At 39.7% G+C, this 144,179-nt stretch overlaps 4 protein-coding genes, 7 non-coding genes and 1 gene segment (V, D, J or C); 5 read left to right on the forward strand and 7 right to left on the reverse strand.

Annotated features, from left to right (window-relative positions):
- The first annotated feature begins 29,176 nt into the window (after positions 1 to 29,176).
- LOC146361566 (immunoglobulin lambda constant 6-like) lies at positions 29,177 to 30,011 on the forward strand. The segment is given in 2 exon segments: positions 29,177 to 29,648; positions 29,722 to 30,011. Coding segments are annotated over 2 exon segments (525 nt in total).
- Positions 30,012 to 34,223: 4,212 nt separating this feature from the next.
- On the reverse strand, positions 34,224 to 40,047 carry LOC146361567 (neoverrucotoxin subunit beta-like). The gene is made up of 4 exons (XM_084922364.1): positions 40,042 to 40,047; positions 39,577 to 39,963; positions 36,701 to 36,735; positions 34,224 to 36,615 (listed from the first exon to the last, which is right to left on the reverse strand). The coding sequence occupies exons 1-4, from the start codon at positions 40,045 to 40,047 to the stop codon at positions 36,045 to 36,047; spliced, it is 999 nt and encodes a 332-aa protein (XP_084778490.1). The 3' UTR covers positions 34,224 to 36,044.
- LOC146361568 (T-cell surface glycoprotein CD4-like) lies at positions 36,599 to 81,119 on the reverse strand. 4 transcript variants are annotated; one of them, XR_014799390.1, is made up of 9 exons: positions 80,944 to 81,119; positions 59,596 to 59,755; positions 58,417 to 58,451; positions 52,050 to 52,364; positions 42,830 to 42,967; positions 40,683 to 40,770; positions 39,711 to 39,963; positions 38,871 to 39,627; positions 36,599 to 38,730 (listed from the first exon to the last, which is right to left on the reverse strand). XR_014799390.1 is itself a non-coding variant. In XM_084920769.1 (5 exons), exons 2-5 carry the CDS (start codon positions 59,637 to 59,639, stop codon positions 45,569 to 45,571), a joined length of 438 nt encoding a protein of 145 aa, XP_084776895.1. In that variant the 5' UTR covers positions 59,640 to 59,755; positions 80,944 to 81,116; the 3' UTR covers positions 45,459 to 45,568. The 4 variants fall into 4 exon arrangements, 2 of the variants coding, with proteins under 2 accessions (XP_084776895.1, XP_084776894.1); XR_014799391.1 differs by lacking the exons at positions 59,596 to 59,755; positions 80,944 to 81,119 and adding an exon at positions 59,235 to 59,531; XM_084920769.1 differs by lacking the exons at positions 36,599 to 38,730; positions 38,871 to 39,627; positions 39,711 to 39,963; positions 40,683 to 40,770; positions 42,830 to 42,967 and adding an exon at positions 45,459 to 45,612 and having other exon boundaries at positions 80,944 to 81,116.
- Positions 81,120 to 84,606: 3,487 nt separating this feature from the next.
- Positions 84,607 to 104,741, reverse strand: LOC146361569 (polyunsaturated fatty acid lipoxygenase ALOX15B-like). The gene is made up of 14 exons (XM_084922222.1): positions 104,595 to 104,741; positions 103,742 to 103,946; positions 100,658 to 100,742; positions 100,265 to 100,378; positions 99,996 to 100,096; positions 99,609 to 99,775; positions 99,298 to 99,441; positions 96,103 to 96,306; positions 95,823 to 95,909; positions 95,570 to 95,739; positions 89,976 to 90,097; positions 89,794 to 89,894; positions 84,938 to 85,108; positions 84,607 to 84,786 (listed from the first exon to the last, which is right to left on the reverse strand). The coding sequence occupies exons 1-14, from the start codon at positions 104,739 to 104,741 to the stop codon at positions 84,607 to 84,609; spliced, it is 1,998 nt and encodes a 665-aa protein (XP_084778348.1).
- Positions 104,742 to 112,075: 7,334 nt separating this feature from the next.
- Positions 112,076 to 144,179, reverse strand: part of LOC146361570 (arachidonate 12-lipoxygenase, 12R-type-like) — a 72,313-nt gene continuing 40,209 nt past the window's right edge. Inside the window, exons 4-14 of the mRNA XM_084922223.1 lie at positions 117,767 to 117,883; positions 117,579 to 117,682; positions 117,116 to 117,282; positions 116,716 to 116,859; positions 115,019 to 115,222; positions 114,766 to 114,852; positions 114,522 to 114,691; positions 113,603 to 113,724; positions 113,416 to 113,516; positions 112,399 to 112,554; positions 112,076 to 112,255 (exon numbers count right to left, since the gene is read on the reverse strand). Of these exons, the coding sequence (XP_084778349.1) occupies positions 112,076 to 112,255; positions 112,399 to 112,554; positions 113,416 to 113,516; positions 113,603 to 113,724; positions 114,522 to 114,691; positions 114,766 to 114,852; positions 115,019 to 115,222; positions 116,716 to 116,859; positions 117,116 to 117,282; positions 117,579 to 117,682; positions 117,767 to 117,883 (1,552 nt within the window). The remainder of the gene's footprint in view (positions 112,256 to 112,398; positions 112,555 to 113,415; positions 113,517 to 113,602; positions 113,725 to 114,521; positions 114,692 to 114,765; positions 114,853 to 115,018; positions 115,223 to 116,715; positions 116,860 to 117,115; positions 117,283 to 117,578; positions 117,683 to 117,766; positions 117,884 to 144,179) is intronic.
- On the forward strand, positions 133,716 to 133,787 carry trnaw-cca (transfer RNA tryptophan (anticodon CCA)). Its single transcript has one exon. It is a non-coding gene; the product is annotated as a tRNA-Trp (tRNA).
- Positions 136,089 to 136,171, reverse strand: trnas-uga (transfer RNA serine (anticodon UGA)). The gene has a single exon. It is a non-coding gene; the product is annotated as a tRNA-Ser (tRNA).
- trnal-caa (transfer RNA leucine (anticodon CAA)) lies at positions 136,933 to 137,004 on the forward strand. The gene has a single exon. It is a non-coding gene; the product is annotated as a tRNA-Leu (tRNA).
- Positions 139,306 to 139,388, reverse strand: trnas-uga (transfer RNA serine (anticodon UGA)). Its single transcript has one exon. It is a non-coding gene; the product is annotated as a tRNA-Ser (tRNA).
- On the forward strand, positions 140,150 to 140,221 carry trnaw-cca (transfer RNA tryptophan (anticodon CCA)). The gene has a single exon. It is a non-coding gene; the product is annotated as a tRNA-Trp (tRNA).
- Positions 142,523 to 142,605, reverse strand: trnas-uga (transfer RNA serine (anticodon UGA)). The gene has a single exon. It is a non-coding gene; the product is annotated as a tRNA-Ser (tRNA).
- trnaw-cca (transfer RNA tryptophan (anticodon CCA)) lies at positions 143,367 to 143,438 on the forward strand. The gene has a single exon. It is a non-coding gene; the product is annotated as a tRNA-Trp (tRNA).

Genomic DNA, 144,179 nt, shown 5'->3' on the forward strand with positions numbered 1-144,179 from the left:
CAGAACACAATGAACATGGGAAATGTCATGGGTGATACACATACAAACCAGAAAACAGACAGAGGAAGACACAGGGCTTAAATACACTGAGGGATAACGAGGGAATGAGACACAGGAGAAGAGCACAGCTGGGAGTAATCAAACATGAGACCAAGGGGAAGTAAACTGAAAACATTAACAAAGACAACAAACACATGACTGACAGAGGGAACATGGATCAATGGAAGAACACAGAAACCAAGAGACTGTAAATTCTAAATAATAATGAAAGCAAAGACTATTAATAATTCAAAACACAAAACACTGGGTCACCAACCCAGGACTGTGACATTAGGATTGTTTTGAGGCCTCAACACGATTCCAGCACAAATGTTTCAGTGTTTTACGAAACCTCACTTTCCCCATCACTATTGTTTACTACCAAGTAGTGATGGGATTTCCGGTTCTTTTTACAGAACCAGCTCTTTCGGCTCGGCTCACTAAAAAGAACCGTTTCTTTCAGCTCCAAACCGGCTCTTCAGGTTGTTTTGTTGCTTTAATTAATTTATTATTAACAATAATATAAAATTATGCACAAAAGGAATTACTAATGTAAAAACAAGTGGTTTTATTTATATATGTTTATATATAAATATTTACGGTGGCCCCTAGAGACAAAGCACATACAAACTCCAAAACACATTTCTAGCGTTAACTGAACTTCCAAAACAGAGCTACCTAGATCACTTAAATTACACAATTGAAAGCATATGTGTATTGTTTGTGTATTTATACTAGAGATGGCACGATACCACTTTTTTATGTGCGATACCGATATCATAAATTTGGATATCTGCCGATACCGATATGAATCCGATATAGTGTGTTTTTTAATCAATAAAACTGTTTTTTTAATATCTTGCTGCATTTTGTATAGGTTCATACTCAAGTTTAAATAAACAACAACTATAAAGCTATTCTGTTATACCTGTATGTAAAAAATACACTGCACCAAAAATATTTCATAGTTCAGCAATACTGATCAATCTAATAAACTTAAACCTGCACCATCCTTCCTATTCTGGTATTTTAAAGAGTACTTAGCAGAAATATTAAGCAACCTAACTAATAGGGTTGCAAACTAACAGCAAAAAAAAAAAAAAAAAACGGAACCACCCTCCACCTCATGATGCTTAATTGACGTAATCAACTTAAATTTGATGCAGGTTGGAAAAAAAATGCACAGAAATAAATTATTTTTCAAGAATAATTAAATAGATTCAACATCTTTCTTCTACAGAATTGCAGACTGCACAAATGGTATCTTCCCAAAGGAAAAAGTACTATAGCTTACTAGGGTATATTAGACTTAACAGTTACTATATGCAGTAATGGACTTCTATACATGTTACATCAGATTAAAACTTTGGGTGTATGATTCAGATAATTATTTATTAAAAGCTAGACATTTTAAATGAGAATAAGAAAGAAAAGTATGTCTTTGTGCCCCCTTTTCCCTGTTCATGCCCTATCGGCCCCCCTGGCTAAACTTTGCTAGATCCGCCCCTGCACAGTTACCAGCCGTCATCTACGTAGAAAAGGATCCTGGTCTAGAAAGTAATATTAAATAAAAATTCTAACAGCAGCTTATCAAGCTTAAATGTGCTGCTGTTGTTCAGCCGCTGGTTTCCTCTTTCTGGTGCAAAGTGGGCCAAAAACAAAGAAGAGAGACGGACTTGTGACAGAAAAGCTGATCATTAATCAGTTTCATGATTGAAGTAGCAGCAGGAGAGGGAGGGAGAGAGAAGAGGCACTTGCTCCATATATCGGTTGTTAAGCTTAACGTGGGAATGCTTTACAAAAGTTCAGAGATGAACTTACACACTTGCTTTACTTCTCTCTGGGAAAACTTCCTCAGAGTTGAAATGTCGGTTTGGTAGCGAGGCTACAAATACACACAGCCGCTCTATCACGTGATGCATACTGCTCCGACGTGCTACGGTTATGAGCCCAGTTACACCGTGTTGCAAGTTTTGTGAGGTGCTTTTTTGATATTTAATGGATCGGATTACATTTCTTATTTCTCTCCGATATCCGATCCAGTGATTTACATCATTATCAGACCGATAGGTAATATCGGATGGGTCCATCTCTAATTTATACACAAGCACTCATATATATTTAAATAATTTAAAAAAATGTTAATTTACCTGTTACTACCACACACCAAATCTGGTCATTGGTACTTGCTGGCTTGTGTAGCCACTAGGTAACAAAAGCTCAACACTGTGCCTAGCATTCTGGAGCACTTCTGTTGTGTTTTGTGCGTGTTTTGGAGTTTTTACGTGTTTTGAAGTTTGTACATGCTTTGTCTCTGGGGGCCACCGTAAATATACTTTTATTTATTAACTCCACATAAAATGTAATAAATAAATCATATAATACAAAATCCAACTATTTACATTTCAACTTTTAACTATTTAAATTTTCAGCTTTTTCCTTTAAACAAATTTAAAGTGAAACAACACAAAACACTGCAAACCACAACACAATTAAATATAAATTAAAATATGAAAACAAAAAGAACATGCACATTCTCTGTCATATGGACCTGCATGAATAAACTTTCTGAATCCTTTATCATCCGCAACTGAAAATAGTTGTGGATGATTACCAGAGATGGGCAGTAATGCGTTAATCCGATTACTTTTTTCAAGTAACGAGTAAAGGGATTACTATTGCAAAAACGGTAATTAGATTATCGTTACTTTCCCGTAGGAACGCTGCGTTACTGCGTTACTAAAACCGTGAGTTTTTGCGATAATGTCTCATGACAGTGACGTTAGCAAGTGCAATGTTTGTGACAACAGCTGTGTGCAGATATACAATGGATCAGTGCAGGAGAGAGTATGAGCGTGCAGCGTTTAAAGCGTGGAAGTACTGACCTTACTTTGAGTTTGATTCCATAAAAAGTGACAAAAACATTAGTGTCCGTTGTGCGTGGGAAGAAAACTTCTTTGTACAGCGAAAAAAAACCCTAAACTTCCGCGCAAGCTCCGAGTGCGCTATGACGTAATGGGAAATTCACAGAGAAACTCACGGATTCTTCCACTGACCGCTGCGGCACACCTGCACCAGGGTAAACCTCCGCCCACTCTACTCCTGCTTTACAGGTGAAAATAGAGCAAAAGGACTGCTAGTCTTTGACTTTATTTATTTTCTGCTGTGTTTTACTTGCATCTATTTGAAAAACTGAGTGTAAATACACAAAAAAAATTATTTTATGTGCTGGAATGTGCAGAAAATAGGTTTAAATATTAAACAAATTTCTTCCAGTCAGAGAATGTTGCATATAATTAAATTTTTGCTTGATGCATAAAGTTAAAAGATTAAAACTAATAAAACAAGTTTTAAAAAGAGACTTTTCCATTTGATTACATTTTGTATGATGGATTATGTAGAAAAAGTAGAATTGGGCTGAAAGATTTATCGCTTTATCACCTATTCAGGTTGTAAATCGTGTTTTTAAAAAGTAAGTAACTAAGTAATTAATTACTTTTGAAAATAAGTAATCAGTAAAGTAACGGGATTACTTTTTTGGGGAAGTAATCAGTAATTAGTTACTGATTACTTTTTTCAAGTAACTTGACCAACACTGATGATTACTATACCTTTCTAATGTGACGTTGTTCTCCCTTGCTCTCTTTCTCTCTCTCTCCCTCCTGCTCTGTTCCTGTGCTACTGCGTGTGTAACTACCGCCCCTCCCCCCACTGCCCAGCGTAAAGCACAAGGCTCGTGTGCGGAGTGAAGCGGAAAAAAAGTGCTAGAGACAGAGAGAGGGTGAGAGAAGGAAAAAAAACCCGCCACAGCTGCGATAAGGAGCCGACTCGCGTCATTCACGTCAAACATCCGGCTCTAAGAGCCATTTCGTTCGCAACCGACACATCACTAGTATCGCACTAGTAAAGCACAAGGCTCACGTGCGGAGTGACGCGGAAAAAAGTGCGAGAGAGGGTGAGAGAAAGAAAAAAAAAAAAACACCCACGGCTCGCGTTGTTCACATCAAACACCCGGCTCTAAGAGCCATTTCGTTCAGACTGACACATCATTAGTGTGGAGTGCCATATTGCGACCTCCACACTAACCGGAAACACGTGACTTCCAGAGTAACCGGAAACACGTGACTTCAGTTAAATCGACTTTGACAGCGAAAACGAAATTGTGTTTTTGTTACTATTGATGCTGCTGATAAATAAATTTGGTTCTAACACTCTGGGTTTGTTAAAAAAAAAAATCACCATCCCTTCAGCCAGACCCTTCTCATAATTAGTAACACCCGCAGCTAGCGGTTGTGTTTTTACATAGAGTTTTCAAGGGATTTACAGGTTTACTGCTTTCTCAAGAACATCGGAAGATGTAAGTATTAAGTAGTTTTTTTTTTGTGCTCCTTAGTATTTTTGGAAGTATAGGGCTAACCGTTTTACTAAATATAGAGAGTAAAACGGTTTGAAGGTGCATTTTTCTCGTGAAAAATCAAATTTCAAAAATTTGAAATCAGAAAAAAGGGATTAGGTTATAGAAGATGAAGTTATAGAATGTGAAAAGTATAAAAGCAGAGACAGTATTTTGGTCATTTCCATGGTTTATTATGTGTGTATTTGTATGTTGCATTGTGTGATATTTGAAAAAAATGTTGAAGTAGCAAACATTTAGAGGTACAGTGGGATGCAAAAGTTTGGGCAACCTTGTTAATAGTCATTATTTTCCTGTATAAATAGTTGGTTGTTACACTAAAAAATGTCAGTAAAAGATATCATATAGGAGACACACACAATGATATTTGAGAAGTGAAATGAAGTTTATTGGATTTACAGAAAGTGTGCAATAATTGTTTAAACAAAATCAGTCAGGTGCATAAATTTGAGCACTGTTGTCATTTTATTGATTCCAAAACCTTTAGAACTAATTATTGGAACTCAAATTGGCTTGGTAAGCTCAGTGACCCCTGACCTACATACACAGGTGAATCCAATAATGAGAAAGAGTATTTAAGGGGGTCAATTTTAAGTTTCCCTTCTCTTTTAATTTTCTCTGAAGAGTAGCAACATAGGGTCTCAAAACAACTCTCAAATGACCTGAAGACAAAGATTGTTCACCATCATGGTTTAGGGGAAGGATACAGAAAGCTGTCTCAGAGATGTAAGCTGTTTCCACAGTTAGGAACATATTGAGAAAATGGAAGACCACAGGCTCAGTTCAAGTTAAGGCTTGAAGTGGCAGACCAAGAAAAATCTCGGATAGACAGAAGCGACGAATGGTGAGAACAGTCAGAGTCAACCCACAGACCAGCACCAAAGACCTACAACATCATCTTGCAGCAAATGGAGTCACTGTGCATCGTTCAACCATTCGGCGCACTTTACACAAGGAGATGCTGTATGTGAGAGTGATGCAGAGGAAGCCTTTTCTCCGCCCACAGCACAAACAGAGCCGCTTGAGGTTTGCTAAAGCACATTTGGACAAGCCAGCTTCATTCTGGAATAAGGTGCTGTGGACTGATGAAACTAAAATTGAGTTATGTGGGCATAACAAGGGGCGTTATGCATGGAAGAAAAAGAACACAGCATTCCAAGAAAAACACCTGCTACTTACAGTAAAATATGGTGGTGGTGGTTCCATCATGCTGTGGGGCTGTGTGGCCAGTGCAGGGACTGGGAATCTTGTCAAAGTTGAGGGACACATGGATTCCACTCAGTATCAGTAGATTCTGGAGACCAATGTCCAGGAATCAGTGACAAAGCTGAAGCTGCGCCGGGGCTGAATCTTTCAACAAGACAACGACCCGAGACACTGCTCAAAATCCACTAAGGCTTTCATGCAGAGGAACAAGTACAACGTTCTGGAATGGCCATCTCAGTCCCAGACCTGAATATTACTGAAGATCTGTGGTGTGAGTTAAAGAGAGCTGTCCATGCTCAGAAGCCATCAAACCTGAATGAACTAGAGATGGTTGGAACCTACAGGAAGCGTTTAGAGGCTGCAATTTCTGCAAAAGGCGGATCTACTAAATATTAATTTCATTTCTTTTTTTGTGGTGCCCAAATTTATGCACCTGCCTGTTTTTGTTTAAACAATTATTGCACACTTTCTGTAAATCCAATAAACTTCATTTCCCTTCTCAAATATCACTGTGTGTGTCTCTTATATGATATATTTAACTGACGGGGTTTTTTTTTTTTTTATTGTAACAACCAACGATTTATACAGGAAAATGACTATTAACAAGGTTGCCCAAACTTTTGCATCCCACTGTATGTAAGAACTGAAAGAAGCATTTGTGTTGTTCAGAAGAAAAACTGAGAGAGTGGTAAATGCATTATCCCTGGCTTACTGTTTATTAATGTATCTGTAATGTTGCTGTGTTTCACTTTGTGATCATAAATTTTGGTGACAGAGTCTTTGTAGAATGATTTGTTCTTTTGTATTGTGTATTGTAACATACTTCAAAGCCAGCCAGCTGTCCCCCAAAAAATGAAGTTAAGGAAAAGACAAAAGTCAGGTTTTGTTCTGTGATGAGGGAGTTGGACATACTTACACGTGTTGCCATTTTTGTATGTTTTTTCTGAAGGCTGATAAGTGTGAAGTTTATTTTGAGATCAACATTTTGTAAAGATCGTTTGTATTTTGGGAGAAATACTGTTGTGATTTGTGGGATGTAGTTTTTGAGCAGGATCTTTAGAAACACACTTAGGGTTTTCGAGGTTAATAATTTGTTTGTTGATATCAAAATGCAAAGAGATGACATGAAAGTAACAGGTGTCACTGTGTTATATCAGAACTGGATCCAGCAGAAATGTATTAACCTGTTAATGTTTTGTTTTTTTTTTCAGAATGGCTTTGAAGAAATTAATTGGGAACCGGCCTGAGATGCCTTACTTCCAGCCCCCACCATTACATATTCGGGTTTTGAAAATGTGTGATCAGCTCAGGGTGATCACCTGGGATGTGAAAGAGGGAGTGGCTAAACCACTCATTGCAAAGCTTAAAAAGCTGGCAGCCGTCACTGATGGGGAGATGGTACTAAAAATAACAAAGTTTAATGAGTTCTCAAAAGTCCAAGAGGGGGTCTCGTATATGATTGTGGGTATGAACTGAGAGGCCCAGCTACTCCTTATGTGATAAATATCACTGCGGACCCAGATTTTCAGGGCACCTGCCCTTCCAGTTGCAGAAAATCTTTTTGCAAAAGCGGGGGATCTTCTGCATCTTCCTGCCCCTGTAATGAGTCTGAAGATGAGCTCAACCACAGGGGGGTTATGACAGTACAAGGGGAGGTCGTGGAGGTAAGTATTTGTCGTTCTATCAGAATTGATATTGGTTTAGGTTTTCAAAGAAATCATTTTTGTTGTTATGTATTTACAAGTAAAAATAATTTTTTTTGGTGTCCAACAAACACTAAGTTGTGAGAATATGATCATCACTATTATTTTGTCATTTGCATTTCAAGTGTTGCAAGTGTTTTAGAAAATTATTAAATGTATTATGTATCCAAGGATTTTGTACATGGTGTTTGTAGAATTTTCATGAAAAAAAACAATAACAGAATATAAACAGAGTATTGAAGAAAGAGCTGTCACAGATGTATACATTCACTGTAAGTGATATTATATGTAGATAGATAGATAGATAAGTATTTATTGTCATTGTCAGAGAACAATGAAATTGCGTTTGGAGCTTCCGTACAACCCATAAATACAATAATAAAGAAAATAATAAATACCCCTTAAAACCCAAGTGTAAATATTTAACCCAGTGTGACTCCAGTGCAATAAGACAATCCTTAGCAACAACATGAGAACATGACAAGTAATGTTCATAAGAAATTCAGACAAAGACCTGAGAAACATGACAAAGTACAACAATGCAACCCATACAATATTATTATTGTACTGTGAGATATGATGTCAGATATGATAGTTATCTATTTAAGAAAGAGGGGGGGGGGGGCAGGAGGGGGAAAGAGAATAAAGATATGATGCACCAATGCAGACCAGTTCAGTGCTATTAAAGAGTTGGATATGGTTATTGTCCGTGAGAGGGGGGCAGAGAGTTCAGAAGCCTCACAGCCTGTGGATACAGGCTGTTGGCCAATCTGGATGTTCTGGCCTGTATAGACCTGTACCTTCTCCCTGAGGGCAGCAGGTGGAAAAGGTGGCGCGCAGGGTGATGTTGGTCCCGCAGGATACTATGCACCCTCCTCAGACAGCGTGTGGGGAAGATATTACTAATCTCTGGCAGACTTGTTCCAATAATTCTGCCAGCTTCTTTCACCACCCGCTGGAGTGCTTGCTGATCGGCCTTGGTGCAGCTGGGGAACCACACTAGAAATCCATACGTCAGAACACTGCTGATGGCACAGTTGTAGAAGTTCAACATCAGAGATCTGGGAATGTGTGCGCTCCGCAGTCTCCTCATGTAATGCACTTTACTATGTTCTGCAGTGAGGAAGATGCTCTCAGGGAAACAAGAAGTTCCCATAAGAAATCTGCAGCTAAAGCGGGTAATGGTGCAACTGAAGTGTGATACCAAAAGCAGTGAAAGTAATGTGTCATGTTTGAGATTGGTGGTCGAGCAGCAGATTGTATTAGGTCATGGCTTTGATTTTGGTACTAAGTGACCTTTTTGTATTACTAATGAGCAAATGTTGTGTTGTGTAATTTGTGTGGTTTCAGGATGGTTACACCATGGGAGTCTGAATGTGGAGCGTGGCAGCTATTGAGCAGTGTCATGTGGGAGACCAAATAAAGGTTTCTCATGTAAAGGTGAAACAGTCTACCAATGGACTAGAGCTGCACACAACGTCTTTTACAAAGATTGGGGTATGAAGAAGTTTGTATCAACATGTAATAGCAATGTGATGTGAACACAATGTTTACAATTATGGTTTTGAAATGTTGATACATACCAGGTTACTGTAGGTGAAAATATGACATAATAGTCTATATGTTGTATAATGTTGCACACACTCACGTGTGTGTGTGTGTGTGTGTGTGTGTGTGTGTGTGTGTGTGTGTGTGTGTGTGTGTGTGTAAGATAACATAATGTGTTATGTGTAAGTGGTGGAGATTTAGGGAGAATGTGTGATTACCATATTGTAGTTGTTTTTGGATGAAAAAAGGTAAAGGTTACAATGCTAAGTAGTTTCTTGTGTTCTGACGGACAAAAGAAGACAGACTGAGGTGCCTGTATTGGCGTTACTGACATGTCCAGTCAGATGGAGCTACTGTTAGAAAGTGGAGAAACCCTGCATATTGAAACAGATGTGGAGGTCATTTGATAAAGATCTGGAAAAGGCCATGGTTAGTGTTTAGATAAAAGTCAAAGGCAAGCATATTACTGAATTAGAAAAAACAGATTGTCAGTAGTGAAAGAAAAACATTTGTGATTTGTGTGTGTTGTTAAAAGTGTTCTGTAAAATACGGTAATGATAGATCACAAATTACAAAAAGTTTACAACGGTTTGAAAAAGTTATAGTTTAAAGAGGTTTTAAAAGTATATTGTTTATATGAACAAAATATTAATAAAGAGTTGTAAATACATGAACAGTGTTGTGTTTATGAAATGAAACTGAAAAGCATGGTTAATACAACATGTTTTAAGGAACATTTCTACTCCAGGTTGTGTACATATATATAGATGTCATCTTTAAGGACTGTTAGCACAGAAAATTAGGTAAAGTATAGAAAACATTTGTTTACAAGGGCAACAGTTTCCCATCTGTATGGGGAACATGAGATATTTGTTAGTGTGGGATTGTGTTTTTGACATCATGAGAAAGTCAGAAATGTTTGTGAAAAAATGGAAAAAAGAAAAATATCATAAGTCAAAATTATGGTCAAAGGTTAGTGTTTTATTTTGTAAATAATAAATAGGCAGTTGCATCCAAAATATGTTATTCTGTATATTTAAAGAAGGTAAAAAAAATGTCTTGTATTATTTGTTGTTGCATGCCTGGTGTTGTAATGCTTGGTTCAAAAAATTATGTAAGGGCAAAATGATGAAGGCACAATTTTCTGGAAAATATGATATGAAGAAACCCACATGCATATTTGATGAGAATGCCAGGGTTCATGTAACAACAGTGAATGTGTGGCTGAATGTAAGCAAAGATTCAGGGGTAAAAATTAAGAAATAAATCCCATAAATCCCAGGATATCAGTTTGTATACAATAATAAATTTTATGTCATATTTTCATAGAAGCTTACTTTGTTCAAAGAACATACACAACCAAGAAAACTTTTAACACGCAAGTGTTTGAATCAATTTAACATCAATTTAGTGATGATTAAAAGAAGCAACAAAACATTGACAGTAAATGTTTATTGTACAAATATTGAAGAAATCATATTAAAGTGATACATTTAATGAAGTTCTACATTATGTAGTAATGATGAGTTGGTTATAATCATGTTTTTGCTCTTAAAAGCTTTGTATCATCTGACACAGTATTAGAAAAGTATAAGTGAAAAATATGTTTGGGAAAATATGCAATGAGTTTTTTCCAATTAATACAATGTTGGTCTAAAAAAAACCTAAAATTGACATTCTCCCAGTCCTCTTCTGGATCATCTAAATGCTCTCTATCACAAACTTCAGACAGGCCTGAACATGTACTGACTTAAGCAGGGGGACACGTCTGGCACTGCAGAATTTGAGTCCCTGGCGGCGTGGTGTGTTACTGGTGGTAGTCTTTGTTACTTTGGTCCCAGCTCTCTGCAGGTCATTCACTAGGTCCCTCTGTGTGGTTCCAGGATTTTTGTGCACTGTTCTTGTGATCATTTTGACCCCATGGGGTGAGATATGCGTGGAGTCCCAGATCAAGGGAGATTATCAGTGGTCTTGTATGTCTTCCATTTTCTAATAATTGCTTCCACAGTTGATTTCGTCACACCAGACTGCTCACCTATTGCAGATTCGGTCTTCTCAGCCTGGTGCAGGTCACACATTTGTTTCTGTTGTCCTTTGACAGCTCTTTGGTCTTGGCCATAATGGAGTTTGGAGTGTGACTGTTTGAGTTTATGGACGGGTGTCTTTTATATTGATAACGAGTTCAAACAGGTGCCATTAATACAGGTAGCAGGTGGAGGACAGAGGAGTCTCTTACAGAAGAAGTTACAGGCCTGTGAGATCCAGAAATCTTCTTTGTTTGTAGGTGACCAAATACTTATTTTGAACCATAATTTGCAAATAAGTTCCTTAAAAATCAGACAATGTGATTTTCTGGATTTTTTCCCCCTCGTTTTGTCTCTCATAGCTGAGGTATACCCATGATGAAAATTAAAGGCCTCTCTCATCTTTTTAAGTGGAAGAACTTGCACAATTGGTGGCTGACTAAATATGTTTTTGCCCCACTCTGTATTCCACATAGGGCTCAAAGGCTTTTCTAAAAATCTGAACAAGAGTGTTGCAGACAGATCTAGTGAGAAGGCAAAACAAGGTAAAAATGCAAAGCAGCAGCACAGTGAAGCAGTAGCAGTTCTGCTGCAAAAGCTTTCAAACCATCCACTCAGGCCCAGACTTCCTGTAATGCGTCATAGAATTAGTATTTACAGTAAAAAGATGACTGTGAAAGAAGTAATGCTAAGATAGCGGCAAATCAAAGTTACATACCGATCAAAGTGAGTCGCCCAATTTGCAAGCAAACTGGCCAATAGGAGGCTTCTTCTGCAGCTACAACCTGTAAACACACCTGTTTACTGGGGATGGGAAGCTCGAAATCAATATTCCGGCACTGAGTCGAGCTTGTGAAGCTCAGATGTTTAAAAACACTGCTTCGAAGCTTGGTTCAAAATACCAGGTCACATGACCACGACTGAACGAGGTTTTCGTGCCCCAGTTTAAACAGGTGGTGTACCTGCTGCTTCCAGACACTGCACCACAGTCATTTGCAATTACTGAACCAGTGTTTTTGATATTACCGCTTCTAATTATTACAAATGTGGATTTAAAAAACAGTTTTCAGCTCTGACTCCATTTGCTCTGTAGTTTTTTTTTTCCCTTTTAAATGTTAAAAGTGAGGTCATCCTCACTACAACCTGTTACTTGCATAGTGCGCAGTCATAAAGAATATTTATACTGTTAAAAGAAATGTTAGACACATCCATTAAATACAGCTAATCTACTTCTGAACAGTTTCCATTGCAAACAAGTTAAGTTCTTTTTGTTTTTTTTATTCCCACTGATGCTTCAGCTGAGAATATCTCATAGACAAGCAGCTTCGCTATGACACAAACTCCAGACTCACAGTAAACAAACATCACACAGTGTTACAGGACACACAGCATCCACAGCAGTGGGAAGTGAAGTTTCTTCATGGTTCAGAGGTCGTTCACCAGAGGAAGATTTTAAACTGTTCTGATCAAATTTACTGTTACAACTGGTCAGAATGGAATAAACGTTACCTTTTTATAAAGAAGTATTTAAGTCTTTTTTCATTTATTTATATATATATATATTCTAGCTTTTCTTGCCAGTGTGTAGAACAGACCTTATGATACGGACATCTAGAAAACTTAAAAATCAACCAAACACAAAGTTTGAGGGCTGTGAGGAAGAAACAAACCGACTGAGCTTAAAAAACATCTGTAAACCTGTGTGGTTATTACAGTGAACACAGCAGTCTGTTCTCTGCTTATTTGACTTTTTTCTTGCAATGTTTTAGGATTTCTCTAAAAACATGTGTTAATCATAATTACTGATAGTCTGATGTAATAATAATAGCATAGTTTGGAGTTTTGTCTGTGTCATTGTTTCACAGAACAGCGTCTTCAAGTTGTACTGATGGCCAAATTGGCCAGCATGTATCACTGTGGAGATGGTTTCAGTGTTACCGCTGCCTTGGCAGACGTATGGAGTGGAGAGACATAGGATCCAAATGCAGATATTGACAACGAATATAACTGTGAACAAGCGTTTATTTGTTTAGACAAAAAAAAAGCAGAACGTGCCAAAACTAAACTAAAAACTAGTGATGGCCCGCTTGAAGCTGACGCTCCGGTGCGTGTGTCAAAAAAATCAACACACTGCTTCAGAAGCACTGTGTCGAAGCTTGATTCGTTTGGCCAGAGTCACGTGATCAGTGACGTCCGAAGCTTCATTTAGAGCCTAACTGCTTCGGTGTCTGAATCCCTGGTTTATAAGGAAGTGAATCATTCGCGGGATTTGTGGTGTTTTGATGGTGACAGATAGCGAACCACTGATATTTCTACTGAGAGATTTGGAGCCAGCGAGGAATAGAGGAGGTTCTGTTGTGTGGGAGAATTTTGAATTGATTTTGGTCAATCGGGTGAGTTTTCCAGCTTTGTGTTCTGGCTGTTTGCTTTTGTTTTGTGCGTGTTTATTTTATCTGAAAACGGGAAAAACTTAAAATGTCAAAAATCTGATTTTCATAATATAAATATCATTAAATAACTTTAGAAAAACTTCCATTTAACTCTTTACATTTAATGTTATAAAAACATATATCTTATTTTTTTAATTAATCTTAAAATGTTAGTCTGCAAAATGTGCAGCAATTTAATTTATTTATTCTCTTTAGCTGATAGTTGGTGGGGCCCAGGTAAAATGTATAACTGCATCTCTACCAGTTTCTCTGCACTCCAGCCTCCTCTGTGCCATGTGAAGGGATTTTCCTTAATGCAGGAGAAATTATCTCAACGAAAAGGAACAGGTTCGGTCACCGCACAGTGGAACAAATTCTCTTCTTAAATAAAAATGAAAAAGGGTTACCTTAAATGCATCATGTTTTTAATTTACAAGTTCATAAGCATTTTCCTTTTCCAGTTCACAATCAATTCTACCCCCAGGTCAAAAAAATATGTATAGGAAAATGTCCCTAATATAATATTATTTATAAATATACCCGTCCGGCGATTAATTGCATAAGTACAAGGAGGGGGGACCTCACAGCAGAAGCATACTCCACAATGTGTTGTACAGTATTATATGTATATTATATGTAACGTGGTATTTTTCAATTATTGTATTTACCAACATCAAGAAGTCACAAGCAAAGAAAGACCAAACCATGGTGCATGTTTAAACAAGGAGAGTTTACTGGTCAAAATTATGTATTAAAGAAATAAACAACATTTTTTTCACCCCCAAAAATACATGTTTAAAGCAACACAGCGGTGGCCCAATATCAGACAGATTTCCACTCTGTCGAGTGGGCAGTCATAATGAAGCAGTTGGTTTTATTTTGTGGATTCAAGCTGCTCTTCATATTTTTGGCCACCAGATGTCACCAGAGAGGACTGTGTTGAAAAGCTTCGAGTAATGAACCGTTTTTCAATACAAGCTTCAGAAAGCTTCATTTGGTCATCACTACTAAAAACCTAAGCTGGGAGAACCTACAAAAATAATACAAAGGAACAGAAAACCACGGAACACAATGAACATGGGAAATGTCATGGGTGATACACATACAAACCAGTAAACAAACAGAGGAAGACACAGGGCTTAAATACACTGAGGGATAACGAGGGAATGAGACACAGGAGGAGAGCACAGCTGGGAGTAATCAAACATGAGACCAAGGGGAAATAAACTGAAAACATTAACAAATACAACAGACACATGACTGACAGAGGAAACACAGAAACCAAGAGACTATAAATTCTAAATAATAATGAAAGCAAAGACTATTAATAATTCAAAACACAAAACACTGGGTCACCAACCCAGGACCGTGACATTAGGATTGTTTTGAGGCCTCAACACGATTCCAGCACAAATGTTTAAATTGTTTCAGTATCTCACGAAACCTTACTTTGCCCATCACTATTGTTTACTACCAAGTAAAATAATTAAACATATGCCACACAAACATACTAGCAATCAACGAGAGGTTTCAGAGGACACAATCCACAGGTGATCTGATCCGCAGTGACATGTGCATGACTCCTACCTGTAACAGCTAGTAAAGTCAGGTGTTGCACAAATCACGCTTGTGCCAAGTGTAAAGTTTGCTGGAGGGATGATTATGGCGTGGGGTTGCTTTTCAGCCATTTGTTCCCCTTAGCTCCAGTGAAAGGAACTCTTAATGCTGCAGGATACCAAAACATTTTGGTTCTCCCAGTGTTTGCGCGTGTTCCCTCCGGGTACTCCGGCTTCCTCCCACAGTCCAAAGACATGCAGTTTGTGGGGATAGGTTAATTGATCAATGCAAATTTCCCATAGATGTGAATGCGGGAGTGAATGTGAGCGCGAATGGTTGTCTGTCTCTGTGTGTTATCCCTGCGACAGACTGGCGACCTGTCCAGGGTGTACCCCGCATCTAGCCCTATGACAGCTGGGATAGGCTCCAGCGCCCCCGCGACCCTGAAACGGATAAGCAAATGGATGGCTGTTCTTTTGTGCGGACAATGTTGGGATGCCTTTTTTTGGAAAGTCTTCCATTAAGAGTTGAACCTGTTATAGCCACAAAGGGTGGGCAGACAATATATTAAACCCTATGGATTAAGAATGGAGTGTTACTCAAGTTCATATGTGTATGAAGCAAACTGGGTAAATAATTTTAGTAATATAATGAAGTTTCTCTGTGATTATTGAAGTATTAAGATGATACTTAATGCAACCTTTTCACCAGCAGATGGGGATAAACCACCATCAATCAATCCTCAAACTCCTAAAAGGAGACTATTCTTATTTTTCTTATAATGTAAATAGTGTCCTTATCTGCAGGATAACAACACAAGGTTTACCTGTGCCTTATTTACCAGTTTAAAACCACACAGAAGCTTCAGTGTTGATCAGTAGCAGTCTTATCTGTTATCTGTCACCTGCAGGGGCTGACGGGAGGTTTGAGGATCTGTTAGAAAACACGTGGTACTTGTGTGATTTTATAAGTCATCCTTGTTTGGCCTCAGCTGCATTGGAGCTCTACTTATCTCCAGGTTCACCAGAGAAACCATCACTGCACACGATGCTTTTCCTCCCAGCTGCTGCTCTGTGCTGTCTGTGTTCAGGTGAGTGATTTTATTCAAACAAGAGCACAACATCTGTACCAAACTGCAAGACTAACCTGTCTGTGTCTCCACAGCGATGGTTACTATGGCTGAAGAGCTGATACAGAATGATTTAACTCTGACCAGGAGACCTGGTGAAAGCTGTGGTGGAACTGACCAGTGCAGCACTGCAGTTGTAGACTGGTACCAGAAGAAAGACACAAGAGATTCATTCAGAATGCTTCTTTCTATCAGCACGACAAATGGTGCAGTTACTAAAGGCTACAACCACCCCGAGGAAGAAGATTTCTCAGCTGTAAATAAACAGGACGGCTGGGAGTTGGAGATAAAGAAAGTTAAAGACATTCATTCAGCCACCTACTACTGCTGTTGCTCTAAAAGTTCTCACAGTGACAAATGATCCCTGCAGGCTGAACAAAAACCATCAGAGCAAAAGCAAGAAACCACAACCCACATTCACATATTTCACCTCCATCTCAGTCTGAGACACAAGAACAGAGTTACAGAAATTTCAGCATTTAAATCACACAAATCGAAGTCTTTATATCAGCAAAGAGTGAAATGACTATTTGTAATGAAGGCTGAGAGCTCAGTGGGAAGTTTTCTACTCTAGTATGTTTCCACTAAATAAAGTGGTTTTCACTCAAATTGCTTATTATCTTAACAGAAAGGAAGAAAAAGAAACAAAGTGTTGATGGTTTTAATGATAATATTTCAAAGTTACACTTTTCAGAACTCCTGAAATCACCTCAAATTAAATCAATCACCTCTAATAATCCACAGAGATCGGCAGAAAAGTGATCACTCATGCAGGAACGATTATCCATGTGTAAAGAAAATAAAAAGCGGAGCTGAAACATCTTTTACAAACATGTTATTGTGTTGTTTTATTGTGAAGAAATGTTTTCTATGACACTGTAGTTTACACGCATGGCTAAACAAGCAGTTTTCAGACTTTCACACTGATGATTATTCTTCTTCACGCCTCAGATTCAGTGGAAAAACTACAAGACAGCATCACTTGTTAATCAGCAGCTGTATGATCTTCAGCTGCAGGGTGGTTTGAGGACCCGTTTGAAATCACGTGAGCCTCGTCACATGATTTCAAACAGTATCTTATTAATATGTGTTTGGCCTCTGCTCTGTCACAGTGCCACTTCTCTTCAGATTCAGCTGAAGAAACATCACTGCACAAAATGTTTTTCCTCCAAGCTGCTGCTCTGTGCTGCCTGAGCTCAGGTGAGTGATTTTATTCAAACAAGAACACACCATCTGTAACAAACATTGACATACTAACTTATCTATGTCTCTGCAGCGCTGTTTACCATGGCCACAGAACTGATTCAAAATGATTTGACTCTGACCAGGAGAGCTGGAGAAAGTGTCTCTTTCAGCTGTGGGGGAACTGACCAGTGCAGCACTGCAGCTGTGTACTGGTACCAGAAGAAAGACAGTGACAAATTCAGAGTGATTATTGGTATTAACAGACGCACTGGTGCGATCACTTCAGACTACAACCACCCTCAGCAGAATGATTTCTCTGCTGTGGTAAAACAGAACAGCTGGGCGTTGGAGCTCAAAACAGTTAAAGTCATTCATTCAGCCATCTACTACTGCTCCTGTTCTCAGAGTTCCCACAGTGTGAAATCATCCCTGCAGGCTGAACAAAAACCATCAGAGGAACAGCAAGAAACCACAGCTCCGTCTCAGTCTGAGAGAGAAGAGTTAGAGAAATTTTCAGTATTTAAATCAGACAAATGAAAATGTTCATACCATCAAAGGGTAAAATAAGTACTTGTAATCAAGGTTGAGAGCTACCTGGGAGTACAATACAATATAATTTTATTTATATAGCACATTTAAAAACAAGGTGTATGCCAAAGTGCTTCACAGAAACCAAATAAGAGCAGTAATAAATACAAGTAAATAAAATAATAAAATAAGTACAATGGAATATACTAATAGGTGGGAGACATAACTAACCAATGATACCAGGCATAGTAGACACGAGCCGAGAGGCTGAAGGTTAAAACATAAAAACATTAATAAAAGCAAAAAAGATAAGTCACAGTACAGTTAAAAATGCAGGGCCTAGGAGGCAGGAAAGGCAAGGCTAAATAAAAACGTTTTTAATCGAGATTTAAAAGATTTAATTGAATCAGACGTGCGGATAGCTTGAGGAAGATTATTCCAGAGGTAGGGTGCAACAGAGGCGAATGTGCGGTCACCTCTGGTCTTAAGGCGGGATCTAGTTCGCACCAGGAGCATTTGACCTGCTGATCTAAGCGCTCTCCTAGGGGTATAAAAGCTGAGGAGATCCTTAAGATAGCTGGACGCGGTGTTATGTATGATTTTAAAAGTGAGCAATAAGATTTTAAAATCAATGCGATATTTAATGGGGAGCCAGTGCAGGTCGGAGAGAACTGGAGTAATAGACTCAAACCTACCAGTTCCGGTTAAGAGACGCGCAGCAGCGTTTTGAACGAGCTGCAGTTTGTGAATAAGGGCAGAATGGAGACCAGTATAAAGGGAATTACAGTAACCTAATCTTGATGTAACAAAGGCATGGATAAGTTTTTCCAGGTCCTTACGTGGTAAGTAGGGCTTGGCCTTAGAGATTAGACGTAATTGATATAAACCAGATTTAACTACAGAGGACACGTGTTTGTCCAGCTTGAAGGAACTGTCCAAGACAAAACCCAAGTTCCTCGCAGTATCAGAAAGGGAGTTAGCAAAGGGCCCAAATATACCAGTTAGTTCAGCCCGAGGGATGGAAGTATCAAAGATTACAATTTCTGTCTTCTTATCATTTAAAATAAGGAAATTGCTCAGTAGCCAGTTTTAACTTCACTTTTACAATCAAAGAAGTGTTGCAACGATGTGACATCCTCAGCCAGTTCAAAATAGATTTGAATGTCATCCGCGTAAAAATGAAAGGAAATATTGTGTTTATCAAAGATTCGGCCCAAGGGTAACAAGTATAAAGAGAACAGCAAAGGACCCAGCACAGACCCCTGGGGGACACTGGAGGTGACAGGGGCAATGGAGGAGGAGTAGGTGTAACCGGTCTCTGCGTCACCCCCGCTGCAACAGTTCGGCCCAAACAGACTCCTCGACTGCGTTGTGTTTTTAAGAAGACAAGGAGTCTCTGATCGATTGTTGCCACTTTATTTCCTGAATGGAAACAACGGTGTTTTATCAGTGCAAAGGCTCACCACACACCACTCCGCAAAGCACACTACGGCAGAACATCCCATTAGCATTCCGCTTTAGCATACAGTTTTACACAATAATAAACAAATGAAAAGTACATAAAACTGGTGTTGGACATGTGTCCACTATGCCCTTATTACACTCGGTGCCCATCAGTTAATCAAACATCTTTTATGTGTCTGTACTACTTAGCTACATTGTGTGTGGAACAATACAACTCACCTCTCGTATGGCTACGTCAGACTGGCAGCGATTACTGCAGCCAGCCTCGCCTAACCAGCCAAACCGAGAGGGGGCGCTGTTTCCCCATTACACTGACATTTGTGGCAAGTGGAATGCCACATAAACACTGTTACATAGGTAGCCATCGCGACAGAAAAGAACCTTTCTGATAGATAAGATTTAAACCAGCTAAGGGCACTGCCCGTGATGCCCACCAGATGCTCAAGCCTCATTAGAAGGACATTATGGTCCACCAAATCAAAAGCAGAGGACAAATCAAGCAAAACTAAGACCACACGGCGCCCTGAGTCAGCAATTGAGAGAAGGTCATGAAAGACTCTCAGTAATGCTGTTTCCGTGCTGTGGCGTGGCTTAAACCCCGACTGAAAATTTTCCCCGATATTATTTGCATCCAAATAAGTTTGGAGTTGGGAGTGAACAATCTTCTCTAGGACTTAAGACAGAAATTGGAGTTTGGAAATAGGTCTAAAGTTAGCGAGATCATTCTGATCGAGGCAGCTCTTTTTGAGTATAGGTTGCACTACAGCGTGTTTAAAGGCAGCCGGAACATAGCCCGGTAACAATGACAGGTTCATTAGAGATAAAATACAGGGAACGATAATGTTAAACCCATCTTTAATAATGCGAGATGGAAGGATGTCATGAACAGCGTTTGTGTTTTTCAGGTGATCAATTATACCCCTGAGAGTGGGGAGTGAAACTGGATAAAACTGATTGAGGTTAGTGGAGCATCGTAAAGCTGGCGCCTGACTCATCACAGCGGGGTGCGAGACTCTTAGAGATAAGATTCTGCCTGTAAAATGATTTAAAAATTCTTCACAAAGTGCTAAGGAAGCCAGTCTAGGCGTTACAGGACAGGGATTAATCAATGAGTTAAAGGTTTTAAATAAAAAATGTGGATTGTGACTGTTATCCGTAATGACAGCCAACAGGAAACCTGCCTAACCGATTTCTATAATTCCAGGCGGGTCCTGCGAAGGATGTCAAAAGACACCTGGAGCTTATCTTTTTTCTACCGTCTTTCAGCTTGGCAGCAAATGCGTCGTAAAGCATGTAAAGAGTCATTTAACCATGAGGGCAGCTTCTAAGCTGTTTTACCTTTATAGGGGCCACAACGTCCAGTAAAGAAGAGCATGTAGAGAGGAAGGAGTTAGCAAAATCATCAACTGGAGGGGGTGTAGAACGATCAATGTCAGGAAAAACAGATTTGGAGAAAGCAGCCAAAAATTCAGCCACAGTCACAGGATTGATTATGCGCACAAGACGTCGAGGACCCTCAAAGTCCTGGACCATTTTGCATAACAGCATCAAAGATGACTGGGAAGTGGTCAGAGATTCCGATGTTGCTGATGTCCCTGATACAGATGTCCAGTCCATAAGAAAAAATCAAGGGTATGTCCTTTGAAGTGGGTAGGTGCATTAACCCACTGGATGAGATTAAAAGAGTCAGCTAAGGCTAAAAAATCCTTGGCAAACACATCATCTTTACAACAAATGTGAATGTTAAAATCGCCAGTGATAATTTAAATAAAGAGATGCTAAAAGGTCAGCAAAATCGTTAATGAAAGTCTTATTATATTTCGAGGGACTGTAAATCACAACACAGAGTCAGGGGGGGACCAGCAAGTTCCAGCAGTTGAGCTTCGAAGCTAGGGAACATAGCGGAGGGCAGGTGTCGTACTCAGAATTTATTCCTAAAGACCACTGCCAGTCCTGCCCCCCTGCAGGAAGGTCTCGGTGAGCTAAAAAAAGGCACAATTCGGAGGAAGAATCTCTGAAAAAGGAAAAGACTCAGGACAAATCCATGTTTCCGTCATGAATAATAAATCCAAACCTGTAGCAGTAAAAAGATCGCTCACAATATATGTCTTATTCGACAGCGACCTAACATTTAATAGCGCCATCTGAGCCAAAGACGCCGAGTGACAGTTGGAAGGAGCCCGTTAGGAGCCCTAATCCAACACCGGGCCGGCGAATAAACCACTGGGTTGGCAGGGCAGGCCTGTGACTCAACATGGCGAATCCATCGATGCCTGAACAACCTAAGGGTAAACTGCTCCCAGAAGGTCGAGGGAAGGCAGAAAGCATCCACATCGATGTCGAAGCCAGCCACAAAATGTGCCTTTAGGTAAGCCTTAATGGGGACACGGACACCGCTCTGCTTGCCCCGTTTCCTGTAGCGTCTCCTGCGCGAAGGAGGCAGGGGTCGGCAGTATGTTCCTGAGAGGTGATCCGTCCACGGCAGAGTGGTATCTCCTATATTGCCCCACAGGTCCGATCCATGAAAGTGCGACCCGTAAGTATAGGGTGGCCGCAGACTTAGGAGAGTATGCCGGTCATAGGTAATCAATGCAGAGCCACCTGAATAGTATGTAAGCAGAAGGGTAAGAAGCAGCAGAGAGCAGCGGAGAAGGCCTGCAGGACACACTGGCGCCATCATCGCAAAAGATGTGAGAGAGGACTACAAAGTACTGGGAGTACAGGGGTAAGGTTCACATTTATTGCTTCCATGTTAGTCTGAGAGACAAACACCAGGCTAAAGAAATTTTCAGGATTTAGATCTCCACAAATCAAAGTCAACACCTTATTATCTTAAAAAAATGGAAAAAAGAAAAAATGGAACAATTTTTTTGGTGGCTTTAGTTCTAAATTTTCAGTGTGTTATATATCCAAACTCCAAATGTTTCTTTATTACCACTAAAATTTTAAAGGTAGACCAACAGAGGGGAGATCACTCGTCCAGGAAAGCTGTCTATATATCTATGAGCAATATGGAAGTGGAGTGCACTCATCTTCTACAACAGTGTTATTGTACTATGATGGTGTGAAAATACATGTGAACGCTGATAAGATTCAGATGGTGGTTGGGTTGTAATTTCTAGAGCCTCACTGATATACTGGTTGATTTGACAATATATCAGTATCAGCATTTAGAGTGATCAATAAATGAACAATTAAAAAAAAAATTAGACAAGAGAAGCACCTTTCAATATGTCACAGTGCCACTGTGACAATGTCATGAATATTGATGTTTCACAGTTTGTGCACCAGGGGGCACTCTGCAACCGCCCTGTTTTCTATAAGTTCGATGGAACAGCCAGAACAAACGGTTTATGCAAGTAAAGTTGGACAGAGCATAAACGTGTAATCCACAATCTGTTGTGACAATTAAAAAGGATTAAGGATAGATAAATATCTAAATATGAAAAAAGATAGAGGAAATATCTTTTTTTGTTTTATGCATCTGAAAGAAAAACATAACTGGTTTTCAAATACTGGCGTCAGTTAGATACTTGAGTGTAAATGTTAAAACCTTTTATCAGCGTCTTAAAAAGTAATTATGAAGAATATTGATCTCCAAACACTGAAATCTGCAGTTTTGTTATTCCACCAGCTGAATCATCAAACACAAGAATCAGAAGAATGAGCAATGGAAACTGAACCAATGAATTGAAAGGGAAAATCCATCCATCTTCCACTTATGTGATTTAGGTTGACGGGGGAAAATGAAATATTTCAAAGTTAAAATCAGAGATCAGGATCTTTGTGGAATTCAAGTTCATTGCATCTATAAAATAGCAGAATAAGTCACACGGTTGTATGTCCTGTCAGAAACTATGAATTAAAGATGATAGCTTAGAACAGCAAATAAATCCCTCTACAGGAAAATATTTAAATGTTCTTTTAAACGACAAGATGGTTGCAGCTGTCAGTCAGTACCACCCTTACAAGAGGAGGTTGGAGGACCTGTTAGAAGCCACGTGGTACTTGTAAGATCTTATAACTTGCCATTGTTCTGCATCAGCCTAACAGAGCTCTACTTCTTTCCTGGTTCACCAGAGAAACCATCACTGCACACGATGCTTTTCCTCCCAGCTGCTGCTCTGTGCTGTCTGTGTTCAGGTGAGTGATTTTATTCAAACACGAGTCCACCATCTGTAACAAACACTGCCATACTAACCTGTCTGCGTCTCTACCCCAGTGATTACTGTGGCCGAAGAGCTGATACAGAATGATTTAACTCTGACCAGGAGAGCTGGAGAAAGTGTCTCCTTCAGCTGTGGGGGAACTGACCAGTGCAGCACTGCAGTTGTATACTGGTACCAGAAGAAAGACACAAGAGATTCATTCAGAATGCTTCTTTCTATTAGTATAAGCAACGGTGCAATAAATCGAGGTTATAACCACCCTCAGCAAAACGATTTCTCAGCAGTGAAAAATCAGGGCAGCTGGGCTTTGGAGCTAAAAACAGTTAAAGACGTTCATTCAGCCATCTACTACTGCTCTTGTTACAAAAGTACTCAGTGTGAAATCATCCCTGCAGGCTGAACAAAAACCTTCAGAGGAAAAGCAAGAAACCACAGCTCCATCTCAGCCTGAGAGACAACAGTTAGACAAAATTTCAGTACTTTAAATCATAAATCAAAATGTTCATACCGTCAAAGGGTAAAATTAATACTTGTAATTAAGGTTGACAGCTAACTGGGAGTACGGGAAGTACACAATAAAGGTGGATAAGAAAGAAAAAAATGTCTCAGACCGGTTCTATGGGAGGTTTTTCCTTCTGAATGTTAAAAGTTGATATGTATCATATCATTGAGTTGTATGTTGATGATACTAGTGTTTCCACGCATGGTCAAAAATATTTCAGACTACATCAAGTCCCTTTATGTTCCTCAGTTTGTGTTTGAGGGAACAAATATTTTTAGTTTTGAAGTCATCAGAGTTTTAAGACATTTTGTTGACTGACTTCATAGAAAGTGAAGAAAAGATACGACTGAAATAATAAATAAATTCCCCTCTATATTTGAAGGCTAGTGTTTTGCAAACCTGAGTCTCAGTGGAAAACTGCAACACACGCCTCAGCTGTCAGTCAGCAGCAGCACTGACAGCTGCAGCAGTTAATGGGAGGTTGTAGGAGTTGTTAGAAACACGTGGTCCTCGTCTGATCATATAAACTGTCCTTGTTTGGCCTCGTTTCTATCAAAGCATCACTTCTCCTCAGATTCACCAGAGGAAATGTCACCGAACACAACGGTTCACACAATGCTTTTCCTCCCAGCTGCTGCTCTGTGTTGTCTGTGTTTAGGTGAGTTTCAACCCAACAAAAACTACATGTCAGAAACACCATCAAACTGACATTTTTCTCTCTGTGTCTTTGCAGCGCTGGTTACCATGGCTGCAGAGCTGATCCAGAAAGATTTAACTTTGACTGCGACACCTGGCAAAAAAGTCTCCTTCAGCTGTGGAACTGCCCAGTGCAGTGGCAGTTATGTGCACTGGTACCAGAAGAAAGACGGTGATAAGTTCAGAGTGATTCTTCATATTAACATACGCACTGGTGAAGTCAACAGTGACTACAACCATGCTCAGAAAAAAGATTTCTCAGCTGTGAAAAACGAGAACAGCTGTGAGTTGGAGATAAATGCAGTTAGCCTCGTTCATTCAGCCATCTACTACTGCTCCTGTGCTCAAAGCTCTCACAGTGACAAAACATCCCTGCAGGCTGAACAAAAACCATCAAAGGAACAGCAGCAGACCACAGCTCAGGTTCACACACACACTGACGCAGGCATCACCTTTGAAACCATAACAACTAGTTTGTATTCTATTTATATAAGAAGTAAAAATAATCAAGACCAAAATAAATTCAAGTAGATTCAAAAGATGATAGAACTGGGAGTATCAGATAAACTTGTCATGTGTGTTCACATTAAGGTCAAAAACAGCAGACTGTAAAAATCCACAGAGATTATCTTCTTCTGACAAAAATCAAACAGAAGTGTCTATATTTTTTGGAGAAGCAATATTCCTCTACGAGAACAGCTGGTGATCAGCAACTGAGGGAAAACCAAACACCACAACACAGTGATCACAGCTCCAGAAACCAGAAAGCATATGGCTTTGAAAAAAAAAAAGAAATGAATGAAAAACAACAGTTTGAATCCAGGATTCTCAAAGTATAGCCAAATGGCCAATCACACCCTTTAGTAACATTATAGTTATGACTGTCATCCTCACGAATGTCAGCCAACGCTAAAAGTTACATCACATCCGCGAGTGCAAGCTGTGCTTTGGTGTCTTTTTGGTCGCTTTGATTGTCCAACTCTTATTTCTGTAACCTTGCACATCTGCACAGAGCATACAGGTTGGTTTCTTTTCCTTTACAGTCATTGCTGTCATGTGCTGGTTCTCTACATTTCCATGAGGACTCCTCATAATAATCATGCTGAGATTTGAAGACAGTTTGTGACGGAGTTACACCGTCCCGGGCCGCAGACAGCTGATCTGGGCGCATACACGCACCACCACCATTAGTTTCTACAATTACCGTGGCTGCGCGTCTTTTCGTCGACCGGGCAGATAAACATAAAGGGGTGAGAGGTATATTTTGAGCGGCGCAGAGGGTGGCCAACATATTTTTCCCACTTACCTTTAATAAAGCCGGTCGCGTAAACTCGCTGTGATCGCCGATTATACGAGTGGTTATGCAAGCTGATGGTATGGTGTTCCGGGGTTTAAATAGTGGGTTCGCGCGCGCTTGAAAGGTCACGTGAACTGCATTATTTTTGTTTGGGGTTTTTTTGTTATTGTGAAACACTGTAGGCTGCCTGGAATTGGCCATAAATGTCTGTATATACATATATATGTATTGTAGGAATACAGCTGGAAATAAGCTGAGGGGAAAAGAGTGTTTGGTAAAAGAAATAATAAAGAGATGACTATTATGCCTAGTGGGAGGGGCCATGGGGTATAAAAGAAGGCTGTCAGGGCCTACTTGGGCTTTTTTTTCGGTGAGATGTTACAGAGAGGGTAACATGCAGACTGTGTTTTGTATATAGATGTTTGTTTTGTGTTGACTTAAGTTAGTTTTCTATTTTCTTTGTAAATAATCTTTTGTGCACCTATCCACACTGAATGCTTCCTGACTACGCCTGCATTTGTTCGGGAGAAGTTTAGGAGAGGACCCCGCGACACAGTTAAACTACAAAACATGGACCAAGTTTGTATTTTGTCTGAGGAGATTTTTTTTTTTTTGTCTCTGCCGATGCTTATAATTTTGAACAAACAGAGAAAACCATTTAGCTGGACAGATATTTGTTCTTAGAAACCAGAGGACGACCAAAGTGCATACTGATATTGTAACAACTGATTCCAGACAATCGATGTCAGCTGTGTCCACCAGGCTCTCCTGACACTGTCCCTGAACCCACTGCAACACCCCTACTGTGCAGCTGAGCCACAGACTACACGCCCACCACAGCAAATGAATCCTGTTACAGTGCTACTCCATCAAAACATTGTTGAGAAGGTTAATTCTGGAGGAAAACTGTCGACCTGCTGTTTGGACAAGAAGAAACTTGTGAAACAAAGGTCAGCTCAGGTAGCTCATCATCTGGAGGCAGAAGTTATGCAGAATATTCAGATTCATGCAGTTTTTACAACATTAATTCATCTCGACTGAACCAAATCATGGAGCTGAATTACACTAAACAGAAATAACAACATGACCGCCGACAGGTGACAAGATTATCTCTTCATCACGGCACCTGTTATTCGGTTGGGTATATTAAGGAGCAAGTAATCATTTTGTCCTCAAAGTTAATGCTTTAGAAACAGAAAAAATGGGCGAGTTTAAGGATTTGAGCAAGTTTGACAAAGTAGTGATGGCTAAGTGACTCTAAGACTCTAGACCAGCGGTCCCCAACCCCGGGGCCTCGGACCAGTACCGGTCCGTGAGTCGTTTGGTACCGGGCCGCGAGAGTTGAGGCTCAGGTATGAAATGTATGGTTTTCAGGGTTTTTATCGGTTTTCAGCGTTATTTTGTTATCGTTTTTATCGTTAACTCGGTTTTCCTGGGTCTATTCACGTGTGTTATGAATAAATCTTCTTTTTTTTCGGTACCGGTACTGGTTTTATTTTGTGGTATTTATCCGCGACACCTTAAAGGCCGGTCCGTGAAAATATTGTCGGGCATAAACCGGTCCGTGGCGCAAAAAAGGTTGGGGACCGCTGCTCTAGACAACCAGGCTTTTGCAAAAATGCAGGGTTTGTGGGGTGTTCCTGCAGTGGTCACTATGCATTAAAAGTGGTCCAAAGAAGAAACAGTGGTGAACCAGTAACTGAGCATCTGTGGGATCTACGGAACAAACAAGTGTGATCCATGGAGGTCCTTCCTCACAACTTACAGGACTTCAAGGAGCTGTTGCTAACATCTCAGTGCCAGATATCACAGCACATCTTCAGGGGTCGAGTGGAATCCATGCCTCAGGAGTGTTTTGGTAGCAAAAGAGGGACCAACACAAAATCAGGCAGTCATAATGTTACGTCTGATCGGTGAATGACACTGCTTTACCTCAGCTGCCACATTCAACATCAGACAGGTTTTTTATACTGGTCTGTGTCACTGTGTGAGGAGACAGGATCTTTGGCTCTGGAGCTAAACTGTACGTAACAGGTAACAACAAATGAATTCATTTTCCTTACAACGTTCAAAATGACAATTTGTTCAAAGCCAGTTTCCGTTAAGTCCGACTTAAAATGTGTTTTTATTAAGTAGGAAAAAAACTGTGAATCTCACTGTATATGTGAGGTATTCATTGTTTTTGTTTTTTTTCTTCAGTGTGAAAAGTCCTAAAAGTCTGATGTGAGCAGGGTTACAACTAATCCTTATCTAACAAATTTCAACACCTTTTTATTTATTTTTATATTTGTTTGTAAGCTCAAAAAGATAACGGATTCACTGGGATTTGTGAAAGAAAATCATTAAAATTAAACATTGTGGACATATTTACAGTAAGTCATAAGCTTATAAATAAAATGTTATTCATATTTGAATCTTAAGACACATTTAAGGAAAGTTTAAAAACTACTGACTTAACATAATCTAGAATAGTGGATGTCATTTGGAAATTTAGGACTTCATACTTAAAATAAGATGATATGTGAAATTATATAATAAGCTATGTAATTCAGTATTTCATTACGTGTAGTGCATTATATTGAATTGATTGTGTATCCTTTGAGGGCTTTAAGCTATGTTTCACATATTCAAATAATTGCTATTGTTTAACTACATGAAAAAATTACATGTCTCATGGGAACAAATGTGAACACAATGAAAAAAGTTCTGAAGTTACTGATCTAATGATGTGTTGGTCTCTCTCTCTGTGCATACTGGAAATTTCTTAAATGTCATTAAATGTCATAAAAATATTTAGTTACATTAATTGCAATATAGATTAAAAAAATCCCATGTACAAATATTTCTTCATAAATGTTTTCAGATGAAATTACTGTAATATGTATATACTAACCTTATATATTTTAAGAGATTATAGATGCCAAATATAAAATCATTATGAAAAAAATAATACAATTAAATTCTGACATATTATAAAAACCGATATACAAATATTCACATCGTATATATGAAATCTTATTTGCAACAGTTTTAGAATAATTACAAACTATATGCTTCAAATATATACAGAAACCATAATGTACAAAGTACGCGTGCTTTCATTATCAATACTGCTGCCATGATATGTGAAGGATGTGATTTATTTTTACATCTATAGATGTGTTACATTGTATTGTTATAATTTAAAATTGTGATAAAAGAGACGTAAAGGACAAAGGAGTTAATTGTATTAAATATTGTGTGTTAATGAAATCAGTTTAACTTTGATAAATATAATTCTGCCTTTAATATTTAATATTACATTGTACATTATAACAATAAATCATCTGAATATTGTTAAGTGTTTAAAATGAGCCATTACACGGCCGATAGGCACTGATTGGTAGTTTGGTGATTATGAAGCCTGTCAGGTCACACTGAGTGAAATTCTGTGTCTGCTGTCAAACTTCAGATATGCTGGTAGCAAAGCCCTCGGTGACAGTGTACCAAGCAGCATCCAGTGATCATCTGGAGGAGAAGAGATCCCTGCTGTGTGTGGCCTCACAAATGGTTCCTCCTGTGGTCAAGATCACCTGGAAAAGCCAGAAGCAGGACGGATCTCTGCTGGCGGCGCCCCCTGGTGACACAGAACAGCTGGACGTCATAGAGTCCGATTACACTGCCAGCATCTTGTTGATCCATCAGCAGGACGAGAACTCACATACATATGGCTGTTCTGTCACACACGAGGGGGGGACGGTGGAAGGCCAAATAGAGGAAGATAATGAAAGTTTGTTGCCTTTTCAACATGAAATTAGCTACGCAGCTACTCAAATGTGACTTTTCTGTTTCAGGAGTTTCTCAAAGTCCACCAAAAGAACTTCCACCAGATACACTTTCCACCAATCAAACTTTAACAGAAGGTCCATCATCAGAACATCCCGTGTCTCAAAAACAAGTAAAACTGCTCTGCCTGGTGTACACGGTGCTGATCACGAAGAGTCTGGTGTACTGCTGTGGAGTCTCTCTGCTCAGGCTCATCAGACGCAGCCGCAAACACGCAACTGACTGACTGTTTCCTTCTTCTTGGCTTATCGCTTTTTATATCGTTTATCACTCAGGATTTAGAAAAATCTGTAACAGTGCAGCATTTTGGTTGTTTTTTTACTTTCTTTTTTATTTCAATATTAAAAAAGAGCTGAAACTGAAAAGGCTGAATTATTAGCTCCCTAGTAGATGACTCATCATTTATAGCATTTGTTTAATTAAAACAAAGTGTTGCCTGCTCTTCAAAGTATTTCTCTGCAATATTCCGAATAAAGCAAACAAAAAATCTTGCTTGTTTGAGTTTAATTTTGTAGAAAACTGCGAGAAACAGCAGCACTCCCAATATATGCTGATAGGCAACCACCAGTGGTAAAAGAAGAACAAATGTTTAATGAGATACAAACAGGATTTTAAAGAAGATGACAACACGAAACCATAAATCTGTTAGATAAAAAACATGCAGGTGTGTCTGAGCCTTATTTTTAGTTCACTATCATTGGGATTGCGTAGTCATCACACGATGTGATATCATAGTGTGGAATATTCAAAATCATAATGTTCACTCACAAAATCACGAATTCCTTCCAGATGCAATAAAAATGTTAAACACAATGGCCCAATATTTATTTGAATATGAAATTATAAATGTTAAAATAAATTAAAATTAGAGTTCACCTTGATTGGTTTTCATTGTGCAAAGGATATATTTAGCAGATGCATTTGTGGATCTCACCAACGTGTTTATGTCATTCAACAACAATTAGTTCTATGACCTAAAATATTATTTAACATGTTCTCCATGATTCGAAGCAGATATAACATATGAAAGCAAACTCCAGTTTTAAGCTCTGTCCTCTTTCAGACATTGCAAATCAAATGTTTCTTTATACAGATAGTGTGGTTTTCTTATTAAAGGAAACAGAATAAAAACTGTCTAACTAAAGGAACCAAACTATCAGGAACCCGTGGATGTTGTTTTCTGGACTCAGTCTTAAAAAAGATATCATCTTTACACAAACTTAGGTTGAAGATGTAACAGAATTCATCTTTATAGAGACTTGAAACCCTGTTTACCCACTGATATATTTTTGAGATGTCCAAATGGGTCACAGGGAAAAAAAAGCTGAATTGGGGCTGTTCTAAAGAAAAGCACATTTTTGCAAATCAATTTGATTGATATTTTTTTCTGTTGTGAGATGGTTGTGATCAGACATCCAGTTAATAGCCACTTTTGCTACACGGGCTTATCTAACTAGACAGCTTTATTCGGACTGTGTGGGGTTTTTTTTTACACATGCACATATATATCCTGCAGTTTCTGCATATCTATATATCAGTTATATAAATTATGTGTCATTGTGTGTTCCATGTGAGATTGTTTAAAGCCTCTGAACAATGTCATGATATCAGTGCAGCTGTTAGCGCTGCTACCCCACAGCAGCGTCCTTTAGCTTTTCAAACAAACATGGATCGCTTTTGAACTTTTTAACTGAATCTCATTCAAACAGCTTAAAATCTGTCAAATTGTTCTAGTTTTTAAACATTTTCCTTTTATTTGAATTACCCTGAATACTGTATTTACTTTTTCTACTAAACATTCTGTATTAATTTCATCAATCGTACTTCTATTTTTTTGCTAACTTTTGAAAATGACTAAAACTGAAGTATTCTGGTAGTTAAGGGGACAGATGGTCCTGACTAAGAGTCAAGACTACACTACAATGAATTCAAACATTTGACTTTGTTAAAGCTGCGCAGTAAAAATAAATATACTTTAAACAAGCGGCAGAAAACACCAAATGTTGATGAAACATTTCTTGACGCTGACATCTAATTTTCCACCAGCATACATGAGCTAAATACTGAAAGCCCTGATTCCAAACTTATCATTGATTCACTTCATGTGTTTAGGTGGAGCAAGTAAAAACATGATCAAGTGGAAGTGAAATAAAAACATGTGAGGTGAACCGCTCGTGTTTGTTTCGAGAAGAACAATAAGTTGTTTGTTTCAGCGGTTTCTAAGTCTGTCTCTGTGTGGTTTGTCTTCTCATACGAGCAGGATGTCCGAGACTCAGCGCTGAACTGTTCTCATGCGATCACTTCATAAACTTTAAATTCCTATAATACTGTTTAACTGTGATTTCTTCCATATTCTTTGCATGAATGGTGCTATTTGCACCAAAAATCTCTCACATATACTTTTAAGTTGTGTTGGTCATTACTGACCACTAAAGTCGAACCTGCATTCATGTGAATAAACACGTGACCTCATCTTGAATGTAACACTAGTGTAGCTCAGATTTACCTTAAAGTTGGTTTGTGCAGCCAACCTAAAATTCATCCTAATGACTGATTTTAGTAAACGCCAGCTTAGATGTTGTAGGACCAACATTATTAAAAACCAGTTTGTGTTCCCTGTATTGGTTTTGTAGGATGCAGCTGACCTCACTTGTAATTTTTGGTAAAAAAAACAAAAAAAACAAAAAAACCTAAACAAACAAAACTTTATTCGATTTCATCATTATGGCACACGGAGTCACTGCAGTGAAGGGGTCTGAATACTTCCTGGAATTATTGTGCAACTGTGGCTGTTGCTGTAACTGTCACTGTGACATTAAAGTGAAAACCCCCAACTCGCACAGAAACCCACACAGCCCAGCTGCTGCACAAAGGGAAGCTCTGATTGGCTGTTGACTTTCTTTTCTGTCCTAATAACCACTGAGAACAGATCCATATCTGCTGCTGCTGCACCCCTCTATCTCATTCTTTTCCACTGAGCGCTCCACCCACTCAGAGCTGAACTGATCCCATCTGACCCACCTGCTACATCACTTACTTTTTATTATTCATTTGCTCTGTGTTAATGACTGACAAGGTTTTGCTACATTAAATAAATCGATGGCACAAAGCTTGTATTGATCAGCTGTTTTGGACGATTTCAAGCTTGATTTAAAAACCTTTAGAACTTTTAATCCAACCACCAGAGCAACATGTTAGCAGCTTCAAATTAAGAAGCAACACTGATCATTACAGTTACTTTTTCTGGATGAAATTACACAACAAAAAATATTCAATTACAATTAATTTTTTGCGTGTGTGTATGTGTGTGTCTGTGCATGGTAGTGAACCTAAAATATGTAATCAAAAAACCCTGAATTATACACATGAGACGTTATCTATCCAAATAACTGGGCTTTAAAACTTCTAACTCTATATCTTTGTACTTTATATTTTTGAACATGGAAACTAATCAAAAATATTGTAGTCCAGACAGCAGGTGCTGCTTCTGGGCCAAGTTTAAATTTATTTCTGGATGACTTATAAGCATGAGTAAACCTCTCCCACTGTCCTGTGCACTGTCTGCAGTCTGCAGCGTGAATATATGTTGCAAAAGAGTCTTTACTTCCCTCCAGTGGTCACACTGAGTCACAACGAAGCTTATGTGTCTCACAAGATTATTGATTATTAAACGGGTCATTCATCTCAAATCAACACCGGTCTTCTACTCAACCATCTGAAATTTACATCAAAATGTTGTGACACAAAGTTTGAACATGTATAATGGTTGCTGACAAATTTTAGATTCATAAATCCAATTAGTTTCAGGATATAGGACTTGGCGGAGGACTTTTTAAAGAAAGGTTCTTTTCAGGTCTTTTTTTTTTTTTTTTGCACACTGAAATCTGAGGCAATGTTTAAACATCGATATCTCAAAGGCTGTTTAAAATAAAAAGTTCTATACTTATCAGACTCTTCTAGGACAAAAGGGCTCAAAATGGTAGGAGTAGGTCTTGAAAACATTAAGTACGCACAAATATGGGATTTTAAAGGACTACTTGATACGCTAATAGAGAGACATATGATGCATTTGTCTGAAATACACAATTACAGATCCTGATGGTTGATGGTAAAAATGACTAGTGAAAATTTCAAGCTTATCATTTAAACCATTTTTTTTAGATATTCATGTGAAAAAAAAATGGTTTGAAAGTGAGTTGGAACATTTTTTTTAAGTATTTGTTATATGAAGCTAAAAATTCACAACACTTAGTATATGTGTTGAAACTTTGTAACATAAAATATTTATGCTAATTAGAGCTGGCTGAGCAGAACATTTTCTAGAAAATGGCTGATTTGAGATGGAATGACCCAAATTTATTAGTGTGACTAAACTAGACTATTTTATTGCATAAACCAGTGCAAATTGCATCTTGTGGACATCGGCTCTGCCAGCTGATTGAGTAGGGCTATGATGTGACTAAGCCTCTTGTTACAAGCGATGGCGGGGACTCAAGTGCAGAGCAGAGTTCAGTTCCAAAAACAGAGTTTTATTTACGCAATCACCAGGTGCAGAATATATACATTGGGGGAAATTCAGGGTTCCTAGGGTCCAGGGGGAAAATCAGGGAAGGGGTAGCTCTCTCGCACACGCTCTCTTCGTCACACACGTCCACACAGCGGGTAGGTTATGGTCTGGGAAAACTATTTACATGTCATGAGTTACACACGAAAATTTCACTGATACTAGAGGCTCACTAACGTGTCTCGCACAATCATCCAGCGATGAGGCTGTCTGCGTCCCGGCCTTAAATGGCAAACACATAATGGCGGACTGATGGACAACAGGTATGGTCCAAGGGCGGGGGCCCGCAGTGAGCTCCGCCAAGGTGGAGAGGCGAGAGAAAGAGAGAGTAAACAAAAGCACATGTAGCCTTGCGGGGCTGGGCGGGCAGACACCGGGACCATGACACCTCTAAGACTTTAAGTTACAAGTACTACAGATCATTAATTGTTTATTTATAGATTTAGAAGCAATGCCACTACAGCTATCCTCCCGTGATTAAACTGATTTCAAAGTTTATTTTTGATTATTTACTTTACAATCAGCACAGTGGCACGATGGCTAGCACTGTTGCCGTACAGCAAGAAGGTCCTCAGTTTAATTCCACCATCAGGCCGGGGTCTTTCTGTGTGGAGTTTGCATGTTCTCCCCGGGTACTCCGGCTTCCTCCCACCATCCAAAGACATGCAGTTTGTGGGGATAGGTTAATTGGTAAATGGCCTGTATTGTAGTCCCTAAGGACCCCAAAGTGCTTTACACTACATTCAGTCATCCACCCATTCACACACATTCACACACTGGTGATGGCAAGCTACTGCGACAGACTGGCGACCTGTCCACCGAGTACCCTGCCTCTTTGCCCTATGACAGCGAGGATAGGCTCCACTGCCCCCGCCCCGCCCCCGCGACCCTGAAAAGGAGAAGCGGAAGCGAATGAATGGATGATTACTCTACAAGCCTAAGACCCTGCATAATCATATTACATTTTTCTATACCTTATACACCATGGGAAGCACAGCGGTGTGTATCTGTGTGGTTTCTCTCTGGGTACTGCAGCCTTCTTCCACAGTCCAAAGTTAGTCAGCAGTTAGTGGGGTTAGGTTAATTGATGATTCTAAACTGCTCTTATGTGTGATTGTGAGTGCGAATGATTGTCAGCCTCTCTGTGTTGGCCCTGCAACAGATTGCCAAGGCATTCAGGGTAAATGGCCTTTATTGGTATAGCGCTTTACTTGGTCCCTAAGGACCCCAAAGCGCTTTACACTACATTCAGTCATCCACGCATTCACACACACATTCACACACTGGTGATGGCAAGCTACATTGTAGCCACACCTGCCCTGGGGCGCACTGACAGAGGCGTGGCTGCCGGACACTGGTGCCACCGGGCCCTCTGACCACGACCAGTAGGCAACGGCTGAAGTGTCATGCCCAAGGACACAACGACCGAGACTGTCCGGGTGTATCATCAGAGGATTTCTGTTGGTGACCTGGTGTTGTTTGGAAAGTCTGTGGTGCACAAGGTGAACAACAGTATTACAGATCCCTGCGGAGCTCCTGTACTGGGCATCACCAGGTTAGACACAGTACTACCAAATCTCACATACTGTGTCAGGCAGTCCTTAACCCATGAGAGGTTATTAATATTATGGTTATTGAGTTAATTAAATCATTGACCTGCAGATCACTTGACTGGATTTTACTCAACTTTAAGAGTTGTACAAGATCATCTAAGAAAAAAAATCCCACTTTCAACTTGCATATTTTGTTACCAGATAAGATTCTTCTAAAGATCGCACAGAGTCACAGAGGAATGAATAAAACACCCTATTCCAGGATAAAGAGGTTCAGTGAATGTGGTGTTGAAGGTGTGGAGGTGGATCAGAGTGTCAGAGAAGACTCTGTAGAAGGACAGAGTGCCAGCAGGACAGTCCACAAACACTCCTACTCTGTTAGAGACAGAGGAGGACACAGTGGGAGACAAAAATGGGAGGAGAGCATGTCTGTTGTTGTGCCAGACAGAGAAACAATTATCAAAGCAGAAGAGACTCCAGGACTGATCATTCTCCCCAAACCTGCAATCAAGCCCATCTCCTTTTCTTCTGATTCCTCTGTAACTCACAGCTAACTGAACATCTCCTTTCCATTCAAACTCCCAGTAACAGCGACCTGTCAGGCTATTTCTACACAGCATTTGAGGACACCTGTCAAACCTCTCCGGATGGTCAGGATATAACTGATAGCCCTCATATACCACCTTCCTGCTGTTGTCAGTGAGCTTGAGTTTTCTGTTTGCCGTGTTTGAGTCCAGCGTGAGTTCACATGCATCTAATGGAGATATCAAAAACGCATCTGTACTTATTCATCCGTTATCTATTCATTGATTGTGTGCTGCTTTGCTTTTATAAATCACATTGGAAACAGGCTTACACTTCCTCAGACCTGGTCTCAACCATTGAACTCCAGTAGGCTCCAACCTAAAAGAAGAAGGGGGTTAGATCAAGCAGTTATAAAAAAAATAAAAAATCCCCTCTCGCCCCTGCGGGCGGTCTCTCTCTCTCTCTCTATATATATATATATATATATATCGATCACTATGGCCGTCTTCTCATGTTTGTCTACCACCACTATGTCCGGTTGGTTAGCCACCACCATTTTGTCCGTCTGTATCTGGAAGTCCCACAGGATCTTAGCTCGGTCATTCTCCATCACCCTTGGGGGCATCTCCCATTTTGACCTCGGGACTTCCAGGTTATACTCGGCACAGATGTTCCTGTACACTATGCCGGCCACTTGGTTATGGCGTTCCATGTATGCCCTGCCTGCTAGCATCTTACACCCTGCTGTTATGTGCTGGATTGTCTCTGGAGCATCTTTACACAGCCTGCACCTGGGGTCTTGCCTGGTGTGATAGACCCCAGCCTCAATGGATCTTGTGCTCAGTGCTTGTTCCTGTGCTGCCATGATTAGTGCCTCTGTGCTGTCTTTCAGTCCAGCTTTGTCCAGCCACTGGTAGGATTTCTGGATATCAGCCACCTTCTCTATCTGCCGGTGGTACATATCGTGCAGGGGCCTGTCCTTCCATGATGGTTCCTCACCTTCCTCCACTTTCTTGGGTTTCTGCTGCCTGAGGTATTCACTGAGCACGCTGTCAGTTGGGGCAAGCTTCGTGATGTATTCGTGGATATATATATAAATATATATATATATATATAGAGAGAGAGAGAGAGTGAAAAGAAGTGAGTTAAGAGGAAATTCTCAGTGTATCAAAGAGGGGCCCCAGAATCATAGACATATTGCAGTGTAACTAAGGGAGAGTTCAGGGTGACCTTATCCAACCCTGACTTTAAACCCAGTTGTGAAAGCAGAGAGAGAGTCCTCACAAATCCAAACTGGGAACTGGTTCCACAAAAGACAAGCCTACATATACATTTTCCAGCATTCTGGATCAATTGAAGGTGTTTCACTGAGCTTTTATAGTAATAAATGACAACAGTCCACTCCAGAAGTATTAAATGCATGAACTACTTTTTCAGCATCACTGTGAGCCAGGATGTTTTTAATTTAAGAAAGACTGTACAAATGTATGAAAGCAGTCCTACATTTTTCTAGCATTTCTTCAATCAGTGAAGACTAAGATGTCCTAGCTTTACAGAGGAGTTTTTTAATAACATGTATATAGAGCAGCAAGATCTTATTCCAGGCTAAATGAAGATCTTTCTGGTTTCTTACAAGCACCAGAGTGCTACAAATTGAGGATATAACATTATTAACAACTCCTCTGTCGAAGTTTAGGCCCTGGTGCTACATTTAATCTGTCTATCTAAAATTGAGCTCCCTCATGTAATGTGCTGGAATGTGCAAAAACATCATACTCAAAAATCAATAAGAAATCAGCTATTTTGATTTTAAGGTGCAAGTCTGGCTGCATCTTTTGTGAGTTCAATCCAAAGATATTGGTGATGTAAAGTTGTCTTTTTGTGAAACAGCATTTTTGGGGCAAATAAAATATAAGTATAGTTCGATCTGCCCTAAACATCACATGCTTCATGAGAATCCAAGCCTTGAGATATCTATGTCACGATATTAGATCACACATAGTGTCATCTCATGTAGATCGAATTTACATTAAAGGTTCCAACCATGATGTACAAAAGTAACTACAGCTTGTCTGGACATACACAAGGGCCCTATCATCTGTGCTTGCAACCTTATTATTATTATTATTATTATTATTATTATTATTATTTAGTTTATCAAGTATTTAGAGTTCTCATGCCTTTTAACTCTGTTCTGACCTGAGTGAATCCAGTCTGCAGTATGAACTCTTCAATCCAGCAGACAGTATCTTCACACCAGAATCTTGCACATTGTTGTTACTCAGATCCAGCTTCCTCAGATGAGATGAGTCACAGTTTAAAACTGAGGACAGAGCTTCACAGCTTCTCTGTGAAAGGTTACAGCCACTTAGTCTAAAGGGAAAATAATCAATCAATCAATCAATCAATCAATCAATCAATCAATCAATCAAATCAATCAATCATTCAAATAACAAAGCAATGATTAGCTCTTCTAGTAAGCTGAGTATCTCAATAAATATCTGTGTACTTACACAGCTTTCTTGGAGTCTTTGATGACTGGTAGCAGCCTCAGAAGAGCCCTTTCTGAAACATCATAACCTGCTCTTGCTCTTGACGAAGGCGGTCGCACTTTTCTCCTCTCCTCCTCCTCCTCTCCCTTAGCCTCTTATGTCCTTGTCTAGTCTCGTGTTTTTTGTATTACTTTTCCCTGGAACATTCTCTCACAGTCTGTTCTCTAAAACCTAAAAGAGGAATTATGGATTGGATCAACTGGTCCCTAGATGCAATTGACACCCCTTTCTCAACGAGAAGTTTGGGCTTGGGTGAGCCTGAGCGCTGAAGATATCTACCTATTCGGAACCATGGTAACAGGGTAAATAAGTTTGGTTCTCCCTAATTTATGTTGGGTTTCCATCATTAAACTCTAGTGGACAAAATCTGCTAGCATTGTTGCTAGTCAGTCACAGATCTTCTACTTTGGAAGTCTGGGAAACTGAGAAATTGTTCAACTCATATAGCAGATTAGCTAAAGATTTGTTTGACTGGAGTTGAAAACTGTTTGCGGTTAGATACGGACAGACTCACCTTTTCACACAGAAGCAAGTTAGTGAATTGTGGAAACGTGAGAAAGGTTTAGATTAAATCAGCTATTACGTCTCCCCCCTTTTTTATTACATATATTACAGTAATATTATCAGTCTTAGTGTAGTATGATTTAGTACCATAATGAACACATACCTGTGGCATTAGCTGGTTGATCCTGCAGCAGAATTTGGGGAAATGGTTGTCCTGTTGAAAACCAATAATGGATTCATTTTCACTATTGTTTAAAACAACAGGTACAGCCTTTATATTTCCTCTAAATAGCAGACCTTCATTCCTTTTGATCTTCTTTAAAATCTTCTTTGTCACCGCTGCAGTCTTTGTATCGTACATCTGCACCATCAGGTCCACTGTGTCCAGTCTGTCTGCGTTCTCCAGTCGACTCTTTTTGATTGGCTTGAAGCCATCCCTTGACTCAGTAACATTTTGCAGACACCACTTGAAGTGTTTCAGCTCTTCAGTTCCCAAAGTCTCCAGAGTTTCCCACAGCCATTCCTTTAAAAGCCCGTCTGTCTTTTTTATCTGATAAAGTAAGAGAACGTTTTTGATAATTCGTATACTAAACAATGAACAAGAAAGACTCGTTTTATAAAATCTCACCAACATCTGAGTTGTTAACAGAAAAAAACCCAAATAGACTGGTCAAACACAACAGATAATATAGGCTTTAAGACCATAAACTTCAACATTTTTGTGCGACTAACATCAAATTTAATCAAATTTTAATTTTTGTAATTTTGCAGTAACCTTGAATCTTGTCATTTTAGACAGTCTTTCTTAAAAAAGGACAGTCTAATTGTTAGGTCAGTGTTCTGCTTAGAGGTCCAAGTGACCCGAGTTTAGTCTTTGCTGTTTGGTCTTTGTCATCCTGCCTGTGACTTTGTTATCAGAGTGCAGTCTGTTGATCCCTGAGGCTGACAAAGCTACCCAATTTTTTTTTCTCAAGGTGTCTCTACATTAGAGGTAAAAAATTTACTGTGCATTTATCTTCTGTGTTAAATTATATGCCAAACACGAATGTGGTGTCAAACATGATGTTGTACGCTGAGGTGGATAGGTGTTTTCTAAAATGAAGAAGAGACAGAACAATGACTTGTTCAGGTTCAAATCAGGACGCTTCCCTTTGCTGTGGCTGTAATGTGATGTTTACCTCAGAGTCTGCTTATCAGGAACAAAAGAGGAAATAACTTTTTTTTTTAATATAAAGAAAAGGAACTGAAACAGGATGAAGCATGACTTACAGCACTGCTGTTCAACACTGGACAGATCATCTGCCGGGGCCCAGCCTGATCCTGATCCATGACATGTTTACAACCGATGATCTGAAGACTGAAGAGAGATCATCCAATTTTAATGAATTATTTAACTGTGCATGGTTAATATCTCTATAAAGAAGTGTTTCATGTAAAGTGAGAAAGGAGATTTATGAGTCACAACTTTACTTCAGGCTTTTAATCACAGACGCTCTGTTGATTTACAGTTCTGTGGTTTTACTGTTACTAGTACAGGGAGTGCAGAATTATTAGGCAAGTTGTATTTTTGAGGAATAATTTTATTATTGAACAACAACCATGTTCTCAATGAACCCAAAAAACTCATTAATATCAAAGCTGAATGTTTTTGGAAGTAGTTTTTAGTTTGTTTTTAGTTTTAGCTATTTTAGGGGGATATCTGTGTGTGCAGGTGACTATTACTGTGCATAATTATTAGGCAACTTAACAAAAAACAAATATATACCCATTTCAATTATTTATTTTTACCAGTGAAACCAATATAACATCTCCACATTCACAAATATACATTTCTGACATTCAAAAACAAAACAAAAACAAATCAGCGACCAATATAGCCACCTTTCTTTGCAAGGACACTCAAAAGCCTGCCATCCATGGATTCTGTCAGTGTTTTGATCTGTTCACCATCAACATTGCGTGCAGCAGCAACCACAGCCTCCCAGACACTGTTCAGAGAGGTGTACTGTTTTCCCTCCTTGTAAATCTCACATTTGATGATGGACCACAGGTTCTCAATGGGGTTCAGATCAGGTGAACAAGGAGGCCATGTCATTAGTTTTTCTTCTTTTATACCCTTTCTTGCCAGCCACGCTGTGGAGTACTTGGACGCGTGTGATGGAGCATTGTCCTGCATGAAAATCATGTTTTTCTTGAAGGATGCAGACTTCTTCCTGTACCACTGCTTGAAGAAGGTGTCCTCCAGAAACTGGCAGTAGGACTGGGAGTTGAGCTTGACTCCATCCTCAACCCGAAAAGGCCCCACAAGCTCATCTTTGATGATACCAGCCCAAACCAGTACTCCACCTCCACCTTGCTGGCGTCTGAGTTGGACTGGAGCTCTCTGCCCTTTACCAATCCAGCCACGGGCCCATCCATCTGGCCCATCAAGACTCACTCTCATTTCATCAGTCCATAAAACCTTAGAAAAACCAGTCTTGAGATATTTCTTGGCCCAGTCTTGACGTTTCAGCTTGTGTGTCTTGTTCAGTGGTGGTCGTCTTTCAGCCTTTCTTACCTTGGCCATGTCTCTGAGTATTGCACACCTTGTGCTCTTGGGCACTCCAGTGATGTTGCAGCTCTGAAATATGGCCAAACTGGTGGCAAGTGGCATCTTGGCAGCTGCACGCTTGACTTTTCTCAGTTCATGGGCAGTTATTTTGCGCCTTGGTTTTTCCACACACTTCTTGCGACCCTGTTGACTATTTTGAATGAAACGCTTGATTGTTCGATGATCACGCTTCAGAAGCTTTGCAATTTTGAGACTGCTGCATCCCTCTGCAAGATATCTCACTATTTTTGACTTTTCTGTGCCTGTCAAGTCCTTCTTTTGACCCGTTTTGCCAAAGGAAAGGACGTTGCCTAATAATTATGCACACCTGATATAGGGTGTTGATGTCATTAGACCACACCCCTTCTCATTACAGAGATGCACATCACCTAATATGCTTAATTGGTAGTAGGCTTTCGAGCCTATACAGCTTGGAGTAAGACAACATGCATGAAGAGGATGATGTGGACAAAATACTCATTTGCCTAATAATTCTGCACTCCCTGTATTTCAGTGACTTACTTTGAAGTCGCAGAGGCTTCTTTTTCAGGTATGCTTGTTGTTTCAGGCATCGGTTCATGTTTAGATTCAGGTTCAAGTTTAGTACAGTCTTGTGTTTGATTCACTCCACAAAACAGTGAGGAGGACAAACTGGAAGGGAGGCGCTTTTGAGTAAAAAACACAGGTAACTCCAAGTACAAGTCAGTCATTAGGGATCTGCAGCTGGGCCCAGGTCTGGCAGAATACAGTGTGTACCGCTGCTCTGAACTATAACGTGACACACACACACACAGTTTTGAGTGTGAATAGTACCTCTGTACCTCACCTCTGAGCTTCGGTCTGGCTCTCATGTTCCCCACACAGAGTGGTTTTAGAGGGAGGGACTCCCTCCTCTCTGTCCTCACACTGATCCATGCTGCTGAATTCACATCCACATCAGCGCACACACACTTTCTACCTTCACCTGCAGAGGAAACAAAGTAAGCAGAGCAAGCGCTTAATTCATCATTTATACATATTACACCTCAATATGTCATTTATAAACATACAATTTACAGCTATCACTGCATGTGATAATCATAACCATATTCAGAATAACATCATTTTGAAGTTCGCGGACGACACTGCAGTGATCGGTTGCATCACTGGAGGAGACAAGGCGGCTTACAGGAGAGAGGTGGCCGGTCTGGTGTCATGGTGTGAGGACAACCTCACCCTCAACACTGACGAGGCAAAAGAGATTATAGTGGACATGAGGAAGAAGAGGAGACCTCACCAACCGCTGTCTATCCGGGGCCTTGAAGTGGAGAGGGTGAGCAGCTTCAGGTGCCTGGGCGTCTACATCACCGAGGACCTCACCTGGTCACTGAACACCACACAGCTGGTCAAGAAGGCTCAGCAGCGGCTGTATTTCCTGAGGAGGCTGAGGAAATTTGGTATGTCGGCCAAGATCCTCAGCAGCTTCTACAGCTGCACTGTGGAGAGCACACTGACCAGCTGCATCACTGCATGGTACGGCAGCACTACTGCTATGGACCGCAAACGCCTGCAGACAGTGATAACAACCGCGGAGAAGATCACCAGGACACCGCTGCCCTCTTTGCAGAGCATCTACCATCATCGAGTCCAGAGGAGAGCTGCCTCCATCCTCAAAGACCCCACACACCCCCAACACGGACTGTTCACACTTCTGCCCTCAGGGCGGAGGTTCAGAAGTGTGAAATCCAGAATATCGAGACTCAACAACTCCTTCTTCCCCACTGCCATCAGACTCTTGAACAGCTGACCCATTTTTGAACAGTAATAATACATTTATTTTGCACATCAGGTCATCTTACACATTAAGCTATAGCTCTTTTACACACATTTCTGTTTCAGATCTCCATATTTTGTCTCCTTTACTGTCTACATTTATTTATTTGTACTATTTGTATTTACATGTTCTGTTTCTATTGTATATATTAATTGGCATCTGTGGGTGGACAGCAAAGAAAGAATTTCATTGCACAGAGAAATGCCTTTTCTCTTGTGACACATGACAATAAACACTTTGAATTTCTTGAATAATATATCTGTTTTAAATTATTACTATTATTATATGACATCACTATAAAGTGCTACTGAAGATGTGAATGTGAGCTCTCAGATGAGCAGTGAGGCCCACACACTGACACAGCAGAAAACTGTAGTAAACGCAATGAAATGAAATGACTCTGTGTTGCTGTGAAAAACAGAAGCGACATTTACAGTAAAAACCGAGAAGAAAAGCTTTAATGATGAGGATGTGAAATCCTTTAAAAAGTGATGCTTCCTGTTTGCATTTACTCTCACTAAAAGGGAAGTCCACCAGCGTACAACTGATATCTGTACTGAATACAGCTGCGGGATTCAGGACAGATGCACAGATTATGATCATTATATTAATTAATATATTAATATGGAATATTAATATATTAATTAATATATTAATTAATTAATAATTAGTAGTATTATAAGTACAGATTACAGATGCTCAAGGGTCCTGTGACCAAAAGAGGTTCTCCAAATTTACTGACAATAATGTAGCTTTGTAAGATTGTGAATATGTGCGTCCAGGTCCTTTTTTTATTTTAGCTGAGTACCACAGGAGGGTGGGGCAGAGTAGAAATGAATGCTGTGTTTGATTTACAACCTGTGTCCTCATAAATGAAAAAGTCCCCTCATGGTTTGTGTTGAAGGAGTGTGTTACAATACGCCTAAAGGAATATTTAGACTCTTTGCTGAAGTTACCAAAAAGGAAGGAATAAAATGAGATATTTGTCCTGAATCACCATGTATGAACCATGTAAGAATGTTTTGCTTCATGTCATTTATTTTTAAACCAAGATGTTGCTGGCTGATGTTGATTGAGTCGATCAGAAACACAACCTTTCCTGACTCCAGGAGTTCATCCATCGATCCAGAGGGACGCTAAAGGATCTTCACTAATAGAGAGGTCACAGATTCATGGAGTTTTGGCTCTGCTCTCCTCATCCCATCTCTAAGACGGAGGTCAGCCACCCTTCAGATGAAGCTCGTTCTGACACACTGTGCTCACCTTCATCAGAATAGAGCACTACAGCAGCTTCATCACTGCAGGCGCTGATTACGTTTATTTAAAGCCTTTTGTTGTCCACATTTTTCCTCTGCCACTTATCTATATCACCATGTTACACCCCGACATGATGCAGATAGTTTCAGAGAAACAAAAAAAAAAAGACAAAAGAGTAAAAAAAAGTTTGTTTTTAATTATTGTAGAACAATTTGTGTTTAAACGGGACTTTATTATTCAATCATTCCATTAACTGAATGAATCAGTTAATGAATCAGCTGTTTCACAAACCAATCATAAACAATAACAGGGAATACCTCAAAGACACATTTTTAAATCTTTTTCAATTTAATTATCTGAACTTGGCTTCAGTGGGACTGACATCTGATTGTTAACTCTTTATTTAATAAAACACACAAAACAAATTCACATGGTAAGTGTAAAATATAAATTACTGCATAAACATTTCTCATTGATAATTAAACATTTCCATCGTCACAGTGGATTCAGTGGCTCCTCCTTGTCGCAGGAAACTGTTACTGCAGAACAAAAACACCGAGAAACGTTTCGTTTTATTGTTGGGTTTTTATTGAGCTTCAGCAATGAACCTGCAAACGTCAGATGTAACAAACACACCAGAACTGCTGATAACGTCTGAAGTCATCAACACCTTCCTTAACATCACACTCAGAGTCAAAACAAAGGTTTGAATCCAGTTTTCAGAACAAAAAACAAGCAATTAACCCTTTAAGACCTACCATAGAACCAAGTCCGCCAGAGCTTACTTTATATTTTTACATGCTGTAGTGCCATTTTTGGGAGCATTTCAAGTTGCTTTACATCAATACAACTGTTATAGCCCATATTTTAATAATATGTATGCATTAAGTCCATAGTAACTACATTAATTGCAAAAAAGTGCAATAAACTACAAAAAAAAATTGAAAATTGTTTTTGGTTTTTTTACATATATTTCTACTTGGACAAATTTAAGAGGTTTATCCTTCAAAACTTTAAATACAAAAAAGTTGCAAAAAATAGTTTACAACAACAGGAAATTTATTTTGAGTGTCTTCATAGTTTTATTTTTGAGATGCACCAATTTTTATATACTGCAGGAAAAACGAAAAACAATCCTATGATGCAAATTTGCAAAGAAAACAGCATATGCATCAAAATAAACTATTTCCAGCAGTGCAATTTGAGTTCTAAGCATCCCAGAAACTATTCAGAAAAGCATGAAGTCAAACATGACTTATAAAAACACCAGTATAGGCTTTTAAGGCCTACAAATAAAAAACTACATTTTCTGCGAAAATGACGTCACTTTCGGTTTCGGGCAGGAAATGGCGGACATGCGATCGTTTGCACTGACGTCTGTTTCAATGTGAGAAGTGTTACGAACAGCTGATCGGATCGGCAAAGCGTGTTTCTGGAATATTATGTTTTTGTTGCTGCAAGTGCTTTTTATGCAGTTTTTGCAAAGCTATATGTGGAAGGAAACCGTGACCTAGGACAAGCTGATGGCATAAGAAGTACAATTCGTCCGGTTTCATATGCAAAAAAAATTATTGCAGTAGCTTATGAGGTTCGGGTTCTACAGGGATTTAAATATAGTTATGCAAAACAGAGCGTGCCGCTCCAACTGGCTTTAAAGGGTTAAATAAACTGCATTAAAAACAACCAGAAACAGGGAAGAAAAGAAGAAAAAAAAAAGCTACCAGTTTTTCCTAAATTTCCCACAATGCCTCTGGGTTGCTTTCCACACTTCACACCATGGTCTGCTACAATGAAAAAGACCAGGGTCACATGACTGCTGTGATTACCTTCAGACATCATTGGTACCCCGAGCAGAGACCCTCACCATTCAGACTGTAACAGCGCAGCGATACACAAACACACGGCACATCAGAGCTGATTGATTAACTGATTGGGTGACTGACAGACAGTTTATGTGCGGTCGCAGCTTCTTTGATGGTTTCTACAAGAGAAACACTGTAGCGCCACCTGTGGTCACACCAGAGCAAGCAGTAGTTACACTTAAATGATCCTGGTCACATGACCACGATGTTTTTGGTTGATTAAGTTGGTATAAGGGAAAAGATCCTGGAGTTTGGTTCAGTCTGTCCTGACTTAAAACTGTATGATAAACAGGCTTAAACTTGAGCTGAAGCAAAGAAACTAAAAACACTGGATGTTTCCAAGGCTGTGAAACCCTGACAAATACCTCCATGACACAACAACTAAGCCAAGGAACAAAACAAATTATGAAAACAAAACACTGAACACAACTGATTGGTCTTCATCGGATGACTGACAGGCAGAATTATTCATATTAAAACTTAACACAAACTAATCTGAAAATGACTTAAAGCCAACAAGTTGGCTGAACGTTGTAGTGCCTAGAGTCTTTGTGTAATTAAACAGACAGTTAACTCCACATGTTGATGAAGAAGACTCTAAACCACTGATCTGTTATCATCTGTTATCACTGAAAAGAGAAAAAAAATGAAACAAAAAACTGATACAAACAAAAGAGGATCCTCGTTCGTTCCCTGACCCTAACATTTTGTTAAGATCTCTACTATGACACTGCAACAATTAAACCAGATAATAAATAAACCTGAAATGTTGACAGATAAAATCTGAGGTATGAAAGTTGGGAGTAAATCTTTGACTATGGAAGCAAAACAACTTTGATGCACTGGCTTGTGCAAGAAAACTCAAACTATGGTTTGAGGACTGAACCCTGAAAATCAAGCGAGTAGCATCGTTTGCAGAGCTGAACTGCTGCTCAGTCAACTAATCGGTTAATCAGCTCTTTGTGCGACCTGGGAAGACTCACACACATCTGCGTTGCAGCTTTTTTGATCTCTCGTCACTTCATAAACATAAAATATGCCGGTAAACAAGATGAAGCTTAAAGGGAGCTTCGGGATGTTTTGACCCATCTGCATCCGAAACAATATATATAAATATATAAAACACAGCAGATCTTTAATAACAGTATTGTATAGTAAATGATAGAAGACGCAGACAATAAATCTGACATTTTACTGACTATTCTCAGCACTGATTGTAATAAAGTCATGCTTTTGTTGGATTGTAAATGGTAAATGGCCTGTATTTGTATAGCGCTTTACTAGTCCCTAAGGGCCCCAAAGCGCTTTACACATCCAGTCATCCACCCATTCACACACACATTCACACACTTGTGTGGATTGTGTTGGATGTTTTGCTGTTTTTAGTAAACAGATTATTTTTGACAGTTTTGGGGGGTTGGGGGGGGGCAACTGGAACATTTCTTTTGAATATTTTGTTGTCAAAAACATAAATAAACTTCACTTTTACATTTTTGTTTTTTTTAATCAATAATAAATAACAGCCTAGTTGTAAGTGCTTATTTTCCTTCAACAGTAATTTCTTCAAATAAATACAGAGAAAAACAAACTGCATAATGTACAATGACCTCCTTTAGCTGCTAATCTTCTGCAGAGATCCATGACATCAGATTTAGTAAGTCTTAAATTTGCTGGAGCTCCTCCATTGTTAATAAATAATAATAACAATAATAACGATTATTAATAATACTACTAACAATAATAATAATCATAACTGTGACAGCTCCATGTGGTGGCCGATTGTTCTCACATGTTTCACATATCTGATACTTTAAAGATTAATTTGATGTTGAATGTCTTTGGATCAAACTAATGCTTTTTACGTCAGTGATACAAAGACACACATGCAAGGAGAATCACTGAAATGAGCACAACCTAAAAAAAAAAAAAAAAAAACCTTCACAATCCCGGTCTGTGGCAAACATCAGTCTCTATATGGCGTCACTGTGAAACATCCAGGTAGATTAAAGCCTGTTAAATCTGCCTGACAGTGTGACTTCCTGTTTTATTCATAGATGATAGGGAGCACTTCCCTCCTGGCGATTGACAAAGAACGTAAACAATGTAAATCAGCTTTATAAAGGTATTTTCTGTGGAAGAATTCCAATTTGATCAATATGACTAATATTGGCCCATCACAGAAGTATCTGAGTACAATTATAACGAAACACACACTGAAACTTTAGACGTTAAAGGTCCGGCAGCAATCTCGGAAAGTCGAACAACTTTATTTTTCTGTTTATGACAGTAATCTGGGTCGTATCGATGTTGTTCGGATACTTTTCTTCTTCTTCTGCTGTAATGTCCTTTTTTGGTCTCAGGCATCAAAAGAGCTTCAAAAGGGGTAAATAATGACTGGTTTTAAAACCTCGTCAGCTCTCCATAGAACTTATTTTTTATTTATTTAAATGGTGGCGCTCAAAGGTCAAATGCACTGCAACATAAGAAAACATTAACAAATGGAACAAGTACACAAAACAGAAAGGAAATTGAAGAAAACACTACTAAAAAATAACTTTTTGTGAGGTTTTGTTTTTTTTTTCTTTTATTGTACTTTGTGTGTTTTTGGAGTACTTTTCTACTTGCAGCTGTTTGACCTTTCAGGGCCACACTCAGTTTTGAAATCATTGAATTTGGAGGCTGACTCAGCGGATGGATATCAGCCAGGAGACTATTTCATCAGTTTTTCAGGCATTAACCAATATTGGCCAATATGGATACTTACAGATTTTGGAGGTTATTTCTTTGTTTTCCAGTAACACAGCATGAAGTTAGCACTGAAAAGCAATGAAAACACCATCTGACTCCAATCAGATCTAAACAGGACTACACCGATATCTCTGGTGTCATGACACAGCGTGCCCAGCAGGGCAGATGACTTGATTAGCAAGACTAAGCTAAACGACTATCTTTATGACTGTCAACATACATGGAATAACATGACAGCCTGTCTTTAGGAGACTGTTTATAAATGGATCAATTTAACGTTGATGTCATGAACATTAGTGCAGCGAGTTCATTCATGTTTGTTTTGGAGGGCTGAAAACAGGTGGAGGTGGATGCAGCAGGTGAGTCGGAGTGTAACAGTTGCAGGTGGTTTCGAGCTGAGGTTTAGTTTTTACATTTTTCTGTCACCTGATTGGAGGATGAGTTACATCAGCACACTGAACAGACTAATAAGAAATGCCTCAGGGCAGAAGAGGAGTTTTTCAGTCGTCTGAGCTGAAGGATGAAACGTTAAGACGATAGCTGTATATAATGACGATAGATGTATGGATGTCAATAATTCAAAGCAGCTCCATCATACATTTACCAGGTTTAGAGCAAATATGGAAAAGAAGGGTTTTACTTTATACGACAGTGTGAAATGTTATTTTTAAGGTATAATCTAGTTTTTGATTAAAGCTAAACCCAACTTTAACTCAAGTCTGTGCCTACTTTCAAGAGAAGAAAAGCACAAACAGAGCAGGACAGAGGAGAGTCAGGTGCTGCAGGGAGGAGGTTACCGCTGCACCCCGAGGCAAAACAGTCACAGGAGGCAAAGGACGTGGAGTCGTTATTTTAACGGCGGGCTTCTCTGCAACACAAAACAGATAAACATCAGTTTAATCAGAGCTGAACGTGTAAAAAACACTTTTTTCTTTTTAAGGGAGGAAGCCGCTGTTGGCCTAAAAATAAAGATGCTTTCTGTTACGTTTTTACATTTTAAAGTGCAACTTCTTAAGTGTAGCATTTGTAAGTTTGCTGGGAAGCAGCGCAATCTTTGCTTTATGCTGTCAAATCAGCCCAAAGTCAAATCCGCACGAGGCACACCTTAGTGGTTCAGTAAATTAGCTGTTCATTTTAGTCAGTGTTTGAGCTCTAGAAGGTCTGTTTCCTCTTTTATCCTCTCTGTTTTAACACTACTGCAGCTTGGTAGGTGATGTAATGGTAAATGGCCTGTATTTGTATATCGCTTTACTTTGTCCCTATGGACCCCAAAGCACTTTACACTACATTCAGTCATCCACCCATTCACACACACACATTCACACACTGGTGATGGCAAGCTACATGTATGCTGTATGCTGCTTCTAAAAACACGCCTGACAGTGGAATACTAAAATATTGTGGGCAGATCTGAAACAAACAAAAAAAGGGGAAAAAAAAGCTAATAAAATTGTTTTCTTCCTCTTGTAGTGCTGCTTCTGATTTTAGATTCAGATTTAAGTTCTTGTTTTCACTTTTTTTAATATGAAAAGTGAACAATATTTAAAAGGCAAACACGACACTGGAACTCTTTAAAGATTCAAATGTGTTCACAGGTGTTGGTGCAGTCCAGCAGGTGGCAGTGTTGCAGCACAGAGCCACTGATGGAGCTGCTTAATAGTCTGATAACCACACTCATGTTCACCTGCAGGAGACGGAGGATATTTTTAAAAAGCCTCTTAAATTGGGAAAAATCTGAATGGAGTCTGGTGCTGTCTGAGCTCAAGTTTCACCTGATATTGACCTGCTGCACGAACCACAAGCAGTTGAAAAAGTTTTTATCCCCATACCTGAGCTCACACTCACTGATCAGGGTTCATGCTGTTTATCTGTGACACATGTAGGGCCACATGGACGCAGCGGATACATAACAAGCCACCAACTCCAGCTTTGACTCGATTTGATATTGTTGCGTTGTTGTTGTTTCTGCATCAATAAAACTAATGGTGTCCAGCTTCAACACTGCAAGACACCAATCACATTGTAGTGATGTCATAGTTTTATAATGTGGAAAGAGTCAGGCACCACAACAACAGGATAATAAGAGTTGCACGCTAGATTTGCAGCACGTGTATTTGTTCAGAGAGAGAATGGATTAGTAAAGAGGATTTTTGTGCAGCAGTCAGCTCTTTGTGAGCTCGAGGCTTCGTCGACACTTACTGTGAACAGTTTCTGCACTGAATTAGATCTAAAGAGGAAACGTGTCCTGATTTCTATTCACTAATCACAGCAGGATGATAATTTTCTGCACTTTTCAAAGACCCCTGAGCTGCTGCTGCACAAACACTGAGGTGTTCCTAATAAAGTGCTCGTGCTGCTGAACTGACCTGTGACTTTCAGAGTCATCTTGGTCTGATACTCCACTTTGGGGATGTCGCAGTCATACGGGCCGGCGTCGTCTGCCCTCAGGCCCTTTATGAGGATGGAGAAGTTTCCAGTCTCGTATTGGTTTGGAAAGCTGAACACGCGACTTTTGAACTTTGGATCGATTTTATCCTCTCTGCCGTTGAAGATGTCCAACACAACTTTGTCATCCTTGTCCCTCCAGAAGGCGTTGACCTCCTTGGGCAGCTTTTCAGAGTAGACGCAGGGCAGGAGGACCTCACCCCCGATGAAGCCGGTCCTCACAGACTGGCTGCTGGCTGCAGGACGACAGGACAGGTGAGTTACAGACTACCTGTGCACAGCTTCACCACAGCTCTGTGCTTTAGCTCACTGTTTAAGCAACAGACTAGAAAACTTAATGTTCCACTTTTTCTCTGGATAAACCAAATCATCACAAGCCAATTTATGGAATCAGTCTGTTGTTTGGAAAAACCTTAAACACATAAAACACTCACTGGATGTTCTCCTGCTTAATAAACCCTCATGAATGTCTTTAAATATGCAGAGGACTGTAAATTTTTACTGTGATTAAAATCTGCCACACGATGATGGGAATACTCGGTAATTGCTGCTGCACTGTGTAATTCATGCTCAGTGCTGTGAGTGAGTGACCTGCAAACATCATGTGACTTTGAGCACAGGGAAAATCTCACAGCAGAGGAAGAACGTGAGCAGTATTTTAGCATTAATTAATCTGATTCAGCTGTAAATGTCTGTCCTGAGACTCCGAGGGGCCGTAAACTAAAGCCAAGAACAGCTTCCCTCTTTTCCTAACTGTAATCCAAGTCCTTCATCAGCTAAATACTTCACTAAATGGCACTGACCTACATGATTACAGACCTCTGCAGAAAGGTGAGTCAGATCTTAGAAATAGTTCATCTTTAAATATCTGCAAATACCAGAGATCAGAATCATGAATGTGAAGGCAGGCTATTACAATAAACTAAACCTGAGGCAGATCAGATCAAACTGAACTTTTTTCTCTTCATAATCAAAGGAAAATGTATAAAATAATAAAAGTGAATTAAAAAAATAAAATTAAAGTTTGGGACTTCAACACTTAACCTGCCAAATGTTAAAGTGGATTTAAACTGTGGTGATTTTAGTGTGTGGAATTCAAAACCAGGGTGTTCACACAATTAACTTAATAAAAACAAAGATAAGCTGCCAGAAGATCTGTCTGTGTGGAGCTGATTTGTACAGAATCTGACAAATCCTGCTTCTTTTCCACTGCTTGTTACTCTGTAAAGCAGGAACATCAAACTCATTAGGGTGACGTACAGCCCATTTTTATCCGAGGTGGTCCGAACCAGTGAAACTGTCCTGTCTGTCAGTGAAGTTTAACTACACATTTAGCTGAGATGATTTCATTTAGGAAAAAAATAAGTGTCATTTCAATAATATTCTTCAGTTTTCCTACATGTTAAAAAACATCCTGCTGTAGTAAGTGGGAGACATCTATCAGAGCAACTCGTAAACTGTAAGAAATCAACATGGAAAATTATATAAAATGTTCTAATGGCTGATTGTACAGACTGAAATGAAATGAAAGCCCCTGTTCTGTTAGTTACTTTAGGGTAGTATGAATGGGTTTTATCAGCAAGAAAAACCTGGGAACTTCAGCTCTTTTGGTTTTTTGGGTTTTTTTTGTTTTTTTACACTGACTTCAAATATAACATTCGTTTTAATGCTTTTATTCTGAAAACAAACCGAAAAGACAATACCACAGAGGTTAAAGTTTTCCAAACTGCTGCAACATCTGTGTATGATCTTTGTACGTCTCTGGAAGGAGGGATGGGCTAAAGAAGGCTAGCATGCGCAAAGATGTTTCCAGCACTTGCTTTTGGGCTCGTACTGCACAACTGTATGTCAGAACCAACAACTCTCACAGATTACATTTTCTCTGTGCTCATCGCTGACATCTTCCACACTTTGCTGAGAATGAAAAAAGTGACAGCGTGGCACTCATCAGCTAATATGTTTTCAGCATGTTTCTTTTCCCACACAGTCCACTCTGAGATTGCCAGGAATATTCTGGATGAAGCGCAAGCATGCCCCCCCCTCCCCCCCATTCAGTTTCTCATTATCAAGCTAAAAAGACTTTCTGGCAGCCAGGCTTATTGCTTATAAGCTGACACACTAGTTGTATAATTCTTTGAACCATAAGAACTAAAAACAAATACATGATAAGAATAATTGATGTGAGTCCAGCATCCCCAGTTGGTTTACAGGTCAGTGAATCACTAAGTGTAACAGAGATCTGTGGAAAATTTGGGAGTGTTTTTATTTTTATTACCATGTTTTTTTTATCGTTTTTGTTTTTCTACTGTTATTTTGCCGTGATTTTTCTCTTTTTTTTATGTATTTGTATTGATTTTTGTCCTCTGTTCTTTCCTGTGATTTCACTTTTCTTTACTGTAGTTTTATGGATTTTATCTTTGTTTTTGTTTCTTCTTTGTTTATTTGGAGGGGGGCCATTCTTTCATGTATTCAGCACAGGCCTGGAGCTGGTGATAAACAAGGGAGAAAACCACACACTCACAGATTATTTTATGATACTTTTACAGCTGAAACTAGAAAATAATTCCAGGCAACCTGCTTACATTATAAAGGTTAATTCATTTGTAATAAATCCAGTCATAAAGACGGTGGCAGGATCCTGATTTTCTGCACAGTCTTTAGGGTTTTTTCCATAGTAACCCCAAAGACTGGGTGATCGTGGCTCAAAGAGTTGGCAGTTCGTCTTGTAACCGGAAGGTTGCTGGTTCGAGCCCTGGCTCGGACAGTCTCGGTCGTTGTGTCCAGTGTTGGTCAGGTTAATTGAAAAAAGTAATCAGTAACTAATTACTGATTACTTCCCCCAAAAAGTAATCCCATTACTTTACTGATTACTTATTTTCAAAATTAATTACTTAGTTACTTTTTAAAAACATGATTTACAACCTGAATAGGTGATAAAGCGATAGATCTTTCAGCCCAATTCTACTTTTTCTGCATAATCCATCATACAAAATGTAATCAAATGGAAAAGTCTCTTTTTTTAAACTTGTTTTATCTGTTTTAATCTTTTAACTTTATGCATCAAGTAAAAATTAAATTATATGCACCATTCTCTGACTTGAAGAAATTAGTTTAACATTTAAACCTATTTTCTGCACATTCCAGCACATAAAATAAAACATTTTTTGTGTTTACACTCAGTCTTTCAAATAGATGCAAGTAAAACACAGCAGAAAATAAATAAAGTCAAAGACTAGCGGTCCTTTTGCTCTATTTTCACCTGTAAAGCAGGAGTAGGGTAGGCGGAGGTTTACCCTGGTGCAGGTGTGCCGCAGCGGTCATTGGAAGAATCCGTGAATTTCTCTGTGAATTTCCCATTACGTCGTTGCGCACTCGGTGCTTGTTTAGGGTTGTTTTTTTTTTTCGCTGTAAAAAGAAGTTTTCTTCCCACGCACAACGGACACTAATGTTTTTGTCACTTTTTATGGAATCAAACTCAAAGTAAGGTCAGTACCTCCACGCTTTAAACGCTGCACGCTCATACTCTCTCCCGTACTCGATATATTATCCATTGTTGATCTGCACACAGCTGTTGTCACGAACGTCGCACTCGCTTACGTCACTGTCATGAGACATTCTCGCAAAAAATCACGGTTTTAGTAACGCAGTAACGCAGCGTTCCTACAGGAAAGTAACGGTAATCTAATTACTGTTTTTTGCGATAGTAATCCCTTACTTTACTCGTTACCTAAAAAAAGTAATCAGATTACAGTAACGCATTACAAGTAACGCGTTACTGCCCATCTCTGGTTGTGTCCTTGGGCAAGACACTTCACCTACCGCCTACTGGTGTTGGCCAGAGGGGCCGATGGCGCAATATGGCAGCCTCGCTTCTGTCAGTCTGCCCCAGGGCAGCTGTGGCTACAACTGTAGCTGCCTCCACCAGTGTATGAATGTGAGAGTGAATGAATAGTGGAATTGTAAAGCGCTTTGAGGGCCCCGAAAAGCGCTATATAAATGCAATCCATTATTATTATTATTACCTACTGGGACAGGCCCAACGTGGCACGACTCTTTTTTCCATTACAATCGAGTACAACCTAAAGCACATCGGGTTGTTATAGCAACGTAGGGAAGTGTCTTGTGACGTCATTTGTATGCAACATGGACGCCGAGGTGATGGTATACCTGATTTAGGTGAAGGAGACGCTCTCATGACTTATCGAGTGACGCCACTGATTAGCCAATGGCATGGAGTCTGTTGGACGGTGTCTGTTGGCATGGAGTCTGTTGGACGGTCTCAGACCATTTGGAACCCTAAAAAACCATGTCGTTAGTGACTCTCCGGCCACCCTGCAGCCTCTTTGTTGTGTGCATCACTGTATGAAGAAGTGATTGTGTATCCACAGTATCAACAGACTCCCTGCTCATCTCTGCTCTTTGCTCACATGCAAACATACACTAACTAAACTGGATCTAAATCCTCTTCTGTCCACAAAGGGAACAACAATTGCCAAGCTCAGAAATTTTCCACTCTTTCACATCTTCCACTTTCCTGTCTGTCTCATGCTGCCATACATGCAGGTACCACAATGAGACGAGCCGTTTACATTCAGAAAATGACTACACTGGTCAGTAGGAACTGCCAACTCACTCAAACTGCTCTCTAATGACTGCACAGTTTTAATTTTGGTTTATTTTGGAGGGCCACACAGACTTTCCATGGCATGCTTCTCATGTTTGTTCAGCTCACCTGATGCAACGCAACAAGAACATGAACAGCAGGAAACCAGAAAGAGGAAGAAGATTCACACTTGACTAGGAACTGAAACCGCAATACTTAACCACATAGAGCTGTCTTCTGCTTTAGGTCTTTTTTTTGGTGGAAAGATTTAATCACACTGTGTTTAAATATCTTAAATTACTCCTGACACACAAGGAGAACCAACACTGAACCAAAGAAAAACTACACTGAGGTGAGCGAACACGCCGAGAGTCTCCAATTTGAGACAGATCCGTTAATAAATGTCTTCACTACTGGCTAGTTAAAATATGAAATAAATATATAAATTAATAATAATTCAAGTGCTGAAGTCCCATATTTGAAAATAAAAAACTTCAAAAGCAACTAGTGACCAGTGCTATATTTCACAGAAATGCAACATTAAACTAATGTTTTCATTTTTGAAACTTTGAAAGCAGGGACATCGCTCAGGAGTAGTCTGAGGTTAAGCTGACTGATAAACTTAATTCAGGCTAGGTTTAAATATACAAAGAGGCATTAAAACTGCCACAGAGTAGCATTTTCATGTGTCACAAATCTTGCAGCATTCACTCTGGCTGTCAGCATGCTGACCGTCTGACCCCTGCTTGCCTGTAGCCATCGTTGCATTACAGTTAGAATCTTGACTACTGATCACGCCGTTATGTATTGGCCTCAGAAGACTTCTCACATGAAATGAGCAAGTAATCCACTTGTGAAAATATGCCCGTGTTTAATCTAACCCCAGACTCTTTTTCTAATTTCTGCTGATGTTTTTGCTTTTGTGGTATCGTTTGTCATATTTGTTCGATCCAGCGTGAAAGCTGAATGAAAAAAGCATTTACTAATTTTTGTGACTAAAAACTTCATGTTTAAAAAAAAAAAAAAAAAATACTATTATAGTTCTTCTGAACCATTTAACCATTTTTAAGTACACACAGCCTATGTATGTAAAACAGCGCTGTGGTGGGGATAACAAGAGGTTTCAGATTGCTTGATATGAAACTGAGTTTTATTTTATTAATTTAACATTTTAATGGATTTTAATTCCTCTAATTAATCCCTTTCAACATGTAAATTAATCAGAACGTTTTTTTGTATGTAATTTGTATAGTATTTTTTTTTTCTCTTATTTTCTTTTCTAAATGTACTTGTATATTGTTCACATGTTGAAATAAATTACCAATCAAATCAATTGATTCACTTTATGTTCAGAAGGGCCGGTAAAAACGTCAGGGTTTTATTTTTAACACTGTTTGAGACGTTAATATTAAACATGCAGTCAGACTTTCATGTGTGTTTGTGAGGGAGGGCTGAAAGTGAGTGGATCGGCCTTTAAAAAAAAAAGCATACCTGAAGAAATATCTGATGTATGAAACTCTTGTGTACTGTTTGTTTGTATATGTGTCTTTCTTGCTGCTGTTACACCCAAATTTCCCCTTATGGGACAATTAAAGGATTATTCTATTCTAAGCTCAAATTTCACAGAAGTCATGACATCTATCCAAACTTTAGACTGTAAAAAGGTTTTTTTATGCTAGACTCACCCACGCTCAGATTCCACAGCAGGAACACCGTCAGGCTGTGGAGACAAAGAAAGACACCCAGGTTTCAGTGTAACTCCTGTGACACAGCTGATGATACTGAAATCCAACAAATCCAGGAATGTCAACAAGCAGGTTCAGTGAAGCTCAAGTGCAGAAACAGCAGTATTGAGTATTTAAACGAAAATTCAACCCATAATGAAGCATTAGAGGTAAAAACATAAAATGAAATAGCATTTTAATTATGTAAAATCCTTCCAAAGTAAAACTTAAACTAGATTAAAAGTAAAAGTCAAAAGAGTGGACTCGTCTTTTCATTTTCAAGGAAAAACGGCCAAAAACGTGAATGTTAAACCTTCGTAAATTATTTTCTTGGTGTTAAGTTGGGCTTTTTTTTATTATTATTATTAAGAAAGGGAGTTTTAAGCGTAAATGAGAGAAAACTGAAGTATTGTCTGGATTTTTTCAGTTTTTAAAAATCATTATCCGTGATCCAGGGTTTCACCATGTGTTATTCATCTATAAATGTTATCTCGACGTGTTTTTAACTTCAAACTTAAAGACGATGGAGTGAAATGAGTTAGCGGAGAAGCGGCAGGAGTTAAAGCGGCTCCCTGTGAGCTGGTTATATGAGGAGAAGCTCGTTTATCTGCAGTTAATTCAGAGAAATTCTGTTTGTCTTGTTTGACTTCTTTAAAGTTGGCCAGTTACCGGAAGTAGCTTAAGCTAAAAGAAAACGGCTAACGCTGAACTACGTAGTTAGCCTCGATGACCCATCACACTCATTTTATGGCCCAGTCGTTGTCGGTTTCATTACTGACCTGATTAAACTGTTCATGCCGTTTCTTTATCCCTCCCAGATGCCCAAAATAAATTTTATATTTACTTATTACTTCTAGTTTTCCAGGTAGCTAGACACTCCTGGCTTACGTATCCCAGTAAACGGAAGCCGAGAGGCAGTCATTTCCGCTTTAAAACGTTCAGTATAATAATAATGCACATACTATGAGAAATATTTTTTAAATATATCTCGGCTGTGTTTGTGTGTGTTTACAATATTATTTCAACCCCCCAAATTTAAAAATCCACGTTTTTTAAGCCGTCTACGTCAAATTTCTGCTAAATTGTTGCGATTTGTGCTCCGAAACTCCAGAATAAGCAGATTTTCCAGCTGTAACGCACCTGTCACATATTCTGCAACTGCCTGACATCAGTGAAAACACCATGCGCACAGGCTGAACCTCCTCATGCTGTCTTCTCTTTCTCCTCTTGCGCCTCCTCCAGCACTGGTGTTGCGGAGACTTCTGCAGCCGTGTCCATGTGTGGATGGTCCTCACTGAGCCTGCGTGAAGGGAGAAAAAACAGAAAAAAAAACTTCAGTAATTACACTTAAACAGAAAAACTGTTTAAATAAAGTTTGTTTGAAAAGTCACGGAATGTGCAGGGAGACAGAATTTACTGCAACACCTCCTCCCGTTTAATCCTGCAGGTAGTTTCCTGCTGCTCACAATAAATAATCACAGTAAAAACAAAAACACTGTTTTAATGCAAGAATAGCTTCAATGTTTCTTTTTTTTGTCTCCACATATTTATTTACTGCATATATATATATATATATATATATATATATATATATATATATATATATATATATATATATATATATAGTCCAAAAAGATTTAGACTCTTTTTTCATCTTTTTTCACCTATCGAAATAAAAATAATGAACTCCTGAGGCGTAACATCGACCTTCCGCATTCTAGGAGCCGGGTTAAGGATGAAATCCAGTAGAATGACGGTCCCGCGATAATACAAGTTGGGCACAGTGAGATCCTGAATTTAAACTTGTTTTTATGGTTTGAAAAAACGTCTAACGGAAATTTTAAAAAATATTTTTTAAGACTCCCCAAGAGGGAAAGAGAAATTGCTACAAACTGTATTAAGGTATTGGATGTGGTCATAGAGATGTAATAGCTTTTTGTTCAACGCCGCTGTCTACTGTGCACATATCATTTCAGCCTGTGTTAGTGTGCTGCTTCTGCTGCCACAGCAGTATCTCAGTGGGGATAGACGGTGGGACTTTTAATAACTTTTATTTATATCGTATTGTGTTTTTCTTTTCAGCAGAGTTTCAGCTCGTTTGGGAGCTGGTTAAGGAGGAACTATGTGGGAGCTGTATAATTTGGGGAAGTAAAGTTTGTCATTTTATCTGTAGTTTCTGTGGCTGTGCTTTGCTTTCAGGTCACTAATTATTGCAACAGTGATTTTTATTTGTACTTTATCTGAGCCCTGAGAAAAGAGAGGTCACCTCAGTTCAAATGAATGCCAGCATTGCTGAGCAGCAGGGTTTTGTGGACCTTGGCTCTAGAGGTCGAGAACTGAGCCTTTCTGTTTGTTTAGTTCAACATCCTCAGCTTATGTCATAATGCTTCTTTAGATGATGTTCTTGTTTATATGACCTGCATAGAACAAAAGACTCAGAGCAGCTTTTAATGATGTTATGAGTTTAGACTGAGCGCAGTCGTTATCAGTTCTACTTCTTTTCTTGACCCCATTGCGTTTTTCCACTGCAGGCGTTGGCGTGATGCACGACTCGTGAAGAAAGGCGCGTGACTGGTCTAGGAAAAGGCAATGAGTCAGAGAATGAATGACGTGACGTTTTCCCCTGTTTGATGTTTCTGTTTGAATTTTCTTTTACACAACCAACATCATCATTTTGTTTGCATTGCAGAAGTGAAGTTTATGAACATGATGCAAGAGAAAAAAATCTCCACCTCAGTTATTTCTAAACCCTCATTCACGACATCGATTACATTAGTATGTTTTATATTCAGCTACATTTTTAATTAGTTTAAAATCGAATGATATAAATCAATAATATATAAAATATACATTTTTTTATTTTTATCTATGAAGCTTTATTGTTTAAAATTTTCATAAAACATTATAAAGTATTATTATGATTATGATTACTATGAATTTAATTAATAAAATCTTCAAAGTTTTAATATTAAAAAAATCTAAATATTTCCAAAAAATTAATTTTTTAACATCCTTTTTTGTTTAAAAATTAATTTTCCTTTTTGCAACATTTTACTCATAGAATAAACATTAAAAATCATTTTATCTCAACACTGAGTCTCTGTGGTTTTTTGTGATTAAACCAGAACCACATGATCCCAACATAATGTTAATGATATCTGCACCGTATAATATCAACCTGCTGGTGTTCCAGTTTAACTGGTTTTGGTGGTAACTGTTTATGTTTGTTTATATTGTCCGTGTATCCGTGCCAATGTGTCAGAGGTTGTGACAACACCTTTCCAGAAATAACAGTAAACAAAGGTTGCTGTGTCCAGTTCATGCAAATCTATATTTGTGTTAAGATCGTAAATCTAATTATTCCTCTGACTCCACTCGTACCACAAACCAGCATTCTCCTCTTTGACACCACTGATCAACCATATAGATACACTTCTGCACACATCCTGTTTGCACAGCTAGTTGTTTAACACCACGCCCATATTAGCTGTGGCATCGCTTTGTAGAAAGCAGACAAATGCACCTTCAGCTTTTCTGCAGAATAACTTAACCTGAGATCAAATTCTGATCTGTTTCAAGATCACAATAAAGTTTAGAACACCTGGAATGTGAGCAGCGTGTTGGATTTACTGTTAGTGAAATCCAAACAGGTCAAACAATCATTAAGGAAACACATTGGCTTTTAAAGCGCTCTGTAGTTGTTCAATGAAAGCAATACATGTGGGAAATAGGTACGGGAGGTTTCTGGTAGTCAGTATTTCAAAATGGTTACCTTCATTTTTTAATAATAAATGTATTAGCTGAAGGTTCAGGTGCCTCCCTCGGGTTCCATTTCACTGCATATACAATAAATGTTTCCATATTTCCTGTACATGCATTGCGACTGTCAGTTTCACTTGCTACCAAGTTAGGTGTACGCTTGGTGGGAACTCGTTCTGCTGGATCTGCATCAGAGAACCATCCACTACGTGTTATTAATTTAATTTATTTTTGCCCCTCCTGTATTTAAAAGGGTTGGGCCAGCCTTTTGTTTAGAAATGCCCGTTTCTGATGCCAAATGCTTCCAACTATGGCAGGCCAAAGAAAAAAAAACTATCTACAGCTGAGGATCCCGGGGAAAAACCTGACACACCTTCGGCCTTCAGCCTATTGTTGAAGAATAAAGGTGGCCATACCAAATATTGACTTTCAAGCTTTTTAGAATTATACAAACTCTGTTTTTGCCTTAAATACTGGATTTCTGTGCATTTTTGAACATGCTACAAAGAAAGCAAAAGTGCTTGAGACTTTTAAACAGTAATATAGGGTAATCAGGGAAGTGTGAATAGCTAGGTAAAAGACACAGGTACAGACAATGTGTGAAACTCAATGCAAAACACTGGAGACAATCAAGTCAGAAAAAAATCCTACAAGCAATGAACAAAACAAAAATGAAGACCATCATAAAGACACAGGTTAAAATAATAATCTGTATTCTGCTGAAACTCTTCAGTAGAACCAAAGACTGAAGAATGTAACAAAGCACCGAATTCACAGCAACATCAAAGGAAATAACAGGAACACCCCGACGCCACTGTGGTAGCAATTTTTTGGGCCTGAAACAGCTGTAAAGACATGTGTGAACATGTAACCTGTTGATCAGGTTTTTACAGTCATCTGGTTTATAACTGTCATGTCTTTCACAAAGCTGAACAGTTTGTACTGATGAGGATATGTATGGATGGCTGGCTGAAGAAGGAATCAGCCACAGTTTTAGATGTGAACACTTAGCAGTTGTGTCGATCTTAAGTATGAACGTAACACCGTTGTTTGACGTTAGTGAAGCGTGAGTGGTTTGATTTTTATCTTAGCAAGTCAAAAAAATTTTCTCTCTCCATGTCAACATGTCAGGTGTTAACAGGTGTTGTTCAATGTTTGTTTGGGCGAGTTGTTAAACCGCTGCTGTCTTTGAGCCAAAACTGCACCTGTAATAAAGGCTAATTGGGTGCCAATATGTTTAAACATCTAACTACAATATCAATACTGTAAACCGTATTATTAATGCAATGGTAATGATGATGATTATGAACCATAGCAGTAAAATAATTTCTCTAATCTCCACAAAAACTACAGCTCGGAAAATGTGTTTGAAATTAAAGGCTTTTGTTAGTGTGAGAAAATTACTTGAATCTGGAACAGAAATTTCCCTCATCATGATTTCATTTCTTATTCTGTTTTTCAGCTCACTGGCTTTTATTGTTGGTCTTAGAGATTTCATTATTTCCTATTTTTATTCCACTCATGTGTATAATTTTAATCATTTCATTATGTTTACTCTGGGGTAATCTAATACTTTGAGCCAGAATGAAGAGTGTTGTAGCAAGGCTTTGGTTTAAATGGACCAAACAGGATTTTTCTTCTATCATTTTTCGTTGGCAGCACTGGTGATTGGCACTGTTGCCTTTCTGTGTGGAGTTTGCATGTTCTCCCATGTTTGTGTGGGTTCTCTCCAGGTACTCCGGCTTCTTCCCAAAGTCCAAATGTATGCAGTTAGTGGGATTAGGTTAACTGGTGATTCTATATTTCCCAAAGGTGCGAGTGTGAATGGTTGTCTCGGTGTGTTAGCCCTCAGGCTGGCCTGTGGAAAATGTGCCCTGCATCTCGCCCTATGGTAGCTGGCATATGCTCCAGGCCGCTACAACCCTGATAAGGATAAGCGGAAGAGGATGGATGCACTTTCCTTTGATTTTTCTTTTTTTTTACAATTTGTTTTTTGGTTTGTTTTGGTCATTTTTATTTATATTGGTATTTCTGAGCCGGAAGAGGACCATAAACCTGGCCCTGACAAGAGATGTGTGTTTCTAAGTATAACAGCAAATAAACAAGAGACTGGGTCAGAAAAGTGCAGCAACATGTGGGTGTGTGTGTGTTTGCACAGCTGTCTGCTTCAGTGGCCCACTCTCTTGTGTTGTTGCTCCTGTTGTGTTGAGCTAATTGGATTAGTGTTTAAATTAAAGGATTTATTTCCTCGGTCTGACTGGAATCTGTCCCAAACTTCTCCAGATGTTAACACACACTAACTGTGTGTGCAATATAAATTAAAAAAAAATCTGAAAAAAGCAAAGTCTGTTAAAGCACTCATGAATGTAACATTTAAAAATGTCAATGCGATGGAGAGCAGAAACTGAACTGTGTATGAAGATTCATGTGGGATGTTGGGGGAAATCTTATTCTAAGGTCACAAATGACGTGTTACTGTAAAGGATGAAAAGGATGATGCAAGCATGAGCTGAGCATAACAACATGGTTTTTCCTCCCTTTGGTTGCTAAAAGGTCTAAAGTTTCTTAGGAGAGTTTTTGCTGAGGTCAGCTGGAGATGAGAGATGAAGCAGATTTACCACACTATGTCCATCTTTTATACAGTATGTGCTACAAAGTCTACAAGGTGCAGACGGAGATGGATGTACTGGACAAAAATTGAAAATGAAGCTGCTGGGTGAAAGGAAGAGAGGAAGACCTCAGAGAAGCTTCATGGATGTGGTGAAGGAGGACGTGCAGCTGTGACAGAAGAGGGTGCTAGGTGTAGGCTGTGATGGAGACCCCCGTGGTGACAGCCAATGAGAGCAGCCAAAACAAGACAAAGAACCGTGTGTGAATTACAACTTCACTTTTATATAAAGAAAGAAAGGGGGGATCGGCTCTGAGTGAAACTTTAGGAAACTAAATTCTGTAAAATGCTTGTATTTTTTGTGGAAGGTAACAAACTTTTGGGTAATTGGCATATTTTTGTACCATTAATGGACATTTCCATTAATAGTAAAAGCGTAAACTATTTAAAGGATCATTTATGGGCATTTCCTGTCACTGTAACTCATTTGAAATACTTCTTGATATCCATAAGCACGTATTTCTATAAAATTACTACTTAATATGCATTTAGGCCAAAATATTGTTAAATTTAAAATTCTCGAATAAAATTTTTCTTAGTACACAACAACAACAATTGTACATTGTGACTTCAAAGTGTTTCTTCAAACAGATCATTCAGTCCATCAAAGTTTTTAATCACTGACAGACTGACCTTTGAGACTAACAAAGCAGAGCTGTTTTGTTTATGTGGAAAAACTTACATACTTTAGTGCTTCACTACTAAACAGTCTGGCAGCTGTAATGGTAAAGACGTGGAGTAGTTCAAAAGCAAATGAGAGCACATCTCAATAAATAATACATAATTAGGGGTTGCTCAGTTTGGGTAGCTCTATCAGTAACAGCCTTCTCAATGCATAGCAGTAAATTAAAGAGCACATACAGCAAGTCGAATCAAGTCAAGTTGAGTTTTATTGTCAACCCAATAAAATACACTCAAGTATACAGTGGGATGAGATATCGTCCTCCTGGATCGAAGGTGCAAAGTGTAAAAATAGAAATATAAATTCAAATATACATATATACAAATATACAGAAATATGATAAGCTAAGTTTAAGTGCAGTAGTATTATATTTGAATCTAATAATAATAAATAAATACAATAGTACAAAAAGTCGAATAGTGCAATACAGAATAGTGCAAGTCTTGGAAGTGAGACGAGACAGGTCCTTAAAAATAGTCAGTGATCAGTGTCAGCTTCTCTGAGTTGATATCACCACTATTCATCAGCAGCACATTTTAAAGCTCAGTTTTTAAAACCTTGTGATGTAACTACAGCCCAGCAGCTCACGGTTTGCCAAACATCAAATATTTAATCAGGTTAGAAGCTAATCACTCTGAGGCTAACAAAGATTGAATGAGTACATGAAGCTGAGAATCAGGAATTTTGCAGACCATGCAGCAGTATATTAATGACTAACCTCGTGTTGTGGATGATTGTCTCAGGTGTTCCCATGACTGGACTTTGGTCTGTTTTATGCATGTTTTTCCTGCCATGCGATCACATTTCTCTCTGTTCATCAGGGACTCTCATAGTTAGCGCTTATCCTCTAGCTTGACTGTGCTAATGTGTTTACATTATTAGTTTTTTGTCTTCATTTATACCTGAAATGATAGCAGAGCTGTACATGATTCTTATTTCGAAACTAGCAAGCTAACTCCCTGCTAACTTCTAACTCCATGAAACTTTATAAATCCTGTTATCATGGATGTTATTGTTGTTAAACCTGTTATTGTTGGTATACACTGATCATTTTATTAAAGATGACAGATTTTAGAGTGTCTTTACTCTCAGGTGCAGTGTTTGTTTGACTTTGGGAACTAAAGAGGAGTTTGTATCAGCTAGCATTATAAGACGTAATAGGCAGATAATCATCTATAAACTCAATTTTAGAGTTTATCTTTAATGTCAGATCAAGTGTGGCCTGTGTGTTGCAGTAGCAAGAAAACACAAAGTATGAGGTAGTGAATACATCAGAAAGGTGCTTAACAGACATTTGATGTGTGTACAGCATGGATGGATTTCCCCACAGGACTGACTCACAGATTCAAACCTAAACATAACAACATCAATTATTTATACCTCTCATTACGTCTGAGCACTCCTGCAGCACTGTATGAATGAGAAGACCTATAAAATGGAGCGATCGTGGCTCAAGAGTTGTAATCGGAAGGTTGCCGGTTCGAGCCCCAGCTTGGACAGTCTCGGTCGTTGTGTCCTTGGGCATGACACTTCACCCGTAGCCTACTGGTGGTGGTCAGAGGGCCTGGTGGCACCAGTGTCCGGCAGCCTCGCCTCTGTCAGTGCACCCCAGGGTGGCTGTGGCTACAATGTAGCTTGCCATCACCAGTGTGTGAATGTGTGGATGACTGGATGTGTAAAGCGCTTTGGGGTCCTTAGGGACTAGTAAAGTGCTATACAAATTCAGGCCATTTAAAATGTTACTTAAATAACATGACATTTATTTAAATCACGTCATGTCTTGCAGATAATTCAATAATAACATGTCTTGTTCACATTCTCACGATTTGGCTTCCTGTCTGCATTTAAACTGTAGCCACAGTGACCAAATATGCAATACCAACACACTCACTACTTTGTCTTTTTTTGTGCACTTGCCAAATAACAGTTCCCCCAGAACTCAGAACAAAAAGGTTTTATTTGCATGCAGTCAGTTCCTGTTTGGTAATCTAGCAACTGCCAATGGCTCTCTGCACCAGTATTCACACAGCTGTCTCTTTTTAAAATGTTCAAGTAATTAAAAATAAATAAACCTGGGTTACGAAAGCAGAAGTAAAAGCATGCTTTTTGCTGATGTAGCAAGTTAAAGGGGAGCTGATGATGAACTGCAGTTAAAGGCTGTTTTTTTTTTCACTGAATTTCTGCAAAAATTCTTAGAAATGTCACTTCAAAGTGACACATTTATGCTGATGCAAAGTCTGAAAGGATGCATTCACAAGACAAGAAAAAAGTGCACACATTTGCACTGAATGATCACCAGCCGGCTGTCTTTTTGTATGGTGTGTTTTATTTGTGGAAAACTCAAAGTGGCTCTCTAAAATCTGCTTCTCGTTTGAGGAGCTAATTGAGCGTCAGTGGTGAGACCACAGCGTGTCTTATTAACACCAAACACAAATGAGCAAATCAAAAAACAGCATAAACGGTTGCATTTGCATGCTTTGTTGCAAAAACACAAATGTTTTCTTTTTGTTTATTTAAGTTGGTCTGAGACTTTCTGTTGTGGTCTATGGTAAGATAGTCTGCATTAGGTTGTAATTATTTTATGACAGACTCGGTGCCTACCCTAACAAACACACACACACACACACACACACACACACACACACACACACACACACACACACACACACACACACTTTGCTCTTTATGAGTAATAACCATCTAAAGACGGAGACGTGATGTAAAACCACAGCACAAGTGTGTGTGCACTGCTGTAAGAGGAAAGGAGGCTTTTGCATCAGACAAGCATTGTAGAACAGCGGTCCCCAACCCCCGGGCCTCGGACCGGTACCGGTCCGTGAGTCGTTTGGTACCGGGCCGCGAGAGTTGAGGCTCAGGTGTGAAATGTATGGTTTTCAGGGTTTTATCGGTTTTTAGCGTTATTTTGTTATCGTTTTTGTCGTTAACTTGGTTTTCCTGGGTCTTTTCACGTGTGTTATGAATAAATCTTCTTTTTTCGGTACCGGTACTAGTTTTATTTTGTTGTATTTATCCGCGACACCTTAAAGGCCGGTCCGTGAAAATATTGTCGGGCATAAACCGGTCCGTGGCGCAAAAAAGGTTGGGGACCGCTGTTGTAGAACACACCCTTGTAAAAAAAAAAAAAAAAAAAGCCATGCACACTAACACGTTTCACAAGAAAGGAAACAAATGTTTTTGTGTAAAAGTTGCAAAACAGTTCAAAGAAACTGAGTCAGTAAAACATTGAGAGGACAACTCTGTAATTTTGGTTATTTGGAGCAATTTTAATGAAATGGATTTATCAGAGCCAAAAACAGACACAACATGTTGTGATTTCTTTTGCTCTGGAGTCATCCCGTACTCTGAGGAATATCAGATTCATGATGCTGGGAACAATCTACGGGCTGCTGTGCAGCCTGTATAACAGGGCTACTGATGGACATGCTCAGACATGTTTTGGACAGCTGAACAGTTACAATGTACAGAGTGAAAACAGTTGAGCTGAGAGTTCATTCTCAACAGTAAACATGTCTGAGTGTGAGTGATAGCAACAGTGAAAGGAACATTGAATTTAAAGCAAAGTCACTTTTATAGTGTCACTGAAAGTGATGTGAGGAAAACAGAGGGATATTTTTTTTATTCCAGTTAATCTGAAACAGCAAACCCATTTTAGACCATGAACTCACCAGCAAATTGTTTACTGAGGTCAAGGCCTAGCGTTGCTTCCCTACAGACCTCTGCAAGACAGTCTGGCCTTGCTTCATTCTGACTAACGTTACCTAATGCTAATTTGTCTTTTGATGTGACCGAATTGCTCTTTCATCAGATATAATGCTGTCTGAAAGTGAAAAAGTGAAGGGTCAAAGTACAAGCTGTTAATGTGTGAGAGGATTTGTGGTTGAACAAGGTGTTACAGAGTTACAGTCATTTAAAATGTAACTCTCAGTGAGACGACCCAAAGTCTGAGATGAAGACGTGTAAACTCATACTTTAGGTTCAACGTGAACATTCACGTGGTTACATCATAGCAACGGTGATAGAAGCAGGAAATAAGAACAAGGCTTTTATCGTGATTATAGTATGATCTACAGTGCATCGTGAGCTTTAGAGCTTTAGAGCTTTAGAGGCCCGCCGAAACGCCGTGCATTTATCGAGACTTTCAACCCCAGATAGGCCAATTATGGATCTTCGGATCCACATTATGTCAGCAGCTGTTCTCCACCGTGAACTATGTTAAAAACAAACACCGCTCACGCCTCACAGATGACAGCGCACAGTCCTGCGTAAAGATGAAAGTGACTTCGTACAGCCACGATTCGCAGACGCAGAGGTTCAGGAGCAGAAGTCCCATTGTAAACCTATCACGGCAGACCCGACGATGTTTCCATGAACACGCTTTTCAGCATCTCTTTATTGACCACTTTTCACACACGGTTGCTGTAATTATCTATTTTTCATTTTTTAGCAGCATAGTGCTTTTTTTCCAATTATTTTTTTAAAAGTCAGGTCAAGGCTCCAAAAGCCCAAAGGCGACATAAGGGTGGCGGCTCACAACAGTTTTTGTTTGCTACATGGATCGTTTTAGTTCAGCTGGGTGTCTTTCCTTTTGTTATATTTCTTTAAGAGTTCAAAATGTGTTAATTACATAAATACAATGTAATTTTCTCTGTAGCACTTCATGAATTTCATAAGCAACACGTTAGTTGTTCACACAAAGCATAAAGGTAAAAAACAATATATACAATGTTATCTTCATTTTAGATGTGAAAAAATATTTGCGGCTCCCAGTGTTTTCTTTTGCGTGGTCCAAATGGCTCTTTGGGTCTTAAAGGTTGCTGACCCCTGGCCTAACAGTGTTACTTCACAGATTTTTGGTGGGTTTCTCAAACAAACAAAGCCACAAAGGGAAGCTTACAGGAGACTAAGAGTAAAAGAGGTCACAAGATCACAGAGCTCTCACACAAAGTGACTGCACAAGAAACATTTTTTGTCACCTCTCCGCTGCTGTGCGGTAGTGCGGTGGGTAGCACTGTTGCCTCACAACAAGAAGGTCCAGTTTCATCACCTAGGTTGGCCTTTCTGTGTTGAGTTTGTATGCACCTTGTCACTTGCCCTATGGTAGCTGGGATAGGTTCCACCCCCTCTGCAATCCTGATAAGAGGAAGAGGATGGTTCGTAACAAACGAATGAGCTAGTAGCTATGAGACAATCGTTTGCCATGTAGCAACATGCCCAGCACTCTGTTGCGATCAAGCTTTTCTTTAATCACATTTTAAAACTAGCAGGGGTGCCTTTCCTGTCACAGCCCCAAGCGAAATAGAGTCTCCTCTTGGGACTGAACCAAGAAGCATTCATAATTTTTGACAACTGCACTTTACAGCCAGAGACAAATTTTTAAACAAGAGTAAAAACAACTAAAAACAAACAAAAACAACACACTTGAATGGCTGCCATCTTTGCCACAGAGCCAAGATCTGACATTGAGGTCAGAGGATTATTGAATACATTAGAGTTTGAATAAAAAGAACAAAAGTAAAAGAAAGAACCACCCAGATTTTTGTGAATGGTGTCAGGGGAAAATACTGGCCTCCGGTCAAATCTGAATGTCATCAAATCCAGTGTGGTTGGGCTGGAAAAACAGAAACAATCTCCCCCAGGTTTTCCTGTCTCATGATACAAAAACAACAAAGTTTAACTCACAGCACTGGCAAAAGTAGGCGGATATCTGATCAGGTCAGTTCTTAAATCACATGCTGTCTCTGACTCCGTAATGTCATATCACCTGCTGCTGATTAGTGTTTTTTGCAAACACATTGGGATATAAGAAGCCTGGAAATGCCCTAGTACAGAGTCATGTCTCTAAATAAAGTTAACCTGTCTCTATCCTTTCTGTCAGTGTCCTTTGAAGCACTGAATGTATGCAAACTATGATCACAAAGGCAAATATTTCTGAACAATGAACAGTCACACTGATCAAAAATAAGAGCCCAGCACCGGTACACAGGTGTGGTCGGGTATAACCTACAGAGAGAGTACAACAGGAAACATTATGACAGCAGGAACATTTGGTTAAGTGAAAGTGAAGTTGCATGTATATTTATGTTGATTCTCACTCTTGTGATAATCAGAATTCACAAACCAAACTTCCAGCAGGTAAAAGTTCAAATGAAACTACAACATGGTGAGCTTTATTCACAGCGGCTTCATTGGCAGTGTGTGAAATGTTAACATTAACAAATGCTACTCAGTGTGTTTCCTGATAAGATACAGAGGCTTTGGGCCATGGCTGTTTTCTTTAGACATAATGTGGACCTTTGTTTTCAGGCTGAGAGCTGAACATTGAACTAGGCGTCAAACAAAAAAACGACTTGTCAAACAAACGACTCGACATGTACTCAAACTGGTAGGTGGCTTCACTCATGACATCTTTTATGTACCATCTACGGTCAGTACTGATAACAGCTTCCATTATGTTCAGACATAACGCTCTGTGGGTCCACTGGAAATAAGGCAATCATAGCACACTAACACTAATGTACAACATCAGAAACATCTCAGCTAATTCCTGCCTGCCACTCATTTTTCAAACTTAGCTTCATTTGCGGATTCTCTCTCCGATCTTACAGTCGATCTCACTTGCATACAGTAGCTGTCACATACGTGATCATTTTTCATTTTTAACTCTGCAGGATGTCGAGACAGAATGAGACCAAAGTGGCCGAAAGCAACAGAAGCTGGTGTGAGAACAGATACCAACGATCCTGTCATACAAAAATGGCCATAAGTTTTCAAACACTGCTTTAGACTCTACAACACGATTTAATAATCCCAAAGAAAATGCAGGATCTGGGAGAGTTGTTGGACACGTTATCAGATAATTGCTGTGTTTTTGCTGCTCTTACAGTTTTCAGATACTATAAAGGGGTTTTTAACTTCAGTTGGGTGAGTCATACCACATCCTACTGAAAAATATCCCAAGAATACAAACAAAAGTCAGTCTCAAGTCATGTGATTATATCAATATCAATTGTATTTCTATAGCACATTTAAAAGCAACAAAGTTTACCAAAGTGCTTCACAATTAAATATTTTTCATACTTTCACACTCAAGTGAAAAAAATAATTCAGACAGAAGGGCTTCACGCTTCACTAGTCACCATCTTTGCTACATATCAAATAGCTGACACCAACAAGTGACACAGTCTAAAGCCAGAATCTGGTTTTTGTTCTCCAACCAACTCTGATCATCAGTGTCCTGGTATCTGTCATAGTTTTGAACAAACTGCATCAGTTTAGAAGAATTCCAGCGTGGTTGCCCTGAATGTTTGACCTGTTTTCTGATAACTCACTGGAGAAAACATGGAAGGTTTTGTGCATTGTGGGTAAACTGTCAAGGCTTATTTCATCATAGGGGATAAATAGCTATTCCAAACAAGTCCGAGTAAAGCAAAAGAAAGCAAAAAGCAACCTTTACTTTGTGAAAGGGAACATACAAACTCAGTATCTTTGCAGTCTGAAATATTGAAAATTGACGATCTAGTGAAATTCCAAACAGCACAAATTCTATTCAAAGCAAAAAAATAAAGAACTGCCAGGTAATATTCAGAGTATGTTTTTTTTAAAAGAAGGAAGCTATAATTTAAGGTGTTTTTGTAACTTCAAAACAGGGAAGGTACGTACTACAAGAAAAAAGCTTTTGTGTTTCTGTTCATGGAGTGAAACTGTGGAACAGTCTGAATATGGAATTAAAGCAATGTCCAAACATAAAACAGTTCAAAAAGCAGGGCTCGCAAAATCGCTAGCCCGACGTCCCGGGGCTAGCGATTTTTCCAGTCGGGCTACCAAAATCTGTCTCTGCCCTGCCCGTCGGGCTATCATAGGAAAATATATTTCAATGCTTTTGCATTCTTTCGGAAATGTAGCTTCTTATCTGGTGCGCGTCTTTTATTTTGACAGCGAATGCGCACATGCGGACCACTTATGTGCACCCGTGTAAATAACATAATGTTCTGCCGGGTGTGTTGTTGCTTTTCCCTCGATTTCTGAGTCGACAAGCGCCTTTGTTACTGGGACCAGTCATTTTAAGAAAGGCCCCCATTAGAACCCATGAGAAATGCAAGAAATGCATTATTGCTCAGTCTGCAATATCTTTCCCAGAACAAACACCAATTGCAAATAACATACTAAAAATAAACCTGAAAATCAGTTTAGAATAGCGTACTATGTTGCAAAGAGTGAACTACCACTGGCAAAATTTAGCAGTCTTTGCAAACTTCAAAAAGCAAATGGCCTCGATCTTGGTTCCACTTGCCTCTTTCCTGTGACTTCAGTGGAAATTTCAAATTCAGGATCTGACACAGACTGATTCATGTCCTACACAGTTCTTACAAGTTCATAGAAATTTCTGTTCAATTAGAACCAAGTATTTGAGTTGATGATTGTAATTTTTATACAATGTTGTAATTTTTGTTTAAAGAATTTTTTGATTAATGTTTTGTTTCCGTTACAATATTATACTTTAATGTATAATATTGTAACGGAAACAAAACAGGAAACAAAACATCAATCAAAAAATTGCTCTCTTTTTTATTCGGGCTACTTAAATTTATTTTGGGCTACCAAAAACTGAAGAGTCCCTGCCCGAAGGGCTACCAGGGATTTTGAAATTTTGCGAGCCCTGAAAAGAGTTATAAAAATATGATCTTCCCGAACTATAAAGGCATGGAAAATATTGAAATTAAGTGAATGTCTCTATTTAAAAAAAATAAAATTCATGATGTGATATTATAGTGTATAGTATATCAGAAATCTGTTCACTATTTTTTTTACAAATTATATCAGTAAGGAAGCTGACTAAATATTAACTGATAATTTATGGCAAAGGGGTGGAATTAAATAAGTGTTTACTTCTTCACACTCCCTTTCAACATGTAAATTAATCAGAACAGCAGGTATATTGAAATGTATTGACTTTTTAGTATAGTATTTTTTTTCTCTTATTTTCTTTTCTAAATTTACCTGTATATTGTTTACATGTTTGAAATAAATTACCAATCAATCAATCAAACTTGGAGAGAGTGTAAAAGAGATTTGGGTACAGTTTTAAAGAAATGTTTTTCGCCCCTAAAATTTTCATATGGATATCTGAAACTGAGACCCTTGGCCCCCTTGCTAGCTACCTCTCCCACATTGTAAGAGACCTTGGGGTACTCTTGGATAGCTCCTTCAAATTAGAGAAACAAGTTTCTACTGTGGTTAAATCCAGCTTCTATCATCTATGTCAAATTTCTAAAGCTAAGCCTTTCCTTTCCCCCAGGGACCTTGAAAAGCAGATTGCATGCATTCATTACCTCTAGACTGGAATATTGTAACTCTCTTTATTTAGGCCTCTCCCAGGTGTTAGAATGCATGATCATATGACTCCGGTTTTAGCTAACTTACACTGGCTTCCTGTGAAATTTCGCATTGATTTTAAAATTCTTTTACTCATAAAATCTTTAACAATATCCCACCTAGCTATTTAACAGAACTTCTGCATTTGTATAATCCTAAAAAAGCACTAAGATCTTCAAACCCGATGCTCTTAATGCAACCTAAGTCTAAACTGGAAACCATAGGTGATCGTGCCTTTGCTATTGCAGCACCTAAACTGTGGAACAATCTCCCTACTGCCATTCACACTTCTGAGTCTATTCAGTCTTTTAAATCTCGCTTAAAGACTCATCTTTTTACCCTGGCTCTGACTTAAGACAGTTTGACTATCATTTTGTGGCTTCTAAGATTGTCTTGTCTTGTGTTCCTGTTTGGTAAATTTGTCTTATTTTATTTATTTCCTAATTTGTGAAGCACTTTGATCGACATTGTTGTTTTTAAATGTGCTATATAAATACATTTTGATTTGATTTGATATCTGCCGTGAGGACAAATCTGGACCAGGCTTGTGTCATCTAAGGGCCTGTAACTCTGAAAGTACTCACAGTATGAAGACAAACTTCAGACTGGCTTCACGAGATGTGCTGAAGTTTTTGTAAGAAAAGAAATCAGCTGATTGTGACAGGGTCAGGGGGGAGCACTGTTGCTCTTACAACTTAGTACATCGAGCAGCAAAAAAACCCCATTTAAATTCTAGTTATTTATTTTAGTATTGAGTGTGTAATCAAATCTGCTGACATTTCCCATGATATAACGCCAGAAAACACTCAAAAACACAATGATGTGACTCCAAACCTTTTAAAATGTGGGAATCTTTAGTCCAATAGATGCTGAGAGCAGTGAGAGCCTAAAGTGATTTGTTTTGCAGCCGTCTACTCTAACGTCTCTCTGAGGGTTAGAACTCATACTCCAAAAAAATGGATATGGGGTGGATCATTATCAGCCTTATGGGCCCATGAAAAACAATCTCATATTCTCGTACTTTATTTTTTTCATTCATTTCTTAATCTTCGACTCTGACTTCACCGTATGCAAGCCAAACGAGGCTGCCGTCCCATGTTTAATCAAACTTTCAAGCATAACACTACAACACTAGTAGTGTAGCCTGTGGTAGTTACAGGTAGTCTGTGTCACTGTGAGCAGTGCCATTAAGGTTAAAGCACAACAACATTGCTCATTACATACATGTTCATTCCAGGGATAATACAGTTCACAGTTTGCAGTTCATTTTGTGGTTTTAGTAAGGCTTAAAAACACATACTAAACATATTCCAGCAGCACAGAATACATATTGCACTTATAACAAGCTATAAATAAAAGAATACGTGAAAACGTGGTGCTTCCAGACTTTTTTAAAACAAAACTTTGAGCATAACCTGCTCCTGAACAGGTTATGTATTTAGCAGAAGTTAACACATTGATTTAGCAAGTAAAAAAGACCCTGACAACTCAAGCTCAACATGGCTCACTAACATATTAATCTCACTATGTTGTGCAGAGCTCATCACAAAGTGAAAGGCTATTATACTGTTTATACACTAAGCGCTGATTCACTAAAACAGGAGGGGAATGGTTAAGACAGACGAGATTGAAAACTAACATGATGACATAAGAACAAAGACTAGCTTTCAAAGTAAAACAGGAAGAACCCAAAGTACAAACATTGAGCACATACAGTGGAATAATAGAGCCAGATGAAGAGGCACTAACAGAAAAATAAGATAGAGGGAGGACAGGAATCAAATCGCATTAATGCTCCAAAGGAATTAATTCTGAAATCAAAACAGGCATCGACAAACACCAAAACTGAATCTTCAAACACCAGACTACCTATGAACATGCTACTGTGATGCAGCCTCTTTTAACTAACCCTTAGTCTGATATGTGAAGCAGAAAGTTTCAACTAAACCATCAGTCCTGCTCCTCTTCTCTCAGTGCTTGACACTCTGAGTCTGAACCAAAGACCTAGCGGCCCAAACTAATCAACTAAACAAAGAGGATGTCCTTGCTTTACTGACTGTGTCTCTTTTGCATTTTGACAGCTCTCAGAGATAAAAATGTGAAGTCACAACAGACATTCACCCTTATTCTCTCCCTCCTCGTCTTCAGACTTTTTTTTTGCAAAGTGATGAATAGAAACAGACAGTCGAATTGACCACTTTGTATAACTTCACACAGGAAGCGAAAACAGAATCAAACATAAAGGAAATGCTCTATGTTTCAATTCCTAGGGGAGGCATGCATGGTATGACAGACACCTGGGTGAAGCAGAAAGGGTTTTACTCAGAACTGTAGAAAGGGAGTCAGAGAGCTGTCAGGAGATGAGATGAAGAAGGGCCAGACAACAGAGGATGGTAAAATGTCCTCCCCTGAGTGTTGCTCAAAGGGCTCTGAAGCCTTGGGATTTGACTTCCCTGACACAAACTGCCATGCAGGCCACTGGCGAAGGGAATCATCTGCTCACGCAGACCTAAGCTTCTCTAGAGTTCCTTTAAGACTGGTTTCCACTTCCTTATAGATGACCACTTCCTTACTGTTTGTGTTTCTGAACTAAATTTAAAGGCCTCCAGTTTTGGTAGCTGTGATTATCTAAGTTCATGTTTTTATGGGTTGAATTTGGTTAATAAAGAGAGGGTACGCATTGTTCACTTTTAGCAGATATCTTATTAGATTTATAAATCAACGAGGTAAATAGCTGTAGAATTTAAACATTTAGTTGATTGTGAAGCCAACTAAAAATGCTCACAAGAACCTCCCATGTTGCCATGAAATGTACAAGTTGTTCGAAAATCAAGTGTGTGCTCTTTTAGCCAAGGCCAACAACTGCGACCTCACTAGAAAGGCCAGTATTTCCCCATGAGAGTGCAGCGGGAGGTCATATTAAAGTTTTCCCCCCAAAGAGCAAAAACAAAGAACAGCTGGCTCACAGCTGGGTAAAACACAACGATGTTTAATAACTGGACGCTCTTATGACCAATGTTCCAATTGCGCACTGCTAGCACGGTCTCTGGGCAGAAAAAATCTGCGTTGCGCACAAAAAAAATTAACTTGAATTGAAATTAAAATAAATATGTTAACAATTCTGTTTTGCAGTGTTAGTCAGTAATTGACTGGCTGCTCCCGTATGGGATTAGAACGATGCCGCCTTATCCCATAGTCCAGCCAATCACGCGATTCACATTCGTATATACGCAGCTAATCAACGTCGTTGACAGGCTATGACAGCGTCCTTGTGTGCCGACACCGGTGTTTTAGCTAGCAAAGCGGCGTGGCTGATGAGGAGTGAAGCCACATTAATAACAACGTGTACAACCATTGGAGATGTGAGCAGGACAGACGAAACAATTGACGGAAAAAGTGTGGACTTTATACCAGTTTTTAAATTGTGTTGATCGGCCACGTAAAACCAGAGTTATGATAAAAATATATGCAATGTTTGGTTTTCCTTCTGAATACTATCATTGTTTATATTTACTGCGAGAAGAAACGGTAAAATCTGCGTTTTACGAGGAACAGGCTCGAAAGCACTCTCCGCCTGTGAGCAAAGACGAAACCAAAACGCTCCCTACCCTTTCCCATTGGTCAAAAAATGTACCATGTTGACCAATCAAAACATGGCATTTAGTTGTTAAGAAACGGGAGGAAGTTTTAGGAGTGACGGCGGTTTTGAGATTTGAGAGATTTCCGACATTTAGCGCAAATCTTGTGTAGTTAGTGTGTAGTGTAGTCAATAGTTTTGTTGTGTGTGTCAGAACAAGGAGGCAACTGCTGAATGTTACAGGTGTTACAGGAGTGATACATCTCCTGTTGTCAGGCCTGCAGGTATCAGGCTGTTGTTCTCCTTTATCTCATAGTGGACAGAAATTATGTTTTTGGAGTGACACAAATAATTTCTGTGGCATCAGATTTGATGCAGAACACCTGATTGTTCTGTAAATAGTTTGAAATGTTTGTTTTTAGGTAAACAGCTGCAAAAAACTTTGTTGTTTGCAAAACTCAGTAATTTTTTTTAAAATGAGTAACTATATAATTAATTGCCCAGCATTGGTCTTTATATACTATATTTTGCAGACAGAATTACAGGACTCTCTCCCAGACCACAAACTCATACTCAGAATACAGTCAGAGCTTTATATAAAAAAAAGAAAGTTGTTTTCAAAATTGGAGTCCAAGTTATTTTTACTTCCAATAGTGTTAACATATTACACAGGTCATGAACAAGATTTTTTTTAATTTTCATTGTGTTTTTTTTTTTTCTTCTCTCACCCTCTCTCTCGCACTTTTTTTCCGCTTCACTCTGCATGCGAGCCTTGTGCTTTGCACTGGGCAGAGTAGCACAGGAACAGAGCAGGAGGGAGAGAGACAGAGAAAGAGAGCCAGGGACAACAACGTCACATTAGAAAGGTATAGTAATCATTCACAACTATTTTCAGTTGCAGATGATAAAGGATTCAGAAAGTTTATTCATGCAGGCCCATATGACAGAGAATATGCATCTTCTTTTTGTTTTCATATTTTAATTTATATTTAATTGTGTTGTGGTTTGCAGTGTTTTGTGTTGTTTCATTTTAAAAAGAAGCTGAAAATTTAAATAGTTAAAAGTTGAACTGTGACTAGTTGGTTTTCGTTTTATATGATTTATTTATTACATTTTATGTGGAGTGAATAAATAAAAGTACATTTACGGTGGCCCCTAGAGACAAAGCATGTACAAACTTCAAAATACGTACAAACCCTGAAGCACGTAAAAACTCCAAAACACATAAAAACTCCAAAACACGTACAAAACACAACAGAAGTGCTCCAGAATGCTAGGCCCAGCATTGAGCTTTTGTTACTTAGAGGCTACACAAGCCAGCAAGTACCAACGACCGGTTTTGGTGTAGTAACAGGTAAATGAACATTTTTTTAAATTATTTGAATATATATGAGTGCTTGTGTATAAATACACAAACAATACACATATGCTTTCAATTGTGTAATTTAAGTGATCTAGGTAGCTCTGTTTTGAAGTTCAGTTAACGCTAGAAATGTGTTTTGGAGTTTGTACATGCTTTGTCTCTAGGGGCCACCGTAAATATTTATATATAAACATATATCATTAAAACCATTTTTTTTTACATTAGTAATTCCTTTTGTGCATAATGTCATATTATTGTTAATAATAAATTAATTAAAGCAACAAAACAACCTGAAGAGTCGGTCGGAGCCGCAAGATTCGGCTCTTTTTAGTGAGTCGAGCCGAAAGAGCCGGTTCTCTAAAAACATCCGGAAATCCCATCACTACAAGAGACCGCTCAGAGAGTTTGTGCGTTCGCTCAGACACATGAAAAAATAGAGGGAACATTGCTTATGACTCTCAGACTGAAACATGAAAACAGGTCCGTTTCACAGTTTTCAACACAATTATAAGAAGTATGAATCATGTCGTCTTTGATTTACTTTCCAGGTATAAAAAAACAAACAAACCTCCAAGTTATTTTCGCCCGAAGTGACAGACTTGCTGATTTTGTCCACGGCATCAGCAGCAGAAACTGTGACCAGTTGTTGCCGGTTTCACTAAATGTCATCAGCGCTGCAGTTTTGCTTTTGGGGGTTGGCTTAATGAGAACAGAGTTCAGCGAAAGGGTGAAATGAAATCTGCGAGCAGGGGGCTTATGCAATAAGAAGTCCAGACCAGCACTGCAACCGATATTGGCTGCACTCTCCCGCCAACTCCTACCCCACACTAAGCATACTGAGCTGGAACTCATTGTTATTAATAAATCTACTCTACATTTTAAAGGGAAAACAGAAAGTTTTTTAAGGGTGTATGAATAGTTTTCGATGTCTGTCAGCTAGACCAATTATTGCGCAAACCGTGAAATAAAAACGACACATCATGCACTCCGTGTAGGATCTAGGTCGTTCCCGATGAGGATAGCCTATTGTTAAATGTGAAGCTCACCTTGAGATCCTGGAGCTGGACCTGAGGACTCCCGTGGACCCTGTCACCTCAACACGAGATTAAAGCGCTGCCCCACTGTCTTCTCCACACGTGACATCTGCCCCACTGAACTCTGACAGATCCTCATTTTACAGAGAGTGCTTCTGCTGACAAGGCGGCGCTCTGAAGAATGAAACTTTGTGACAGCAGAGGGCGGAGGAGGAGTGGTGGGAGTGACTCGTCCAGCCTCCAGTGACACCGGGAAGAATAAATATTTAAATATTCAATCGCGCTTGTCATTTATTCATGGACAACACGAATTTAAAGCTGAATTTTTGTCTTCATCTACCGGACAAATAGAGCAACTACAAACGGTCTTCACAGAGAACCAGAGTGCGCATGTCTGAGAAGAGAAGCGCACTTCCCGTCTAAAGAGTTCAACATCATTAAACTGATCATATTAAGATTTAAATCATTCTTATGCATCTAAAAGCCTTCCATACAACACCCCAGAATATAAAAAAGGTCCTTTATTTTCAACTAATCCATCCTCTGAGTGAAACAGCAGCTGTGTGTTGTCTTCATGTTTGTGCTTTTCTAGCTCCTTCAGTCGTATTCAGAGCATTAAAACATGAAATAACCCAAAGTAATACGTGACGAACAACATAAATGGCAAGAAAAAAAACAGTGGCCTTCATTTCTTCTAGGTCTTATATGGTGGATCAATATAGCTGCTGATGAAATGTCGCCAGGACAAAAAAATCCCAGCATGTACAGAGGAAGCAGCTGGCAGCAAAGCAGACACCAGAGACCGTGGAAGGTCAGCGACAGCTGAGAAACACAGGGTGGGTGCCCTGGATTTATCCCTGTGAGGTCTGAGCCAACATCAGTAATGACCTTTGTCCTCTAAACCCATCACTCTGACACCATGCTCTCCTGCATTTCGGAGATCAAGTGACAAAAGAAATTCAGTAAAAGTATAATTCTAACTGCAGAAACCCAATTTTCATATTCTCTATAATATGACATTTCGTTGGAAGAATTCACTGCGGTGAGAGAGTGAGATCTCAGAGAGTTAAACAGCCTTCAAGAGTGAAGGACATTACTGTCATATAACATGGTGATAAACTAGCTCCATCCAATCTCTTTCTTTGAAGTCTTTCAGTGGCACTGGCCCTGACAGTGGTTAAAACCTCACGATTTCCAGTGAATCACTGGACACTTTATTAGGTTCACATTCTAGGCACTGGGACAAGAACTGTTTTTATTTCTGGTGGCTGAGGTTCAAGAAACTGCTGGAAGCATTCCTCAGGGACTTTGGTTCATGTCATTATGATAGCATCACACAGCTCCTTCCTGTCTGTGGGGCCCATGTGCTTCTCATGAAGAAATTCACAAATTGGACACCACACATGAAGCGATGGTCAGCAACAGCACTGTGGCCTTCACTTGATGCTCAGGTGGGGCTCAGGAGCTCAGAGAGTGCCATGACAGCGCCCCTTAGCTCTATTACAGCAGCAGTAGCCTCATTTTTCAATACTAAACAGGATAGATATGAGCTTCATGCTGTTTACATGGTATTGCACCAAATTCTGATGCATTCTTTTCAATTTATCCAGTTTTAGCAAACTCCAGTTTTTCTTTCTTTCAGGAGGCTTTTCTGCTGCTCTCCATGAAAAAAGTATTTGCAGAACTCCACTTATTCCTCATTTACTTTTGTTGGAATAATAAATTCATGTTTCACCTCAGAATTATACACAGAATACCCCGCAAAGACAAAGTGAATAAATCCTCCTTGAAATACTTGTAGTTTAAAAAACAAAACAAAAAGAAAAGCATGAAAATTAAAACAGTGTATGAAACAGTTGATGCAGCCTCTCTAGCATCAAACCAAACCACAGCAAGTAACACTTAAGCTGTTCCTAATTAAGTGGCTACTTAATTTGAGTGCATATCTCCACCTAGCGGCCGTGGGCAGGAGCTACAATTTGGACATTTAACTCTCGGTGAAGTCGGAAGTCCTGTTTTCACAGAGTGCTCTTCACATTAAGGGACGTTACATAAGTGAAGAGGAGATGAAGAGTTTCTATACCGTCCTCTCCTTGAGAATCAGACTGCTTTAAAAACTGTTAAAGGGGATCTTAGTTTTCATCCTTCTGTCATCGGAGAGACCAAACAGCCACTTCACAAGCGTATGGCACAACATAGAAGAGCCACCTCCACGGGACAAGACTCAGCACTTCATCTGCATCTAAAGGACAAAGGTCACTCTTTCGAGGATGCCAACGTTCACATTTTGGACAGAGAGGACAGATGGTTTGAAAGAGGAGTGAAAGAAGCCATTTACGTCCACTGTGAGCGACCATCTTTGAACAGAGGCGGTGGTTTACGACACCTGTCTGCCATCTATAATCCAGTTTTGAGATCCCTTCCCAGACGCCTTAATGCCCACTCACATCCTGGGCCATCTGACCTCAGGAAATCACATGATAGGGTGGGGCTAGGTTTCACAATGAGCTCACCCGAAACCCTGGCTGACTGGGACCCTACCTGTTTTCACACCTTGGCTCATGTGATTAGGTAGCGGATCATCAGGGGGTCTTTTGTCCCTCTTTGGTTTAAATCTGGGACTCTCCACCATTTGACCCTTAGAACTGAAGAAGCTTCTCGGATGAGAGGTGAAACGTCTTCAAGGAACTCAAAGAAGTCCAGACGCTTTTCTTTCCAAGCTCCTTAGACTACGATGACCTGGATGACTGAGAACCTTCACAGACATATCCTTCTGTCTGTTTCTGCAGTGATGTTAATGTTACATTAACAAACAAATCAAATGGACTCAGCTTAAAGATGCAGGTAATAAAACAAGTTGTTCATCAGCTCAGCAACCCTGTGCTGATGTTTCACTTCCTTCATGCATTTGGCTTCTGATGTGAAGTGCAATGAACAGCACAGAAACATCATCATCAACCCTGGCGGAAGGGGTTACATGAATAGGATGAGCTAGGCGAGTGGCTCCAGCAGATCCCGGGAACAACAGCGGAGATCTCTGTCCAGAAGAGCGCAGTCCTAGGAACAGCTAAGATACTGCGCAGGACCCTCAAGCTCCCAGGCCTCTGGTAGAGGACCCGAGCTTGAAGGATTGACCGCCCACAGGGGCGAGTGGGGAATTATATATATATATATATATATATATATATATATATATATATATATATATATATATATATATATATATATATATATATATATATATATATAAGATGCATAAACTCTATTAATCTGTACGGAATGTAAATATTTTATATGGATTAAGCTTTGTTTGTTTAGTTTTTTTTTTTATCAGAATTTGAGAAAGGAGAAACTCAGTAACTGTTACACAACAGACATGCAATACACACTGAAATAAGAACAAATGTAAATCAAATAATTAATATCTTGAGACAAAAAGGCCATGACTACACAAACCCCCCTCTTCATAAAAACCTTCTGACTACAACACCTTTACATTCATTCTTGCAGTTTCCCTGTTTGTTATAATCACTGATACACTATTAACAAGTTTTAAGATTATGATGTACACAAAAGTTAAATCAGTGGAAAAAGTTTAAATCTGGACACACACTCTTCCCCCTACCCCGTTAAATTAATATGAAGCTGAAGGAGAAGATGCCTTTCAATATTCATTCAAATAGACACACTGTTTTCAACCACCTCTGGATCCATGTATGTGTACGGCAAGTCCAACCTTGAGTTTCTAGCTTTGATGTCTGCACTCAGCTTTTTGAGCTCTTCTTGAAATTCTTTTATCTTCAGGAGAGGAAACCTCTCAGTAAAATGCTTCTCTGGGTAGTTGCCAAGAAAAATCTGATGAGATCAATATGAGATCAATGGTACATTTAGTTTTGGTTCCACTATCACGTTGATCAAATATGTAACTCTAGCAAAATTTTCATGTATTTTACATTAAAATAAACAAAAAGCAACATAAAACATAACGTCTTTGGTGAGTACTTACACTATCAGAGGACTGCTTGCTGAGTAGCCATACTGTGGACATGGCATGCACTGTTGTGTTAACACTGGGGAATGTGTCCAGTATCGTTTTCTCAGTTGTTGTCCCCTTTTCTTTTGGTGGGGGAAGTTCCATGGTAGTAGGACTGTTGGGCATCCAGCCACCAAAATCGTACTGCATTGGTGAAGTAATTGATACATTATTTATAGGCTTTGAGGGATAGTTTTTTAGGTCTGATAGCATTAACCTTTGGATCCAAATGTACCAAATATTCCACATGATTTCTAAGGTGTTTCACATCCAGATTTATCCATCAAGTGTAACATCACACGCTGTGCAGTTTTTTCAGTCGTGTTATTCAGCTTCTGCTCAAACTGCACGATTGACTCACAGGGGTTAGAAGTTCGTAGGTCACGATGCAGGGTCTCACACTATACAGCCCGATGCCCTGATGTGACCTGAGTGCTCACACTGTGCGTCCATAAAATGAAAGTTATAACAGATAATCTGTCCCTCGTTCTCCCTCTCTGTCTTTCACACACACAGACACACACCACCACCATCAACTTTGCTAAATTGCTAATGAAAAACATTGATCAGGCAGCTGTGATTGAGCAGCAATGTAAATCCAACTATTTTCACAGTTGTTGTGGTCGTGATAATTTTGTGAGGCCAAATCTAAAAGGCTCGGATGCGCTTGCCAAAGTTCTACAAGTTGTGCCTCCATCGCTTGTGTCCAGATCACACGCTGCACTGCTGTGCTACTTCGTTTTTTCACTTTCATTTCTGTGTTTGCGCGTCTGCAGTGTGAGAGGCTGTGGTGACACCCTCACGACGGCTGACAGGATTTCAAACTGGTTTGATTTTCTTACGACGAAGCGATTGATGATCGGGAGCTGGTCGTGAGGTGTTAATCTCGTTACCCCACGTATACTACACGATGCATGACACACGATGAAGGCGAAACTCAGCGAAACTCAGGTTCCCAATCACCAAAACGGTCGCATGACTGAAAAATCAAAATGAGCCCAAAATTGCACAGTGTATGCCCAGCATAATGGTCTGAAAAATACGTTAACTTCTACCTTCCTTTAGCAAGTCCGGAAGTCCAACTTTTTGTGCAATGATTAGCATCTTTCTCTGCCTTTTGGGTGCTACCACAGGTGCCTTTGATGGTTCAAAATGTCTCGTCGACATTGTTGGGGAGAAAACTTACAAACAAACAGTACAGCACTTCAGAGTCACAGTGCTAGTGATTATAACAAGCTGACAAGCTGAATGCATTCTGTACTGGACAGGAGACACAGCACGAGATTTACTGACAATAGTCTACAGATAATCAGGACCCAGACCACAATGCACTTAATATTGCACTTAAAAAAAAGCATGTAATATTGCACCAAAAATAAATAAATAAAAAATCTGCGATACAATGAGGCCGCAAAAGGTGAACCGCACTACAGTAAGGGACCACTGTACTGAAAACTGATCACATTTTAGCCAAGAGAACATCTTTTTATATCCACTGCACAAGGTTAGTGAGTAACATGTTGGTGGCTGGGTGATTTGAATTACTCACTGTGAAAAAAGTCCTGATCTTAAACTTAATGAAATCTTAGTAAATAAATAATTCTTTGCTGATTTGCTCAAATATCTGGTGTCTATAACACCATAAGCCCATGGACTGCAGTGAATTCTAAGTTTTTAAAAAAACAACTTAAAGACAGGCTCTTTTCTTTGCTTTTTCTACCAGGCTTCAATTTAGTGTTTGATGCTGCTGACTGTAATTCAATTCAATTCAATTTTATTTATATAGCGCCAAATCACAACAAAAGTTGCCTCACAAGGCGCTTCATAGATACAGAGAAAAACCCAACAATCATATGACCCCCTATGAGCAAGCACTTTGGCGACAGTGGGAAGGAAAAACTCCCTTTTAACAGGAAGAAACCTCCGGCAGAACCAGACTCAGGGAGGGGCGGCCATCTGCTGCGACCGGTTGGGGTGAGAGAAGGAAGACAGGATAAAGACATGCTGTGGAAGCGAGACAGAGATTAATAACAGATATGATTCAATGCAGAGAGGTCTATTAACACATAGTGAGTGAGAAAGGTGACTGGAAAGGAAAAACTCAATGCATCATGGGAATTCCCGGCAGCCTACGTCTATTGGAGCATAACTAAGGGAGGATCCAGGGTCACCTGGTCCAGCCCTAACTATATGCTTTAGCAAAAAGGAAAGTTTTAAGCCTAATCTTGAAAGTAGACATAGTTTCTGTCTCCCGAATCCAAACTGGAAGCCTGTTCCACAGAAGAGGGGCCTGAAAACTGAAGGCTCTCCCTCCCATTCTTCTTTTAAATACTCTAGGAACAACAAGTTTTCCTGCAGTGCGAGAGCGAAGTGCTCTAATAGGGTGATATGGTACTACAAGGTCATTAAGATAAGATGGGGCCTGATTATTTAAGACCTTGTATGTGAGGAGCAGGATTTTGAATTCAATTCTGGATTTAACAGGAAGCCAATGAAGGGAAGCCAAAACAGGAGAAATATGCTCTCTCCTTCTAGTCCCTGTCAGTACTCTTGCTGCAGCGTTTTGGATTAGCTGAAGGCTTTTCAGCGAGTTTTTAGGACATCCTGATAATAATGAATTACAGTAGTCCAGCCTGGAAGTATTAAATACATGAAGTATTTTTTCAGCGTCACTCTGAGACAGGATATTTCTAACTTTAGAGACATTGTGCAAATGGAAGAAAACAGTCTTACATATTTGTTTAATATGTGCGTTGAAGGACATGTCCTGGTCAAAAATGACTCCAAGGTTCCTCACAGCGTTGCTGGAGGCCAAGGTAATGCCATCCAGAGTAAGAATCTGGTTAGATACCATATTTCTAAGATTTTCAGGGCCGAGTACAATAACCTCAGTTTTATCTGAATTAAGAAGCAGAAAGTTAGCGGCCATCCAGGTCTTTATGTCTTTAAGACATTCCTGCAGTTTAACTAATTGGTGTGTGTTATCTGGCTTCATAGATAGATAGAGCTGGGTGTCATCTGCATAGCAGTGAAAATTTATGCTATGTCTTCTAATGATGCTGCCTAGGGGAAGCATGTATAATGTAAACAGAATTGGTCCTAGCACTGAACCCTGTGGAACTCCATAATTAACCTCAGTGGGTGAAGAGGACTCTCCATTTACATGTACAAATTGGAGTCTATTAGATAGATATGATACAAACCAATGCAGCACAGTACCTGTAATACCTACAGCATGTTCTAATCGCTCTAATAGGATATTATGGTCAACAGTATCGAATGCTGCACTAAGGTCTAGCAGGACAAGCACAGAGATGAGTCCACTGTCAGAGGCCATAAGAAGATCATTTGTAACCTTCACTAAAGCTGTTTCTGTGCTGTGATGAGCTCTGAAACCTGACTGAAACTCTTCAAATAAGCCATTCCTCTGCAGATGATCAGTTAGCTGTTTGACAACTACTCTTTCAAGGATTTTTGATATGAAAGGAAGGTTGGAGATTGGCCTATAATTAGCTACGACTGCTGGGTCTAGAGATGGCTTTTTGAGTAAAGGTTTAACTACAGCCACCTTGAAGGCCTGTGGTACATAGCTGATTATTAGAGATAGGTTGATCATATTTAAGATCGAAGAATTAATTGATGGCAGGACTTCTTTGAGCAGTTTTGTAGGAATGGGGTCTAAAAGACACGTTGATGGTTTGGAGGAAGTAATTATTGAAGTTAACTCAGAAAGATCAATTGGAGAAAAAGAGTCTAACTTAACATCAATGGTACTGAGAGTAGCTGTAGATAATATTACATCTGTGGGATGATTATTGGTAATTTTTATTTGTGAAGAAGTTCATGAAGTCATTACTAGTTAACATTAAAGGGATGGTTGGCTCAAAAGAGCTCTGACTTTTTGTCAGCCTGGCTAATATTTTATTATGGTGATTAGAGCATGCTCTTGGTATTAAAAATACTGATTTGAATCATATTTACGTAACTCGAATTTGTTAATGATGGAGTTTCATAGCGTTTTATGTTAAGACTCTTTACATTATACATGCCTCTCTTAGGCAGTATCCTTAGAAGGTATAGCGTACCTTTTTTATTAAAAAAAAATTCTGTCCATTAGGCAGATGAAGTGTAAGTTTATCAGTACAGGCAGTCTTAAACACCTGTACTTAGGACTGCTGGGTTAGGACTGGTACACCCAGTCTCAGTTGAGAAACTGTAATTAGATTACAGTTTCAATGTTATAGTTACTTGCATTACAAAAATGCAACGCTGCAGTGAGCAGCAACAAGTATTGTATAATACATTACTTCTTTTGAGTAAGGACCCCAACACTGGTCTTTAACATACAATATAAAGCACCTTGAGGTGAGAGTTATGATTCTGCCCTTTATAATTACCATTGAATTAAACTGAAAAACATTTAAAATCCTTTCCATGACTTTCTATCAACTTTTAGATTTCTTAATACATTGGAAGATAAATTATGAACTACTTGAATCACCCTATGACTTAAAATGAGGGCTGTGGCCTACAACAATGGTCATCACTGTAGTACATGAATGAGTGCACAATAAATGGGATTCCGATTGGAAATAGTTGTACGTAATTTCTGCTTCCATGTTCACGAGGTAAAGTTCAATTATGATCATAGAATACAATAAGCATTAAGTAATGTATTGTATTCACTGCTGATGGAGTTGCATCAACTCATTCATAAACCTCAAAATTTTAGTGGATTTATCTATGCAAAAGTGATCCATGCAGAGAGAACTGAGAAAATCTGATGTGAACATCATCACTGATAATCAGGATATATTAAAATGCTTCACCTGTCCAGAGTTGACAGCTGAGTGCTGGGCAGAGCAAGTGAAGATCACCATGGTGACAAACTTGACCATCTCATCCATAGTGCTAAATTCTTGAGGAATTCCTGACAGAATAGACAGAATAAATTATGAATTATGTCAACACAGAAATTAAATATAATATAATATAATAAACAATGAATCACCTGTGGTTTCCTGTGAAAGAAATCCATACTGAAAAATTTCTTTAATCCAGTTCTGCAGTTCTGTGTCTTCTTGGACCTCAGCATCAGTCTTGTAGTAGAAGGCAAGTGTTGACTTCACCAACCTTTGGTCAAATGGAGACACATTCAAACATCTTCCATTGATGGTTTCTAAAACACATTATTTAAAAAGCTATAATGCATAACAGATGAAATAAATATAAAATATGTATGTGGGGTAATCAGGTTGTTACTTTTTAACGTTTGCAAATCGGCAACGCCTGCCTCGAGAGGGTTAAAACCTAAAGAATTATGGATTTGATCAACTGGTCCCGTAACGGAACTGACATCCTCTTCTCTTGGCGCCATCTCTTGGTGGCGCTGTCACTTGGTGTTTGCTCGCTCTGCGGTAGAGTATCACTTCCTGTTCCTGCTCAAACACAGTGGTGTTTCTGAGTAGCTTATTTGCTTAGCAATTTAATTAACAACTTTTAAATACATTCTTCTTTCATAGTATAATCTTCACGTGTTTCATCCAAAGCACACTTTCTGTGTACTCACTACCTAATTTATAGCCAAAGTATTCACTCACTGTCTCTGTACTGTTTCGCTAGCTTAGCTTAGCTCGTAGCCGACTCGTTAGCACCATGGCTACTTCACCTGTCCCTCCTTCACTTTCTTGCTCATTGTGTCAGATGTTTAGTTACTCCTCGGCCTCCTTTAGCAGTAATGATATCTGTAACAAATGTAGCATATTTGCAGCTCTGGAGGCCAGGATTACTGAATTGGAGACTCGGCTTCGCATCCTTCATTCACCCGTAGCTAGCCAGGCCCCTGTAGCTGGTGCAGCCGAAGATAGCGTAGGCTCCGCTAGCTGTTCCCCGGCAGACCCCAAGCAGCTGGGGAAAGAGGGCGGCTGGGTCACGGTGAGGAGGAAGCATAGTCCTAAACAGAAGCCCCAGGTACACCACCAACCCGTTCATGTGTCTAACCGTTTTTCCCCACTCGGTGACACACCCGCCGGGGGTCAAACTCTGGTAATTGGTGATTCTATTCTCAGACATGTGAAGCTAGAGACACCGGCAACCATAGTCAATTGTCTTCCAGGGGCCAGAGCAGGCGACATTGAAGGAAATTTAAAACTGCTGGCTAAGGGTAAACGTAAATTCAGTAAAATCATAATTCACGTCGGCAGTAATGACACCCGGTTACGCCAATCGGAGGTCACTAAAATCAATATTGAATCGATGTGCAACTTTGCTAAAACAATGTCGGACTCTGTAGTTTTCTCTGGTCCCCTCCCCAATCAGACCAGGAGTGACATGTTTAGCCGCATGTTCTCCTTAAATTGCTGGCTGTCTGAGTGGTGTCCCAGAAACGATGTGGGCTTCATAGATAATTGGCAAACCTTCTGGAGGAAACCTGGTCTTGTTAGGAGAGACGGCATCCATCCCACTTTGGATGGAGCAGCTCTCATTTCTAGAAATATGGACAAATTTATTAAACCCCCCAAAATATGACTATCCAGAGTTGGGACCAGGAAGCAGAGTTGCAGTCTTACACGCCTCTCTGCAGCTTCTCTCCTCCTGCTACCCCCCCAAAAACCCATCTCCATAGAGACTGTGTCAGCTTCCAAAAAGACAAAAAACAAACTAAAAACCAGCAACAAACAACTTAAACATAAACAATCAAAAAGAAAGAACAATACAGTATCCACATCTGAACCAAAGAGTAAAACAGTGAAATGTGGATTATTAAATATTAGGTCTCTCTCCTCCAAGTCTCTGTTAGTACATGACTTAATAATTGATCAACAAATTGATTTACTCTGCCTTACAGAAACCTGGTTGCAGCAGGATGATTATGTTAGTTTAAATGAATCAACACCCCCGAGTCATTCTAACAACAAGAAACCTCGAAGCACAGGCCGAGGGGGCGGTGTGGCAGCAATTTTTCACACCAGCCTATTAATTAATGAAAGACCAAGACAGACTTTTAATTCATTTGAAAGCCTGATGCTTAACATTGTCCACCCCAGCTGTGAAACTCAGAAACCAGTCTTACTTGTTATCATCTATCGTCCACCTGGGCCTTACACAGAGTTTCTGTCTGATTTCTCAGACTTTATATCTAATCTAGTTCTGAGCTCAAATAAAATAATTATTGTGGGTGATTTTAACATCCATGTAGATGCTAAAAATGACAGCCTCAACATGGCATTTAGTCTGTGATTAGACTCAATTGGCTTCTCTCAAAATGTAAAAGAACCCACCCACCACTTTAATCACACTCTAGATCTTGTTTTAACATATGGCATAGAAACTGAACATTTAACAGTGTTTCCTGAAAACCCTCTCCTGTCTGATCATTTCCTGATAACATTTACATTTACAATAATTGATTACACAGCGGTGGAGAGTAGATTTTATCAAAGTAGATGTCTTTCTGAAAGCGCTGTAACTAAGTTTAAGATATTATCTACAGCTACTCTTAGTACCATTGATGTTAAGTTAGACTCTTTTTCTCCAATTGATCTTTCTGAGTTAACTTCAATAATTACTTCCTCCAAACCATCAACGTGTCTTTTAGACCCCATTCCTACAAAACTGCTCAAAGAAGTCCTGCCATTGATTAATTCTTCGATCTTAAATATGATCAACCTATCTCTAATGGTCGGCTATGTACCACAGGCCTTCAAGCTGGCTGTGGTTAAACCTTTACTCAAAAAGCCATCTCTAGACCCAGCAGTCTTAGCTAATTATAGGCCAATCTCCAACCTTCCTTTCATATCAAAAATCCTTGAAAGAGTAGTTGTCAAACAGCTAACAGATCATCTGCAGAGGAATGGTTTATTTGAAGAGTTTCAGTCAGGTTTCAGAGCTCATCACAGCACAGAAACAGCTTTAGTGAAGGTTACAAATGATCTTCTTATGGCCTCTGACAGTGGACTCATCTCTGTGCTTGTCCTGCTAGACCTCAGTGCAGCGTTCGATACTGTCGACCATAATATCCTATTAGAGCGATTAGAACATGCTGTAGGTATTACAGGTACTGCACTGCAGTGGTTTGTATCATATCTAACTAATAGACTCCAATTTGTGCATGTAAATGGAGAGTCCTCTTCACCCACTGAGGTTAATTATGGAGTTCCACAGGGTTCAGTGCTAGGACCAATTCTGTTTACATTATACATGCTTCCCTTAGGCAGCATCATTAGAAGACATAGCATACATTTTCACTGCTATGCAGATGACACCCAGCTCTATCTGTCCATGAAGCCAGATAACACACACCAATTAGTTAAACTGCAGGAATGTCTTAAAGACATAAAGACCTGGATGGCCGCTAACTTTCTGCTTCTTAATTCAGATAAAACTGAGGTTATTGTACTCGGCCCTGAAAATCTTAGAAATATGGTATCTAACCAGATTCTTACTCTGGATGGCATTACCTTGGCCTCCAGTAACGCTGTGAGGAACCTTGGAGTCATTTTTGACCAGGACATGTCCTTCAACGCACATATTAAACAAATATGTAAGACTGCTTTCTTCCATTTGCGCAACATCTCTAAAATTAGAAATATCCTGTCTCAGAGTGACGCTGAAAAACTAGTTCATGCATTTATTACTTCCAGGCTGGACTACTGTAATTCATTATTATTAGGATGTCCAAAAAACTCACTGAAAAGCCTTCAGCTAATCCAAAATGCTGCAGCAAGAGTACTGACAGGGACTAGAAAGAGAGAGCATATTTCTCCTGTTTTGGCTTCCCTTCATTGGCTTCCTGTTAAATCCAGAATTGAATTCAAAATCCTGCTCCTCACATATAAGGTCTTAAATAATCAGGCCCCATCTTATCTTAATGACCTTGTAGTACCATATCACCCTATTAGAGCACTTCGCTCTCGCTCTGCAGGCCTACTTGTTGTTCCTAGAGTATTTAAAAGTAGAATGGGAGGCAGAGCCTTCAGTTTTCAGGCCCCTCTTCTGTGGAACCAGCTTCCAGTTTGGATTCGGGAGACAGAAACTATCTCTACTTTTAAGATTAGGCTTAAAACTTTCCTTTTTGCTAAAGCATATAGTTAGGGCTGGACCAGGTGACCCTGAATCCTCCCTTAGTTATGCTCCAATAGACGTAGGCTGCCGGGGGATTCCCAAGATGCATTGAGTTTTTCCTTTCCAGTCACCTTTCTCACTCACTATGTATTAATAGACCTCTCTGCATTGAATCATATCTGTTATTAACCTCTGTCTCTCTTCCACAGCATGTCTTTTATCCTGTCTTCCTTCTCTCACCCCAACCGGTGGCAGCAGATGGCCGCCCCTCCCTGAGCCTGGTTCTGCCGGAGGTTTCTTCCTGTTAAAAGGGAGTTTTTCCTTCCCACTGTCGCCAAAGTGCTTGCTCATAGGGGGTCATATGATTGTTGGGTTTTTCTCTGTATCTATGAAGCGCCTTGAGGCGACTTTTGTTGTGAGTTGGCGCTATATAAATAAAATTGAATTGAATTGAAATTCTCGACAAAAAGCCTGGGCTCAGGAGAGCCCAATTGGCCCGCAGAGACGTTTGCTGTGTGATACTCTATGGCCGGTTGTGTTGTGTATTTAGCGACATTATCGATGGAGGACATTGAATGAGATCTACCAATTCGGAACCTCGATAACAGAGTTCTGGGTGATTGGATCTGGCCTGGACCTGGCTTATTGAAGAACAAGAAGCAGCTACAGCTGTTCAAAATCCCACCAGGCTGGCCGACACGATAGACGATGAGTAGAGCTGTGAGTACTCAGACTGTGTTTATTGAACGCATATGGGCAAGATCTTGGAGAAGCTCACGGCTCTGCAATAGGAATTGAGAGATTTAGTCACCAGTGACAGACAGTTGTTCGCACTAAACACAAACAACCACCATCTTCACTCATGCGGCTATCCCACTGGCAACAGATAGAGACCTGCCAAGGTTGAAGTTGACTGGAACAACAAAATTCTTCACTAATAACTAATGGTGCAACGGATAAAGGTTGATCCGTAATCCGAACTGATCCCAATCCACAGTTCTGTACGCACGTGATCCGAAGATTCGAAAAAGAAGGAAAAAAAGTGTATGGTTCACGTCGTCAGTCTGTCAAGCGATAATTATGGCCAGTGTTAGCAGTCCAAGTGGAGGAGCAGAGGAGTTTGCGGCATTTAAGCAGCTCTTTGCTGTCCTTAAACTGCTCTCCTAGTGGAGGTGAGTCTGAGTAGAGTCTTTTTTTCTCCTCCTGTCCCTGATGTTGTGAATTTTCACTGTTCTTTTTAAATGCTATCTATTCTGACCTGTCTCCGCAATGTGATGTTTGTGTAATATATGTATGGTCAGAAGGGTCAGTTTCACTGCAGGCAACTGCATGTCACAAATAAAGGCTTCATTCATTTATTCTTTCATTTAAAATAATAACTGGGAAGCCATCTGGAAGAATTTTGTTTTTGTTTCGGCAAGCATCTGAAAGTGCATTACTACATTTACCAGGGTGTGAAGAATGGCCTAGGTGAACTTCGAAATAAATTGAAGTTATTCTATAATTATATGTATGTTGTGTCAGACAAAGTGGTAATAGAACCTGTTGATGATTTCCCAAAGCTGGAGTCCATCATCCCTGTAGTAGAAGTTTGGCACATCTTTCAGTCCACGTTCCTCAATATCATCTGGGATACAGAGGGAGCTGTAGGTCAGTGAGGTCAGTGATCTTCTCAGGATTGTGAGGGCACCCTCTCCACCAGAAGATGTAAACTAGGAAACAGTCAAATCTTAGTGGCAAAAAAATACATGTTGGTCAAAAAGAACATTTGTTTGTCCTTTTTGTTTGTTTATACCTTAGCAAAAGTTCCTCCTTTAGATATCAGAAGCATCCGAGCTAAGAAGTTGATGTTCAAAGTGTAGCGAGTGTGAGGTATGAGAAGCTGAGGGAAACAGAGAAGTTCATTTGTAAGAAGACTACTTTTTCCTTTCTTGTCTGATGTTTTATATTCAAATGTTTCATTCTGCTGTATAACATATATGTAAATGGCTAACATCAAAGTCAGAAGTTATGTTGCTTTCTGTACCATTTACCATTGTGTTACATCTTCGAAACAATTAATCAACTTTACATACCTTGTACAGTGGATGCACCATGGGAAGGTTGCGGAGCAGTGACACTGCAAAAACCTCAGCCAGCAGATGAGTGCGCAGCAGATGAGCATTTACTTCATAAAGGTTGAAGTTTGCACTTCTCACAAATGTCTTGGCCAACAACCAGTCGTACTCAGAATCACTAGGATAAAAAATCGGGTTGTCCTCTGTTGGTTTCTGCTTCAGCTGCAGGAGAAGGAATAAATGTGTTTTCTTACTTGTACTAGCTTTTTTTTTAATCATTACTAACTGCTAACCATCAAACACTTTTATAGATGTTGAGCAGACCAACTCAAACACAAACTGCAGTGAAAAGCTTTATTTACTGTAAAAATAACGAATAAAAGCGCAGGAAAGAAACAGACCGAGGATCTTGGGCAATCCAGGAAGACAGAGAAATGGCAGTTAGTGACTGGAAAGCACATCACTAGGAAAAGATTTGGATACTGAATGAAAGAATTTAAAGGTGAGTAGAGATTATTTGTCAAGTTAAAAAGTCTTGTGTGAGGAGTTTGAGGAAAGGTGGCCGAGGCAGAGAGGAATAAAGGTAAGAGTAGTGGTGTGTGAGAGGCATAGAGGTGTCCAGGTAAGCAGCACAGAGTGCAGGATTTACGGTGGCAAGACAGTCTGGTGAAAGTGGAGAAGGGTCATGGCTGATATTCTTCTGAAATATCCTGGGAAAACTGGCAAGCTGGAAGGAGGACTGCCGAAAAGCAAAAGTAGAAAGTACAGATTGACACTTTCCCAAAATTCAAGTCACAATAAAACCACCAGAGCAGAGACAACAATCAGGCGAAGGATATCTGCCTTGTTGCTACTTAAATACACTAGGTTGACAGAGCCAAATGGCCCTAGGTGTGCCAGAGAAACCATGTACACCACAGTCACACCCAGCTGCCCAACTGTTCCTGAAAAGCAAAACAGAAAGCGGTAGGTAAACCCCATCCAGCCTGGATCGTACCAGTCCTCCTTTTCCCTGGTTGGCAAATCAATGATTCTACGTCACAGAAAAGTCTGCCTTCGTATCCTCCGGCTGTGATGTAGGTGTTAAGGCATGGAGGGAACTGTGATTTCAGTCTCTTAGGAAGCAATAGCTACTAGTCTCCGCCCTTGTAATGTAATTTAGAGATAATTGAAAGGGGAGAGACCAGTAGCCGAGAGTCTTAGGGGTCATGTGGAGGAAGGAACATAACCTGCTGTTTGTGTCAAGATATTACTAGGGAACTAAAGCTAAATCTGCAGTTTCTAAGTCAGGTTTAAGGACCCAATTTGGGGCTGAAGGGATGGTGAATTGTAAGAAGTGTGACAAACAGAACGTGCTGATCAAAAACCTTGTGATGATGATGATGGTGGGGAGTAACTGGCAGTTACTTCCACAGGAGCCTCAAGGGCCAAACCTCCGTACTGAGTTGTTTCATAAGCTAACTGTCAATTAAATTCAGCACCAGAGTTTAAAATCACTGCCAGTGAAAGGTCGTTGCATGTGGGGACCTTCGAGTCCAGAAGACACCGCTTACCAGTACCGCCACATTTAGAGGTTGGCACTTTCTTTAGGTTGAACGAGGCAGGTGGCCAAGAAAAGACAGACAGATCGCAATATGTGCAGAGTCACTCCACAAATCTCTGCCATCTCCTTTGATGCCGGTCTCGTGTGACCCTGCTGCATTGGCTCCCATGCTACAAGCTAACAGATAAATCCCAATAGCTAAATTGACAAGATGAGAGTTTTGAGAATCTTGTGTGATCTTGTTGTGATTGTTTTAAGTTTCTTTCTGCTGTTTTTATCTTTGCTTTGTGTTGTTGGCTTTTTGTTCATATCTAAATATTAAGAGAAAGATCATATGTGACTCCTCATTAGGATAGGATTAGTGTAGGTGTATGAGATTTTAACTTCAGTTTGATATTGTTAGATGATATTCCTGAGACATTCCTTGATATGCTGCTTAGAGATAGTGGTTATTCTCAAAGCTGAGCCAACCAGAACCTATCCAGCCTTTAAGTGATGATGTGCTGAATCCTGCTTCCGGTCCAAAAGTACTCTGCTTTTAATAGGGCTATTGTGCTTTTAACATATTTTAATGCTTTGTATCTTGTTCTATTTCATCTCAACAAGCCCCTAAAAACAGTCAGTGATCACTGTCGGCCTCTCTCTATTTTTATTTCCGCTAATCATTTTAAAGCTCAGTTTTTTTTAAAACCTTACGATGTAACTACAGCACAGCCCATGCAGCAGTATATTAATGACTAACCTTGTTTTGTGGATGGATTATCTCACTTGTTCCCCTGACTGAAGTTTGGTCCGTTTACAGCATCCTGCCATGCGATTACATTTGTTCCTAACCATCAGGAACCCTCACGTTGGTTTTTATTGAGTGGAAAAAAGTTTGTTCGTCCTCCAGCTTCACTGTGCTAATGTTATGCTAACATAGCTGTGTCGCTAGCGATCATGCAGCACATCATTATATACCTGCTAGTCCAACTTCTGTAATCCTACAAACGTCACTGCTGTTTAGTTTTCTGTCTTCATTTATGTTGGAAGTGATAGCAGAGCTGTAATGTTTTAATTTTTTCAGAAGTCTCTCAGTCAGAACATGGTGTATTATATTTAAATGGAAGCTAGCGAGCTAACTCCCTGTTAACTTCGACTTCAGTTAAATTTCATAAATAATTCAGTTTTCATGGATGCCTGGATGTTAAACTTAATCATTACACCTGGTAAAACAGCAACACTGATCATTTTATTAAAGATGAATGAATTTAGACAGTTTTTCAACTCTCAGTAATGCTGCAGAGATCTTTTGACTTAGGAGCCTGCAGCGGAGTTTGGGCCCAGACGCGGCTAATGACATCAGACTTAAAGACCGGATAGACAATCAATAAGAGAATTGATAATGAATGGAATCAACGAGTGATATTGATAATGGAATTGGAATAAATTCTTATTAATTTCATTCCCTAGCTAAAGCTACTGAGAACTTTTTCTGGCACAGACATTGGCAACAACAACAGGGATTGGCTTAGCAAGAGCTAATCTCTATGCAGAAGGAAAAAGATAAACAAAATCCATATACAACAGATGCACATTGTCTAAAGCAATTTGAGTGCACAGGTAGGCTTGAAAAGTGCTATATAAGAACCAGTTAATTTACGTTATTAATGTCTGAGTTCTAAGCTCACCTGAATACCAACTGGCATTAACTGATCAGCATTGTTTTTCCAAAGTAGGACAAGCGGGGCCATCAAGAACTGTTTGTTCCCATTGATGGTGTTTGACTCCACTTCATCCAAAATCTTGTAGTCACACAGGAAGATGTTACCCTTCTGTTTGAAATTTCAGAAGGAATGACAAATTATTTGACCGCATGCATTTAGTCTGGGTATTACAACTGCAAAGTAAAATTTGCCAATACAAATACCTCACCAACATACAAACAAGAGCAACCAGATATCAGTCAACTTTATTTAATAGAAATTTAAATTAAATAAACCTCTATTTCTTCTGCCAAATTATGCTGACCATCAGGGAAAACCGTTTCATCCGTGACAGGTAAGTTATTGGGCAGTTGTGTACAGCGTTGGATCAAAATGTGATTGGTACCATTTAGAAACTGATAGCCAAAGAATGCATCTTCCTTCCAGTGTTTAGAGACGTATTCTAGAAATAAAACATAATTTTACTTCTCTGTGTTTAAAATGCTTTACAATCCTTCTCAGCCACTGTTAATATCATAAAATTTGACCGCAGGCAAAAAACAGGAGAGTAAAATTGATCATGTCATGGACAGAAATGCCAGAGTCCTAATAATACGACTTATTCTATGTTACTTTATGTGCTATTATACATAATATAATATGGTCTAATGATTGTTAATTACCTGAAACCTGAGTTTTGTGGACATTTAATAGTTGTTTAATATCCTCTATACAATTAAACTTGTTAGACTGAAGCATTCCCATCAGTCCCAGCCTTCCCAGTCTAGAAAAAAACACAGTAGCTTTTTCAGATGATTAAAATCATGTCATGTGTATACACACACACACCTACACACCTATATATCTATCTTTCTATCTCATATATATATATATATATATATATATATATATATATATATATATATATATATATGTGACATGAGGAGTTCACCCTGTGGCCCCAATGTAGACCATCTCTACAGTCTTAGTCAAAGAGAAGCGGATGTCATAGGGGAGTGATAAAACACTGTCTGCCTTCAGGTGGGAGATGCCCTGCTTGTCCCAGCTGGAACAGAAGATAAAGACAAAACATATAAAATATACAAAAACAAAATAACTTAAGTGTAGTGGAAAGGGATTATAGTACAGAAAACAGGTGTTACTGACTAATTGTTTGTACATGCAAATCTATGCTTCGACCATGCACATACAATTCTAGCAGATATTATGTGGTGTTTAAATTAGCTTAGTATTTCACAAATTTACATCCAACTGATCGAGCCAGAGGTGGAGAAGGATTTCAGGCCTTCATTCTATTGGTTCTCATGATGCTCTCATCTGTTACCTGTAGACTTTGCGTCTTTCCAGAAGTTCCTGTTCCCGACTGTACGGGCTAAGAAGTCTGTGCTTGTCTTCAATTGCTGTGAGAGCTAGAAAAAACACACACAAGGTAAAAAATCTTCTTAAAGACAGAACGGTTTGGATTTGATCTACGTGCTTGGTCTGTTTCATTAGTTCTGGTTACCAGTTGCAGATGTTCCTGCTGGTTTTCATGATATTGTTTGCTTTTGTTTTAATTAACTCCAGATGTTTGTGGTCAGAGTTGATGATAAATTATAATATAAGTTATTTCCATTATTCCTATAATTTTGCTGTGCTTGCAGCACTTTTACTCTTACTTTTACTTTGTAGTGTAGTGCAGCGGTCCCCAACCCCCGGGCCTCGGACCGGTACCGGTCCGTGAGTAGTTTGGTACCGGGCCGCGAGAGTTGAGGCTCAGGTGTGAAATGTATGGTTTTCAGGGTTTTTATCGGTTTTCAGCGTTATTTTGTTATCGTTTTTATCGTTAACTCGGTTTTCCTGGGTCTTTTCACGTGTGTTATGAATAAATCTTCTTTTTTTCGGTACCGGTACTAGTTTTATTTTGTTGTATTTATCCGCGACACCTTAAAGGCCGGTCCGTGAAAATAATGTCAGGCATAAACCGGTCCGTGGCGCAAAAAAGGTTGGGGACTGCTGGTGTAGTGTACTTAGTGTGTACACTGTAAAATGTAATATTGTGTTTAATTAAAAATATTAAATAGGCTGAACTCAATTTTTATCAATTTGTTATTAGAACTCAATTTAAATAAGTTACAAGTACTTTTTTTTAGTGTTAGCCTAGCGTTGCTAGCGTTGATAACAGAGCTCTCCGAAAACATGGAAGCAGTTTTGCAAATATGTGATATTTTGATAAATTAAGTAGATATTTGAGCATTACACAGCTACATTCTCGCCTGAAAATATCTTAAAAGGTTATTTTGTGACCCAGAAAGGGTAATCTGGGGAAAAGGAGGATCGCATTTGTCGGAGCCTGTGCGTACTTGTAAGCGCAGCAATGGCGGAAGAGCACGGCTGTTGTTGGATAGAAAGACATCAACTCAGTGGTAAGTATTTTGGTTTTCCAATATATTAGCAACTGTCAGTGACATTTATATTAATCAGGCTGAACTTTAATCATACTTTAGATCAGCCTGTTTTACTTATTGTTTTATTTGTGCTTTGGTTTGGGGAAGTTGTTTCTTTACTGATCTTTTCCTGTCTTCTGTTATTAGACTTGAGATATGACTGCACTATGCTGTTGCTGGTGACTCCAGTTAATTCTACAAGACATGCTGTGTAAGTAAACAAACAACAACAGTTTGGTCTGCATTTCTTGAAAGATCACATCCCCCAAACTTAGTTTAGAGGGTCTACACTGTATTTAGTGAAGTCTGCAAGTTTTCTAACAGCAAAATTTGTTTTGTGCCCAAATCATTTGGAGATCACTAGAATGAAAGTTATTGGCCATGTTTGCATAGCCCTTTTTAAAATGATGCTTTCATGACATTATTGTATGTTGGGTGGTGGTCAGGGCTATCCAGACTGACAAGTGGGACATTGAATGTCACCTCTCCGGTGGGGAGGGAGCCTGAGATAGTCTAAATTGGAGTCTGTTTTATACCAAATGCAGAAAAAAATGTTTTAAGAAAACAATTAAGTTCATATTCCAAAAAATATGATTGTTTGCTTGCAGGACACCAGGAGAGATGAGTCCTCCGTCACAGATGGTGTGGTCAGTGAAGATGGTCGCCTGCAGGTTCAAGCTCATTGCATCTCCAACCCACATCCACTGCCACTGTACTTAAGGGAAGTTAAAGACTTTTTTCTGCACTTACATTTGGATCACCTCGATCCATGACAGTCATTCAGGCAGTAATGCCTGGACTGGAAACAAGCCATCCTTAAAATATTACAACATTCCAGCTCCTGTGTTGGAATGAAAAACAAATGTGTTGTTTAAATTAGAGACTGCACTTGTGACAGAACAATAAATATATTTTATTTTGATTATATAAGTAAGTACAAAACAAACTTGTGGTAGGCCTAAACTTATTTTCAGAATAATTACATCTGAGACTTTGTTTCATTGTAAGATTATAACAGTGATGGCAATATAATTGTTTGTTGTTCAGGAGAACAGTGTCCAGTATGTTGGCTGTTGTACTTTGTTGTGTTTGAAAATAAAAGTTGAGCAGATTTTAACATCATTACAAAAAGTGTTGTTAATTATTTTTAATCATATTCAGGTTACCACAAATTGTTTTTTCATTTAGTTGAACTTGAAGTGTTTGTCAGTAGGTAAACAATTAGTATTGTACAGTCAGAAATATCAAGTTATTCTTAATACTGTAGACTTGCAATGTATAAGTTGTCCTAACAGTCATCTTAAGTAAGCTTTACTTAGTTTTTTTGAGGCAACAAGTTTCCTTAATTTTTTGAGTTCTGGGAACTAACAAGGCTGTACAGTGTACTCAAAAAGAGTAAGTTGCCCTAGCTTAGTCATCTTAAGTAAACTTGATCCAATTTGTTTGAGTTCTGGGAACAAATGAGCTTGTACAGAGTACTCAAAATAAATAAGTTGTCCTAATTTAGTCATTTTTAGCTAAGCTTTACTCAATTTTTTTGAGGCAACGAGTTTCCTCAATTTTTTTGAGTTCTGGGAACTAATTAGATTTTACAGTGTACTCAGGTTGTGTGTGGGCGTGTCAAAACAATGAGGAATCTCCGGAATGTTACAGATACTGGCCAAAAAACTACCAAAGGTAGATTGCAATGTAAACGCTGTCTTCAGGTGGAAAACTGGAGGAGTGATACACTTGCTGCTGATTTGCTCCTCCATCTTGTGGTGGACAGGAACTATTCTCTCAAACACTCACTGAGGAGATCCAATTAGCAAATTCTTTATTGTCTATAAAATTTCTCTTAAAGACATTTTATTTTAAAAAAAAGAAGACTTTCTTAATGTGTCATTTTTCAGTTAATTTTTATAATCTTTATGATCTCTTCTAAATGAATAGCTACATCATTTTTTGCTTTTAATTTATTCATTTCTAACATTGACACAAACCTGCTCCCTCTCTGAAGTAGTGCGGCTTGCTGTTAGTGATCCAGCGGTAGACAGGAAAGCTGTATTTGCTTCCCTCAGGGGACGTCACATCCACCTTAGCAGGATACCAAGCCTTGTTTGGGACAAGCGTCTGATTCTCTTTTTCTAGCTCTATCAGTGCTAGATGTCCAAGGGATTTTCGGCAGGACACGATAAAATGTGACACCTGAAGTAAAAGTAGCATATACCTTTGAATACCTTTGAAAAATGTACAATAGGTCAGCATGTATTAAACTGACAATTGTATTTTATCACACGTCTTTACCTCCTAGTAATCACAGTGCAGTTACTACACAGGCAAAATTAAAATGTACATTTCAGTTTCAAAGTATTTAATGCTATAAATCACGATGTAATCTCATATAACCATGGCACAAATTTAAACATCCATTTTCCTGTGGAAAATTTTTATCTGAATAGGAAGGATACCACCCTTCCCACTGTGGAAAGTACAGCCTTGTTTCGAATAACATGGCCAAATTTATTAAAAACTCCAAAATGTGACTAACTATAGTTGAGTTTATGTACGACAGACTTTTAAGGTGGCTGTAATCATTCTTTGACCTTACTTCCAAGCAGTCACGGCAGATGGCTGCCTCTCCCTGAACCTGCTTCTTTTGGAAGACTTCTAACTTTTATAAGACAGTTGATTTCCTACTGCCTTTATATTGCTCATAGCAGATTATCTGTTTGTTGTGGTTTTCTCTAATGTCGTATGCTCTTTACCTTAAAATAGAGACTACCTGGAGGTGACTGTTATTGTGAATTGAGTTTATATATATATAAAAAAAAAGTAACTGAGTATCATACTTACTGCTCCCCTGTAGAAAGATGGCACACAGCTCCACAGGTGTGTGCGTTCACTCTCTCCATCTGTGCCGACTAGCTTAATGTAGATCTTGTTAAAAGTGGAGGCATTGGAGACATTGCCAGTGAAAATGATCACCTCATAATCGCCCATTTTCACTCTTGAAAGAAGAAAAATCCTGATGGAAACAAAATTATATTAACCAAAAGATATTATGAGAAGTAATTTCAAATGTGTCCTCTATCTATGATCAGTTTCAGTGCAGAAACTGTCAGTGTTATCTATCTTACCTCTGCTAATGACACCGAGATCTTACTCTGAAGAACTTCCCTGTTCATCTAACAACTCAAAACCGATTTCTCTTTTTATGCAGAACTTGTGGGAGTGTCCTCTAAGGTGCATCTGTCAACAATGTTCAACCTTTTCAATGTTTCATTTCATTCGTTCATTTAAAATCTCTGCCGTTCTTTGTCTCTGCAAAGAATAAGTCCTAATCCATTGATGCTTTGTGGGTGACATTAAGTAGCTACACCAAGAATATACACAAAATCAATCTGCACTGCATTTTGAAGTGTTTCATTGTGTTTGCTGGTAAAGATTTTGGTCAAGGTCATATTTCAATACAGGTGTGACTGAGCATCAGCTGCAGGTTACCAGAAACAAACTGAGCAGGATCTCATTGGAAATCAGGATCAGTGCAGTTGCATTTTAATGCTTTTATTGCAAATAAAAAAATAGTAAAGTAAAAAAAAAAAAAAAAGTAAAAAATAATAAATAAAAGCAATGCTTTTCAGTAGGTATTAACGCTGTATTGCTTTCGTTCAAAAGATGAGCCATGAAAAATGAAATTGTTTTCCTGCTCAGCCAGTTGGATCAACAAAACACCTTTCAATCTATTATCTGCCTCAGTGCTAGTGATCATACACTTCCTTAAACCTGTTGTGAAAGATCAGATTTTAATAAACAGGTTAAGGCCTTGCACTTGAATTACAGGTCTAATTTCACTTTCAATTTTACTCCTATCATTGATTTTTTTTTTCTAAGTGAATGAAGATTTCATTTTAATTTACAAAAAATCTTATTCTAGAGATGAGGTTGTCGGAAAGTTCAAGTTTTTAAAAAAAAATCTATTTTCTCATCATGACTTCATGGTTTACAGGACCAGGTTATGATGGCAACTACCTTTCAGAACACTAGACTATTACACGGGGCAGTATGAATTAGTTAAACTACAAAAACGATAAAGGAGGAACAAGGAAAAGATACGATAGAAGATAACAGGGAGAGATGTTATGAGGAAACTGTCATTCATTCAGTGTTCAAAAGTTTCTCAGTTCAACATTGAAGCCAAAATGTTTGTTCCTGGAGGTTTTAATCAATTGAGGAATGCATGAATGAATAAAATGAATTTGGTAGGATAACCTATTAAAATTACAGTGTATATTTCATTTCTGTAGCAGATCTCCAGCCAAACAGATCATGTCTCCTGTCTGAAACAGCAACAATTGCATTAATTCAAACTATGATCAGCCAGTGTATACCCCTGTATATGTTGGAGGAACTTCTTACTTCAGCTGCTACAAAATTCCACTGAAAGGTCGGGACTTTGACTTGGTGGTTTCTAAGCAGTATTCAGCTTCTTCATCAATTGTTCTTTAGCAAAAAAAAGACAAAGAGGGTTGTTTTTCTTCCCATGATTTGGTTTATATACAGTACAGATAACATTTTGGTGATTTCACAAAGGGTCCCTGTCAGTGCTACAACCAGTTTTTGCCAGTATATAAATTAAAATGTGCACTAAATAATAATAAAAAGTCAGTCTGTCTTATTGTATGTCCTGTTTGATCTTTGGAGTCAGTCATTTGCTTGCAGAATTACAAAAAAATGTTAATTGTTTAAGCTTTTTCTGATATGTTAGTTAGTACAATTCATTACACTGGCAATACACTGCAATAACAACCGACAAGTGGATGATTACACAAGGAACTAACAAGAAGCAGGTGAAACCCCATTAAACTATGAAGAGGAAAAGAGGAAACGATAAACAACAAAACAAAAAGAAACAAGGAAATTTAGCAAATGCACTGTACTCCAAACAAGCAACGAATAAGTTATTGCTTATTCCAACAGGAAGTTATCTTTAAACCAGAGAAGTTATGAGGAAATCGTCATTCATCCAGCGTTGTGGAAAGAACAAGATTTTGTTATAGACTGCTGTAGTTTCCTTAAGCTGGGCATATACAGTGGGATGCAAAAGTTTAAACAATTTTGTTTTTTGTTTAAACAATTATTGAACACTTTCTGTAAATCCAATAAACTTCATTTCACTTCTCAAATATCACTGTGTGTGTCTCCTATATGATATATTTAACGGACCTTTTTATATTGTAACAACCAACGATTTATACAGGAAAATAATGACTATTAACAAAGTTGCCCAAACTTTTGCATCCCACTGTACTGTGAGATTTTTTCAGTCGTGTTGTTTAAATCCTGCTCAAACTGTATCACTGAATCGCAGAGGCTAGAAGTTCATATGTTACGATGCAGGGCCTCACACTACACGGCCCGATGCTGTGATGCTACCTGAGTGCTCACGCTGTGCGTCCATAACATGAAACTTATAACACAAAATCTGTCTCTCACTCTCCCCCTCTCGCCCTCTCTGTCTTTCACTCACACAGACACACACACCACCATCAACTTTGCTAAATTCCTAACGAAAAACATTGACCAGGCAGCTGCAACTGAGCAGCAATTTTATTCTATTTTATTCGATTATATATAGTATTTTATTTAAATTTATTCTATTCTATTGTGTACAGTTGTGTACAGTATCTATTGATATCTTATTCCAGTGTTTTTCTTTTTTTCTAATTTTCCATGTAACTTCGCACTGTCCACTGCTGTAACAAAACAAATTTCCGACGTGTAGGACTAATACAGGTTATCTTATCTTATCTTATGTTCATCCAACTCTTTTCACGGTTGTTGTGGTCGTGATAATTTTGAGGCCACATTGAAAAGCCTCAGATGAGCTTGCCAAAGTTCTACAAGTTGGGCATCCATCACTTGTGTCCAGATCACACCCTGCACTGCCATGCTACTCCGTCTTTTTCATGTTCATTTCTGAGTTTGTGCGTGCGCAGTGTGAGAGGCCACGTTGACACCCTCACGAGGGACGACAGCTTTGATTTTCTTGCCACTATACAATTGATGACCGGGAGCTGGTTGCGAGGTGTTTTGTTACCCCATGTTCTCTCTTCTCAAAATCCCACAAGGCTGGCCGACACGATAGACGATGGGCAGGGCTGTGAGTATTCGGACTGTGTTTATTAAACGTAATATCGACAAGATCTTGGAGAAGCTCATGGCTCTGCAATATGGATAAGATCTTGAAGAAGAACAACAGGAATTGAGAGACCTGGTGACCAGTGACGGACATTAGACCAACTGTAAAATTAGAAGCACTTTGTTCGCACTAACCAAAACAACTACGATCTTCATCTCATGAGGCCCCCCTGGCGCCAGCTGGATGCTCAAGGCAAAAGCTGACGGGAATAACAAATTCTCCTTAGATAACAAGACTGCGTTGTGACTTTCTCCGTTCTCATTCAAGGCCCCCCTCGTCGGCTGAAGATTGTTGACTTTTGCCTAATTGAGTGAAGGGACACTTTCTCCCAGCTGAACATTGAACACACACACACAGTCACACATACGCACGTACACTGACACAGACCTACACTCACCCCCCCACCCCCTCCCAAACGCCTTCAAAGCTTATGTCTTCTTTGTTGTGAGATGTGCTGATTCATGTGCTATGTGCTGAGGTGTTTTTTGCTGTTCTTAAGCTGTTCTCCCTGTTGCAGTTCAGTCTGGGGGAGTTCTTTTTTCTCCTCGTCTTTCCTCATGTTGTGCATTTTCCATTGTTATACCTCTCTGACCTGTCTTCCCCATGTGATGTTTGTGTAATGTATGTATGGTCGGAAGGGTAAGATGGCGCTGGCAAACGGTCGGCAGCCTTAACCCAATTTCCTTTGGGGTCAAACTTCAGGATCAATAAAGTTTTATTGAATTGAATTTGAATTGAATGTACACTACACCAGCGGTCCCCAACCCCCCGGCCTCGGACCGGTACCGGTCCATGAGTCGTTTGGTACCGGGCCGCGAGAGTTGAGGCTCAGGTGTGAAATGTATAGTTTTCAGGGTTTTTATCGGTTTTCAGCGTTATTTTGTTATCGTTTTTATCGTTAACTCGGTTTTCCTGGGTCTTTTCACGTGTGTTATGAATAAATCTTCTTTTTTTCGGTACCGGTACTAGTTTTATTTTGTTGTATTTATCCGCGACACCTTAAAGGCCGGTCCGTGAAAATAATGTCAGGCATAAACCGGTCCGTGGCGCAAAAAAGGTTGGGGACCGCTGCACTACACGATGCACGACACACGATTAAGGCCAAGACATGACTGAAAAATCTGCTCAAAATGGGCCAAAAATCGCACAGTGTATGCCCAGTTTTAGTGGGCATTTCGTTTCTCTGTTAGGAGAACTTCCTACTACCATTCATGCTGCTCATAAACCTTTCCTATTAGTATAAATTTAGCAGCTATGAATACATATTTTTTAAAGTTTCCAGTCAGATTGAATTTATACCTGACAGGACATGTCATGGTCTCCCAGTCCTCATGTTGTGTCTCGATTGCTCTGCCTCTCTTTGGTGTCAAATCTTTGCACTACATGTGTCATGAAAGCTCAGATGAAACTTAGACCTTGTGTTATTTAGCCTCTACATCAATGAGTGTGTCATGGCAAAAATGTGCAAATGTATGAATGATACTGTAATGTATACACTTAAAAAACACACAAAGTGAAGAACATAATAATGTTAGGAATGGGAAGATTCATGAGGTGCTTGACCAGTCTTCTCTTACTCTTGATATAAGACTAAAGGTTTGCTCTTCTGAATATAATTCAAAATAATCTGTTAGAACAGACATTTTCATTGAGATGACTTAAATTGTAAGGTGAGCTTAAAAAATGTATATTATTCTCTGTTCACATTTCAGTTTGAAGTATCATCATCAGAGGCTGCCTCCCCGTGGATACTGCTAAGATCTTCATTTTAATAAAGTATTCTGATTCTGATTCTGATACACGGCATAATTCAGTCCCATGTTGGCGACAAACTGGCCAAATAGTCACTAAACCACTCAAGTCTTTTTATAAACAAACTTAAAAAATTCTGGACAAAAAGTAAAAGATATAAAGTAAAAAAAAAGGAACAAGAGAATATAAACATTAGCACTACTTACCAAAGGCCATGTTAAGGAAGTCGGGGAGAGTTTGTTCTCTTGGAATGGACAGATTTTCATGTTCTAGTTGTGTATTAGTTTTCTCTATTAGTTAGTCTTGAGTTCAGTTTCTTCTAGAGTCTCTTAGTTTTCATTATTTATATTTCGAGTTCTTGAGTGATTATGTTTTCGATTATGTTCTTATATTGTGTCCAGTCTGTCCTAGTCTTGTCTCTGTTCTGCCATCACTGTTCCCATGTTTGTTTACCTTTGTTCCCCCAGTCATGTCTCCATGTCCGTCTGCTCTCTCTATTCTGTCTTCAATACTATCTGTGTGGTTATAACGTATGTAGTCCTGTCCCTGCTTCCCCTTCTATACTCCTCCACAGGACTGTGGACTCCACAGGACTGTGTGTGTTATTGTGAGGTGCAGTGAGAGCTTTGCCTCTGTAGACCACATTCACCACCACATGTAAATCAAACAATTAAAATGTAATTGAAGTTCATATTTTCAACTATAATTCAAGCAGTTTTGTGTTAATTCTTCATCAACTTTTAGGAATTACAGTCATTTTTATACACAGTCACTCAATTGCAGACATAATTCAAAAATAACTGGAGAAATTAACATAATAGTGAATTTGAGGACGGTTTTTCTGCAAGAACCTTATTGGATCCCGTTTGAGTTGCTGCCTGTTTGTGGGTCTTTGAACTTTCAGGTTTGTATTTAATCATGGAAAAGCTGCTCTTTTGGGTTAAGATGAGTTGACTGATTTCACCATTGAAGAATATGCTTTTTCTTTACCTTAAAAACTCTTGGGTTACTTTTTCAGGATGTTTTGAGTCATTATCCCTTTGCACTGCTAAGCAGCATCTAATAACTTTTGCAGCCTTTGTCTGCGTTGTCCAATCAGACTCCGACATTGTTATTTATAATGTGCACATTATAAATAACAGCCCAGGTGGCCCAGTTTCAATGGCAGCCACATTTCCCCATTCCACCATGCGGCCACCATCATGTTAGACAGATAATGTGGTATGCTTTCGCTCATAAACAGTTTCTGTTCTTCTCTACTTTTCTCTTCCCTTCATTCTGGTACAACTTGTCCTTGGTTTCATCTCTCCAAAGATTGTTTTTGTTTGTTTTTTTACAGAACAATGCCAGCTATATTAGATGTTTTCTTCCAAAGTCTAATCTAAATTTCCTGGTGTTAAATGTAACCAGTGGTTAAAACCTTGTTGGCTGTAGCAGTGATACACCTGTTTCCTCAAGAATGTTGTTGACTTTGTTAGATGCTGTAAAAATGTTTTTCTTTACTGTGGAATAATTCTGTCACCATGCCCAGTTTTGTTTTGTGGTCTTTCAGGACGTTTTGTGTTGTTGAGCTAATCAGTGCATTTATTTTCTTTAACAATCCATCACATTGTTGATTTAGCCAAGTCTTTGCTTTCTCCCTAATATCTTTACTTGGGGTGTTCACGGCCTCTTGCCCTTGCAGTAACATGTCTGTGGGCCTCCTGTTTAAAATGACAATTAAAGTGAAAAACCATCAAAACAAGAACAAGAAGTGATATTCAGCTGCAGAGAGAGTCAACACCAAGTGAAAACACCACCAAAAGCCTCCATATTCCACTGTGATGGTGTACAGACGAAGAACGATAAAAACTGTGTCTTTGGAAGAAACATTATGGAGGGCATTGTAAGTACACAATTCACGTGAATCCTTTTTAAAGCTGCAGGGACTGGTGCCTATCCCGTCATAGGGCGAGATACAGGGATGCATACTAAGAAGGTGGGTAGTCTATCACAGGGCTAACACAAGGAAAAGAAGGCTTAAATTTAAACATACAGTCGCTGAGTCATCAGTTAACCTACCACGCAAGTTCTTGGACTGAAGAAGGACACCATGCAGATACAAGGAGAACATGCAAATTCCACACATAATTTATTCACTGCATCTGCCAAGATGTGTGGCATAATGTGTCAGTTATACAGTATTTTGTAACGCCTATCATATATATACATATATTCACTAACATGGTCACTAGCAGGTCAATTATTTTAGTTTTCCTGTTCATAAGCTTAAAAGCTGTTTTTAGATTATGATGTGAAACAAAAGCCAAACCAGAAGAATCACCGCTCTCTCTCTCCTCCTGTTTGTTGATATGAAAATGAAGGAGAACACACTTTCTAATATTCAAATGGACACACTGTTTTCAATCACTTTTGGATCCAGGTATGTGTATGGAAGGTCCAAATCCTTGTTTCTGGCTTTGATCTCTGCACTCAGCCTTTGGAGCTCTTCTTGAAATTCCATTATCTTTTTGTGAGGAAATTTATCAGTGAAATGCTCCTCGGGGAAGTGGCCAAGTAGGACCTGGTGAGATTGACATTAGATCAACTAACCAATTACTTTTTGTTCAACTATGGGGCATTTTTGTTCTTTGCTCTTATTGTGCATTACATGAAATACACACATACATGATGATCTTTGTCTTTTATAAAGCCTTTGCAGAGCACTTGGTCAGATGACTCCTTGCTGAGTAGCCATAAGGTGGCCATGGCATGCACTGTGGTGTTAACACTGGGAAATGTGTCCAACATCGTTTTCTTTGTTGTTGGTGGGGGAAGCTGCAAGGAGGTAGGACTATTGGGCATCCAGCCACCAAAGTCATACTGCATTGAGAAAGTAATGGATAAACATATCTATTAATAGGCCTGAAGTATAGCTTTGAAACACTAGAATGTGACATTAAAAACCATTACATTAAAAAAACAATACAAATGTGACTGCTCTCCCATGTGTTAAGCTCTTTAAAATCCAGTATATATAATGGATTTATGAGGTTTAAATAGGTAGCAGAAAATGAGCTGGCAAGTTCCTATCTTGAGAAAAAAAAAACTGCTAAAATGTACAGCAGTGCTAGACTGTTAAATGATGGTGCAAAGCTGAATATCACCAATGCTTGAACAGTTAGTGAATTTGGGGTAGCTAACATTACATGATGTCAACTAGCCTGATGGCTGAACTATTATAGGCACCAGGACAAAGAAAATGAAGGTGTAAAATGTCGATTTAAATTTCAATCCCAGTCAGACAAATTTGTAGCAAAAACATTCACACGTCACTTTTGTCTTTGATGAATCACTGGCTGAGCTTTTGGCCAGACAGAGGGCAGACTGTCTGGGGACAAGTCAAATACCATTCACTGCTTGATATATGCTCAATCATCCAGATAAGGAAATTCCAGAAAGCTGATTCTGCGCTGGACGTTGTGTTTTCACCGAAAAACAGGGTCAACACTGTAGCAGTCAAATGATTGTACAATAAATGGGATTCCAACTGGAGTGAGCTCTACTTATTTGCTGCTAGGATGGTGCTAATGCAAAGTCAGATTGTGTACAAATACTCAGACAGCCTCAAAGTTTAGTGCAATTTATCTGCACAGAACTGGCCTTCATCCTTTCATATAGGAAAACCACACTCTCTGAACAATACACAACCACTTTTAACTGAGGTAAATTAAAAGGCTTCACCTGTCCAGAGTTGACAGCTGAGTGCTGGGCGGAGCAAGTGAAGATCACCATGGTGACAAACTTGACCATCTCATTCTTAGTGGTGAATTTCTGTGGAATTCCTATAAATACAAAAGAATAAACTGTCAACACATAAATTCAATTAAAACTATTTCATGATAATATTCAACATTCACATTATCATCACCTGAATTGTTATTTGAAAGGAAGCCATGTTCAAAATTTTCTTTGATCCAGTTCTGCAGTTCATGGTCTTCCTGGACATCAGCATCAGTCTTGTAGTAGTGGGTGAGTACTGGCTCCACAAACCTTTGGACAAATGGGGACACATTCAAACACGTTTCTGGTTTCATTGTAGCTTTCTACGCACACTTCGGGATTAATAAAGTATTCTGATTCTGATTCTGACACTAATTAAAAAAAAACTATAATGCATAACAGATGATTAACAAGTATATAAAATGTGTGAAACTCATTTCCACTCTGTAATTAGAGTTTTTACTCCTCTTATCAAGTTTACTTCCCGCCACTGACATTGAGAGAGAGATTGGTATGTAAAGGGATTGTGGGTGGCTCAAGAGTTGGGTGTTCGTCTTGTAATCGAAAGGTTGCCGGTTCGAGCCCCGGCTCGGACAGTCTCGGTCGTTGTGTCCTTGGGCAAGACACTTCACCTACCACCTACTGGTGTTGGCCAGAGGGGCCGATGGTGCGATATGGCAGCCTCGCCTCTGTCAGTCTGCCCCAGGGCAGCTGTGGCTACAATTGTAGCTTGCCTCCACCAGTGTATGAACGTGCGAGTGAATGAAGAGTGGTATTGTAAAGCGCTTTGAGGGGTCCCGAAAAGCGCTATATAAATGCAATCCATTATTATTATTATTAAAGGAAAACAACTCACTGGGAAGGCATGAGAGACTATTTTGTTTTGATAAGCCTTTGGGAATGGATGAATAGTAAACATGGTTGCATGGATAAATTCATATAATTAAAAAACAAACAAACCAAGCACAAAGTGCAAGGCCTTATCTGTGTGTGGAGCACAAACTGGGAAGGAGTTATTTTCCTTTTTTATATATTTTATGTGTTGTCAGACAAAGTTGTGATATAACATGTGGATGATGTCCCAAAGCTTGAGTCCATCATCTCTGTAGTAGAAGTTTGGTACATCTTTCAATCCACGCTCTTCAATATCATCTGGGATACAGAGGGAGGTGTAGGTCACGGTGGCCAGTGATTTCTTCAGAATTTTGGCGGCACCCTTTCCACCAGAAGCTGTAAACTAGTGAATAGTCAAGGCACAATTAGAGGAGAATACACGATACTTAAAAAGAAGATATATTGGACTATTTATACCTTAGCAAAAGATCCATTCTCAGAGATCAGAAGGTCCCGAGCCAAGTAATTGATCTGAAGAGTGTGGCGAGTGTGAGGTCTGAGAAGCTGAAGGAAAGAGGAAAATTCATCAAGAAAAGTATTTTTTCCTTTCTTTTCTGATGATTTATATTCACGTTCTTTGTGTGTAGTCCTGTGTTTCACTGCTGCACAATCAAGTTATTTAGCTGTGTAGCTTAACTTAGAAGGATGAATGCTTCTCAGCCTTAGTTACCTTGTATAGAGGATGCACCATGGGCAGGTTGCGCAGCAATGAGACTGTAAAAACCTCAGCCAGCAGGTGAGTGCGCAGCAGGTGAGCATTCAGTTCATACAGGTTGAAATCTGCACTCCTCACAAAGATTTTGGCTAACAACCAGTCGTACTCAGAATCAGTATGGAGAAAGACTGGGTTGTCCTCTGCTAATTTTTGCTTCAGCTGCAGCAGACGAGACAAACATGTTGTAAATTCAATGAATTTGTTAGTACTGAATAAATAAATACAAACTGTGTTTTTAATGCCCCATGTTCTTCCCAGAGACCAGACAGCAAGGTTTGTGTAGGTTTTCATCAACAGTGGGTAATTCAGTTTTCCCAAAGGGGTCAGATGATAAATTGAAACTTTTGTAGAGTTCTGCACCAATGATGTGAACACAGTTATGGTCATTATTATTTTTATCTATTTAAAAAAATGGAAGTGTTTTAAGTAGATGTTGCAGTCTCATGTACTCCAGTTTTTATTCCTGTTTTTCTTTTACTTTCTGTCTTGATTGATATCAGTAATGATAGGATGGTCATCCCACTTGACCCACACAATGACCCTGCTTCCACACATGGAGGAATATATCCTTATTTTAAATAAGTAGCATAAAACAGGAAACTGCCTTCTCTGCCAGAATCCTTTCACTAAACTACTCCCACATCAATGTGTTTGATTCAGCCACTGCCAGAGCAGCACTCTGCTTAGCCTACCAGTAACTGTAATCATCCATTAGCATCCTATAAATTAACCAAGTTTAAAAAAAAAAACTCCTCCTTTGATTGGACAGCACTCTTAACCTTTTGGTGCCTATTGTTTGGTTTGTAGACTGCCAACATGACATACACCAACTACCAACTGGAGCAACTTCACGCACCCACATCTTGCCTGCTTCAGAATGCAGTTGAAGTTCTGCAGTGGTAGGAATTGGCCCAGACCTGGTGTTTTGGTGCCAGATGCACTTAAGCTTGAAGTGTTTATTATGGATAATCTGTGATTAACATTGAGATCCAGTACAGAACATCACTCAGGCTCAGATAAGCAAGGCATTCTTACTTGCCTTGTGAAGTTTCATTGTCATTGCCCACATGAGCAATTAAGTCCTCCAGCATTAAAATTAAATCTCATGCATCTTGTTCACTTAATCTGGGTTCTCCAATGAGACCAGTTGGACACACATGCAGGCTAGGGGCAACCCCAAAGTAAAAGCACAAAGCTGAGGCAATACAATTATACCCATTCCTGGTCGCTTTCTCGTACACAAGCTTGGATTCCTTCCACACCAGAGAGGTGAAATCCCATGTCTAAAGACAGAGTTACAGCAAATAGGGATAGAACTATCAAGGACTCTGATCCACATAACAGTCAGCCACTGTGGCCCCTCCTGCAACCCATGCAATCAACAGAATAAAGATCCATTAATGACGGGGTTTTTGCCAACTTCATTTAAAGCTGATGATGATAACATTGATGATTAGTACATTTGGATTTCCACAAATCAAACTTCAGTGGGTCAACTTCACTTCATAGCAAAGAGAAGTCTTTGCTGCTGTCGAGATCAATTAGCAGCTGATCTAACTGTGACTATCACATTCAGCAGGGCTGATATTTTTTCTTGTAAACGAAAATAACCTTGATAGTACTTGAATTTAGAACCAAAGTCCTAAGCTTACCTGAATAGCAATTGGCATCAGCTGATCCTCTTCATTTTTCCTGAGTAGAACAAGGGGAGCCATCAAGTACTGTTTTTTCCCATTGATAGTGTTTTCTTGCACTCCATCCAAAATCTTATAGTCACACAGGAAGATGTTGCTCTTCTGTTTTAAATTTCAGAAAGAGGCACAACAATTTGATTCTGTACACATACTTATGCCTTTTACATTTACAAAGTAAACGTGTAAATGTCCTCACATTGCCAAACAGATAATCCAGATAACAGTCAACTTTAGTTCATCGGGATTACCATAATTTCATCCTCCAATTTCCACTGACAATTGGAAAAGACCTTGCCTTTAGGGAAAGAAAACTCCTCTGGCCATTCTTTACAGCATTTGATGGGAATTGAACAATTACCGTCATTTCATCTTTGAGATTATGCTGACCATCAGGGAAGACCATTTTATCAGTGACAGAAAAGTTGTCTGGCAGTGCTGTACAGCGTCGGATCAATATGGGGTTGATGCCATTTAGAAACTGGTAGCCAAAGAAAGCGTCCTTCTTCCAATGTTTCTGAACATAATCTGGAAATAAAACATAATTTTACTTCATCGTAAAATAAAACTGACTTTAAGTTCATGGATGTAACTGTGAGTCTGAGCCTTCCAGATATTAAACAGGAATCTTTAGTGGAATTGGTAAAATATACATGTTTTGATAGATAAACAACTTTTTAAAAATTTCATATACTTGTAATTTTCTCTTGGTTTCAGAAGAAGCCAAGAGAATATAATGGAATAGTGATTTCACAACCTTATTTACTGGGAATTAAGTACTCCTGAGTCAATTGTCATCTTTAGTTTAATGATCATTTCATTACCTGATGTTTTAGTCTGATGGATACGCAACAGGAGACTAATATCTTCCATACGAGTAAATTCCTTTTTCCACTCCAATATTTGCATTAGTCCCATTTGCCCCAGTCTATAAAGTAAAGATACAACAGTTTGTGTTAAGATGAATTTAATAATTACATTGTATCTATAGATAGATAGTTAAGGCATTCACCCTTTGGCTGAAATGTAGGTCATTTCTGCAGTCTTAGTTAAAGAGAAGCGGATATCATAGGGCAGTGACTGGGCATTGTCTGCCTTCATGCAGTGTGCAATTCCCTCTTTTTCCCAGCTGAAAAAAAAAACGTTTTAAGACGTAAGGGATGCGGGTGGTCCCCATTCACCAGCAATGCCTGTGTCTGAGAATAAACACAGGGTGGATGATGTTATTAGCTTTAGTTATTAGATGTTAAAATAACAGCTCAGCACTCTTACCAATAGACTTGCTGTTGCTTCTCCAGCTCTTCCTGCCGACTTTACTTGGCTAGAAGACTGTTTTTTTCTTGAGAGTCTCTGAGAGCTTAAACATAGAAATGTGTACTGTTTTACAGCAATTACCTTTAAATATAGTATGGTTTGAATTTTGTCATTATTCTTTATACTTTATCTTTGTGTTGTTATCTTTCCTGTTATCAGTAAATTACATGCATGATGTCAGGCAAGCATGTTTCCACAAACCTTCTCCCTCTTTGAAGCGGTGAACATCGCTGTTGGTGATCCATTGGTAGATAGGAAAGTGGTAGGTGTCTCCTTCAGGGGAAGTCGCTTCTACCTTGGCTGCATACCAAGACATGTCTGGGAGGAGTAACCGATGTTCTTTGTCTACCTCTATCAGCAAAAGCTCTCCAAGGGAGACTGGACAGGTCACAGTAAAACGTGACACCTAGAGTAATGACACATCAGCTTTGGAACATTTACAAGTGATCAAGATTACATACATATTATAATCGGGAGCTAGGCTGTAACCTTATGAAACATTTACTTTAATGGTGGAAAAAAATTGATGTATTTGATGTAATAAATCAGTGTTTAATCTAATTTAGCCAAAGATCAGCAAGCATGACACACATTTAAACATGGAGATGGGTATTTCTGACTTACTGCACCGCTGTAGAAAGATGGCATGCAGCTCCACAGGCATTTGCGTTTGCTCGATCCATTAAGGCCAACCAGCTTAATGTAGATATTGTCAAAAGTGGTGGCAAAGCCCAGACTGCCAGTGAGCACAATAACTTCATAATCAACCATTTTCACCCCTGAAAGTAAAACAAAAATCCTGATGGTTAAAGAATTCTAATAATATATTTTTTATGATTTTCTTCTTTTTTTTTGACAATGAATTAATCCCAAACCTGACACTGACTGAAATCCTTTCAAAAGTTATCTGTCTTACCTCTGCTAATGACACCAAGAAGTTCCTTTGATGAACTGCTCTGCTGATGTAGCAGTACTGATGTCTCTATTTATGCACAATTTTGTGGGAGTGTCCTTTGAAATGATACTGTCATCTATGGTGAGATCATGCTCAACCTGTGGGACCTGAAAAAAAAAAACAGCACATGCAATACAATACATTTTACACCTCATTTTACAAGATTATGAATATTTCTTATGTCTAGAAACTAATTACACACTGAAAAAAAAATTACTGACTTTCTGTTACAGATATCTGTTTGACTGCTTTTTAAGGTTTTTGTAATCGTTCTATCAACGGAAATACTGGTACAGACATAAGAGAGTGCAGGAGTATGCAACTACAAATTTCTTTTTCAGGTCAACAACCACAGATGGGGACAAAATTATTAGGCCCCCCCAATAAACTTTTTATTTTTTTGTGGGAAAAAAAAAAAAATTGCAAATCCAGAGTGGATTTTTAGTTGTTTTGTTTTGCAAAAACACAGATAGTACGAACACACTAACAAAGCAACTATTCCTGCAGTAGGCAGTGCACTGTATTACACTGGTAATGATTCACCATGACAATTGAACGGTAGATGAACCTTAGATGAAGAAGAACTAACTAAGAAACAGGTGAAACCCTGGGGAACCACACACAAGTGAAACAAAACAAAAAACAAGGAAACTTTACAAAACGCCTGCACAATGATACGTACTTAATCTCTTGAAGAGATGGCTCTCTTCAAACCCAAAAAGTTATAAGGATACTGTCATTCAATGTTCAAGTGAAAGATTAAAATGAACTTGTTTCACTTTCCTTTCTTTATTTTCTTTTTTTCAGTGAGCGTATCATTTCTATCAATTTCCAATAACTGGCATCATCCCAGCTGGATTCATCTCAACTATATTCAGCTATTATATGTTGTTAGCTTGATTTCGCCCACATTCTAGGGTTACTTAGTGACTTTATGGAAAATAAGCAGTTAAATGTACATTTCTGAAGCACAATCGCCACAGTGACTTGATCTCAAAAACGTAATGCTAGAATTGAGCTTTTTTTAATGATAACTAGATAACAATCACAGAACTTAGCCAGCAGCTGTTGTTTTTACTAAGTTATACTCTACTTTTGTTCTGGATCTAGTAACAACAAAAGTGTTGTGGATAGGGGTAGCTTTGGGTCACGTGGTGTCGGTAATAGTAATAGTGATTGCTATATCACCTGTTCACGTCCCAAGGGAATTTTTGTGAATGAGTGGGTGATGGGGGAAGTCGACTTTTGCTGACCGCTCAAGCTTAGAATGTTTTTGATCACTGTTTTTCTACGGATTTTAAGGATTTGATAACAAATAAAGAAGTTTTTAATCTGGAACTTTGACTTACATTTTGAACAGCGGGCGCGTCTACATTATTCCCCTATTCAGCTACTCGCCGACTCAAAGGCTTGACAGTTGCCAATAAAAAGTAATAACAAAAGTAAAAGCTGCAAAGTGTATGGACTCAAGATAGTATACATGCATAAGGTTCAAGAAACACACACAGCAAAACTCTGCCCTGTGTTGTATAGACTGGCGTGAATAGGCTAGTTGTTCAGTGAGGTATGTGTAGAATAGAGGTGCTGTCCTTAGCCACTGGTACGGATACGTGAATGACACCTAGGTCAAAATCAAAGCCCAAGAAGTAGAAACCTTCACTACTCACATCAAGTCAGTGTATAGAAACATAAAGTTTGCAACGGATGACACAGAAGATAATAGTTAGCCATTCCTGGACTGTGCCATACGCATTGAGGCAAATGGAAACCTCAACATTGAAGTTTATCGGAAGCCCATACACATAGACTAGTACTTACTCTTGGACTATCACCGCCCTATAGAGCACAAAATTGAAGTATTCCGGACTGGGCAGAAAATGTTCCCGCTAAGCCAAAAGGGTAAAAGAGGGAACACACACATGTAAACGAAGTTCTTAAAACATGTGGTTATCCCAAGTGGGATTTCATAAAATTGGCAAAAATTCACAGTATAGAAGCTCAGACACCAACTAAGGAGAACCAGAAGGACAAAATGAACAACATTTTCATCCCTTATGTAGCAGGTTTATCAGAGAAACTCAGTAGAGTCTTCTCCAAGTGTACTTCAGATCCAGCCACACATTTAGAGAAAAACTGGTTCATCCCAAAGACATAAATGTTAAAAACAAACTTAATAATATGGTGTATGCTGTACATTGTAGTGAGGAATGCCCAGAACTCCATTTGGAGAGACCAGACAGCCACTTCATAAATGCATGGCACAACATAGAAGAGCAACCTCCACGGGACAACACTTGGCTATCCATCTGCATCTAAAGGACAAAGGTCACTCTGTCCAAAATGTTAACATTTTGGATGCAGAGAAGAAAGATGGTTTGAAAGAGGAGTGAAAGAAGCCATCTATGTCCATTGTGAGCGACCATCTTTGAACAGAGGCGGTGGCTTACAAAATCATTTGTCTGCCATGTATAAATCAGTTGAGACATCTTCCCATGTGTCTTAACACCCACTCACCTCTTTGGTCATTTGGTCTCAATAAGTCACATAATAGGGTGGGGCACGTTCATTTTGGGTTCACCTGAAATCTTGGCTGACCCACACCCGTTTTTACACCTTGGCTTGTGTGAATAGGCAAAACAATCAATAGTGGGTCAACAAGCTTCTCAAGGGACACTCCCAATGGGGCTTACATATCTGGGACTCTCCACCATTTGCTCTTAGAAATGAAGAAGCTTCTGAGATAAGAGGTGAAATGTCTTCAAGAAACTTAAACAAAGCTCTTAGATTATCGTGACCTGGATGATTGAGAACCTACACAGACATATCTTTCCCATAGATCCCAAACCAGATGTGGAAGTTATTTTGGAGTCTGGTAGAGCTTCATTTTTCATTTAGCCTATTGTTTGCTGGGTTGTTACTTCTTCAAACCTCTGTTTGAATTTAGAGCATGTCCTTCATTTGTTCTGTTGGGTTGCAGATTAATATTTTGCTGTATTCTTAGCAATGCTAATTATCAAGGTAATCTTATTCATAGATGATCTATAAGGAAGCTCACAGATCATAGAAGAAGTGTAAAATAAACAAATTCAGAGCAATAAATTCCACAGAAATGTAGCTAAACAAGTCGTATATGCAAACTGATATTTCATTTTTTTGAATTGTTTCTCAGAAGGTTCAATACACACTTATATTAGTTTTTTGGCAATTATCTTATGGTTTAGGCTTTAATGGGTTAAACTATGATAAGAACTAACATTCAGAACACTACAAGGAACAAGGAAAAGATACACAAGTAACAAGTAAAGATGTCAAATGAAGTTATGAGGAAACTGTCCAGTGTTCACAAGGTTCTCACTTAAAAAGCTTAGTGTTCAAGTCACAGTTATTAGAATGAGCTGGTTCACATTCATTTCATAGTTATTTTGTTGTTTCTGTTTGCAGAAACTACTGATTCATACCACCAGGCAGCCTCCCACTCACTACTTAAGCCCTCTTAATTTACTGGTAGAATACACATATACACATATACAGTGTATTTAAATACTTGAGACACTGTGTCATACAGCAGTTAAATAAAATCACCTCTAAATTAACTTTGCAGTTGCTGGTTTGTGAAGTGTGTGTAGACTGTCTTCTTGTCACCTTCTTTGGGGTGCTGTTGGAAATTCAGGAGAAAACAAAATTAGCTCAGAAACTTCTGAACTGAACTTCTTGCTTGAATGAACCAAGTCAAAAGACTTGGTGCTTCAGCAGCAATATCCTTCTTTCATTGTTGTTTAGTCACCTCATGTTATTCTGTAAGAATACAGTGCAGATTGGATTCTAATGATTAATGGGCTGCTTTCAGTCCAACAACCAGTGATCGCCAATAGAGTCCCAGTCCCAGAGAGTCCCCCCAAGGAAGGACAAAGGACTCCCTGATGATCCTGTACCTAATCACATGAGCCAAGGTGTGAAAATGGGTGTGGGTCACAATCAGTCAGGGTTTCGGGTGAGCTCATTGTGAAACCTAGCCCCACCCTATGATGTGTTTTCCTCGGGTCAGATGGCCCAGGATGTGAGTGGGCATTGAGGCGTCTGGGGATCTCAAAACTGGATTATAGATGGCAGACAGTTGGTGTCGTAAACCACCGCCTCTGTTCAAAGATGGTCATTCACAGTGGACATAAATGGCTTCTTTCACTCCTCTTTCAAACCATCTGTCTTCTTCTGTCAAAAATGTGAACATTGGGGAGTCACGTGATGGAGCGTTTGGGAATGGCCGCGCCATAGAGAGTCTCTGACCCCCGTCGACCCTACATTAGTTTTAAAACAAGGTAAACGCTCCCAAATAATATATTTCCTCACTGCGGTGACTTGCTAGATCAGTGTCCTCGAACTTATTGAGAGACATGGCCACAGGAACTAAGAAGAAGAGTGTGCAAACCCGAATCTCCACGGTGGCAGCGGGGGAAAGTAATGCTAGCAGTGCCAAGGTTAGCCCTGCTAGCCAAGAAGAAGGGCCAAAGATGGATATAAGCGGCCTGTTTGCCGAAATGACTAAGCTTGGAACTATCCTAACTAGTGTTGCGGCCGATGTATCTCACATCAAGTCAGATATGGTGGAATTTAAAAACGCTATAAGTGCAATCCAAATACGGATGACCGAAGCTGAGGGCCGCATTTCAGATGTGGAAGACAAAATGAGGAGCATAACAGAAGATAATGGCAAAAACGCTAAAAAGCTTGAACAACTTTGGGCCCGAGTAGACGACCAGGAAAATAGAAACCGCAGAAAGAATGTTCGGCTTATCGGTCTGGAAGAGGGTCTGGAAAGTGGTGGCAGCATAAATGATTATGTGATGAAGATACTCGCGGATGGCCTAGGTCTACGAGGGGAGGAATATGAGCTGGAAAGATGCCACAGAAGTACGAGACCACGCCTGGGACCTGGTCAGCCACCTCGAATCGTGCTGGTGAGATTTCTCCGTTACACTGCACGACAAAAAGTTATCATGACCGCTAAGCAGAAGAAAGGAATACTGTGGGAGAACTGTCGTTTGTCATTTTATGAAGATATGACCGCGGAGCGAGCGGCGCAGAGGAAGCTTTTCTCCCCAGTAATGAAGAAGCTATGGCAGCATCAGATAAAGCACACCCTGGCACATCCAGCAAAACTTCGATTAACATGGAAAGGCCAGCAGAAGAGCTTTGAGAGCGTTGAGGAGGCAGAGAAATTCGTGCGTGAGAACTTTCAGGAAGTGGTGGAGTAAGGGGTTAATAAGCTAAATTACGTGCATGGGAGCGCATCGTTAATAATTTCATAAGACGGGGGCGGGCTCCCTGGGGTGTCGATGGGACAGCAGGAGGACAGCAGTTCACTGTCCACGGGACCATCACGGACCAGAGACGGTTTTGCCCACGGGGCTTTTGCGCTGTCATGTCCCTATTTTGGACGGCGCTATTTCTTTTGTTATGTTCGTTGTTTTTTATTTTTTATTTTTTTGGTAGAGATTTTATAGGTGAGGTACTGTTCTTGTTTAAACTTATGTTCTGGTTCAAGCAGGGTTATCAGCACAGGTTAAATGGTTATGGGTTGGAAGATATAAGGCTTATAGATACCTTAACATGGCATAGTCATGGGGAATGTGGACGTTAATATTGTGTCATGGAATATAAATGGCTGTGGCACACCAGTCAAAAGAAAAAAAGTGCTTAGCTACCTCAAGTCTCATAATGCTGATATTGCATACATCCAGGAGACGCATTTTGCGAATGAAAATGAAGCATTGAAATTAAAAAGGGATTGGGTTGGGAAAGTATTTCATAACTCAAGATCAAGCAAGAGTCGTGGTGTCATGATACTTATTAATAAAAGACTAAACTTTGTATTATTGAAGGAAAGCCGGGATGAAGACGGGCGAGTGTTAATGGAGTTCAGGTTGTTCTGTGCAATATTTACGCCCCAAATAGGGATGAACCTAATTTTATGGATGAGGTTAACAAGATGCTAGGGAACATGAAGGGCCCGATCTTGTTAGGTGGAGACTTTAATAATGTGATGGATGAATATATTGATAGAAGTGCCATTAATGCAATTTCAAGTACTAGAACTGGGACAGCGATAGATGCTTTAAAAGAAGATCTCAGTGTGGTAGATATTTGGAGGCTGTTTCACCCTATGGAAAGAGAATACACCTTTTACTCTCATTCGCATAAGACATATTCTCGAATAGATTATTTTTTGATTTCTAAATCATGTGTCAATTTAGTAGTAAACTGTGACATCGGTGTGATTGCTTTAACAGATCACGCACCAGTAGAATTGCACATAAATCTAAATGTCGAAAAGAACAGAACGGGTAGGTGGAGACTAAACTCAAGCATATTGCAGGACGAAAAATTTGTATCAACCCTAAAAGAGGATATAAGATATTTTTTAGAGGTGAATGTTGGATCTACGGACAGGCTGGCCATTGTATGGGATGCTTTGAAGGCATTTATTCGTGGAAAGTGCATAGGCTATAGTTCTAAGAAAAATAGAGAAAATAAGGAAAAGATAAAAACTTTGGAGGAAAATATAAGTAAATTGGAAAAACAATTAGCAGGAAAATTTGACGATAATAAATTTAAAGAGATCTGCCAGCTTAAATATGATCTTCATGAAATTTATAACAAAAAAGCAGAGTATGCCCACTTTCGTCTTAAAACTAATTTTTATGAGAATGGTGAGAAGACAGGCAGGCTATTAGCCAGACAACTTAAGCAAATGGACAATCAGAATGTTATTACGGCAGTTAAAAAGGATGATAAATTAGTTACATCTTCTTCAGAGATTAACTCAATTTTTAAAATATTTTATCAAGATTTATACACGTCCGATAACAAAGTAAGTATGGATCTGCTGAGTATATACTTTGATAAAATGAAAATACCAAAAATCTCACAAGAGGGTAGGGACAAATTGGAAACTCCACTAACTGAGGTAGAAGTAAAAGAAGCTATCCGTGCAATGAAAACTGGGAAGTCACCAGGAATAGATGGATTCCCAGCAGAATTTTACCATAAATTTATAGATTTGCTATGTCCTTTTCTAACTGAAGTATTACATGAAGCCTTTGAATTTGGACAACTCCCTGCAAGTTTTAATCAGGCAGTAATATCACTAATTCCAAAAGGCGACAAGGATTTAACTGATCCAGGTAATTACAGACCGATAATTTTAATCAATGTGGATTGCAAAATTCTATCCAAAGTTTTAGCAACAAGGTTGGAGGTTATAATACCACAAATTATTCATCAAGATCAAGTAGGGTTTATCAAGAATAGATCTGCTTCTGATAATATGAGGAGATTACTACACCTGCTGTGGCTGAATAGAAATAACACAAATCCTGTATTGGCTATATCTTTAGATGCACAGAAAGCTTTTGATAGGGTGGAGTGAAACTTTCTGTTCACAGCCCTGGAAAAGTTTGGAATAGGTGACAACTTTTGCAGATGGATTAGAACCATGTACTCTGGTCCAGAAGCAGCTGTATTTACAAATGGGGTACTTTCTCCTTTTTTTTAGTATTTCCAGATCAACACGTCAAGGATGCAATTTAAGCCCATTGCTATTTATAATATTTTTTAGAGCCATTAGCTATTCAAATCAGAGAAAATGCAGAGATTAAAGGTGTATTTGGGGGAGGCAGAGAACACAAATTATTCCTGTATGCAGATGATGTGCTGGTATTAAACCAAGACCCAACTAATTCTATCACAAAACTATTAGAGGTGATTAATACATACTCAATGTTTTCGGGGTACAAAATTAATTGGCATAAATCAGAGGCGATGCCAGTTTCCCAGACTTGCAGTCATAACTTAATATCGGGCTTTAACTTTAAGTGGGTGGACAAGGGAATGAAATATCTTGGAATTGAATTGAACCCCAATATTGAGGATATTATGGCTAACAGTATGGGAAAATTATTAAACAAGATCAATAAAAACTTGGGTAAATGGAGTAAACTAAATTTGACACTGTGGGGAAAAGTGAACACAGTTAAAATGGTTGTGGCACCACTCATCAACTATTATACAGGAATGCTGCCTATGTGTATCCCGCGACGGATGTTGCAAAGCTACAATAATATGATAAAAGATTTTCTTTGGAAGGGTGGTAAACCCCGTATTAACATAAATCGACTGTCCCAATCTAAGAAAGAAGGGGGACTAGCCCTGCCCAATATAGAGTATTATAGCATCTCTTTTGAAATGGCTAGATTAGGCAAACATTGGGCAGGGAAAAACAATATAGATTGGATTTTAATAGAACAAGAGCTTGCATCTCCATTCACACCAATTGATATTTTATCACAAAAAGTGAATAATCACGGTAATACGCAAAACCCTATTTTGAAATTTTCGAAAATGGTATGGTTGGAGGTGCATAAGAAATATAAACTTGTGCCATATGTACAGAAGTATGCCCCCTTGTGGTATAATCCTAAAATTAAAATTGGTAAGCAGATTGTTTACTGGACACAATGGCTGAGAAGAGGTATCAGAACTGTTAGTGACCTATTTGAAGGGGGTGTTTTCATGTCGTATGAGGATATTAAAAATAAGTTTTGTTTAGAGGGTAACAGTCATTTCTGGAAGTATTTGCAAATAAGAAACTGTTTAAAAGGAGGAGTTACAATAACATGTGAAAGTAACCCGATAGAGAATTTTATGCTACTACCCCCATCTCTGTGCACAGCTGCGAAATGGTATAATATTTGCCCATGGATTAAAAATAATATAAATAAGAGCCTGAAAAAAGCATGGGAAAGGGATCTAGGGCGTACAATGGATGAAGGTACATGGGATTCTATATTTTCGAACAATGGATTATACATTAGGGAAGCCAGGGGGAAATTTATTCAATACAAAATTCTTAACAGTTACTATTATACTCCTTCAAGGCTGTATAGAATGGGGATTGGTAGAGATGACTTGTGTTGGAAATGCCAACAAGCCAAAGGTACTTTGATACATGCCCTCTGGGAATGCCCGCTGGTTTTTCCAGTCTGGAACACTGTACTGAATTATTTGCAGGGGTGGACACTTTGTAACCTACCCAGATCACCTAAATTATGTTTACTAGGAGACAAAGGAGAGGTGCTGCAATTAAATAAACACCAGTTTAGAGTGTTAAGTACTGCATTGGTAACATGTGCCCGTGTCATTTTGGAACACTGGAAGGACTCCCATATTCCAACACTTAAAATGTGGAAAGACAGAATGATTGGGAATGTTGCATGCGAAAAGATGCTGGGAAAAATACATCATGTGACGGAAGCTGCGCTGGAACAGTGGGACAATTTTTGCACCTACATGTCTACCTGACTTGGACATTTGAGCTTAATAGAACATATGTTAAAACCTCACTTGTTTTGTTTTGTTGTTGTTTTTTTTGTTTGTTTGTTTTTTAATTTTATTTATTTATTTATTTTTGTTTGTTTGTTTTTGTTTGTTTGCTTCTTGTTTTTGGTTGCTGCATCTCTGTATTTGCTGTTATAAAATGCAAAATCTAATACATACTTGAATTATAAAAAAAAAAAAAAAAAAAAGTGAACATTGGCATCCTCGAAAGAGTGACCTTTGTCCTTTAGATGCAGATGAACTGCTGAGTTTTGTCCCGTGGAGGTGGCTCTTCTATGTTGTGCCATGCCCTTGTGAAGTGGCTGTTTGGTCTCTCCAATGTAGAGGTCTGGACATTCCTCGCTACACTGTACAGCATACACCACATTGTTAAGTTTGTGTTTTGGAGTTTTGTCTTTCGGGTGAACCAGTTTTTGTCTGAGTGTGTTGCTGGGTCTGAAATACACTGGGATGTCGTGCTTGGAGAAAACTCTCCTGAGTATCTCTGATACACCGGCTACGTAGGGGATGACAATCTTGTTGCGTCTGTCTTTCTTATCTTACCTAGCTGGTGTCTCATCTTCTTTTCTGTGGCGATCGTGGCTCAAGAGTTGGGTGTTTGTCTTGTAATCGGAAGGTTGCCGGTTCCGACAGGATGATTGTGTATAGTGTAACGCGCTTTAGGGTCCTTAGGATCAAGTAAAGCGCTATACAGACCATTTCTTTGCTGACTTTATAAATGCCCAATTATGATAACGGCATGTTTTGAGTGCTTCCTTTGCATGTGTGTGTTCCTCCTTTTTCCCTTCAGGCTTAGATGGAACATCTTCTGCCCGGTGGTGTAGGGTCCTAATTACTCCAAGTTCCAGAGGGTGATGGGACTCAAAGAGGAGGTACTGGTCCGTGTGTGTGGGCTTCCGGTAAACTTCAATGTTGAGGTTGCCATTCTCTTCAATGTGCACAGCGCAGTCCAGGAAAGGCAAACAGTTATCCTTTGTGTCTTCCCTGGTGAACTTGAACTTTTTATCCACGGCGTTAATGTGCGCAGTGAAGGATTCTACTTCTTGTGTTTTGATTTTGACCCAGGTGTCGTCTACATATCTGTACCAGTGGCTGGGTACTCTCCCTTTAAAAGAGCCAAGAGTCTTTCTTTCCATTTCCACCATGTAAAGGTTGGCTACAATAGATGACACGGGGGAGCCCATGGCACAGCCATGTTTTTGGCTGTAGAAACTCTCGTTGTATTTGAAATATGTAGTAGTAAGGCAGAGGTCTAACAGTGTGCAAATCTAATTGGGTGTGAAGTGCTCCTGTCTTCCAAGGAGCTGTCTTCTTGTAGTCATTTTCTGACAGTCTCCACTGCCTCCGTGGTGGGTATGCAAGTGAAGAGAGAGACTACATCAAAGGACACCATGGTTTCATCTGAATCCAGGGTAGGTTTCTGGACCTTGTCGGTGAAGTCAGTGGAGTTCTGGATGTGATGTGGGGTGTTCCCCATGAGTGGTGCTAGGATGGTAGCAAGGTGTTTCGAAATGTTGTAAGTAGCTGAGTTTATGCTACTGACAATAGGTCTGAGTGGAACACCTTCTTTGTGGATCTTAGGAAGCTTAAAGGCGGTGATGATTTTGTCCTTTTCAAGGTCTTTTCAAGGTCTTGAAGGCAAGCTATAACTTTCTTTTTGTTGCAGCTTGTGGGGTCTCACTTTAAGGCTTCGTAGGTATTGTTGTCACTGAGGAGAGTAGTGATCTTTGTGTGGTAATCCGTAGTGTTTAGGACCACGGTGCATCTTCCCTTGTCAGCTGGTAATATAGTGATGTTATGGTCTTTGCTCAGGGACGTGACGGCCTTCTTTTCTTGTATTGTGAGGTTAGACGGAGGGACTTTGGCACTGGAGAGGGTGGCTGAAACTTTCATCCTGATTTGCTCTGCTTCTGTCTGTGATAATTTATTAATCCGTATGGCGGTTTCTGTGGCTGTGATGAGGTCCACTATGGGCAACTGTTGCAGAGAAATGGCAAAATTGAGTCCTATGGCTAACACTTTCTCTTCAGGTTCAGTGAGATTCCGGTCTGAAAAGTTCTTCACCCATTTTTCCTGACTGTCCTCAGGTGTGTGTTCTTCTCTGAGTTGTGTAGGTTCAGACTGAGGAGTGAGTGTTCTTGAAAGCAAGGTGTAGAATTTCCTGCGTTGTCTTTCTTTTCCTTTAGAGTGTTGGGCCCGTTGAGCCTTGTCCACAAACGTATATTATATTATATTATATTATATTATTGGTGTGGTCCTTTGGGTCGTATGTTTGAAGAAATGCAGATAACAAACAAACTCTTCCTGTAATGATGGGCAGTTCACCTCTTCACACTGGCAATAAGTCATGACACTTGGAATATAATTACACAAGGAACTAAGTAGAAGCAGGTGAAACCACTCTAAAGAGCAGAAATGAGGAAACGATAAATGATAAAACAAAAAGAAACAAGGAAACTTTGCAAAAGCACTCTACCCCAAACTAGTAACTGAGTTACATTCAAACAGGAAGGTCTCTTAAAAACAGAGAAGATATGAGGAAACTGTCATTCATCGGTGCTAGACCAGGGGTCTAGGCAACCCTAAATGCGGCTCCGGAGCCGCCTGCAGCTCTTTAGTCCTTATACTGCGGCTCCACGAGGTTTGGAAAAAAAATTATAAGTATTTAACTGAAGTGTATTTTATTTGTGTTAGTTCTTTTTTAACTTGTAGTCAAATTGGAAGTTCATTGTGATCTTGAAACATAAAAGTAAAATTATGTTATTATTTTTCATCGCTCAAAATAAGTGTCACACTCGCATAAACCATACCCGCCGAAATGCCATGCATTTATCGAGACTTTCAACCCCAGGTAGGCCAAGTATGGATCTTCGGAGCCACATACATATGTGAGCAGCTATTCTCCTCCATGAACTATGGTAACAACAAACACAGCTCACGCCTCACAGATGACAGCTTACTAGAGACTTCGTACAGCCCCGGTCTGCAGGCGCCCTGCACAGAGGTTCAGGAGCAGATGTCCCATTGTAAATATACCACGGCAGACCCGACGATGTTTGCATGAACATGCTTTTTTCTTTATTGACCACTTTTCACACATGGTTGGTGTACCCACACAGCCAGCTGTAGTTTTGCAGCTCACAGCCTGACACACACCAACATGACAGCAGAGAGAGCACAAACTTTAAGCCGGCGAGGCTTGATTGCGGGTGCCGCTCAGGTGCGTCCGCCTCCCCTGCAGCAGCACTGCAGACCACGCCCTGCCGCACACATTAGCCACGTAAAATAAATATTTATGCAGATATTTTGCAAATAATTATTTTCCAATTATTAGCAGCATAGTGCTGTTTTCCAATTATTTTTTAAAATTCAGGTCAAGGCTCTGCTACAGGCTGCGAAATCCCAAAGGTGATATAAGGGTGACGGCTCACTACAGTTTTTGTTTCCTATATGAATGATTTAATTTCAGTTTCAGCTTCATTTAAAAGAGACCTTCACCTGGGTGTCTTTCCGTTTTGTTATATTTGTTATAGTTCAAAATTTGTTCATTACATAAATAAAATTTAATTTTCTCTGTAGCACTTCATGTATTTCATAAGCAACACACTTTAGTTGTTTATACAAAGCATAAAGGTAAAAAAATCAATAACAATAACAGTATTATCTTCATTTTAGATGTCAAAAAGTATTTGCGGCTCCCAGTGTTTTCTTTTCTGTGGAAACTGGGTCCAAACAGCTCTTTGGGTGTTAAGGGTTGCTAACCCCTGGTCTAGACCAGAATACTAAATTTTGCTAGACAAGGGCATGATATCCACTTACGAGGGCATTATACTGCCACTGTTCTATTGAAATTTTAAATGAATATCCTCATATGTGGCTCTCATTTTTCTTAGAAACAAAAATCTGGCAAAAAAAACCCCCAATCAAATCTGGTAATTCTTTGTTTTTACATTCATCGGGTCCCAATATCCTCAAATATCAAAGAGAAATTAAAAATGCATGCCATGGAAGAGTTCGGGTCTTAGGAGGTTAAGGAAAAAAAGAAACATAACTCAAATCGATAAATATTAAAGCAAAACTAAAGGAAAAAGCTCGTAAAACTCGAGAACTCACTTGAGAAAAAAACTTCATGAAGAGATTGTATATGGATGCAGCTGTTCTTGTCATAAGTTGTGACTATGGGCTCTAGCTGTAGTATTGTATTTGGATGTTACTTAACAGTAATCTGTGATGCAGATTGATAAGGCTATCTAGTTTAGTAGTCCATCTTAATGCACAAAACCAAACAAACAAACAAAAAAGAAAATCTTGGTAAGAGCCATAATTCTATGATTAAACAGAGATTTCATATGGGTCACATGTCAAATGTGTCTCCGTACAATGTCTACATTGTCTATTGCTAAGAAGGAGGAGAAACTACCACTTATATAATAAAAGCTCCCTAAACTATTAGAGAAATAAGAAAGGACCGACTCAGAGTTGAAATCACAGAAAAGGAAAACACATTGCTTTAATATCTGATTCAAACTCCATCCAGCTCCTCCATCGCTCCTGCACCTTTTGGCCTGTGGTGAGAGATGCCTGCTCCCTGCTCCAACAGCGCTGGTTCTTTTGGAGATCATCACATGCCAGACCACTCCCTACTCAGAAGTCACTTCTCTGGTAAATACCATTAACAGTCGTTGAAGAGACCATTGTGTGTGAACTGTAAGGTCGTTTAGTCAGGTAAGATTTCATTCAAGGCTGACAGCACTGGTCTCCTACCCCATGGATAGCATTTTGGTGCAGACGGCACAAGGAGCCTCTCCAGAGCAGGTTGTGTTTGACACAGGAGATCATCACGTACAAAAGCACTCCCTTCTGTGCAATCACTATTCAGGTGTGTGTGAGAGGAAGGTCTTTTATTTTTAGACACTGTCCAAGGACTTTGTCTTTCTCTGACAAGCATCAGTAACAAATATGCATCGTTAAGAATTTGTCTAGCTGCCTTGCAAAGCTCATCAGAGCGTGAGCACTTAATGACAGACACTATATTAGGCCTTTGATTGACTACTGCAAGTGCACTTCAAACCTCGATTTGTATTCTTTTCTCAAAGAGGAGAACCTTTCAAGTATAAAGAGAGATTCTACGTGTGCATGTTGACATGCATGGTCTGAAATGACATGCGTCTTTGGCACAACTTCTTTGCATTCACAAGTTGAACAACCTCCAGTTGCTGAAAAATTGCTTGTGTGGAAAGAAGATGGCCTGGCTTCTCAGAGATTTTCAGAAGTTTTGGGCAGAGGGGCAGGTTTGTGGGACCTTGTGGCGCAATGGTAGCGCATCTGACTCCAAATCAGACGGTTGCGTGTTCAAATCACGTCAAGGTCAGCCGAGAGTGAGAGGACTGCAGCCTGTGATTCCCTTCGAATAGGAGGTTTTTAGTTGCTTGTGGCATACTCGTCCGTCTGTCCAGAAATTCAGGTCCATGACTCACGACGTGTCTCCAGTGAGTTGTTGATGGTGTCAGTGAACACTGTAGACAACTGATCAGCACAGTGCTTCAGGGTGGATGGAGGCACCGAGTTTGGCCCAGCTGCTTTGCGTGGGTCCTGTGTCTTAGAGAGTCTGTTTACATACCCTTTCAAGTATGGAAAGAGGTGTGAAGGCACATGGAGAAGTTTGTGAGCTTTACTTAGTGGTAGAGGTGATGGGGGAGCCGCAGGTGTTGACCGTCTGGGGTGGGGGCCCGGGTAGCTGGACGTTCCATTGTTTTCTGAAAGCACCAGGTGTGAATACATTGGATAGGTGTGAATATTAGCTGAATTAGAGGGCTTCTGTAAATGGAACTGAATAAAAATGGCAAACAAAACACCCGCATGCTGCAGGTATACAGAGAGCAATGCCATGAGATACATGTAAACACATAGTTGAAAGAAGTAAAGACTGCACCAAAGGGAAACTCACAAAATTATTGTAAAGAAAAAAACATTCAAATATCAAGTATAAGTTTTTCATTCCGAGCAAACAAATAGTTTTGAATGATAATGAAATCTAAAAGCAGCTTCAGAGCTGGGCTTGGCATTCTGAAGCAAGCTCATCATATCCAGGATAGTTTTTCACTGTGGACAATGTCACTGTGTCCGCTGTGTTGGATACATTCAGATTTCATGTCTAATGTCGGTGCTTGTGATTACAGACGGTATTACATCTCTACCGATAAGAACTACCATTGACAATCAGCGGGAAGGATTAAGAGCATCGAAGTGCATCAGCAGAGTGTGTTCGTGTAGCAGAACGTCGATTTTAGTTAACTAAAGGTAAAATAAGGTTCATTGAAGAGAGTTCATGGGTTTATTTAGGAAGTAAACATATGCAACACCAAGTGTCAGTGTTTTCACGTCTAAGCGTTTACGTGACTATGCGACTCAGTGGCTCACACAATAAGCTCAGTGATTCTTAAGAGTTAGCAGCTAACGAGGAAATGGTTGGCTGATCCTAGCTTAAAATCTGTTGGGCCGCACACGAGATCTGACAAGCAGTCCAAGAAGCTCTGAAGCATTGAACGCCGAGGTGACAAAGATTGATAAAAGTCAATGTTCAAACAGGTACCGTCCACCTTCAGAATTCCCACAGTTTGTTCATGCAAGATGTTATTGAAGGCCCACTTTTAAGCAGCGCTAGTCTGGTGGCGCGTGTGGAGCAGAGTGGCGCAGCGGAAGCGTGCTGGGCCCATAACCCAGAGGTCGATGGATCGAAACCATCCTCTGCTAGGCGCATCTGTTTTCAGGACGTACTAAACAACTGTGCTCAGAAAGGCTTGCTTACAAGTCTGGGATAGGTTTCCAGGAAGAAGCCATTCAATATTCCTAAAATTGGACAAAACAGACTGAACCCAGAAGTTGCCTCACTAAGAAGCAAATCCTAGTTACCCTAACCTGTTCCGCACATCTGCTTCAAAGCCCATTCACTTTGTTACCTCAACAGCGTGACATCACCTGTTTGCAACACAAGAACAACAATGGAGGCAACGGTGTACCTGCTGCTAAAGTGACGGTAAACGGTTGGACCACTGTGTTGCTTTGGGTGTACCCATATGGCTGGCTCTGTTTGCCGGGAGACCAGTGACCAGGTACTGCCGCCTAACTGAAAACCAAACGTAGCCAGAAAGGATTAAGATTTGTCATTCTAGCCTTTCTATAGCAGTGATAACAAGTAGCCCCCTGCAACAATTTTGATGTCTTGTGTGGAAAGAAGATGGATTGGCTTTGCAGAGATTTTCAGAAGTTTTGGTCAGAGGGGCAGGTTTGTGGGACCTTGTGGGGCAATGGTAGCGCATGTGACTCCAGATCAGAAGGTTGCGTGTTCAAATCACATCAAGGTCAACCAAGAGTGAGAGGACTGCAGCCTGTTTGAATTAATATGTGATTGAAACTCTGTGCACATACCACTGATTGACATCTCCCACCATTTTTGTTTATAAAGCCTGGAGAGAAGAAGAGGGACTCTCCTTGGAGACAAGCACATTTTGTACAGGAATGATTAGTATGTAAGTACAGTGGTGTGAACCGGTGATTGTAGAATTGTCAGTCACTCAATGCTCCAGGGCACCGTTGCAACTTTTGTATATGAGCTCCTCCGACTAATTGCAAACTTATCTTAGCAGAAAAAGAAGCTCCCGTAATGCATTTTCGCTGTGAGCAGGGTTTGAACCTGCGCGGGGAACCCCCCATTGGATTTCAAAACCAATGCCTTAACCTCTCGGCCATCACAGCTCCTCCATCTCTCCTGCACCTTTTGGCCTGTGGTGAGAGATGCCTGCTCCCTGCTCCAACAGCACTGGTTCTTTTGGAGATCATCACATGCCAGACCACTCCCTACTCAGAAGTCACTTCTCTGGTAAATACCATTAACAGTCGTTGAAGAGACCATTGTGTGTGAACTGTAAGGTCGTTTAGTCAGGTAAGATTTCATTCAAGGCTGACAGCACTGGTCTCCTACCCCATGGATAGCATTTTGGTGCAGACGGCACAAGGAGCCTCTCCAGAGCAGGTTGTGTTTGACACAGGAGATCATCACGTACAAAAGCACTCCCTTCTGAGCAATCACTTTTCAGGTGTGTGTGAGAGGAAGGTCTTTTATTTTTAGACACTGTCCAAGGACTTTGTCTTTCTCTGACAAGCATCAGTAACAAATATGCATCGTTAAGAATTTGTCTAGCTGCCTTGCAAAGCTCATCAGAGCGTGAGCACTTAATGACAGACACTATATTAGGCCTTTGATTGACTACTGCAAGCGCACTTCAAACCTCGATTTGTATTCTTTTCTCAAAGAGGAGAACCTTTCAAGTATAAAGAGAGATTCTACGTGTGCATGTTGACATGCATGGTCTGAAATGACTTGCGTCTTTGGCACAACTTCTTTGCATTCACAAGTTGAAAAACCTCCAGTTGCTGAAAAATTGCTTGTGTGGAAAGAAGATGGACTGGCTTCTCAGAGATTTTCAGAAGTTTTGGGCAGAGGGGCAGGTTTGTGGGACCTTGTGGCGCAATGGTAGCGCATCTGACTCAAGATCAGAAGGTTGCGTGTTCAAATCACGTCAAGGTCAGCCCAGAGTGAGCGGACTGCAGCCTGTGATTCCCTTCGAATAGGAGGTTTTTAGTTGCTTGTGGCATACTCGTCCGTCTGTCCAGAAATTCAGGTCCATGACTCACGACGTGTCTGCAGTGAGTTGTTGATGGTGTCAGTGAACACTGTAGACAACTGATCAGCACAGTGCTTCAGGGTGGATGGAGGCACCGAGTTTGGCCCAGCTGCTTTGCGTGGGTCCTGTGTCTTAGAGAGTCTGTTTACATACCCTTTCAAGTATGGAAAGAGGTGTGAAGGCACATGGAGAAATTTGTGAGCTTTACTGAGTGGTAGAGGTGATGGGGGAGCCGCAAGTGTTGACCGTCTGGGGTGGGGGCCCGGGTAGCTGGACGTTCCATTGTTTTCTGAAAGCACCAGGTGTGAATACATTGGATAGGTGTGAATATTAGCTGAATTAGAGGGCTTCTGTAAATGGAACTGAATAAAAATGGCAAACAAAACACCCGCATGCTGCAGGTATACAGAGAGCAATGCCATGAGATACATGTAAACACATAGTTGAAAGAAGTAAAGACTGCACCAAAGGGAAACTCACAAAATTATTGTAAAGAAAAAAACATTCAAATATCAAGTATAAGTTTTTCATTCCGAGCAAACAAATAGTTTTGAATGATAATGAAATCTAAAAGCAGCTTCAGAGCTGGGCTTGGCATTCTGAAGCAAGCTCATCATATCCAGGATAGTTTTTCACTGTGGACAATGTCACTGTGTCCGCTGTGTTGGATACATTCAGATTTCATGTCTAATGTCGGTGCTTGTGATTACAGACGGTATTACATCTCTACCGATAAGAACTACCATTGACAATCAGCGGGAAGGATTAAGAGCATCGAAGTGCATCAGCAGAGTGTGTTCGTGTAGCAGAACGTCGATTTTAGTTAACTAAAGGTAAAATAAGGTTCATTGAAGAGAGTTCATGGGTTTATTTAGGAAGTAAACATATGCAACACCAAGTGTCAGTGTTTTCACGTCTAAGCGTTTACGTGACTATGCGACTCAGTGGCTCACACAATAAGCTCAGTGATTCTTAAGAGTTAGCAGCTAACGAGGAAATGGTTGGCTGATCCTAGCTTAAAATCTGTTGGGCCGCACACGAGATCTGACAAGCAGTCCAAGAAGCTCTGAAGCATTGAACGCCGAGGTGACAAAGATTGATAAAAGTCAATGTTCAAACAGGTACCGTCCACCTTCAGAATTCCCACAGTTTGTTCATGCAAGATGTTACTGAAGGCCCACTTTTAAGCAGCGCTAGTCTGTCTGCACGTATGGAGCAGAGTGGCACAGCGGAAGCGTGCTGGGCCCGTAACCCAGAGGTCGATGGATAGAAACCATCCTCTGCTAGGCGCATCTGTTTTCAGGACGTACTAAACAACTGTGCTCAGAAAGGCTTGCTTACAAGTCTGGGATAGGTTTCCAGGAAGAAGCCATTCAATATTCCTAAAATTGGACAAAACAGACTGAACCCAGAAGTTGCCTCACTAAGAAGCAAATCCTAGTTACCCTAACCTGTTCCGCACATCTGCTTCAAAGCCCATTCACTTTGTTACCTCAACAGCGTGACATCACCTGTTTGCAACACAAGAACAACAATGGAGGCAACGGTGTACCTGCTGCTAAAGTGACGGTAAACGGTTGGACCACTGTGTTGCTTTGGGTGTACCCAAATGGCTGGCTCTGTTTGCCGGGAGACCAGTGACCAGGTACTGCCGCCTAACTGAAAACCAAACGTAGCCAGAAAGGATTAAGATTTGTCATTCTAGCCTTTCTATAGCAGTGATAACAAGTAGCCCCCTGCAACAATTTTGATGTCTTGTGTGGAAAGAAGATGGATTGGCTTTGCAGAGATTTTCAGAAGTTTTGGTCAGAGGGGCAGGTTTGTGGGACCTTGTGGGGCAATGGTAGCGCATGTGACTCCAGATCAGAAGGTTGCGTGTTCAAATCACATCAAGGTCAACCAAGAGTGAGAGGACTGCAGCCTGTTTGAATTAATATGTGATTGAAACTCTGTGCACATACCACTGATTGACATCTCCCACCATTTTTGTTTATAAAGCCTGGAGAGAAGAAGAGGGACTCTCCTTGGAGACAAGCACATTTTGTACAGGAATGATTAGTATGTAAGTACAGTGGTGTGAACCGGTGATTGTAGAATTGTCAGTCACTCAATGCTCCAGGGCACCGTTGCAACTTTTGTATATGAGCTCCTCCGACTAATTGCAACCTTATCTTAGCAGAAAAAGAAGCTCCCGTAATGCATTTTCGCTGTGAGCAGGGTTTGAATCTGCGCGGGGAACCCCCCATTGGATTTCAAATCCAACGCCTTAACCTCTCGGCCATCACAGCTCCTCAATCTCTCCTGCACCTTTTGGCCTGTGGTGAGAGATGCCTGCTCCCTGCTCCAACAGCGCTGGTTCTTTTGGAGATCATCACATGCCAGACCACTCCCTACTCAGAAGTCACTTCTCTGGTAAATACCATTAACAGTCGTTGAAGAGACCATTGTGTGTGAACTGTAAGGTCGTTTAGTCAGGTAAGATTTCATTCAAGGCTGACAGCACTGGTCTCCTACCCCATGGATAGCATTTTGGTGCAGACGGCACAAGGAGCCTCTCCAGAGCAGGTTGTGTTTGACACAGGAGATCATCACGTACAAAAGCACTCCCTTCTGAGCAATCACTTTTCAGGTGTGTGTGAGACGAAGGTCTTTTATTTTTAGACACTGTCCAAGGACTTTGTCTTTCTCTGACAAGCATCAGTAACAAATATGCATCGTTAAGAATTTGTCTAGCTGCCTTGCAAAGCTCATCAGAGCGTGACCACTTAATGACAGACACTATATTAGGCCTTTGATTGACTACTGCAAGTGCACTTCAAACCTCGATTTGTATTCTTTTCTCAAAGAGGAGAACCTTTCAAGTATAAAGAGAGATTCTACGTGTGCATGTTGACATGCATGGTCTGAAATGACATGCGTCTTTGGCACAACTTCTTTGCATTCACAAGTTGAACAACCTCCAGTTGCTGAAAAATTGCTTGTGTGGAAAGAAGATGGCCTGGCTTCTCAGAGATTTTCAGAAGTTTTGGGCAGAGGGGCAGGTTTGTGGGACCTTGTGGTGCAATGGTAGCGCATCTGACTCCAAATCAGAAGGTTGCGTGTTCAAATCACGTCAAGGTCAGCCGAGAGTGAGAGGACTGCAGCCTGTGATTCCCTTCGAATAGGAGGTTTTTAGTTGCTTGTGGCATACTCGTCCGTCTGTCCAGAAATTCAGGTCCATGACTCACGACGTGTCTCCAGTGAGTTGTTGATGGTGTCAGTGAACACTGTAGACAACTGATCAGCACAGTGCTTCAGGGTGGATGGAGGCACCGAGTTTGGCCCAGCTGCTTTGCGTGGGTCCTGTGTCTTAGAGAGTCTGTTTACATACCCTTTCAAGTATGGAAAGAGGTGTGAAGGCACATGGAGAAGTTTGTGAGCTTTACTTAGTGGTAGAGGTGATGGGGGAGCCGCAAGTGTTGACCGTCTGGGGTGGGGGCCCGGGTAGCTGGACGTTCCATTGTTTTCTGAAAGCACCAGGTGTGAATACATTGGATAGGTGTGAATATTAGCTGAATTAGAGGGCTTCTGTAAATGGAACTGAATAAAAATGGCAAACAAAACACCCGCATGCTGCAGGTATACAGAGAGCAATGCCATGAGATACATGTAAACACATAGTTGAAAGAAGTAAAGACTGCACCAAAGGGAAACTCACAAAATTATTGTAAAGAAAAAAACATTCAAATATCAAGTATAAGTTTTTCATTCCGAGCAAACAAATAGTTTTGAATGATAATGAAATCTAAAAGCAGCTTCAGAGCTGGGCTTGGCATTCTGAAGCAAGCTCATCATATCCAGGATAGTTTTTCACTGTGGACAATGTCACTGTGTCCGCTGTGTTGGATACATTCAGATTTCATGTCTAATGTCGGTGCTTGTGATTACAGACGGTATTACATCGCTACCGATAAGAACTACCATTGACAATCAGCGGGAAGGATTAAGAGCATCGAAGTGCATCAGCAGAGTGTGTTCGTGTAGCAGAACGTCGATTTTAGTTAACTAAAGGTAAAATAAGGTTCATTGAAGAGAGTTCATGGGTTTATTTAGGAAGTAAACATATGCAACACCAAGTGTCAGTGTTTTCACGTCTAAGCGTTTACGTGACTATGCGACTCAGTGGCTCACACAATAAGCTCAGTGATTCTTAAGAGTTAGCAGCTAACGAGGAACTGGTTGGCTGATCCTAGCTTAAAATCTGTTGGGCCGCACACGAGATCTGACAAGCAGTCCAAGAAGCTCTGAAGCATTGAACGCCGAGGTGACAAAGATTGATAAAAGTCAATGTTCAAACAGGTACCGTCCACCTTCAGAATTCCCACAGTTTGTTCATGCAAGATGTTACTGAAGGCCCACTTTTAAGCAGCGCTAGTCTGTCTGCACGTATGGAGCAGAGTGGCACAGCGGAAGCGTGCTGGGCCCATAACCCAGAGGTCGATGGATCGAAACCATCCTCTGCTAGGCGCATCTGTTTTCAGGACGTACTAAACAACTGTGCTCAGAAAGGCTTGCTTACAAGTCTGGGATAGGTTTCCAGGAAGAAGCCATTCAATATTCCTAAAGTTGGACAAAACAGACTGAACCCAGAAGTTGCCTCACTAAGAAGCAAATCCTAGTTACCCTAACCTGTTCCGCACATCTGCTTCAAAGCCCATTCACTTTGTTACCTCAACAGCGTGACATCACCTGTTTGCAACACAAGAACAACAATGGAGGCAACGGTGTACCTGCTGCTAAAGTGACGGTAAACGGTTGGACCACTGTGTTGCTTTGGGTGTACCCAAATGGCTGGCTCTGTTTGCCGGGAGACCAGTGACCAGGTACTGCCGCCTAACTGAAAACCAAACGTAGCCAGAAAGGATTAAGATTTGTCATTCTAGCCTTTCTATAGCAGTGATAACAAGTAGCCCCCTGCAACAATTTTGATGTCTTGTGTGGAAAGAAGATGGATTGGCTTTGCAGAGATTTTCAGAAGTTTTGGTCAGAGGGGCAGGTTTGTGGGACCTTGTGGGGCAATGGTAGCGCATGTGACTCCAGATCAGAAGGTTGCGTGTTCAAATCACATCAAGGTCAACCAAGAGTGAGAGGACTGCAGCCTGTTTGAATTAATATGTGATTGAAACTCTGTGCACATACCACTGATTGACATCTCCCACCATTTTTGTTTATAAAGCCTGGAGAGAAGAAGAGGGACTCTCCTTGGAGACAAGCACATTTTGTACAGGAATGATTAGTATGTAAGTACAGTGGTGTGAACCGGTGATTGTAGAATTGTCAGTCACTCAATGCTCCAGGGCACCGTTGCAACTTTTGTATATGAGCTCCTCCGACTAATTGCAACCTTATCTTAGCAGAAAAAGAAGCTCCCGTAATGCATTTTCGCTGTGAGCAGGGTTTGAACCTGCGCGGGGAACCCCCCATTGGATTTCAAATCCAACGCCTTAACCTCTCGGCCATCACAGCTCCTCAATCTCTCCTGCACCTTTTGGCCTGTGGTGAGAGATGCCTGCTCCCTGCTCCAACAGCGCTGGTTCTTTTGGAGATCATCACATGCCAGACCACTCCCTACTCAGAAGTCACTTCTCTGGTAAATACCATTAACAGTCGTTGAAGAGACCATTGTGTGTGAACTGTAAGGTCGTTTAGTCAGGTAAGATTTCATTCAAGGCTGACAGCACTGGTCTCCTACCCCATGGATAGCATTTTGGTGCAGACGGCACAAGGAGCCTCTCCAGAGCAGGTTGTGTTTGACACAGGAGATCATCACGTACAAAAGCACTCCCTTCTGAGCAATCACTTTTCAGGTGTGTGTGAGAGGAAGGTCTTTTATTTTTAGACACTGTCCAAGGACTTTGTCTTTCTCTGACAAGCATCAGTAACAAATATGCATCGTTAAGAATTTGTCTAGCTGCCTTGCAAAGCTCATCAGAGCGTGAGCACTTAATGACAGACACTATATTAGGCCTTTGATTGACTACCGCAAGTGCACTTCAAACCTCGATTTGTATTCTTTTCTCAAAGAGGAGAACCTTTCAAGTATAAAGAGAGATTCTACGTGTGCATGTTGACATGCATGGTCTGAAATGACATGCGTCTTTGGCACAACTTCTTTGCATTCACAAGTTGAACAACCTCCAGTTGCTGAAAAATTGCTTGTGTGGAAAGAAGATGGCCTGGCTTCTCAGAGATTTTCAGAAGTTTTGGGCAGAGGGGCAGGTTTGTGGGACCTTGTGGCGCAATGGTAGCGCATCTGACTCCAAATCAGAAGGTTGCGTGTTCAAATCACGTCAAGGTCAGCCGAGAGTGAGAGGACTGCAGCCTGTGATTCCCTTCGAATAGGAGGTTTTTAGTTGCTTGTGGCATACTCGTCCGTCTGTCCAGAAATTCAGGTCCATGACTCACGACGTGTCTCCAGTGAGTTGTTGATGGTGTCAGTGAACACTGTAGACAACTGATCAGCACAGTGCTTCAGGGTGGATGGAGGCACCGAGTTTGGCCCAGCTGCTTTGCGTGGGTCCTGTGTCTTAGAGAGTCTGTTTACATACCCTTTCAAGTATGGAAAGAGGTGTGAAGGCACATGGAGAAGTTTGTGAGCTTTACTTAGTGGTAGAGGTGATGGGGGAGCCGTAAGTGTTGACCGTCTGGGGTGGGGCCCCGGGTAGCTGGACGTTCCATTGTTTTCTGAAAGCACCAGGTGTGAATACATTGGATAGGTGTGAATATTAGCTGAATTAGAGGGCTTCTGTAAATGGAACTGAATAAAAATGGCAAACAAAACACCCGCATGCTGCAGGTATACAGAGAGCAATGCCATGAGATACATGTAAACACATAGTTGAAAGAAGTAAAGACTGCACCAAAGGGAAACTCACAAAATTATTGTAAAGAAAAAAACATTCAAATATCAAGTATAAGTTTTTCATTCCGAGCAAACAAATAGTTTTGAATGATAATGAAATCTAAAAGCAGCTTCAGAGCTGGGCTTGGCATTCTGAAGCAAGCTCATCATATCCAGGATAGTTTTTCACTGTGGACAA

This window comes from Perissodus microlepis, chromosome 23 (assembly GCF_051167445.1).
Source record: "Perissodus microlepis isolate ML-2025 ecotype Zambia chromosome 23, ASM5116744v1, whole genome shotgun sequence".
Lineage (NCBI taxonomy): Eukaryota > Metazoa > Chordata > Actinopteri > Cichliformes > Cichlidae > Perissodus > Perissodus microlepis.

Excerpts from the sequence above, each read along its gene's own strand:
- LOC146361567 (XM_084922364.1), bottom strand. Across the intron at positions 36,736-39,576 it reads TCAACCAGCTAATGCCACAG|GTTGGAGCCTACTGGAGTTC; the intron begins GTATGTGTTCAT and ends TTCTTCTTTTAG. Across the intron at positions 36,616-36,700 it reads AGTTCAATGGTTGAGACCAG|TACAGATGCGTTTTTGATAT; the intron begins GTCTGAGGAAGT and ends CGGATGAATAAG.
- LOC146361569 (XM_084922222.1), bottom strand. The coding sequence starts at position 104,741 with ATGGGCGATTATGAGGTGATCATTTTCACTGGCAATGTCTCCAATGCC. Across the intron at positions 100,097-100,264 it reads GTCTACATTGGGGCCACAGG|ACTGGGAAGGCTGGGACTGA; the intron begins GTGAACTCCTCA and ends GTTTTTTTCTAG. Across the intron at positions 99,442-99,608 it reads ATTTGGCAGAAGAAATAGAG|AAGGGTAACATCTTCCTGTG; the intron begins GTTTATTTAATT and ends AATTTCAAACAG.
- LOC146361568 (XM_084920768.1), bottom strand. The coding sequence starts at position 59,639 with ATGGTGTTTTCACTGATGTCAGGCAGTTGCAGAATATGTGACAG. Across the intron at positions 58,452-59,595 it reads AGTTGCAGAATATGTGACAG|CCTGACGGTGTTCCTGCTGT; the intron begins GTGCGTTACAGC and ends TTGTCTCCACAG. Across the intron at positions 50,552-52,049 it reads GATGACTCTGAAAGTCACAG|AGAAGCCCGCCGTTAAAATA; the intron begins GTCAGTTCAGCA and ends TTTGTGTTGCAG.